Source organism: Pithys albifrons, chromosome 16, assembly GCF_047495875.1.
Source record: "Pithys albifrons albifrons isolate INPA30051 chromosome 16, PitAlb_v1, whole genome shotgun sequence".
Lineage (NCBI taxonomy): Eukaryota > Metazoa > Chordata > Aves > Passeriformes > Thamnophilidae > Pithys > Pithys albifrons.
This window is the reverse complement of record NC_092473.1, coordinates 14,424,621-14,564,863: the sequence shown is the minus strand read 5'-3', so window position 1 is coordinate 14,564,863 and position 140,243 is coordinate 14,424,621. Positions and strand designations below refer to the sequence as shown.

Below are 140,243 nucleotides of genomic sequence, written 5' to 3'. Positions count from 1 at the left end.
AGTGATTTTCAAACACAAAATAGGCAGGGTGGTGGAATTAGGTGGGCATTGCATAGGGGTCTGTGGGGTCCCTTTATTTCTGGTCTCTGATTTTAAAGCTTTTTGGTTTTTTTAAATAGCACAAAATTAATGAAATTATTAAAAGAAATTCTTGTGTATCTGACTGAGGCCTCCAGTGTCATGCAATGGGCATGTGGTGACCAGGAGATGAGGTTAAATGCTGTCCCATAAAGAGACACTCAGTGTGTTTCCATGTTGTTTTAGAGAATGCTGGATATGCTGGGTCCTGGATTTAAATGGATTCCCAGTCGTCAATGCAGCTAAGAAGGGAGTGTTTGTAACATAATCAGAAAGCCACAGTCATTGCCTCAGTGTATTAAACAGAGCTTTATCTGAGGAGACTTAGTGCAGTAGAGCTAAAAGCCTCACTCTGGGTACTAAATGCCTTTTGATATAAAAAGCCTGAAAATTGTGAAGGTTGCCTGTGGGTGGGTTCTGTTAGTGTCTCTTTAGCTGGAGGTGGTAGGGGACTTTGTTTTCCAGATTGCCTGACAGGTTGGGAGCAGTGATTGCAGTAGCTCATCCCAAGTGCCCTATGGACACACTGCCCCAAAATACCCCATAGGTTGTGACCACTTCACTCAGCTTAGGCTTTGCTCTGTAGAGCTCCCTGGGGTTGGATTTAACCCCCTTCTGGGGGGCTGATCTCTCAGCTCTGCTCCACTAACATTGCATTTATCCCTTTCTGTATCCCTTTCACAGTTTAATATCGGGGAATTAATAAAAACGGAAGTGAGAGGATTAATAGCCCACACTTGGAAGCATGGAAAAGAGTTGTACAAACAGCATATGTCTTCAGCCACACAGCTCTGGTATTCCAAGGCCTTTCCATAACAAGGGTAGACAAAGCTGCCATCCAATTTCTTCTCTAGAGACTTGACTGTTTTGAATCACAGAATCAGTTAGGTTGGAAAAGACCTCTGAGATCATCGAGCTCAGCCTATAAGAGATGATGAGCACCTTGTGTCTCACTTTCTCAACCTATTTCCCAGTGTGTATGAATTAACTTGTGTTGCATAGTGCTTATCCTTCCTTCTTTACCCTTCTAAAAGGGCTTGGAAATATTCCTTGTTGCTGTGCCCCTGATAAGAGCTTGCCTCAGAGCTCATGCCACGTGCTGCAAAGTAGCTGAGCACCCTCATCAAAGGTGAAGCATGGGAAGACTTCCAGTGGCATGGCAAATTCTTTTGAGGGCACATGTGGTAAAAAGTGTCCAGCACTGGCAAAGTTGTTGCAGGATTGTCCCTGATTTAGGGGCTGAAATTACAATGGTATTTAATTAACCTGTTTGGGCACACTGAGGATCCAAGTGGGATTTATACAGCAGCATCCTTTGATAGCCTGCCCTAGAGTCTTAGAAGATCTGAATTCAGTCTCACCTCTGTCCTGCACTCGTTTGGACAATGGGCAGGTCTCCTAAACTCTAGACTAGCTCCTTATCTATAAAGCAGAGCTGATACTACTGTTGCCTGGTTGGATTGTAAGCTGTCTGGTACAGGGATTGTCTTCAATGTGTGTAGACAGCACTTAGGACAATAGTGCCCCATCCTGCTTGTGACCCTTGAGAGACACTAATGTAGATAATGCTCCCAGCTCAGGTGAAGAAGAATACAAATGGAATTGTATCCTTTCTCCAGAGCAGTGAGTTGCAGAAGAGAGAATACATTAAAAAGGTGAAGTGCAGATGAAGTGAGTTCATTTTGCAAAATCTATAGGAAGCCAGTGAAAGAGGGAATGCATTAGACATCCTCCTGGACAAACAAGCCATATTAATAGTTGAGGGCAGCAGTGCAGCATGCCTTGGCCTCTAAATTTCTTTTAAATTATGATTATTAGATAGAACATTCCTTGCTTAAAATTTTTCACTCTTGCTGGCAAATAGAGTTGAAGTGAGGAACACCATTATGTAGAAGCATCATTGAGATGACTTGTGATGCAAATTGAAAATGCAGTGAAAGTGTAAAGGTGGAGTTACTTGTGCCTTCAAAATCTCCTTTAGAACTGAGGGTGGTTTGGAAGGTCAGTTCCAAGGAAACAATAGCTGTGTGCAGTCAGAGCTGTCTCCTCTGGCTCACGCAGGGCTGTCTGGACTTGCACTGCATCAGAACAGTTGATGCAGTTAATTTACCCTTAACAAAGCTGAGAAGCAAATGCAGGATTTCAGCTTTCACCTGATAATGGATTGTCTCCTTGATGTGGGGTGTAGGAAATGCTTTCTTAGAATTGAACAGAATAGAAATGCAAGTTAAATATTAATATTATTTCTTACCTTACTTTGCTCTCTTTGATTTCTCACCTCTCAAATATCAAAAGTGATTAAAACAGCTTTTAAAGTAAAAATAGTCAAAGGACTAGTGTAAAAGTGATGACTAAATGAATTAAGTTCAGAACCCACACACCCGTCTCGCAGTAGTTCTGGATCCAGCACGCTGATCCTCTGCCTCACATATGTGGGGGTTTGTGGAATGCTTCATTTTTTAATGGAGTCATAATATTGCAGTTTTTTCTTCATCTAAATTTTTAATATTTGGCTGATTTCCAGTACAGGAGAAGGGGGGTGAGGCTTTCAGGGCACTGTGCTCCCAGCAGCACTGTGAGTGCCTGGCTGGCCAAGAGCAGCACTTAGTACTCCCACTGAAGGAAAAGCTCAAATGTGAATTGAAGTCTTTTTAGCCACCAGAGGATTCATGCAAGAGAGATATTATGAGTGTTCTGGCTGTGGGAAATTCTCTCTTTTATGCTTGTTCTTTGTGCCCCACCGGGGTGTCTGAGTGTTGGATGTGCTCTGCAGGAACGCAGGCGCCATCAGTTCTGCTGCTCAGGGACTGTCTGTTTCACAGTACAAGAACTTCAGAAACTACCTGGTTTTATTTAAGTTTGGTCCAAATAAAACACTGAAGACAACTTGACAGTTGTGTTTTTCCTTTGGCAACAAATGAGGGTGTTTCACAAAGTGAATGGTGGTTGCTTAAGATTATTGTATGACTTTATGAATTTTCTTTAGATCCATTGAATCTTTCACACAGACTTTTCCTGGTGGGTCATTGTAATATGCCAGAAAAAAACAACATCAATCAATGCAGAGGAGAGGGGATTGGAAGAGGCTTTAATTTTGTTCACAGATTCTGATGATGTCAGGGACTACACAGAGCTACAGTGCACTGAGTTCCTGTCTGGTTTATATAGGAATAAAATCTGTATGTGGCTGTCTCAATAATATTTGCAGGATCTTTTAGACCAGGTCTGATGATCACAGCTTCCCTTTGAGGCTGAAATACATGAAAGCTTTTATAGTCAGTGTCTGAGGTCAGGGTGAAGCTGGAGCTTTGGAAGGTTTATGGATAATCCCTCATGTTTTCCAGGCTTGGGCTGATGCCTTTCGAAGTAGCCCTGATTTAACTGGAGTCGTGCATATTTATGAAGAACTCAAGAGGAAAGGCATCGAGTTTCCCATGGCAGATCTTGATGCTCTGTCTCCAATACACACACCACAGAGGGTAAGCTGCAGCATTGAAATTCCAGGGGTGTTTTCCCAGGATGTCTAAATAGTTGGATAACTACTTGTCTTTCCCCTCCTGTTTCTCTGATTTTGGTTCATTTCCTTACCCCTGGAAGGACATTTTATTAGTGAAGGGGCATGTAGGAGAAGCATAATACAGACTGATAAGCTAATGGTATCTCCTCCCTTGAGTCAGTCATCAGTCTGAGAAGAGGAAAAGACTTTGTGACGCTTATCTTATACCACAAAACCACCAGACAAATGCAACTAATCTGTTCTAAGAGAGCCCAGCAGGACATATGATTGAGATTTACCTCTTTTGCTCAAAAGTGTGGTGGTTTCTGTTGGTGATACCCTGAGCCAAGGTCTGCCTGACTTTTAGAGGTTCACAGAGTCTGAATCTCTCACAGATCCCGTGGTATTGTGAGGTTTTACACCTCTGGAAAGTTAAGTCTGGAAAGTTGACAGAACTGCTGGTAAAGAAGTAACTTAATGATCACAGGTGTTCTGATTATTCACTCTGAAAACTGAAGTTAATGAATCTTTGAGGCGGTAAATGCAAGTGATCAAGGACTGAGAGATTACAATTCTTGTGTCAAGGTTAATTAAATTCAGTATCTTTGTATCACATCATTTTTTGTGTAAGCCTGCAACTTAATTCCTGGTTTTAAATCATTTATAATTAGTTCTCTTTGGCTCTTGTTTTTATTTTGCTTCTCACTTTTCTTGTAAATGAACTCAAATGCATGTGGGTTGGGTCAAAAGATGTGGGTGTGGAAGATTGTTGGAGCTGCCTGTTTATGGGCTGTCCTGCCAGTCTGTGCTCAGAGCTGCACTGACCTTTCCCACAAGGTGCAATTATGTTCTATATTTGAGCCTCTTTGGCCTGAGGTTGCTGATAAAGCAAGTGCTGTCCCAATTCAGCTTTTGAACTCGTGTCTTTCTGATGTGGCAGAGTGTTCCCGAAGTTGATCCTGCAGCAAATATGCACAATTCACAGTCTCAGCAAAGGATGAGCAGTGGCTCTTACTCTTCGTCCTCTCCAACGGCGTATTCTGCTCCTCAGGCCCCCGCCTTGAACGTGACTGGTCCCATCACTGCTAATTCTGAACAGGTATTGGCATGATGATTCTTTTGAGTGACTCTCTGTCAGCAAATCAAGTTAGAAACCAATTTGCAGGGGAACTTTCATTTTAACTCTTCGGACTTTGTCTCGTAGGTCTGGCTCTGCTTAGTAATCTTTCCTCCTGTTATGCTGTAAAATCTGGGCTTTGGATGTGTCTGTATGGTTTGGTAATGGCAGCACAGTCTGCTGGACCAGTTCACTCAGCAGTAACTCAGCAGTTATACCCATTAGTCCCTCTTCTTTAAAGGCACAGAATGTCTTGCAGATGCAGGAAGTCAAACCCTTACAAACACCCTAATACAGGATTTTCTTTTCTCCCTGCTAAAATAGTCACTTCTGAGCCAAAGATCCTACTTAAAATGTGTACAACTTTCCCCACACCAGAGTGAGGCACACAGGGTGTACCACAGCCAAGGTCTGTTTTTAGGTGCTGTTTTCATTTGCTTTCCTTTCCATACAGCCACAGCACATCTGGGTTAGTGATAAAAGTTCTTTTCTTTTTCTGTTCCTTTTCTAAAATTCTCTCCTGGGTAAACTTTTTATCTTTCCTTTTTGGTTTTTTTCCTGCTAGAATGTCTGGAGCCTCAGATATCAAGTCTGACAGAACGAGAGATATCTCAAAGTCAGTTCTTGAACATGGACTGCTTAAACCAAAAGATTATGCAGTGTTTTGTTGTGGTTTTGCCCCAATTTAGATTGCTCGGCTGCGCAGTGAGCTGGATATTGTTCGTGGGAACACAAAAGTGATGTCTGAAATGCTGACAGAAATGGTACCTGGACAGGAGGATTCCTCAGACCTTGAGTTACTGCAGGTAACAGTTTCCTCACAAATATGATTCTGGTCCTTTGGGGGTGTGGTTCTGGTTGTAGCTCACTTACAGCCCAACTTGGCTTGGTTTCCATCATGAATGTGGGCTGTGCTTGACCCTGGTGAGTCTCATCACTTCATGTTCTTCATTTGTTAAAGCTTCCGATGACAAGGATTTCCTAACTTTGAAACTTGTTCTTTCCTCTTTGTGTAGCCAGAAATTTTTCCCAATGTTGAATATCAGGTTTCCTTTACCACAAGGCACCTTAGAATTACCACAGGCTCTATAAGCCCTGAACATCTCTCTTTTTTTACACCCTCCATCATCATTTTTACAGTGTCAAGACATTCCCAGTCACTGTGCAGGAAAAAACACTCTGTATTTCCAGCTGGACTAAATAATGCCAAGGGTCTGTGGTTTCTCTGCCACTTGAAATCTTCTATATGAACTGTCTTTCCAGGAGCTGTGCTCTCCTGGAGGCAGTGTCTTAAAGCAGGTGCTCAGGTGAAGTTTCATGGTGTCCAGAGGGCTGGACTGGGCAATCACAAAGGATTTCTCTGCTGGGAAATCTCAATCCAGTGCAGCAGTTAGCATTTCAAGAGGGAGAGGGTTGGACTCGATGATCTCTGAGGTCTTTTCCAACCCAGTCGATTCTATGATTCTATGAGAGCAATATGAACTGAACTCAGGTCTTGGGCTTCACACCTGTTTCCTAAGGCCAGTGGTTGTGGGTTGGCCTTTTGACTGAGGAAGGTCATACAGTCCCACACGCAGCACAGATGAGGAACACTGAGATCTGACATTCCAGCTGCTGCCCTGAACGTGGCATTTGCCTTTCCATAGCTTCAGAAATAGCCTTCTGTTTTGATCCTCCAGCAGGGAGGATGGGCTCCCACAGCAATCCATTCGGGGGAAGGCAAGGAATTGCTCTCTGTGATACATCAGAGTTTGAAATCCATCCAAAAACTGGTCTCTCCCATGCAGTGGCATTGTGTGTTTGTCTCGGAGCCATCGTGGCAGCTGATGAGAGGCTTTGCAATAAAGAGCCTTTCAGTTACTGCCCATTTGGGTCGAACTGCTCAGAACAAAAGGAGCTTCCAGGAAACCATGAAACAGCGTGGAGTGGTTTGCTTACACTGAGAAACAACCACCAACATCCCGACAGCATAACCTTACAGCACAGCTTTAAGGTGAAAGAATTTGATCATAAAATGGAGTGACAGCAACAATTCTTTACCCCACCTGGTTCCCTTCTTTGACTGATGCAGCCCAAATCTGAATCACAGAGCTGGGGAGAAGCTGGTTTTGATCACAAAGGATGGTTGGCCTTTTGAGAGCTGTGAGCCGGGTGCTGCATGCAAGGACTCCTTGCTTTGAGGTTTATATAGCCCTCCTCCTTAAATAATTCCTGACATTTTCCCCAACAATCAAATGTAAACAGCCTGCTAGAGAGCCAGCTCTGAGCAGAATAGATAGGTACTGTCAGCCCTCTCCGAAAGGCAGCAAACAAACCTCTGAAATGTCACAATCTGCTTCCAAAGTGATGGGATCAAAACTGACATTGGAGAACACATTCCTCAAGCTGTTAAGGCAGCTGGATTGCACTAGGTGAAATTTATCCAGAGCTTAGGATGTCAGACCATGCAAGGAAAACAAACACATTTTTGCTTTCATCCCCAAGGTTGTGTACCAACAAGTCATCCTTGTTTAGTGCTGAATTTTTGCTGTGAAGTGGAGCTCGGAGGGGTGGAAGATGACAGAGGGACATGCTTTAGCTGGAATGTCAGTGCTCATTGAAGTAAAACCGTGGGCCTGATCAGAGGCACTCTGCCATATGTCACGTTTCTTCTTGCAGTTCTCCTCAGCAGACCAGTCTGACCTTTCAGGAGTACAGAATTCTGCTAAGTAATTGGTGATGGAAGAGATATCCTGGCAGCCTGAGAACTCCTGGTTTAGGCAGACTCATATGTAGATTCCTTGATGAGAGACTTCTGAAATAAATGCCCTCACTCTGTAGTCTTTAAAATGTACTGCCTTTGTGCAGTCTCTTGTCTGTGCACTTGCTCAGTGGAAGGAAACATTTCTGTGGATGGTTCAGGACTGAAGGGTGTGTGAAACACTCAACTTTCTATATGCTCCTGGTTCTTCTTTTGTCTTCACCCTCATGTTCTCTGTAGTTGGTGTGTTTCCTGTCCTCAACACTTCTCTTTCTAGCACCACTCAGTACTTGAGGTAGCCCTGATGAATCTTTTTCCCCCACTTTTTCCACCATGCACTTAATTTCGATTTTAAGAATGGTATTTCCAAATAAACAGATTGAATTTTCCTTGAAAGCTCTCTTCTGGAAAGCTGTTGTATTAATGTGTTTTATTCTTAAAACAGATGACTATAACACAGATATTTTCTGAAGTGCTCAGAGTTAAAAAAGAATCAGGAAGTTGAATTGTAAATAGGCTCTCAAGGTTTTACACCATCATCTCTTGAAGGGCGTTTGATTAGATGTGCTTTTGGGTGACATTTAATCATGCAAAGATAAACTTGTCTTAGTGTTTCTCAGCTGGGGGATATGTTTGGCTGTGAGCAGAGCTCAACTAAATCTACTTATTGCTTGTTGCTTATCAGAGTGTGTGTGCACAATGCATTCCTCCTAGGAACTGAACCGGACCTGTAGAGCCATGCAGCAGAGAATTGTGGAGCTCATCTCACGAGTGTCCAATGAAGAAGTCACAGAGGAGCTGCTGCACGTGAATGATGATTTAAATAACGTCTTCCTCCGATACGAAAGGTGGGGCACCTTTCCCATCAACTATTTACATTCACTCTGGGTTTTCACTTAAATATAATACAAGTCAATTGGCAAGATTGGACCAGCTGGGCCAGTGGTCCAAAGTAACACAGAAAAGCATTTACAAAGTCTTTTTTTGGTCTTTTATGTTAACATTCCTGTTTCAGCTGATTCACTTGAATACTATGATTTGGGTTTTTTTTGGTCCTGCCATTGAATTTTTGTGGGACACATGCATAAAATGCAAGGCAACCTTGTGCAAAACTCTCTGACCTAGCAGAGATTTGAGCCTGCAAGTCCCTGTTGTGCAGGGCTGTACAGATGTAGGGACTTGGGACCAAAAATAGCACAGCCACAGTCTCTAGTTCCCCTTGCCAGCTTGGGCTCTGCACAAATGCCTGTGCTGCTTCCTGGCTTAGGGAGGCTCCTGTGAGCTCTCTCAGTCCTCTGATCTTTCACATTCCAGAGCTGGTGCAAGGGGAGCTGGCCGAGGTGGGCGGGAGCATCATGCGTGTAAGGGTTTTGTTTTTAAGTAACACTTAAAATTCTTACGTAGAACTGATGTTTTTAAGAGCTGGTCTGCGGGAATCATCCCCAGGATCAGGACTTGGGGCACAGGACTTTAGACACGTCAGACAAAGGCGCTGTCAGGCACATCTGCTGCAGGAGGCGACACGTGATGCAGCAGTCTTGGGAAAGTTTAATCTTCCCCTTAATGACAGGCCTGGGGAGCGAGGCACTAAAGAGTACCCTTTGTTCCTTGCTCTTAGCACAGGGCTTTGTTTCTCAAGCCTTTAAAAATAAATTAGGCTCTAGATCTGTGAAGTCGTGCTGTCGGCAAAGGCTGGAAACACGACTCAGTGGCCTCGATTTTGCCTTTGATTTGGTCGTTCACAGGAGATCGGGGCAAACTTTGAAACAAACGCTGGCTTTTTGTGTGAAATGGTGTGTGTTTCATGCACGAGCAGGATTGCACAAGTGGGAGAGTGTGACTGTCACTGAGGCTTAGTCTGGTCACCCTTAATAGTTTTTCTGTTTTCCTCCATCTGCGGCTTTGCTGGCTGGGGCTGCTGTGTTTGCAGTCATTCAGGAAGGGGAGCTGAGTGATGTTAGCAAGCTGTTTGTGGTGGAATAGCTGCACTGGGCTGAGTGTTCAATAAATTCCAGTTCCTCCTCTGCTGTTCCAAAAGCTCCACATCCATCATGCTGATTTCCAGCGCTGACCAAGCTCCGTCAGTGACTCAAGCAGGAGCTCTGGCCTTCGCTGAGAAGCCTTGGGATGTAAATGAACAGAAGCCTTTTGGTGAGAAATGAGGTGGGAGGTGTCTTAAGTTTCCAGCAAAGGGAGTTAGATTTCCAGTAATAGCAAACACCCACGGTTTCCTAAAATTGAAATTTGGGCCAGAATTTGGTTTTGCTTCCTTCTAAGCCTGCATTTTCCTCTCTTACATTAAGAAAACATTTCAGTTTGCTTGATATTCCCTGTTGTATTTTGTCCATCTGGAAGAAAACCCAGAGGATTATATGCATATTATGGGCTTTTTATTGAAAAGAGAAGTTACATCTGAAACTGCTTTTGAATGAGGAAAAATTCAAACCTCCCAGAAATCATGGCCTCAGATGCACAGAGCAGAGACTAGCCAGGCTATTCCCCTAAGAAGTAAGAGGGTTTCATCCAACATAATTAATTTTCCTTCTCGAAAAGTACCAACTTATTTGAATATAATCTCTGACCATCTTTGAGTTGACCTAGAAAGTTCTAAGCAAGGAGTCTGCTGATCACTGTCCCTCTTGCCACATGTGCCTGGGTCGAGCTGTGCCACACACATAGGGCTCCTCATTTACATTATTGCAGCAAGAGGGAGCTGGTAGGTGGGAGTAAGATGTGCTGGTGCTCAGCTTTCTGAGCTGTGAGCATCAATCCTGCTGCAGTTCCTCCTATCCCTTAGTTAACACAACAGTCTGTCACAGAGCACTTAATGATTAAACCCCCCCTGAAACCAGAAGACAAACCCTACAGTGTTTTTCAGGCGTGTTTGTGCTGCAAGATCAGATTAATCCACTTAAAATCCACATCTGCCAAGAGTGCAACTTCTCAACTACCCTCCCTTTGTCCTGGCTTGGAGTTAAAGCTTCCAGGCTTCCCCTTTGAACCAGAGAAGACTGATGTCAGTGGCAAACATGTCACGGCTTGGTTATAAACTCATGTTTTCCACTGTTTATCAGTGGTTTTGATAATCCACATTGTTTTTTGTTTTTTTTTCCAAACAGATTTGAACGATACAGATCAGGACGTTCAACACAAAGCGCCAGCAATGGAGTAAGTACCTCACTGCAGTTATTGTGTCAGCAGCTGCACCACCCCAGTAACACCAGTAGTGTCACATCTTCTGCCTGTCCAGCCCTGTGTCCTGCCTGTGTTGGCTAATGGTGAATACCAGGAAAAGAGTGTAAGAATGTGGCAAACCCCAAGTGACAACTTTTAACCCAGGAAGTCACTTCAGTAAAACATCTCTGTGTTTACCATCCTTGATGGATTTTGTTCCTCTATTAACTTTTTTTGATTGCTTTTGAGTCCTTGTGGACTTTAGGAGTTCACAGTGTCCTTACAGTTTCACTATACATTTTTATGTATTTATTTTACATTTATGTATAACAAATATTTTGTTTACATTTGATCAAGTCACTTAATGATTTTTGTTTGCTCCACCTAAATCTTCACTGTGGCTTACAATACCACTGTTCAGGTTAATTTTCTTCATGCCACTTATAATTTTAGGAACCAATCTCCTATTTAAGCAGCCCCTTTCCAAGCTGAAGAGTTCTAATCATTCTTTCATTGAGAACTTTTGTGGTTGTTTGTTCTGAGTTCATGATGAAATTGTACTTGTATTAAATTTTCTAGTCTGCATTCTGATCACCATTTCCTCTATTTACTTGGCTTTACCACTTCTGCAGTGTGATGCAAACTTCAGTGCAGGCTCTGCATTGACACTTCAGTCACAACAAAGAAGTTTTGTTTCTGGAAAGAGTTTATACCTAATGTGGAAGCAAAGTCAGTTTGACTTAGATCTGATACTTGTCTGATGTTAAACACATTAGCTGACTCTGAAGAGATGTAAATGACCTCCAGGAGAGTTTCCTGCTGTACTGAGCAGTCAAACTGAGTTTTTTGGTGGCTGACCCTTTTTTACTCTGCACTCATCACTGTAGTATCCAAGAAACTGGTCCATTTAGCTGCATGCAAGAGAGATCTTTATAGGAAGTGCCCATTATTTTGTGATGTTTAATGTTCCACTGCAATTAGAAATTTCTGGTGTGTGTAACTTCTGTGGTTGTTGTGTCCCAACAGGTATTGAATGAGGTGACAGAAGATAATTTAATAGATTTGGGTCCTGGCTCTCCAGCTGTAGTGAGCCCAATGGTTGGAAACTCAGCACCTCCATCTTCACTTTCTTCACAGCTTGCAGGGCTTGGTGAGTGCCTGATCTGAATCATGCTCTCCTCTACCTGGTTTATGTTGCCATGTAGCCTCTGAAAGGTCTGGGCATGTGGCTTCCAGTATTAGGAAGGCATTCCCACTCCCCTGCACTGTGGCAATCTCTAACTGGGAATCAGCTTGGCACAAAGAGAGAGATTTATTAACCTAAGGGGAGAATGAAGGAAAGGATGAAGAATCTTGTTCATGCTGGAACTTGAACTACTGCTTTTATTTCTCCTTAGGTGTAGCTAAAACATGAAATCAATCTGGTGAATGTTCTCAATTCCCCTTCTACAAATAATATTCGAAACCTTTGGGTGAAAGGTTTTGTGAAATTGTTAGAAGGTTTATATCAAACCAAAGATTGCTTGACAGGATCACTGGGTTTGACTGAAGGTTCTCCACCCTTTCAGCACTGCACCAATACCATATCCCTTGGCTGGAAACTGTTGGCTTCACAGTCAGTAACTGAGAGAACACATTATGGAGAAAACTACTGCCTGTGCCCAAAATTTTGGACCATGTTAGTGACTAGTAAATATGTCAGGAGGAGATTGACAGCAGGTGAACACCAGTCCCCAAATGCTGGCTCCTTAATGAGGAGCAGTTACAGAGTGATATTTCCAGGATGAATAAGACAGTCTCTACATTTTTCTTTTAAGAAATACATGATTAGCAGCCTCCAGCCTTTTTTGGACAGCACTGTGCTCAGTGCTGCAGCTGTTAATGAGGTGATTGTGTTTGCATATGGTTTGCTATTTCACTGGTTCACTTTTTTTGCCTCTGGTTGCAGACTTGGGCACAAACAGCGTCAGTGGCACACTCAGCTCTCTCCAGCACAGTAACCCTCGTGATGACTTCGACATGTTTGCACAGACAAGAGGTAGTTCCTTGGCTGAGCAGCGAAAAAAGTACGTTGGAGTTTGTCTCTAGCATTGAGTCATGGCATTGCTGTTTCCTAAGGGCATAAATCTGGAACTTCCTGACTTCAGTCCAGACTGATAAAGTACTTTTGGTGTATGTTTTTGTGCTTTTAATCCAATCCCTATCCTTTTGGTCATTATTAATACCAGCAAGTGGAGAAGTTCCTGCTGTTGGATGGAGCAGACTGGCTGAGTAATCACTGTCTTAGTTAATGAGCTCAGTGGAAACTTGGAAGTGTACTTGCCTTTACTTCTGCAGATGCTTCCTCTCCTAAAGGCTTGTCATCCCACCTGCCCATGCTTGAGGTACAGGAGCATAAGGGTCCTTCACCTGAAGGTCATGGATGTACTTTGGTGACTGAATTACTGTCATCAGGGGCTTGGAAACAGAATTACCACCCAGTTAACTCTCCCTTTGGCCCCAGTCAGGCTCTCACATGCTGTCAAGGCTTGCCCAGCTGCCATGCTACCCCTAATTTGTTTATATGCATAGGGCTTGCATCTCTAGAGCTGCAAATTTAGCACTTTCAAGGGCATTTAACAGGTCAAATTATTTTAATGTAAAATAAATCTATGCACTTATTAAGAAATCCTTTGATCCCTGTCAAGTGAGATTCAATAAAAGACACACTCAGGTATTTTTCTTTCATATATTATTTCTTGCCTCCCTCTGATTTCAGATTTTAGAGGACTCACTAGGAGTCAGAATATCGATATCTTGTCTCAAGCTAAGAAATGTTGTTAAATAGTTTATCAAAAACTTACCAGCTCTGGAAAACTTGAGCCAGCAAATTTATTAGGATCTTTTATTTGCAATTGTCTATGTAGCTATTGGTGCTGCCTCAGCTGTGGTATCAGTATTGAGATGATGTGCTCTAATGTAGAGGGATATGCTACCACTGGAGAGTTTGGGCTGGGAGCCCTGATGTACAGTCAGAAAGGAGATGCTTTGCAGAGAGATCTAATCGAGGTCCTTCTGTCTCTTGTGCTAAATGAAGCACAAAACGAGTCTTCCCACACGGTGATGGAACAAGGAGCACGGATCAGTCCCCAATTTCACAAGAGAGGATTGCTCTGTCTTCCTTGGATTGTGCACCTTATATACAGAGCAGCAAGGAGGGTAAAGGCAGGAGTGTGACTTGCTGTGGTGTGTAGGTGAGAGCTCTGGGTGCTGAGCTGACAGCTTGGGAGAAGCCAACACGCTGGAGGAGAGAGGGCTCCTTGTGCTCAGGCACCTCCTCCCAGGGGCTGGTTTATGGGCACATGCTGGTGTCTGCTGCAGCTCATGGTTCACCACTATGCTCTGAGAAATGATGCTGTGGCCTCTGTCACCTGACTGCTACATTTCCCTTTTGCATTGCAATTGAAGAAGCTTTTAAAAGCTCTGTAAATAGTGCGTTTCTTTGTCTGCTTCACTGCAGCTGCATAATTCCACCTGTCGTTGAGTCTCCCTCTGCCTCCCTCCATGCACACATCAAGGTCAGACTTCCAAATGTTGTCTCCAGAGCTTTGTTAAATGTAATCTGGAATCAGGCCTCTTTTCACAGTCCCCTGCTTGCTCTTGAACATGTTTGGAGTGCCTCATAAGCTGCCTTGCAGAATGCTGCTCTTACTCTCTTTGCTTCAAGGTGCTTTCTGAAACTGATGGTCTTTGTACAGTGTGCTCCTCTTCTTGGGATACACTTAGTACACTGCAAGTTTTGTTAAGAAAAAGAATGTACTTTCTGATTACCAGGGGAGCAAATCAGAGTATCCAGTGGCATTTCTCATGTGAGGAAAGATTGGGAGAATTGTGATTGTTCAGCATGGAAAAGAGAAGGCATTGGGGTGACCTAATTGCAGCCTTTCAGTGTCTGAAGGGAGCCTACAAGAAGATGGAGAGAGACTATTTCCAAGGGTCTGAAGTAAGAGGACAAGAGGGAATGGCTTCACACTGACAGAGAGTAGGGTTAGATTAGATGGTAGGAAGAAACTCTTCCCCGTGATGGTGCTGAGGCACTGGAGAGGTTGTGGATCCCTGGAAGTGTCCAAGGCCAGGTTGGATGGGGCCTGGAGCAACTTGGTCTAGTGGAAGGTGGCCCTGCCCATGGCAGGAGGGTAGAACTGGATGGTCTTTAATGTCCCTTCTGGCCCAAGCCTTTCTGATTCCCCATGGGTGACTGCTGGACTTCCTTCTAGTTCTGTGGTTTGTTCCTTTCTTTCAGTGTGACGTATGAGGACCCACAGGCTGTCAAAGGACTGGCGTCTGCCCTGGATGTTCGGAAACAGAACACAGGAGGGGTAGGTCATGGCTCTGTGTTTTGTTACCCGTGTGGAATCCAAGCTGTAGGCAGCTGCTTTGACTGAGCTTCTCATTCTGTATTCCAGCAACGTGCTAGCCCTGGCTATTTTGAAATTGATATCTGGGAGCAAGTACTTACTCAGTAATGATCTCTAAAGAGCTGCTGCTTAGCACTCCAGCCTAAAAGACTTCAGAATCATAGTGGGTAAATTCTCCTGTGTCCTTGCAGGTTCTCTGGGGGGTCCAGCTCTTTGACTGGAATTGATGCTGAAAAAAATAAGTGGGGAATGTCCTGTGAACACTGGTGTGCATTGGTTTGATTTGGTTTTGCTTATAAAACCTGATAAAGTCTTGATCTACTAGACTTTGCTCCAGATGCATGGATACACGAACAAATAACAGGGAGAGAAATTATGCAGACTTTTAATGCTTCACGTGCCTTGCCATTACTATCCTCCCATGCAGCCTGTTCTGTGTGCCCAGGACAGGCTCCTGCTCTCTTGTGTGGGCAAAGAGGCTCACGTGCTGTGACCTCTCAGCAGCCACCACTAAAAACATGGTTTAGAGAGCTTGGCCAGTTTTGTCTGCATCCCTCAGTGAAGGCAGAAGTGAAAGAGCTTTCAGATCATCCCTCAACCCCTTTCCACCTCCCTGCCTTTTAAAACTGTCCTGCTTTTTTGTATGCAGCTGTGTGTAAGTTTTAGAGGACAAAGCAAGTTCAGACCCTTTCCCAGTCCAATTTTGGGCTGTGCTGACCACTAGGGAGCACGGCAGAGCCAGCGTAGCAGGGGAGAGCCAGTGCAGTGTGAATTGCCTCCCCATGCCTTGGCTGATCCCGCCCTGGTTCTTTCATAAGATGAAATGGGAGTGCTCTGGGCAGCTGGCATGCCTGGCAGCTTGTGCTCTGAGCCAGGGGGAATTTGTGTTGGGAGCCAGCTGGGGTCAGAACAGAGCTGCCTGCCCAGGCCATTCTTCAGTGGGAGCAGGGCCTCAGCCTTGATTTCTCACAGAGCATCCCCTCGACCCCACAAATCTAATCTGCTGCTTCCTGTCCCTGCCCTCCTGCAAAAAGGGTAATTTATAACTCGGGTCAGCCCCGTGACCAGTTTTGAGCTCAGCTCCACAAAACTCACACCAGCTGAGGGAAAAGGGGAAGCACAGGGAGACAAGGGCAGAACTACACTGAGAGTAAGGTGAGAGAGAAATTCTTGAATCCAGAGAGACATCCCAAGCCCCCAGTATGGCTGAGCTATTTTTGGCAGGACCCGGAGAAGCATTTGAGATTCTGCTCTTTGTTCCTGGATAACCAAACACAAGGGGTTTGCATTTAGCTGCTGGTCCAGGGGGCTGTATTCCCTTGGTGGCCTCGGGGTCATGTCCTTATTTATTAACACTTCTGTTCCCAGCCGGTTCTGCTTGAGGCACCAGTGCAATGTGTCATTCACACCAGCAGAGCTGCTGCTCTGCCCCAGGTGTTGTCAGTTCAAAGGGCTGTGGATAAGCTTGTCTGATGGTCAAAGTTTTTTTGGAGCTTTATGGGTTGTGGAACTTGGGGCTCTGAGATGATGTAGAGACTTTCAGCTTCTTTTCAAAGGTCCTGATGACTGTATCATGTAATCAGAAGAGCTTGTTTTGAAATGCAGTCACTCAGTAACTGGTAAACTCTACTTTTTCTCAACTGTTGTGAGGCTTGTGGGTGTCTCTTCTTAAAGGAAATAAAAATTAAACTCTCCTAAAGTTACCAGCCCCAGCATGTGTAGCAAAAAACTGACAGTGCTTAGTAAATGAAAGATAGTCTTTAATTTGGGTAAAGCTAATTTAAGAACAGCTCTAGGGAGGAGCCAAAAGCTTTGCAACACATTCTTCACACATGTCTTGTTCCAGCACAGTTGTCCAGTGGCAGAATTCAGCACATCCGACGTTTCTAATGTAGTCATTCTCAGAATGGTCTGTAGAGAGGAGGTTGATCACGTGGCATTAGCTGTCTTTTAATGTGATTTAGCAGCTGGAAACAAGATGAGCTAAAAATACACTGTTTTCTTAATATTGCTTTTCCATGTTGGGAATTGCTTTTGTTGCCACAGAGTTGTTGCGTGATCACAACTGGGAGGAGAGGTGTCCAAGAAACAATTCTCTGGTGTTACACAGAGAGGAGATGAAATTGGAGTGATTTCCCCTGGTTTTTTTTCCTCAGGAAATGAGACATAAAAGATTTCAGCTGATTCTCCATTACCTGTGGTAATGGGGCCAGGAGGGGTGTCCCATGTGTGCAGGTATCTGGGGAGATGCACATAACACACCAGTGGCTCCAGTTCTGCCAGGGCTGGTGGGCTGGAACTGCTGTGTTCTGACAGTCCCAAGCAAGCCCCTCCACAGCTAGAGATGACTCTGCATCCTGCTCTGGCTCAGGGAGGAGATGCTGAAGGACAAGAAGCCATCTCAGAGAGTTTGTGGTGCTGTGCCATGCAGTCTGCAGCCTGCTCAGGGGAACTGGATGCATCAGCGCTCCTTTAACCTCTGCGCTCTTCAGGAGGGGCCGTTTGAAAGGCTGCCAGGACACTGCAGCAAACTGCCCTGACTTACCCTCCACTCCACACCACTGCTGGAGCTGCTGTGCTGGTGCTGTGGGGCAGAGCCTGTCTGCTGAGGTCAAGGGCGTGAGCAGGGTGTGCTGCAACCCACGGCTTCATAAACAAGGGAAGCTCCACAGAGCGTGACACTGGAGCTTCCAGTGCACTCTGGCTGATTTCAGTAGGTTGTACAGCCTCACTTTTTCTTCTTCTAAGAAGATGACAAACATCAGCCTCACTACTAGCCAGTGACTGTTTTATTTTATTATTATTATTTTTATTTTTAATATCAGCATGAAAGAAGTGCTGAAACACTGTGTACTGTCTGTAGGAAGTGCAAAGTTGGGGGTGAGGTCTGTCCCCCAACAGACAGAGCTGGCAGGCAGCAGAGGGGAACACAGCTGCTGCCAGAAGCTGCTGTAGGCTCTGTGTGTGTGTGTGTGTGTGTGTGTGTGTGTGTGTGTGTGTGTGTGTGTGTGTGTGAAGTTTTTAACTGTTCATATTACTTTATCATGGGTTGTTGCTGTGGTTTCTCTCTTTATGGACCTTTCTGTTCTCAACACAGAGGAGAGGTAAAGGTGGGAACTCAGACATGGAGCCCATAGACAAGTGGCTAATTACACAAGGAATGGTGAGGACTTCACCAGTGAAGCGACTCCTACTGCCCACCCCAGTCCCTGACATAGAATAACCATCCTCTGTTCACCTCTTGTCCTGCCCTATTGAACCGCTTGAAATCAGACAGTACAAGGAGTTTATTTCCCACCTACATCATTACTTGGGGCAAAGGGAAAGATTTACACCAATTTCTGGTTTATACAGCACAAACACCTGTAAACAACTGAATCATTTGTAGGATCCCACGTCACCTTCAGAAGAGGCCTGGGGATCCAACTGGTTCCTTCTACTGTCTTGATTTATTTATGCAGTATCCACTTTTCGAGGGATAAACACAAGTCTCATGGATCTTATTCATAAAGAGGACATTTGCTATTTGTCTTTAAAGCAGCCTTTTCTGTAGTAGTAGTGCTTAACCTCATGGTCTGGAATAAACATAGGGAAGTTGTCGGATCATACCTAATTGAATTGAGAAATGTAGGGATAGTTCTTTATGAAGGGAAGGAAATGGGAGAACTCCTGCTCAGATTTACGTCTTCCACCCCACTGGCATTAAGAATCAGACTCTAAAAGGTACAATAGTGTTTCTGGCTCTAAGGATTTAATTCCTGTGTCTAGTGATGCCAGTGCCTGATAAAATCAGGCTTCTGAAGATCACTGAACCTGTGCACATTTTGTCCTTGTTTGAAGTTGTCCTTCATCATCGTGCTTGCAGAGAGAAGTTCAAAGCCTGCTTTAGTTGCAGAAGCAAGAAGTAGGGAAAAAATAGCCTCAGCTATGCCTTAAAGCCACGTTCTAAGACCAGTTTTATACCTTTGGATGATGTAATCCATCACTTTAAATGTTTGAGATTAGTACCAATAATGTGACCTAACTGTAGAAAATCCTCCTGAGACAATCCTGGCTACAGCTGAGTTCAGAAGGGTGCAGGGACAATTCCCTTTGGGCTGTGGTGTGCTGGCAGTGCAGTGTCAGGAGGCCCAAGGAGCAGGAATGCCTCACTCCAGGGAGAGCCCTGAATGTCCCAGACTAAGCTGCCCAGTGCTAAAAAAAGAGAACCAGCCCAGAAAGTTTAATGTTGAGCAAATCCAGAGTGTGCAGTATCAACTCTGGGAAACCCTTTACATTTATTCTTCTGGATTTAGGGCTAATCTAGATTATTTCTCAGGGCCAGTTTGGGTGTTTATCCCAGGTTTGCATGGCTGGTGCACACCCAGTGATTGGACCTGTGTTGCATCTGCCTGTCCATGCAAGCACCCAAAAGCAGTTCCATGCCTGCTCACACATATGGATAAACCCACTGTAGATACCTGTGCTTGGGAGCCAAAGTGTCATTTGAGTGTTTTCTGAGACCCACAGCTTGTAAGATGAGAGTGAAAAGCTGTAAAATGAGCAGCAGTATCAGCTTTGCCTGTGATGCTGTTGACTGTGGCTCACAGAGGCTCTCGCTGTTTGGTGGCTCTGTTGCAGCCAGGGATGTGCTGTGCCACTGTTAGATTTTCATCCATAATGAATAATCCAGTGATTGAGTTAGTTCCTCTTCTTTTCCTTTCCACTGTTTACAAGAGCGGGGAAGCATGAAATCGGCACCCCTGCTGTTCACACCACTCACACCACTGCTTTATTAAAAAAACAAACAGCATATTCCTTCATTGGCTTGTGGTTATTCAGTCTGGAAAAAGGATACTGCAGCATTCATGGAGGCATATGGATTTGGGGAGGGAAGGGGGTTGGGCTGTCCAACCAGTCGCTGCTCTTACAAACCTGTCACCTTGTTTGTATGCTAAATATGAGAGAGAAATACCCAAAATAAAACTAAACTAATCATTAACTCCGTTTCTCTCTTAACTGGCTGTAGTTCTTAACTGTATTTATTAATATGACCTGTAGCATTTGCAGTGCCAGTGTATGACTAGAATCCCAGGTATGAACTTGATGTGCCCTCTCTATGGCAACCTTCTGTCCTTCTGAGATGAGGGGGAAAGAGGGGCAGGCTGACACTGCTGTTCCCTGTGCCTGTACAACACTGAGACCACTCCAAGGGAACTCTCCACCTGCCAGAGTGGTTCTCACATCCCTCCTGACCTGACATTGTTCTGTCCAAACTGTGATACATTTCAGCTTAGGGCTGAGTCCTCCTCACTCCATTTCTGTGCATCCCTGTTCACCACACACCTCTGCAGGGGCAGTCTCTGGTTATACTCTCCCAGTGAATTTGGCAGTGTTGTTCTTGTTTCAGCTTATCCTGTGGCTCAGTTCTGCTGGTGAGGTGATGCCAGGGCCATGCAGGCACAAGCCACATCTTTATCCATTCTAGCTCTGCCAACAAAACTAATGTAGACAAAATGATATTGGCCAGAAAATGTTTCTGGTTCCAACATGACTTAGGGATGGGAGATGAGCTGTTCAGTGCTGGATCTGTCTGCAGTGTGAGGTCAGGGGTTTGCTATGCAGGTATCACATGGGTCTGTATCAGCAGCTCTTAAGTCAGACCTTACCATAAAGCCACAGGTAGTATCAGTTCCTTTTTCATGAGATTGGGCAGATATTGAGATTTGCATGAATATATTCCTTTGATAGAATAATCTGTCACCACAAATGGATTATTTGTTATGAAAGTGAGAAGCAGGTGTTGCTTAAGCCACCACGTCAGGACATTAATTGGGACAGTGGCAGGGGAATGATGAAACTGAACCAAAAATTACCAAAAGTGATGTGAACAACTGTCAGCATTGTATCTTGACCACCAGCAGTGTGCCTGGCTAGAGAGGAGAGCCCTCTCTGTGATAAAGATGTGGGAGTAAAGATTAAATGAAACCTCTGTTAATGAGTAACCAAGTGGGATTCCGCTATGTGTGCCTTCAAGAGAGAGATAGGATCTGAGATGTGGAAATCACTCAGGTAACTGAGACTGCTGAAATGTGTCACTTCTTGGAGACTGAAGTGCTTGAACTGTGGGTAAAACAAAAAACAGACATGAGAAGATCTCATTTATTCTCTGTGGTAGGACCCCTCTTCCTTTTGAAGGCAATCAGGTGTGTTCCCTTAGCTGAAGACCCCATGGATCTCCTTACCTGTCCCAGCTGTGACATTTTGGAGAGTGCTGGACAAGGATGATCCAATACCCCACATGAACAAGGTCTGTCACTGTCTGGACACGCCTGTCCGAGCCAGATGGGCTGGTTGTTGTACGGGCACAACAGGCTCTGCTGGGGAACACGCGGCACCCGCGCTCTGCCTTCCCCGTCTGTGCAATGTGTAAAAACAGTTACAAGTGATCAAGTCGTTAATTTAGTCCTTACATGTGAAGTCAAGCGTGTTCTAATATTGAGGGCAGGCAGCTATTTCAAGATCGCAACAGCTTTAAATAGATGGTAGGGCTGTAGTAGTAAGTTGGAGTCCCTTACTAGTGTGCTCTTAGTGCTGCTGTAGGAATGACAGACCCTTCCTTACTACTCCTAACCAACAAGGAGTAACAACTAACCAGGTACTGGTGTCAGCTTTGTTAAACATCTAGAAAGAAGTGGAATTAACTAAGCTATTACAAGGCAGTAGTCTAGCAACAATTAGCATAAACCTTGTTAAACATTTTAAGAACATTAATGAGCTCACCTAGAGACCTGAATTGTCATTTCATACCTGCTTCTTTTCCAGTGGGATAATTTTTAATAGAAATAAAATGTGATAATAATAACCTTAAACTGTCTTTTTAAGGGTAGAATATTGGATCTTATGACTTGTGAGGAAATGTATTGGCAATACTCTTTGGCTTTTGATTGCTAGTGAGAACATCAACACAATCTAACTTAGATAAGCAGGAACTTGAATTCCAGGTTCCTGTGGGGTTTGTGGGATTGAACACTTGCTTTTGTTCTCCCAGCCCTCCTCTTCCATTTCCCTTTCAGGACTGTTGGGATGATCCCACTCATAGGATTTTCCGAAGACTAAATAAAAAAGGAATTTGAACAATCAGCCCAACTTTTAATTAAAGCCAGTTACTTAAAGCACCCAAAAATATTTTGTGACTTAATTTCCATTTACTTTGAGTGTAGACTTTTAAAAAAAGAAATCACAATATCTTTATAAAAACAGCTCTTGCAGCCAGCACTGACTATCTGGGGAACTGTCTTGCCAAGTCTGAGAGCTTCACTAGACCATGGGTGTTTGCATAATCAAAGTATTAACAAGGCAGTATTCCATTCCACAGCCTTTTCCATGTAGTCTGTGGCTGCCACTGCTGTTTGTTCCCAGAAACTATTGTCTTTTTTTTAATGTGTAAACTAGTTAATTTATTTTTACATCTCTCCTGTTGGGATTTAGGGATTAGTTAACAAAACTTCCCTCCAGATTTTTCAGTTTAGGGCTTTTGGAAGGGGAAGACTTGCCAAATACCCAAGTGACTGGCGAAAAATGAACTTCCCTGTGTGGTCGGTTTAAAATGAAACATAAATGATACAATGTTATAGTTAAAATAATTTAAAACTTCCAGTTGCTCTTTGAGAGTTTTCCCCCCTCTTTATTCTGGTATAAATTAAACATAACGTGTGTAATCCATGTTTTACAAGGAAAATGGGGCTCAGAGTCTGAGGAAGGTAAATGGGAAGGTTGAGCATGGAAGGAGCAATAGACACAAACCCTCAGCTCTTCTGTGGAGTGCTGGGAAACAGGGGAAGCTTTTTAAAAGGTCAGTGCTGAATAGCAAACGGCTGACACGCTCAAATGTTTATCTTACAGCTTTGTCTGCTTCTCTGCAAGAAGTGTTCTTGCACTTCTGAGGGCTTTGTTTGTTTGTTATAAGTAGCTCAAGCTGAAAGTAGGATTCCTTTTTTGCTTTTTTTTCTTTCTATTTTAAAAAGAAACCTTACAGAACACCACAGCACAAACTCCTGTGCTGCTGAGCTGTTCTTTGAGGACTCCTGCAAACTCAAGAGCCCTGTGATTGTCAGGAATCCAGGACTTGATCAGTCATCTGTCATGTTTTCAGGATAACCAAGATTTCATCTGCTGTTCCTTCCAGAACACAGACCACAGGACTGCCACGCTTTTTAGAACACTTGCTATTATTTTTATAGGATCATAGAATCCTGGAATGGTTTGGGTTGGAAAGAAAGATCATCCCATTCCACCCCTGTGCCATAGGCAAGGACACCTTCCACTATCCCACGTTTCTCCAAGCCCCATCTAACCTGGCCTTGAACACTCCCAGGGCTGGGGCAACCACAGCTTCTCTGCCAAGCTGTGCCAGGGCCTGCCCACCCTTCTAGGCAGGAATTTCTTCCCAATATCCCATCTAAGCCTGTACTCTGACAGTGGAAAGCCATTCCCCCTTGTCACTCCAGGCCCTTGTCCAAAGTCCCTCTCCATCTCTCTTGGAGCCCCTTTAGGCACTGTTTTCCATGAATGGTGTTCACAGAAAATTGACCTCCTCAGTAGGAAGGGCCATTTGATTCCACAATAAAATTCCAGAGGAGCTTTGCTAAACAGCCTCAGCCTGTGCTGCCACCTCTGTGATCCAGCATCTGTCTGTCTTGCTCTGCTAGAAGTGCCTGAGAAACTTCATTTCCCAGCAAATTTCTGTGAGGGACTTCAAGGAAAGCTGTGGAGAACCCCTGACACCTTTTCTGCCTAGGAAATCCCCTCCAGCAGTGCCAGGTCTCCTGCCTGCCAGCCCCAGTGCTTGGCTGCCGTCCTCTGGCTTGGAACCTGCATGTCTGACATTGTTTTCCAAGTATTTTTCAGGTTGGCCTTACGAGATCTATTGTGGTGTTTTCCTGTTTACCTCGGCAGGCCTCTGTTGTATTTAGCAGTGTAGTTAAGTCAGGAAATTCTACACCTAATACCAGTAATTTCCCTGCACTGACCCAGTTGCCTCTAGTGTGAAATCGCTGCACTTCAGCTGCCTCTGCGCTGCCTGTTGCAATCACACCAATGCCTGGGTGTTAAAATATCCCTGGAGACCTCCAGGCGAGCTCTGAAGAGCCGAGGGCAGCGTGTGCTGCAGCTCTGGAGCTGAGGGCAGTGTGTGCTGTGCTCTCCTCTGCCCCATCCTCCTCTTCACCCTCACCTTTGAGACTCCACACTTTGCACTGGTGCACATTGGGTTCTCCAGCCCCACTGCCGAGGGTCACCCCTGGCAGAGGTGTAGGAATAGGGAGCTGGGACAGGTTTGCTTTAAAACGTTGTGTCAAGGCTTGCCAGGACTCGGTGGTGTGGTGGGAGGAGGTCCTGGGAGGAAGCATGACTGTACCTGGGCTCTGACTCCGCCACCTGCGGGGAAAACCAGGTTGTTTTCATAGGAGTGTTGCCTGAAGACTTTGAGCCCCTCTTTTTGCTAACTCTTCACTGTGGCTAATACTCATTTAAAAAAAAAAAAAAGATGTAAATTTAACATTTCAAAACCCAACTGATATCCAGTATTCTACCCTTAAAAGCTTTTCACGATCAAGATTAGAATCATCAGTCCATCTTGATGGTTTTAATGTGTGGTCGAGAAGTTACCCGTCTTACGCTGGCATCATCATGTCATTCCCCATAATCTTTCTCTTGTTTTTTTTTAGCCTTGTTGTTCATAATTTCCTTTCCAAGTTGTTTCTTTATTTGAAATGCCATTTATATTTTGTTGCCTTTTTTTTTTTCCAGCACATCTTACATCTTTGTTTTTGTTTTGTTTTCAATCTTATTTCTGGCGTTTTCCATCGCTCTGTGGCCATGATTGTGGATGTGTTTTGGTTTTTGCCTGCCTTGCTGTTCTCTCGCTGCACTCCCTAGATCCCTGTTGCACAGTCCTCTGTCATGGATGACATTGAGGAGTGGCTCAGTACCGACTTGGTGAGACTCTTTATATTTTCATTTTTCACTTGTACGGGTAACTTTCAATGCATTGCTGAGTTCCTGGTACTTCTTGTAGCAGGAAGCAGTGAAACTTCCCAACCAGAGAGCCTGGTCCCCTTTTAAAGGAATATATAAGCAGGAAGAGACAGGGTCATGTTCAGCAACTCAATACACTTTTTTTCTGAGCTGTTCTATTTTCCCTTCTCCATGTGAACATCACAGAATAACCTGTGTTCCAGAAATCATGAGATTCTGGTCCCCAAGCAGGGGAGCATTAAACATGGGTTGTAGTTTTCTCCACCAGGCTTAAAGCCCATGTTTAAAGCTGAATTATTTAGGCAGGATCTAAGTTCATGCTTATGTTGAGGCATGTTTTAAGAGATGCTGGATCAGGGCTTAGATTCCTTTCAAATCAAGATGTCTTTGTTAAACTGGCAGGCAATCTTGACGTGTTTCATAATAGTAATAATAAAAGTTTACAACTTTCAGTTTCTCCTAAATGATTATTGTCTGGTAATTATTAAACAAACAAACAAACAAAAAGCAGAACTAAAAGGAGCTTTTCCTTCACTCTGGAGTTTCTTTTGCTGTCCCAACACACATTTGGTTTGAGCAGGGTACAACTAGTACACATTTATTCTGGGTTTTTTTGAAAGCAAGCATCTGACTCAAATTAACCAAGTGCATTTTGGGGCTGGGTGGTGGGTTGTGTTCATACTGTTCTTTTAAACATGGTTTCAGTGAACTGAACTTGTGGTCACCATATCCCCAGGGATCATCTCCTTCCATTTTCCAGCTTTAGACAGAAAACTCCCTACTTTTTAGGGTCTCTTCCAGCCCTTTGCTGTTGCCTGTTCAGCTGGGAGCTGTGGAGTTCAGGCTCCTGGCTCTGGCAGCAGAGCTGCCAACAGGCTGTGGCACGTCAGCCCTCCTCTCCAGCACCAGCAGAGCTGGCTGGACTGGAAGGGAGAAAAATCCCCAGCTTTCCAAAGGTGCCTGAAGTGCTTAAACAGATTCTGTGTTCAGTGTTTGAGTTTGGCTGTCTCTGAAATGTCACTGGGTTCCAGATGCAGGTAGGTTTGTCAGGCCCCAGCACAGGAGTCCCCTTCAAATTTAATTACAAACTGGCCTCATTTTGTTAAAGAAATACAGTAAATGTAGCATGTCCACTCTGCTTAAGCTATAAACTTTTGTCTTTGGCGTTTAAATTAATTTAATGGGAGAGAAGATCTGATGGAGAGAGATGGAGGTAGCTCTGTGCATCTGTCATGCCCTGGACAGTCCTGCCTAAAAGGAGCAAAGCAGAGAAGTTTCCTGTAAATGCCTGAGCAAGCCTGGGGGTGCAGCAGAGAGAAGCCCTCTGAGAAAGTTTGGACTGGAGTTTTGGTTTTCACTCTGGGTCCTCCCCTTCCTTTTTATGTTCATGGTTCATTTCAGTTCTCTGCTTCCCATCTGAGGAAGTTACAGGTTAGGTTAGGTAATTGTTATTTATTTCCTTACCCTTTTTTTGGGTACTCTGGGACAAACTCTGCCTGGGAAGCAGTGGCTGCTGTGTGAACCTTTGGAAGCCTCAGGGCAGCAGGAAACCAGGAGATGCTCAGGCACTAAAAACCCTTGTGAGGCCAGTCAGGATGTTCCTACTCTCCTGGCAGAGAAGCCAGATACAGACAAATACTTTTCTTTTTCAAATCACCTTCAACATCAGGTTTTAAGCTAGTATTTTTATCCATCTTTAATATCCTTATAGATTGACAAGGATGCATATCCTTGAACTTTGAATTTCCTTAATGGATATTCATATGTTGAAATGTGTACAGCTGGTAGAAATGCAGTGACCCCCAGGCATTCCCAGCCTTTGATTCTCATGAAGAGACACTAACTGCCATTAAATCCTTCATCCAGCCCACCCTGGATTTGTGTTTGTACAGCATGGATACAGGAAAGCTGCTGTATTTTTGTATGGATTCTAAAATGAACTCCCACAGGAGGAATGTTGGCCCCAAATGATTTTGCAGCTCGTGTCCTTTGTCAGCTAAAAGTGCATTTTATTTGAAGAGACAATGCAAACCACAGTTCTGACTTTCTTCAGGACTGTGTGACAGAAAAGATGCCATCTGGTACAGTGTGTGTGTGAGTCATGCAGCTCAGTTTTGGACCAGAATTACTGTCTGAAGGGGAAACAGCGCTGGAGTGACATTCAGATCCAACAGGGGAAGCTTAGCCATCCACCAGCAATCTTCCAGAACATCTCAGTGCTCGTCCTCCTGCTCTGCAGTGCAGTGAAATGTCAGTCCCCACTGCCCTCCCGATATGGGAGCCATGTGATTTCCCCAGGTCGCCCTGCTCTGATGGTTAATATGTGGAAACAAGTGGTGGGAACTGTCCAGTTGTATTAAAGGTAGAGGGGATGAGAGGGAAGGGGAAGCGCTGCCTGTGTGCTCACGTGCCTTTTTGTTCCCTTTACAGAAAGGCAACGAACTGGAAGAAGGAGTGACCAGTGAAGGTAAGCAGAGATGCCCATGGCTATGAGCCATTCTCAGGTTAGTGCTCAGATGGAATTTGCTTTGATCCCTGCTGAGATGCTGCCCTCTCCTAGCCTGATGTTCCCCAGCAAATGCTTCCATGCTTGGAAAGGCAGGAGGAGAGCATTTCAGAGCAAAAGGTTCATGTTTATGGTGTGGGGAGCCCTCCTGGCTGTAAGTGTTTCCCTGCCATCTTCCTTGGCTGAGCACTGTGTTTGTGCCAGCAGGAACGTGTCCCCAGGCTGCTCAGCCCTTTGGAATGACGTTTCCCTGGTTCTGTCACAGCCAGTGGCATAGCGTGGGTTTGACTCCAGCTGCTGCCTGAGCTCGGGTGTCTCCAAGGACGGCTGTACCCTTTCCTGAGGAAGTCAGGCTGTGCCAGTATGTGTGCCTGCAAACACAGCCCGATGGGATGCCAGGCACTGGAATTTTAACCCTGGGACAACAGACACTGGAATTTCAGCCCCTGCTAACTTCTGTCCTTGGGGCCTCACAGTCCCAGGTCTCACCCGTCTTCCTTCTTTTTTTTTTTTTTTTGCATTGCAGAGTTTGACAAATTTTTAGAAGAGCGGGCCAAAGCAGCAGAGATGGTTCCCAATCTGCCATCCCCTCCCGTGGAAGCCCCTACCCCTCCAACAAATCCTTCCAGCAGGAAAAAGCAGGAGCGCTCAGAGGATGCCCTCTTTGCACTGTGAAGGTGGCTCGGAGCTGCCCTCCCACCCCTGTGCTCAGCGGGCCAATGTCGCTGTCAGGCCACTTTGTCCTCCCACAGTCCTTGGCTAACAACAACCTCTTCCCTCCCATTTCATAGTTTGCTTCTCCTTCTCCCCCTCCCCAAATGATCCACCCCCATGAGCTGACTCTTTCTATTTAAATCCAACACTATTCCTGCCAGACCACGATTCTCCAGCACTCGCTTAATCCCCTCCTTCCTGTCCCAGCTGCACAAAACCAGCTCTTGATGCTGAAAACCCCTTCAGAATGAACTAGTACGTCACACTGGGCTGAAACAAAAGCCCAGGGGGGAGAGAGCAGCCTTGCCCTTCAATTTATGTAGGGATCATCCTCTTCTGTAGGCAGGTCCTGCCAAGTAGACGGCTCTGTCAATCAGCATGTAATTGACTGAGCTGGAATGTTCAGGAGGAGTGTGTCTTTATTTTTAGATAAAATGTTAATGTATTGGCTTTCGTGTCGGATTCGGCAGCAAGGAACAACTGTTCCCCTTTCAACATGTGCTTCACAAGTTAAAATCCTTTACTCTCCCACTCACACATCTCCTGGTACCATATGGTCGTCGCTTTTCCCCACTTTCTGTGGCGTTTCATTTCTAAATCTCACAGGGTATTTTTTGCCTTGTGTTTTATCTGGGCTTGCTCTAATTTGAAGCAGTCTGTTGGCCATGTCCAGTAGCTCTGGCAGTTGATGAGGATGGAAAATGCTGGGCTAAATGGATGCTGTAACGTTGATGGAGGAAGCACCTCATTCTTTAGGAGGGCACTCTCACACAAGGAGTTTTCCTGGTGTGTTTGCCTTTTAAAATAGCTCAGTTATTTTTTCCTTACCTTAGATTCCTTCTTGGGTGACTGTGGAGCTCTGCATTTGTTGTAAATAACATCCATGCAGATGGATGGGACTTGCTTATGGATGGGGGTGTGAACTGAGGTTCCTGGATTCCCTGCCATGCCTGGTAGGATAGACTTGCTGGTTCTTGGGGGTAGGGATGAGAAAAAAAGGCCCAGAGGCTTGTATGGAATGCTGAGGGAGATGGCTACCATGGAGGGATTAGCCATGCCAGCCTGTGCTGGAGGTGAAACTCCGCATTTCCTTCTAGTTCTGGACCTGAGAAAGTGTTGGATGACTGTGGCTGTGCTATTTATAATTTTTGGAGTGTCCTTTAATCCCTCTACCCTTTATTAACACCCAGTTCCTACAGCACTTCAGTCTCAGTGCAAACAAGCATATTCCCTTGCTTGCCAGAGGCATGGCTGAGAGTGCTGCTCCTCTGGAGCTGCCAGAAGGGATTCCAGCATGTGTGCCTGCCTTGCTGGGCTGACAGGAGCAGGCAGCTCCAGCCATCACTGCATCCCCCAGCGTGTTCCTTGGGAGGAAGCCAGTGGCGCAGGATGGCAGGATCAAAGAGAGAGCTGAGCAGTGCATGGCAGGAGAATCTCCCATCCTGACAGAGAGGCATTTTATCAGCTGAACGCCCATGCAGGCGGGAGGCTCCAGCCCCTCTTCCTCAGGACACTCCTTGGCTTAGGCAACCTGCCACTTCCCTCTGACCAGACATGTTTGAGCTTCCTGGGACACTGATGTGTGTCGAGCTCTCATGGAAGTTGCCCTAGACCAAGTGATAGAAGCTTTTATCTCAGCTTAGTAATTTCAGCCCATGCCACATTCTCTTTGGGAGGTTGTGACACACGAAACCTGTTACCAAATGGCCTGATGGCAGCACTAAGGGACTGTGAGAGCAGCACATTAATTTCTGAAGGGGAGTGTTGGTGCAGGATTTCCAGGCTGTCCAAGGTCAGGAATCACTCTGTGCCCTCCCTTCTCATCATCTCCTCTGTCCCACCCTGCCTGCATCCTCTTCCAGGATCCCTCCTTATGCAGCTGGGCCCAGGCCAGGCTGCCCTGCCACCCCTCTGCACCGATGTGCCACCTCATTGCTGCTCTGTAGGTCACTGTTCCCTGGAGCATGGCTTGCAAGCAGACAGGGAAAACCAGTGTAAGGGTGGAGATAGCTTGGGGATCAATCTTATCTCCCCACATGCTGGCCCTTTCCCCGGCTGAAGCCCTTCTGTGTAGGTCTGCAGAGGGTTTCCCATTCCATCTTCTCCGTAGCAAATGGAACATGCCAGGACAGTCTGCCTCGGCTTCACTGTGTGCTGCTGCTCTCACCCACTGCCTCACTCTCAACACAAGGTGAGCCCAATGCTCAGGGATTGGCACTGCCAGCTCCAGCCTTGCTGCAACATGTCAGATGTGGCCACCAGTTCCCAGAAACCTGAGGAAACTTCTGCAGCAACGCTGATTTGATTTCAGACAGAGTCTGGTGATCGCCTGAGCAGTCTCACCAGCACAGAATGAATTGCTGGTATTCCTGTCAATGCGAAAAGCTCCGTGGGTGTTTTAAGTGTGTATTTTATCTTCTAAATCCTTGAAACACATTGACCCTGTAAATGGCCACATCAGGTGATTCTAAGCATGTTAATCCAGCTTTCCTGCCAAGCCGGAGGAGATAATCACATTGCTCAGGCCTGGGGACAGTCAGATGGTGCAGAGTGGCACAGATATCACCGGTGCTGTCACCGAGCCCCCACTGTGTCCCACTGCTGTGGGACTGCTGGTCCTGTCCCCCACCCCTACACCAAAACCTGCTGGGGGCAGTGTGCTGTTAATGCTTCTTTCTGTTGCACTAAACCTGTCCTGGGACATCCAAGGTGTTGCTTTAGGGAGAATCTGGTCCCTTTCTGGAAGATTCTGCAAAGCTGTCAGTGACTGCTCCCTCCAGCTGGGAGGAAAAGAGATGGAATGAGAAGGGTGGGGCTGGGGGAGATACAGAGTGTGTGTTGGCTCACCTTGAGAGGCCTTTCTGGTGCATGCAGCCTTAGGCACTCCATGGTCCCTGCTGATGCTCCACGTTATCTTCTGGAAAACCAGGAAACTGCTTGCAGGGGGTGGCAGGTGCCGTTGGCACAAGCAATGGCTTTGCTGGAAGTAGAGCAGCTCCCAGGAGATGCCTCCCTTGGGAGAAAACATACTTTTGGAAGGACCCTGGATGAGTCCGGAGCCCAGAGCCACCAGACCTGGCTCTCAGGGCTGGAAGCACTAAAGGGAACAGAATGGATGGTTTAGCCCAAACCTTTAACAAATACAAGAGCTACGATAGAGCTTCCCAAATGTCCTGTATCAGGATATCTCATCTTCCCTTGTCCTCTTGTGGTCTTCAGAAAACTGGAGTGGTGGGAACTGTTTGAGGGAAAGGGAAGGGGTTTTCCACTTCAGGAGACCAACCTCTCAGTATATTCTTCCTCCGCTTTCACTTCAAGTGTTTCCTCTGTGCAAATGGTCAGAGGACTTGTGTGGCCCCGACACATGTGACAACAGGGATGGAGCTGCAGCCTGATCCACCTTCCATAAGAAATAACATCCCAGCGCTTTCTAGGCATAGTAGGAATCACAGCTTGACACTCAGTGACACTAAATTATTCTCGGGGTCCTTTGTAAGTTCTAATCATGTGCTCTTCTAGGTTAAAATATTTATTTTGTCAATATATTTTCTTTCCAGTGTGTTTTTAACCTTTTCTGTTAACCCTTCATGTGCTGAGATGTAAGAAATGAATGGTTTCTATTTAAATATATTCTTGGGGTTTTTTATTTTAATTGTTCTGTGTAGATTTCAGCTGCATCTTCAGCAGGTGTAATAGATAACAATGTGCTGTACAGACATTTAGGGTGTTTAGGATGTAGGTAAGGCTCATAGGAGAACTGCTCATAAAAACGTAGCATGGTGTCTCTTAAAGGGAACAGCATAAATGCAGACTGGTCCATACTGGGACCATCACGTAGCCTCCAACATACCTTTTCCCTTCCAATTATCACAGCCTCTGTCTCTGGGATATGCTGATCAAACCAGCTCTGCCATTCCCAGGGCTGGTTTTGCACCTCCAAGCTGAAGGATTTACAGTGAGGATTTCTGTTTGTTTGACTTTGGGTTTTTTTATGGGATACATTGGCTGTTTCCACTTTGAAATGGAGGACTCGGAGCTGGCTGTGGTGGCGAGATGTTTCCCTCCAGTGGTGGAAGAACAGATCCAGGCCGTGGTTTTAGGCCCAGGGCAGGAGTGATGGTCCCTCCCTGAGCTCCACGGGAGTCCTGGCTGTTCCTGCTTCTCCATTCCCTGCCCTCCTACCGTCACCCATGAGGACAGGACATGGAGCCCAGGGGAGCAAACACAGCTGCATTTCCAACACTGTTTCATCCAATGAGTTGTTGAGTCTCTCCTGGCTGCTGGGAGTCCTGGAGTGGGAACTGCTTGTGCTATCTCCATCCCCATCCATCCCTGTCCAGCTCCGTCATTGTTTACCTCCTAAAGGTTAACCACAAGGCTTGTGGAGCCTCCCCTGGAAAAAAACAGCTCAGGACAGTTATTTTTATGGAAATAATGAAGCAGTGAGTGGATTTAGAGCCATCTCAGAGGTAACCCTTCCACTGCTGGGGGCTCCCACTGGCCAAGGAGATGAGGCAGAGTCCCCTTGCCAGGTGCCCACGCAGCACCTTCCATCCATCCCTCCCAAACTGCAGCTTCTGGAGCAGGCTGTACCTGTCTGCTCCAGCCCCAGGCTGCCCACCCCTCCTCCTCACCTGGAGAGAGGGGAGGGTGTGTATCACCAAGAGCTGATGGGCCTTAAGCAGCACCAAGCTCCGGTGCCAGTTCTTTTTAGCCCATGGCAAAGCCACTCCAAACGTCCCACCCTGCTCCATGTTTTTATGAGTACGAGCTCCTCATTCCATACATGTTCCTATGAGCTGTCATTAACCCTACAAACGTAACCTGTGTAATAGCTTCTCTGTATATTACAGCTGTAGGCTTTCCAGATAAAAGTGGATAATATTTATTTACTGAAGATACTGGATATTTTTTTGTTTGGGAATGGGATAGGGGGAGAAAGGGGACATAACTGTTTAAAGAGATTGACTATGTAAAGAGAAACAAAATACACAAAAAGCAGAGAAACCCAACACTAAAACATTGCTGTATTCATGTAGAAAGTGATTCCATTAAGGACAGGACAACTGTATTAATCTGCCATTGTTTAACTTGCTCCAGAAATCATCTCCTTGGTTCCTGCATGTGAGATATTCCAATAAATACACTATTAGTGTGAACTGGGGGTGCTATTGTCTGTCTCAGCTGGGGACTCAACTGGCTCCAGTGCCTGGCCTGAGCACAGGGCATGAGTGAGCACAGGGGACATGTGCAGCTCTTGGGTGCCCATCAGATGTCAAAACTGGGAGTCATCAGTTTCCTCCAGGTGACAGAAGCTGGGTATTCCCACTGGGAGAAGGGTTGTCCCCAGCAGATGCTCTTTGTGGGTCATGCTGTGTGCAGTGCTGTGTTGCCACTGCTGGTAAATTCATTGCCCACGAAATTTTGGCACATCTTTTGAGGCTGACAACAGGCAGGCACATGGGTGACAAGCTGGGTGCTTGGTGGGACACCAGCCCACCTTGCAGGGTTTGCCCAGTGGTCCTTGGAGGACAATTGCTGATCACCAGCCTTGGTGACCTAAAAAGGAACGGGTCAGGAGCTGTTGTGCACTGCACGAGGGTGATGTTCCCAGCCCATCCAAGGGCCACTTTCCTGACTCATCAGCCAGGAATTTGTTCCAACATCTCCATTATGATGGTGGTTTTGATTGGCAGAGGATAAGGAAGAGCATCAGCTCAGGAACCCTGGAGAAGTGTCATTGGCCAAAGCCAAGCCAGTTTGTCAGAATGGTGCCCTCCATTCTGCCCATGGAGATCCAAGCTGATGGTTTACACTTGGGGAAGGGGTCCAGCTGGAAAGATGGGTTTCCTTTCCCTGTAGCTTCATATTAGCATTAAACCAGCCCTGCCCCAGCTTGTTTACCCCGCACTGATCATGTGCCTGCTTTTCTGTTGGATACATTCGGGGTGTTTCCTGCGCTGATCTGTTGGGAAAGGTGTGGACCTGCTGCAGCTCCCCTGAGAGGGCAGAAATTGCACAATAAGCACCGGGTCAGAAATGTCCAGTGCTGTGCTGTGAGGGCTGTGGGAGGGGAGTCTGCTGGACCGAGGGGCTGCACCTTCTGGGGAGCTGCATCACACTGTCCTCTGCAGCCCCACAGGTAAATGCATGAGGCAAAGATCCCTCTAACTGCAAATTCTGCCTCCAACAGGGGCCAAAGTGGGTGCAAAGGGTGTAGGAGCAGGACAAGCAGCATGTGGGGATTTGCTTTTCCCATGTGTGCACCCCCAGCCACTGGTCATCAAACTCCTCAAACCGAGCAGAGATTCCCCAGGTTTGTGAACCCCTAGTGAGCTTCTCATCTCCAGACCTGCTCCTGCAAAGTCTGTGCAAGCTCCCAGCGTGGGCTGGGGGCTTCTTCCACTAGCAGAGCACATGGCACCAATCCCTGTATGGGCAGAACCTTGGGCAGGGTGTCACCGCTTTTGGGCTCTGGACAGCAGGTTTGGATTCCAGTTCAAATGGGAAATGACCACACATGCACTTGCCTTTCCCCATTTCACCTGGGGTTAAATAAACCTGGAGCGAGGGCTACACTGGATTGACACCAATTCTGTCTGTTTTCCCAAGCCATGGCTTGGGAAGGGGCAGTTTGCAAAGCAGAGTTACAGGCAGTGAAGGAGAGAAGAGGCTTTAAATCTGTTTGCAACACAAATTAATGATTAATGCCACGCTCTGCCTTAGCAAAACCACCCCGGGAGCAGGCGGGATGCCACAAGCTGGGAGCACGTCCTGCTGCTTTCAGCGCAGGTTTAAGGTGTGCTGGGACGTGGGAAACATTCGGGGGCTCACTCTGAGGGAGCCCACCTGGCTGAGCGAGGGGGCGACACGATGTGGGATGCTCCATGCAGGATGCCTGGGGCTGCCACATTCAGGCACGGCAAGTCCCGGAGCTGTCGCCGCCGCCGGAGGCGCTCGGGGCGATGCTCCACGCCACTGGTGAGATCCATGGAGCCGCATGAGCCTGCCCGGCCGGCTCGGTGGCCAGAGCCCAACCATCCCGGGCCGATTTGTTTTCTGTCATCCCTGCGGTTTCCTCCCAGCCTGCGCTCAGGAAAATGTCTCAGTGACTCCGGAGCGACCACGTGGCCCGACCGCCGTCCCCGCAGGATCGACATGATGTAATCGCGGGTCCTGAGCCGTGATGTAGAATCACTCCACTCCGGGCTGCTGCGCTTATTGGCTGCGTGGCCCTGGTCCTACGGGCGGGGTTTTCCCTACTCCGCAACCCAGCGCACCCCCGGGAGCTCCGCCCCGCGTGTCATTCATCACCCCCAAACTTGGCCGGGACGCTGCGCTGCTTCCTCCTTCCCCGGTGCGCGGAGGGTGCTGCTGGTTGCTGTGGTCCCCCCTGGAACAGGGGAGGTATCACCTATGGGTCCCCGGAGTGCACAGACCATCGGGATCGGGATCGGGGAAGGGATCCTGGCAAAATCCAACCTCATGTGCAGCTTATGCAAAAATTGAGCCGTATTTATGCGTGAGATTTCCTCCTCCATATTTATGAGTGTGATTTCCCTCCTCTGTGTTTATTTGTGGGGCTTTCCCCCTCCATATCCCACGGGGAAGGCTGTGCCCCAGATCTTGTGTGGGTTATTAAAGGTCTGTGACCCCCACGCTCACATGAACCTCCTCTAAATCCACAGGGGCCACGGCACATCCATCTCCCCAGCCCTGGAAATCTGCCTTCTCCTCCTGCAGCACATGGGGCTGCTGCACGGAAAGGGAAATCCCACCCCCACAGAGCCTGGATTCTACCTGGTGACCCCAATAAAAAGAAGTGAGAAGCACATGGCCCCCTGAACACCACATGGCAGGTCATGGATCTCCCAAGGGTTTTTCCACAGTAGTGTTTGCCATGGGTGAGGGATGTCCAAGTGGCTGCTGGTGCCCTGCATGTGGGTGGCACTGCCCCTGCTGCCAGTGCAAAGCTGAGCCAGGACTCCCTGGGCTCAGCCCCAGCTCAGGCACAGGTCAATGTCCCTGGATTGAGGAGGCTGGACTGGGGGTGAGGGTGCAGAGGGGACCTGCAGGGCTGTGCACTGCCAGCTCTGCTGCCACCACATACACACACAGGGTGCTCTTTGGAGTCCCCAGTGAGTCCTGTGTGGCACTGACATGCCCTGTGCCATGCAGAGGATCCCCATATTGCAGAGGGTTGCCTGCTGAGCTGCCATGTGGGAGCCAGTGAGGCTGGGGGGTGGTTTTAAGGTGCAGCCAGGCTTAATGAATTCCCAGGTAGCCTCAAATTGTGCTTGGCAGCATGGAAGAGGAGAGGGCAAACTTTCACAGAGGTGATAATGCAGCGTATTTTGTTCCCTAAATGAATCCTGGCAGTAGGACAAACCATGGAGCACTGCAGGACACAGGGCATGGCATTGCCCTGGTGCAAGACTCCCACACTGAGGCCCAGCACCCATGGGCAGCCATGGTGCTGATCCCAATGGCACCAGTGTTCTTCCTGGATCCCACAACTGATGGCATTGGGGAGGGTGTGTGGCCCACCTGAGGCTCACAGGGCAGCATTGGTGTGTCCCTAACCAAGGGCATGGGAGCTTCTCCCACCCTGGGCCGTGCTATGGTCAGCCGGTGGAGCTGGGACATGCTCCAAACCCTGGAGCTGGGATAGAGAAGGCAGCTGCTCACAGCCTGAGAGCCACAGGACCTCTGAGAGGTGATATGATTGCCCAATATCACCACAGCGCATGGACTCCATGAGGTGCTCAGGCTTCTGCAGCCATGGCCACCACCTCTTGCCCATGCCAGCCCTCCTGCCTGCTCTCAGCGTGCCACATGTGGAGCTGAGGTCGATTTAATGCCCAGCCCAGGTATTTAGAACCCAGCCCAGGGATTTGGTCCCTGTCCCCAGAGGTGTGTGCCTGTCCCCAGGGCTCGGTGACGTCCCAAGGGGTCGATGACTTTTCCAGGGCTCAGCATCAGTTCCCAGGGCTCGGTGCCCATTCCCAGAGATCGGTGACTTTCCCAGGGCTCGGTGCCCATTCCCAGGGGTCGGTGACATCTCCAGGCGTTGGTGACATCCTCAGAGGACTCTGCCCTGCTCAGGGGCTGCAACCTGGCCCTCTCCGGTGCCCGCTCGGATCCCGCTCGGTGCCTCGGGGGTCCCTGTGCGGCGGGGCGGCGCGGGGAGGCGGGGCGGGGCGGGACGCGGCGGCGGACCCGCCTCCATCCATCCCCGCCGCCTTCCCCGCCCGGTGGCAGCTCTGGGCACGGTACACGGGAGCAACTTGGTGCTCGTCCCCTTGGTGCCTGTGCCGGGGCCAGCGCGGCCCGGGAGGGGCGGGCGGCCCCGCCGCCCCGAGAGCCGTCCGAGCCTCCCGGAGCCGCCGGGAGCCACCGGAGCCGCCGGGATGAGCGCTCTCGCATTCGACGACGCGGCCCTGGAGGGGCTGGCACCGTCCCTCGGCCTCTCCTTGGCCAGCGACATCGACACGGCCCTGCTCAGCGACATCGACGGTGCGTCCCGGCGGGGCCGGGGTGGGGCATGCCCGGGGCTGGTGACACGACCGGGACCGGGCTGGGGGATAACCGGGGCTCGGTGCACGGCCGGGGGGCTGGGCATGGTGCAGTACTGGGGGTTGGTGCATGAGCGGGACCGGGCTGGGGGATAACCAGGCTCGGTGCATGGACGGGAGGTGGGCACGATGGGGTACCGGGGCTCGGTGCGCGCTCGGGACATGGCTGTGGCGATAACCGGGGCTGGGGCACAACTGGGACCACGCTGGGGATATAATCAGGCTCGGTGCATGGTCAGGACCACGCTGGGGGTATAATCAGGCTCGGTGCATGGTCAGGACCACGCTGGGGGTATAATTAGGCTCGGTGCATGGTCGGGACCACGCTGGGGCTATAACCGGGAGTCGGTGCATGGTCGGGCCCGCGCTCGGTGCATGGCTGCGGAGTCCAGGCTCGGTGCACGGTCAGGGAACTTCATGCAAGGACAGGACCGGGTCAGCGGGGTTGGTGCATAAGCGGAACTCGGTGAATGGCCGGCGGTCCGGTGTCGGTGCTGGGCCCGGCGCGGGGAGGGGGGACACCGAGCTGCTGGAGAGCGGAGTCGGTGCAAGATCGGTCTGGCTCCGTTACTGGGGACCGGTCCATAGCGGGGGGCTCGGGATGGGAGGACACAGAACACCGGGACCCCCGGGCTGGAGGTGCCGATACCGGGACAGCCCCGATTTTCCCCCCCGCCGTTTTCTCAGTCACAGCATCGTGTCTGCGGTAGCCCCGCCCCCCCGTGACGTCACCGTCGGGGTTACTCTCGGTCGTTCCCTCCAGGGCGCCTGGGTTCCTCCAACCCATCCAACCGGCATGGGCTGAGATGGGGGGGCTCTGCGCCGGCCCTGGGGCGGGCACCCACCAGCACCCACCTCCCCTCCCGGCTTGGGGGTCCGCGGGATGGGGAAACTCCAAGGAGACCCATTCCAGGAGGGGACCCACTTCACGCCCCTCCAGTGGCACTGAGGGGCTCACATGTGCTGAATTCAGTGGTTCCATGGCTCTAGCAAAAAATTGGGAATCCCAAAAAGTTGGGGAGCCCAGCCCTGGGCAGGCTCCGTGGCCACCTCACCACATGCTCCACCAGCCCTGCAGGTCCGCGCGATCCGGCACAGCCGGTGGAGCACGCGGTGAGGCGGGCACAGGGCCTGCCAAGCTCTCTGATACCTGCCCCACTGGGTGATCCCTGGGGGTCTCTCCTCCAGGATCTGGGATAAAGGCAGCATCCCAGGTCTGGAGGCTCATCCCAGTGGCAGTCAGGGTGGATCAAAGCAGATCCAGGTGCCACCTGCTTCTCTCAGCAAGGTTTTGGCGTGGGCAGGGAAGCAGGAGCTGTGCCAGGGCTGAGTGGTGCCGTATGGGATGAGGTTTTCCCACCCTGGGGTTTTGCCGCACTCCTTTGTATTGTGGCCAGTTGGGCCACCTCGTGCCCCACAGTTTTCTCAGAATGGGTTTCTCGTCAGTCCCTGGATGGTCACAGTTGTCCCTCATCCCTGTGCCCACCGGGAGGTGATGTGGGATGCTTACCCAGGGATGTGGGTGCCCATGTCATGCTGATGGTGTGGGTGGCAGCAGGTCCCGCAGGATAGAAATACCTGGTAGGTGCCAAGAGGCTGGGACAGCCGTGCCCACCTCCAGGCTGGGCAGCAGGAAGCGAGCCCAGGAGGGAGCACCCCCTCTCTGCAACCCCAGACTTTGCTCTGGACTACGGAGGAGCTTTGGGCACCTCTTGAGTGGGGACAGGCAGGGAAGGGGTGAGGCTGGGAGGTCCCCTAGAAGGACACCCACCTGTGCAAAATGAGGCGCCGAAAGCTGGAATGTTTAGGGAGGGAAACAGAGCACCTGATTGTTGCGGGATGACTCCTGGGCAATGAGTGAGGAGAGTCACACGGGCTGGGGGATGCGGGGAGCGATGGGGCGCGGGGCGAAGGGGTTAACGGAGTGTGACTCCAAGTAACCGCGGGCGGGTTGCGGCGGGTGCCCGGGAGTAACCCGGAGCTGGGCTCACCTTGGGCGGCGGGGGTTGTCCGGGGGCGGCCGGCGGGCGCTCAGGCGGCGATTGGCGGAGTCGCATCACCCCATCGCCGGCTGCGCTCCAGCCCTGGCGCGGGCAGCGCGGGGAGGGCGCCGGGGAGGAGGCGAGAACATGGCTTTAAAATATCCCGGTGCCTCGTCGCTGCCGGGCACGGGGCTGAGCGGGGGCCGCAGCCTCCTCCTGGGGACCCCCGTGCCGCCACCTGCATGGAGCGCACCTTCGAAGGTACCCCCGCCTCGCCAGCCGCCTCCTGCCCGCCTGGCGGGGTCACCGCCGTGGCCCCTCTCGGGGTGCTGCACCCCATGAGCGGGGTGTCCGGGGGCTGTGTGGCTCGGTGGGGGCATCCCGGAGGTGTGTGCGTGAAGGGGTGCCATGGGGGTACCAAGGAGGGGACATCCTGAGGGTCTGTTTGTCTTGGGGGCTGCACCTGTGTTGGGGTGGGGGCATCCCGGAGTCTGTGTGCCCCCGAGGGCGTGCGCCAGGATGGGGCATCCCTGTGGACTTTGGTGGGAGCATCCCAGGACACCTCAGAGAGGGTTTCTCTGCAGACCCCGATGTGTGAATGTCAGGGCAGTGTGATGCAGGTGTCTGGGTGATGTGTGGGTGTTGGGCGATGTGTGGGTGTTGGGGTGTGTCTGTGGGGACACAACAGGTCCTGTTGAACGGGACAGAACCCGCCCGAGGCTGTTTTAACCCTGCACTTGCCCAGCTGTTCTCCTGAAGGTTGTTGAGATCAAATCATGCCTGGCACGGGGGTCTGGCACATTCAGGGGGTGTCACTCCCTGTCACAGCCCGAGCACCCCCTCCCCTTGATGCTGGGGCTGATTTGGGGATTGTTGGGTTTCCCAGTACAGGATAAATAAATGAACTGGCACAAGCCCCCCTTAACCTCAGAGACAGGCAGAGAGCCACCCCAGACAGGACTGGAAAGCCCTGATTCCTGATGGCCAGACTGTGGCATTCCCCTTTTGAGCGCCATTCCTCAGTTTCCCCACTGGCAGAGTGGCCTGAAGGCTGCGACGGATACTTGGACTCTCAGGGAATTTTGCAGCTGAATTGTGGGGATCCACCCCTAAAATGCTGAGTTGTGGCGTCGGCATGGGCTCCCCGTGGGAGGTGCGGGACAGCCTCTGACGGTCCGGAGGGGTGTGTGTTTTGCAGACGTGCTGCAGCTGATCAACACGCCGGACAATGACTTCTCGGGGCTGTTTGATTCGCCGTTCGGTGCCCCCGACAGCGCCGTGCCCCCGGGGCTCCCCTCCACCCCAGGCACCCTCAACACCTACCTGGATCCCAGCAAGCCTCCCCCTGCCAACCCCACGGGCAGCGCCTACGCGGGGCCCGCCGGGATGACAGCCTTCCCCCCGCAGCCCCCGGCCCCGCTCCTGCCGGCGCCAGCCCTGGGTGTCAAGGAGGAGCTGTCGGCCGTGCCCAGCAGCCAAGCCCAGCCCCAGCCCCAGCCCCAGCCCGGTGTGATGTTGGCCCCCAGCTTCATTCCTGCGTCCTCCAGCACCTTCACTCCCCAGCCCTTGGTGGGCTACCAGAACCAGCACGGCTTCTCTGGTGAGAATTTAGGGGTGCAGGGGGGGATTGGGGCTCCCTGGTGGAGGTTGTTGCAGTGGAGGGTCCTGCTGGACGAGAGATGTGTCCCTGCATGGCGGGGCTGAGCGTTGTGGGCTGGTGTCAAGGGAGAGGCCTGTTAACACTATTCTCTGCTCCATGCCCAGCTATGCAGCCCGGGAGTGCAGAGCAGACCCTGCCCAGCCCCCTGCCCACCCCACAGCCCAGCCAGCCCGTGGCACTGCCTGGCCCTGTGCAGAGTGTGGCACCCCAGCAGCTCCTCACCCCCGCTGCCCCCACCACCCAGTCCGTCTCTCCTCAGATCCAGTCAGTGCCGGTAAGCCCCGGGACAGGGGTGGGGTATCCCAGTGACCCCCACAGCCCCACTGACCCCCTCTGCCCTGCAGGTTCTTCTGCATTCCCCTTTCATCAAGGCTGACTCCCTTCTGCTGACGGCCGTCAAGACGGATGCTGGCAATGCCAAGACCTCCACCATCGCCTCCCTGGCCACCAGTGCCAGCGGCTCTGCCACCTCGCTCCAGGTGCCGGTAGGTCCCCATCGCCAGGAGCTCTGAGCTGGGGGGATGCTCCAGGACCCTGCTGACCCCACCCCACATCCCTGCAGGCGCTGTTGAGCGGAGGGGCCATCCTGACCACGGTCCCGCTGGTGGTGGATGCGGATAAGCTGCCCATCAACCGTCTGGCACCCAGCGGGAAGGCGGCGCTGGTGCAGAGCCGGGGCGAGAAACGCACGGCCCACAACGCCATCGAGAAGCGCTACCGATCCTCCATCAACGACAAGATTGTGGAGCTCAAGGACCTGGTGGTGGGCACCGGGGCTAAGGTGGGAGCCGGGGGGCAGTGGGGCAGGGGCAGGAAATGGGGGGGCTGTGCCCTGCATTTGGTCTGAGCCGTCTGTGCCCACTGGCAGCTCAACAAGTCGGCAATCCTGAGGAAGGCCATTGAGTACATCCGCTTCCTGCAGCAGAGCAACCAGAAGCTGAAGCAGGAGAACCTCGCCCTGAAGATGGCTATGCAGAAGAACCGTAAGTGGATGGGCAGGTCTTGGAGTGAGGGGCTCAGCTCCGTGCCCCCCAGCACCCCTCAGCTTACTCTGCTTGCCACAGAGCCTTTGAAGGACCTGGGGAGGTACTGCAGTGGGGTGACCAAGGCAGAGGCCCCCATGGAGGTGGTGAAGACGGAGGTGATGGAGGTGCTGACGCCACCACCCTCAGACATGGGCTCACCGTCCCACAGAAGCCCACTCTCCCTCATCGAGGGCAGCAGCAACAGCAGCAGCGACTCAGAGCCTGACAGCCCCCTCTGTGACCATGGCAAGGTGAGGGGGAACTGTGGGGGCGTCCCCCTGCTTTGAGCGGGACAGGGGATCTGCTGCTTCACACCAGGAGTGCCAAGGGCAAAGTGTGGCAGATGAGGAAAGGAGCTGAGAGCCCTGGCTGCTCCTCACCCAGACTGGAGCCCTACATCCCCTGCCCTGTATCCCATGCCTCTGCTCGCATCCATGCCCATGCCTGGGGCTCACAGCAGCTCTGCCCACTCAGGTGAAGCAGAAGTGCCCACCACCCTCGCCCAGCAGCCAGGGAATGCTGGACCGCTCCCGCATGGCTCTCTGCACCTTTGTCTTCCTCTGCCTCTCCTTCAACCCCCTGGCCTCCCTCCTCCGGGGCTCTAACTCCCCAGGCCCTCTGGTGAGCCCAGACACCACTGGCCCTGGCAGGAGCATCATGGCTGAATCTGTGACTGTGGGTAAGCTCTGGTGTGGGAGCTCTTGGGGTGGGGGATATAGGGATGGGGGCTGTTGGAGTGGGCACAGGGTGGAGGCCATTGGGTGGAGGCTGTTGGAGTGGTCATGGGGTGAAGACCACCAGAATGGTGAACCGGGGGTGGGCGTGGGGCAGAGGCTGTAGTTGAGTTGGACACTATTGGGTGGATGCTCTTTGGGTGGGCATAACGTGAAAGCTACTGGGATGGAGACCCTGGAGTGGGCACAGGGCAGCACTGACAGGGTGGTGCTGACCCTCTGACCCTCTTTCTGCACAGAGGAGCCATGGGGGTGGTCACAGTGGCTGTGGCCCACGCTGGCCTTCTGGGCACTGAACACGGCACTGGTGCTGGGGGCGGGAGTGCGGCTCTTTGTCTGCGGGGAGCCTGTCACCCGCCCCCACTCCGAGCCCTCCATCCTCTTCTGGCGGCACCGCCGGCAGGCTGACCTTGACCTCGACCGTGTGAGTCCCACCTTACATGCTGTCCCCTGTCCCACTTGTGCCCTGTCCCCTCAGCCCTGCCCACCTGACACTCTGTCTCCGGTACCACAGGGAGACTTTGCGCAGGGGGCCCAGCACCTGCGGACGGCGCTCGGGGCGCTGGGGCGGCCACTGCCGGCATCCCATGGGGACCTGGCCTGCAGCCTGCTCTGGACCCTCCTGCGCCACCTGCTCCAGCGCCTCTGGGTGGGCCGCTGGCTGGCTGCCTGTGCCGGGGGGCTGCGCCGGGACCCTCCACCCCCTGCCCATGTCCGCCAGAGCGCCCACGATGCTGCCATGGCTTACCACCGCCTGCACCAGCTCCACCTCGCCGGTACGGCCCCACACTGTGGGGTGGGCTGAGGGATGGGACCTCTGTGCCCTGCATCTCCTCGGAGTCCCCCAGCCCCATCCCTGAGCCTCCTGCTCCCATTCCCACAGGCAAGCAGGCTGGGGGGCACCTGCTGGCCATCAATCTGGCACTGAGTGCTGTCAACCTGGCCGAGTGTGCCGGTGATGCCATCTCTGTGGGAGCACTGGCTGAGATCTACGTGGCAGCTGCCCTGCAGATCAAGGCCAGCCTGCACCGCTGCTTCCACTTCTTGGCGGTGAGTGCAGGGCAGCGGGGGGTCCCCTGTGGCCTCTGGGATTGGGGTCTCAAGTGCCCCCTGACCCCCTGCTCTCCCTGCAGCGCCCCTTCCTCTGCAGTGCCCGGCGTGTGGCCCTGTCCCATGGTGGGGCCGTGCCCCCTGCCATGCAGTGGCTCTGCCACCCCTTGGGCCACCGCTTCTTTGTCGATGGGGACTGGGCAGTCAAGGGTGTCCCCAGGGAGACCATCTACAGCTCTGCTGGCAACCCAGGTGACTCTAAGCCCCCATGTCCCTGTGTGCCCCATTTTGGTGCCCCATTTTGGGGTGGCAGCGTACGCACTGACCCCCTCTCTGCTGCAGTGGACCCATTGGCACAGGTGACCCAGCTGTTCCGTGAGCACCTCCTGGAGAAGGCGCTGTGCTGCGTGGCCATGCCTGAGCCTGGCCGCCCCACTGCCCAGGGAGAGGGGTGAGTGCCAGGGTGGGCACCCTGTTCCACCCCCGTGGCATGGGGCCAGCCCCCTCACAGGCCCTCTCCTGCAGGCGGTTCTCTGATGCCCTCGAGTATCTCCAGTTGCTCAACGGCTGTTCAGATGCCAGTGGCACACCTGGCCCCATGCCCTCCATCACCTCCAGCTTGGCAGCTGTCACAGGTGAGGCTGGGGTGTCCCCCACTGGGGACACTTTGTGTGGGGGGCCATGGGAGTGAGGACACCTTGCTCCTGTGTCCCTCCCACCCTGCAGGCACAGACCCCGTGTCCAAGTGGTGGGCGTCCTTTATTGGCATCATTATCCACTGGCTGCAGGGAGATGAGGAGGGGGCCGAGCGTCTCTTTCCACTGGTGGAGACCATGCCCCGGGCACTGCAGAGCTCTGAGTGAGTGCTGGGGGCATTGGGAACAGCGGTGCCTCCCATCCCCTTTGGGTAGGCACAGCCCCTCTGAACACACTTGGAGCACTCAGTGTGTGTTGCAGAGGGGCACAGCCATGCCCACCAAGGGGGCTGCAGTGACCATGTCCCCTCCACCTCACAGGAAGCCCCTTCCCCGCGCTGCCCTGCACTCCTTCCGAGCCATCCGTGCCTTGCTGAGCAAACAGGATGGGAGCCAGACCACCCTCAGCCACTGCGAGAAGGGCAGCAGCTGCCTGCGGGAGAGCCTGGAGATGGGCAGCCCTGCCAAGTGCACCATCGACAAGGTAAGCTTGGGTGAGGGGCACGAGGTGGCCGCAAGCCCCCAGCCCTGGCGGGAGGTGCCCCCGACCCTCGCAGGGGTGCATTGTAGTTGCATTGCATGTGTCAGACTGGGAGTGCAATGCCCCTGCCATGCAGCCCGGCGGGGGTCCCGCGCAGCAGCGCCTGCCCGCAGGGACCTCCTCAGCACCCCCCATCCCTCTGTCTGTCCTCCTGCTCACCCAGCTCCTCTTGTCCCTCCAGGCGGTCCAGCTCCTGCTCTGTGATCTGCTCCTGGTCACCCGCACCAACCTGTGGCAGCAGCAGATGAATGCCAGCCAGCAGCGCAGCTGCCTCTACCAGGCGTCTGCCCTGGAGCTCCGCGGCTTCCAGCAGGATCTCAGCAGCCTGCGGCGCCTGGCACAGACCCTGCGCCCCGCCATGCGCCGGGTGAGCCCCCAGCCTGTGACCTGGTGGGTCCTCTCATGCCCTGCACCTGGCTGTGCTCATTGTCCCCCCCGATCCAGGTGTTCCTGCACGAAGCCACCGCCAGGCTGATGGCCCGGGCCAGCCCCACGCGCACCCACCAGCTGCTGGACCGCAGCCTGCGGAGGAGAGGGGTGCAGAGCAGCAAAACAGGTGGGCATGGGGTGGGAGAAGGGGTGGGACACCCACTCCTCATCTGCAGCACCGCCCAGGAGCCTTAGGTGGTGGGGTGGGACACAGGGTTGGACACCCCCTCCTCACTTGCACACCCCAGCACCATGGATGATGAGACATGGGGTGGTACACCCCACTAGCAGCACCCCATAGGGTGGGATGTGTGGACTCCCAGTCCATCCTTTGGTGGTGTCACCCACTCCAGGGTGGGTGAATAACCCCATCCTCATGCTGGAGCCCCCAAGGTCAACTCAGTGGCTTCCATCCCTCTTGGTGCTGACCCCTGCTCTGTCCCCCCACAGCCGGGGAGTCAGAGAGCCACTCCACACCTCGGGAACACGCCGAGGCGCTGCTGCTGGCCTGCTGCTACCTCCCTCCCAGCTTCCTGGCAGGCCCAGGGCAGCGCATGGGAATGCTGGCCGAGGCTGCCCGCACGCTGGAGAAGCTGGGGGACCGCCGGACACTGCACGACTGCCAGCAGATGATCATCAAGCTGGGCAGCGGCACCACCGTCTCGTCAGGATAGGTGGGGAGGGGGCTGCCAGCCCCTGCCACCACCCCGGGTGCGGGATATGGGGTGGTGGGAGGCATGTGCCTCAGTTTCCCCACAGGACACGGTGTTAGGCAGTGGGTTTTGAGGTGAAGGGGTGGGTGAGGAGGGGCAGGGTGATACCTGATGTGGGTGTGGGGAGGGAGGTGTCCCAGGGTGGGACAGCCACGCATGGGGTACCCCGGGTGGGCTCCCGGCCCCACGGCTGTGTCTGTGTCCCCAGCACACGTGGGGGACGGGGCGTGGGGACCTCTAGTGACACTGTCACATTATTGCAGGGCACGGGACACTCGGCAGCTGCCCCCGGTGCCACCTGTAGCCCCCGGTGTCACCTGTACCCTCCCCAGTGCCACCTGTACTCCCCTGTGTCACCTGTACCCCCCACTGCACAGGGTGGGGGCCCCTCCTGGGGTCTGTCTGGCCCCCCACGGATCCCGCTGCTGCAGCATCCCTTGGTTTTGGGGCTTTGCCCCCACTATGGGGGGTAGGTTTGGCTTCAACGCAGTGGCAAAGTGCCCTCTCCCCAGCCATGCCCATGGTAGGCAAGAGGGTACCCCCACTGCCCACCCTATCCCCCACTCCCAGCACTGAGCAGACCCCCAGTAGCAGCTGCCCCCACCCCTGAGCATGGACAGAGAAGGGATGGCAGGGTGGCACGGGGCTCCCGGGGGGCTGGTGGGTGTTTCCATGCCCTTGCTTTGCCCCTCTTGTATATAGACCCTCCCCCCTTGACTGCTCCCCCTCCCTTTTTCCATTTTTAAACGGTATTTTCATAGTTGGAGAGTTTTGTACAGACAATTAAAGCAGATTATTTATACTGGTGTGTGCTGGATTGCAGGGGACTGACATTAAAATTCGGGGGCAAGGAACTCCCCACAGCTGGGGATGCCTTGCCCCAAAGGTCTGATGGGATGGGGGGCACAAGAGTGGCAGGGATGAGGACACTGGGTGTGAAGGGACTCCAAACACTCTCTCCTTAACCCACAATGTCCTGGGGGTGCTGCCCCTGCCACCTCCACACCCCATCCCCATCAGTGAGACCCTTGGGGATGAAGGACCAGCCAGGGGACCCCAGCAGCCCCCCAGAGATAAAGAGAGGCCACGAGCAGGGCGCCACGTACTTCCAAAACAATCGTTGTATCTTTATTGACGCTCTGAATGCAATGACCTGTTTTTTACTCTTAAGGAAAATAAACATCTTTTAGAAACAGCTTGTTACACACAATCTTCAGTGTGAAGCAATATACTAATAAGAACACTAGTCTTAACATTTACAGTCTTCATATATATTATATATATGTATATGTATACATATATATACACTATATAATGAGGCAATATATAATACACACGGTTTACCATTTTACAGTCATATGTACAAGATGTCACTAAAAATAGCCAGATTTCAGGCAACACTGCCAAGGACACCGGGATTTTTAATGTATTTTTTTATCTTTAAATTAATTATTTTTATTATTATTTCTCCCTTTATTTTTCTCACCTCCTTTTTTGTGTTTTTCGTTCCTGTGTCCAAGGCAGCTGCTGAAATGACAGACATTGTGTGGCCAGCAAACCTTGGGGTGAGAGATGGGTGGGATGGAGGGAACACGAGAGGTGGTGGGGGCATGGGGCGCTGGCTCTGCGGGGGACACAGATGGGGCCACCATTGTGTTCCCCTTTGTGGGATGCTCTCGAGTTGGGGAGGGGTGGCTGGTTGCTGATTTTGGGATGGGATGTGGGGCTGGTTTGCCCTGGGCTGGTTATTTGCTACCTGTGTTGGTGTGTGGGTGACACAAGGCTGGGGTGTTCAGCCTGGGGACATGGGCAGGGGGTCACCCCAGTACTGGGCAGCCCCCCAGATCCACCGAGGCAGCCAGGAAGGGAAGCAAAAGCCAAGGGAACTGAGCAAACCCAGGGCAGTGAGGGTTGAGCCAGGGCCATGTGGAGGGAGGAGGCAAATCCTCCTCTGGTTCAGAACCCAGAGCTATGAGGTTTGCACCCCGATCCTGGGGCTTGCACCCAGAGCTGTGGGATTGAGCACCCAGAGCTGTGGGGCTCAGCACCCAGAGCTGTGAGGCTCAGCACCCAGGTCCATGGGGTTTGCACCCAAAGTCATGGGGTTCAGCTCAAACGCAGGGAGCAAAGCCCCCTGCAAGAGGAGCCGCAGAGGAGGAGCTGGCGAGGCTAAGCAGAGGCAGGAGGGTGGGCTTTGGGGGTCCTCACAAGAAGGACCAGGTGTCCCCAGCTCAGCAGTGCCAGCGCCCCATGGAGCGTGAGGGTGGTGGGTGCAATGAGCCAGGGTTTGGCGTTCAGGAGCAGGGCTGGGCCAGCCCAGTGGATGCCCACCGGCCTGGCCAAGCACTCCTTGACCCCCTGGCACCCTGGGTGTGAGTGGGAGCAAACAGAAGATGAAAGAACAAAACAGAAAAAGCAGAGTGGTGTTTCAAACAGCAGGCCGTTGTTTGTCTTTTTTTTCTCATTTTTCTCGTTTTTCTACCTTTTTTTGGTAATTTTTTGTCTTTTTTTTATCTTTTTCTCCGCTGAACTATATACAAACACCATGAGGTTTGCTGAAGGCAACATCTCAGATCAGATCAGTGTGATATGGAGAGCCGGGACCCACGGGGGGTCCGACGGCCCCACAGTAAGACAACATCGCCGGGACCCCCCTTGTACACGGACCAACCCCGCCCCCCTGTGCAGCCATTGCGGGTGGGGGATCCCGATCCGTTCCCCGTGTATCCAGACCGGGTTTTACCGGGCCCGGCGTGGGGGAAAACCCGGCGCTGGCTCCACCCGCCCGGAGCGGGTTCGGGGCGTCCCGGGGCGCTCACGGGCAGCGGGGGGTCCCCGGTACGGCCCGGCCCGGCCCCGCTCCGCTCTGCTCCAGGCGCTGCCTCCTCCGCCGGTCCCTCGCTGGCGGCGGGGCGGGTGCCCGCGGACGCTACACCGGCTGCCTCTGCGGGGAGAAGGAGGTGTCAGCCCGGGGGTCCCGCTGGAGAGGGGGGACATGGCCCTGGGCTGTCCCCATCGGCGACCCCCCGCCAATAACCGGGCGCCCATCCAGGATGCGGTGCTTCGAGCAGGGGTTCAACCATCACCCACCACCTCGTCGGTGCTCAGAGAAGGGGGATAAGACCTCCCAGAGCCCAGCTGGGGATCCCGGATCTGGCACCCACTCACTGGCCCCCCGGTATCCCCAGGGATGTGATGCCCATGTAGGGCTGAGTGCCCAGGATGGGTGTCCCCAGGAATCTGGGGTCTGAAGGCAGATCCTCATGCCCCCTGGAGCTGTGGAGCACTGTGGGGTGCACTGGAGACTCTGGGCTTACCTTATGTTTGGGACATCTCAGAGAGAAGCTCTCCTCAGTTAATAAGCAACCTGCAAGGAGAGGAGAAGGATGTGTCAGGGGAGACCTCACACTGCAAGACAGGTGACCCTGGGCAGGGCGGATGTAGTGGCCCCTCTGGTCCACAGCCACCCACCACCTCCTAGACCAGCCACAGTGTTTGTATGAAGGATTCAGCTGAGGGCAGATAAACACATGCCAGTGCTGCTGGCACAGCGGGCATCACCATCCCTGCAGCTGGGGAGCCACAAGCTCACCCTGACCTTGGAGCAACAGGCCCCATATCCAGCCAGGTCAGGACCCCACACCCCTCTCCCCACAGCTGGGCTCACCTGTGTCGACGGCACACACGTAGTGGTAGGTGTGGGGACACCCCTTCTGGCAGCAGCCCACAGTGGCTCCCACTTGCTGGCAGCTCGAGCACTTCTGTAAACGCACCCAGGAATTCAGAGTAGGGAAGCAGAGATGTGGAGAGACAGAGAAACCCCGTCAGAGCCCAGCAGAGGAGCGGAGAAACCCGACACCTCCAGCAGTGAAGGCAGCACAGGTGTCCCTGCTCCTCTCCAGGCCCTTGTTGCCTGTCCCAGGCAATATCCCTCCTCCTGTGCCGGTGGCACCATGGGCCACACTGTGCCTCTCACTTGGCCACCTGCAGCCATGCATGAGGTTTCTATCTGCCATACCCCTCCCACGGATGGCACTGAGCCATGGCTCTGTGGCAGAGGACCATGGTGGTCCCCAACTCCCGTCCCATGCCCAGCAGGTGCTTCAGGGATGGAAGCACCTGGTCCCATGGCAAAGGCAGCAGTCTCCAGCCAGCCATGACATGAGCACTCAGGCCTAGGAATACAGCCAGTCCCAAACCTGGCACGGGGGGGCTTGCTGGACACCCTTAGCCTCTGGTGGGGCTGTTCCCGCCCTCCCCCCAGCACTAAAACCCCGTGTCACAGAATCCCAGAATGGTTTGGAAGGTATCTTAACACTCATCCAGTCCCAACCCCTGCCATAGGCAGGGACACCCTCCACTATGCCAGGTTGCTCCAAGCCCTGTCCAACCTGGCCTTGAACATTTCCAGGGATGGGGCAGCCACAGCTTCTCACTGCCCTTTGGTGATTCCCTTCATTGACCTCCCTATTTTGTTCCAATGGGTCTGGGAGAGGAGCAGGGCAGGATTGTCCCCTCCCTCCAGCTCCCCTTCCCATGCTGCCCATCACCACGGCACCAGGACACATTGAACCCAATTTCCCCTTCCTGCTGCATCTGTCCCCCTTGGAGCCACCCTGTGTGACGCATGGCTGGGCCAGGGGATGTGACAGTCCCAGGGGGCCCCAGCCATCCTCCCAAAACATAACACCATAAACACATTTCTGTGCCTAAAAGGGGGGTTTTAGGTGCTATCACAGACAAGGCAGCACAATTCTCACAAGGCCCCAGTGGGGCTCATGGCACTGAGTGCATGCCCTGCTTTCCCAGGACAAAACTATTAATTTTCAACTGGAGGCGCAGCCATGGGAACAACATTAGCTGAAGGAGGCGAGCAGGAGGTGCTGCCTTGGGATGTCACGCTGGGCATGCGGCTGAGCTCTTACCAGGTCGGCAGCCGCCTTGACAGCCTCCTGCAGCCCGTAGAGCTTCCCTGCCACCAGGAAAACCCCAGCGGTCCATACGGCACAGGCCTCGTGCAGCCAGTGCTCCTGCGTGTCACCCGCCGGCTCCTGCGGCGGGGACTCGGCCTTGTGACATTCGTGCCGCCGGGGCTTTTCGGCCGCCTCCTCGCCCTCTGTCCTCTCGTCACAGCAGTAGCAGCTCTGCAGCCTACGGAACATGCCCCGCGGGCTGGAGCGCAGCGTGCTCTGCTTGGCCGCCTCAGCAGCACCCTCCGGCCTCGCCGCCTTCCCACCGGCTCCGCAGCCGCCCTCCGTCCCACGGGGCACCCGCTCGGCCATGGCGGGGGCAATGGTGTCCTCGCCCGGCCCCTCTGCCCGCGCCTTCTCCTTCAGCCGTGACTTCTTCTTGGGCAGGCAGTCCTCGGGGTAGTAGGGCCCACAGAGGTCCCCCAGGTCCTTGTAGTTGGCGGGGTTGCGGCAGAGGCAGCAGACGAGGCACGCGGCGCTCAGCGCCTTCGACACCACCGGCCCCATGTGCATGGTGGAGGAGGTGGGCAGGGCTGCCCTCGGCCGTGGCGCTGGCCCAGCTGGTCCCCGCTGCAGCCGTGCCTCGTCGCCGGGCGAGTTGATGACGGTGCAGGTGGTGGTGAACTCTCCGCGCCGCTCCACGTGGACATAGGGAGCGAAGGGGGGAGCCCGGCTGTCCGCCCGCAGCCGCTTGCAGGAGATGTACTTCAGCCGGATCTCAGGCTCCGCCGGATGCACCAGCGGGGCCTGCTGGGACTGCCGCCGCCGCTTCCCACGGCTCTTGCACCGCGCCGGCACCGCCTTGGCCTTGCCATGGCCCAGACGCTTCCGCTGCCGCTTGGAGTAGCCGTTGTAGTTGGAGTGGTTGGCCCGCGGCTTGGGCCCTCGTGCTGGCCCAGCAGCAGAGCGTCCCTCAGGGGGGCCATCGCTGCCCCCCACCTCCTTCTCCTCAGTCTTTGGTTTCTTCTCCCGTGGTGCCTCCTCCGCACCTCCCGGGCTGGCCACGCGCTCCCGGGACAGCAGTGGTGGTGCAGAGCCCAGGGGTGCCTTGGTCATGCCCAGCGCTGCTGCTTTGCCCTTGCGGTTCCTCTTCTTGGGAAGCAGCCCGAGGTTCTTGGCCACCATGGTGGGGCTGGACTGGGCCCCTGGTGTTGGTCCACAGGCCTCACCCTGGCAGCCCTCAGGAGAGAGCTTCTTCCCGATGCCCAGCTTCCCCTTCGGTGCTCGGCCGCTGGGGTTCCGGCACAGCGGCTCAGCCACTGGCACGGTGGGCACCTTCTGCGCTGCTGCCAGCTTGGGCAGCCGTGCGTCACCCACCGCTGCAGCCACCCCACTGTGCTTCACCCGCTCCCGCTCCGCCCCGGCCGGGCTCAGGGATGAGCCATAGGCAGCCACTGTGGCTGCAGCCGCTGCCGTGGCCGCCGGTTTGCAGGTGAACTTCTTCAGGTTGGGCGAGGTGATCTTCTGGACAATGGCCTCCAGCTTGAGGCCACGGCCCTTGCGGGGAGGCAGCACTTTGGTCTTGGTGGCCTCCTGGAAGGCCGCCCGGGAGGTGATCTTGATACAGACATCAGGAGCCTCCTTTGGCAGGGGAGGCTTCGGGACAGCTTCACCAGAGTTCTTGGGGGGCAACTTGGCTTTCACCTTCTTGGCCACTGGCATCTTCTTGAAGAGGCTAGGGGGCCCCTCTGGCTTCTCCTCCTTCACACTGCCGCTGTTGCTCCGCAGGACGAGGTTCCTTTTCTTGGTGGGGATGGGAGAGATGAAGGTGGACTTCCTCTTCAGTGAGTGCAGGGGCCGCTCTGACATTTTCCCCCCACCTGGCCCCGCTTTGGGCAGCTTCATCCGAGCACCCACCTTGCCCTCCTTGTGGGGGCTGCCCGGCGTCGTCAGCTTGAAGGCGGGTGGGAGGTGGTTGTTGGAAATGAGCTTTTTGGGTGCCTTGCAGTTCTTCAGCCGGACGTCAGCTGCCCGCTTGCCCCGCTGCCGCTTCGTGTAGAAAACCTCCTGTGTCTTCGTTCGGGAGCGCAGGATCATCGACCTCTGGTCCCTCTCGCCCACCTCCACCGCATCCCCCTCCAGCGGTGTTGAGCTTGCCACCTCCTCTGCCGACACCAAGCTGGGTACCAGTAGGGTGGCATCACTGGTGTTCTGGACCACCCTGGGGGCCGGTCGGCTGTTGCGTTTCCTGGCTTTGAAAGCCACCCGCTGCTTCACGCCACAGCCGGGCTTCTTCCCCAGCTTCTCCTGGTGTGTGGGGGCCTTCAGCCCCTCCAGCGGGGCCGGGGCACGGGGCTCGGCGAGGGCAGTGAAGGAGCGGGTGCACATGCGTGCCGGGAGACCCTCAGCTGGAAACCGCGGTGTTTGGCTCTGGGTGCTCTTGCCCGGTACCTCTGTCTGTCCATCTGGCCCCAGGCAGGCACCAGCCACGCCACCGGCCACTGGCAGCTCATCAAATGGGGTCAGCACGGCACTGCCGGGGCCATCCCCTTCTGGCAGCCGGCAGTGCACCCTCTTGTTGCGGAGGCCCTTGCCCCGTGAGACAGGCTCCATCTTCCCCAGCATGTTTTCAGAGGTGAGTTGCTGCTTCACCGTGACTGGTGAGGCAGATTCAGCATCGGCAGCCTCCATATGGGATGTTTCCCCTCCGCCACTCTCCTCCTCTGACTGGATGTGGGGTAGGGAGGACTTGAACCAGCTCTTCACCTTGGTCTCCGTGCCCACAGCAGGGCCCAGCAGGATGACAGACTGGCCGGAGAGGCGTGGGGTGGGAGCTGAGCCCTCCTTCTCCACCGTGCTGACGGTCTCCTCGGCAGACACGGGCACCTCGCTGGAGGACAGCACAGTTGGCATCTCTGGGGGCTTGGGTGGCGATGCGTCGTATGTCACCGACTTCTGCTCTGAGCCGGCCAGCTCGCAGAGTGAGGAATACTCCTCTGCCTCCAGGTCTGACTCCTTCAGGTCTGGCGAGGAGATGATGGGGATCTCACTGAAGTCCCCAGCTGAGCAGCAGTGCCGCGTGTCTTGCAGCCACCTCTCGCTGTCTGCCTTTGTTGCTTCATCGTAGGTCAATGTCTCCTCCTCCTCCTCCATTGCCTGCTGCCCGAAGTCCTGGGCTGGCTCACTCTTGGCTGGCTGCTCTCCGTCACAAAGATCCAAGCCACAGGCGTTTTTTTTCTCCTTGCAGGAGCTCACCAATTTGCTGGGGAACAAGCCCTTGGGGAGGTCAGTGGTCTGGAGCTCCTTCCACCGCAGGCATGCCTCACCCAGGCTCTCCTCTGGCCATTCAAAGTTCTCCATGGCATTCTCAGACCCCACCGAGTTGGCGGTGGTGTTTGAGTAGCAGCTGTAGCCAGTGGCTCCTGTGCTCGATGTTGCTGCTGGGATGCTGGGCTTGGAGTTGAAGGCCAGTGGGGCAGTGTCCTTCAGCACATCCTTGGTTTCAGTGGCTGTGAACTCTACCTGGGGACTCTCATACACCTCCTCACCAAAGTCCTTCCCTGCACTGGCCCCCGAAGCTTTGTCCAGCTTTAGGGGCTCAGTGAGCGTGCTGGAGTCACCCTGGCTGGGCCAGGTGCTCTTCACCATGGTGTCCAGGCTGGGCCGGTGGTTTTCCATCTGGAAAGGGGACTTGGTGGGCTCCTTGCTTAGCATGGGCAAGTTGGCCCAGGCTTTGTCTGCCTTCTCACTGATGGCATCCTGCAGGACAATGATCTCGGAAGCCAGCTCCTCCTGGGACAGGGCACTGAGGAGCAGCCGGGGACAGTCCCGTTCGTTGGTCACATACTTGGTGAAGGTCTCCAGAGGCAGGGTGGCGTGGATGCTCTGGAAGGAGTCATCTGATTTGGTGGACATATCGTCTGGAGAGGTCACAGAGCAGGTGGACACCGACTCAGGCTTTGCCTTGGAGTTGCTGTTGACACGGGCAGGACTGCGGTTCTGGTTGCAGTACAGGAAACTCCTCTCCAGCTGGTCCTCTGACCCACTAAGATAGTCAGCGTCCTGTGTCTCAGTGTGGACTGACTGGGGAGTGCTCAGCGGATCAGACAGTGGGGTCCCCACCTGCTCTGCTGAGTAGGTGCTGCTCTCAGGGCTGCAGTGCTGTCCCTTGAGCTGCTCTGGGGTCCTCGCTGGGGTCTTGATGCCCTTTTTCTGGGGCACAGCTGCTTTGGAGAGCAGCAGCTGCTGGACGGTATTGGAGATGTTCTCCACCTGGGAGGTGAGTGCTGTCAGGCTCTGCAGGCTCAGGTCTGACAGCAGGTTTTCAGGCAGCTTCTCCTTCTGCAAGTTTTTACAGTTCCCAGATTGAGCGTCAGGGCTTGTCCCATCAGTGGGAGAAGGGTTCAGCAGCGGCATGAAATGGCTGTGGTCGGCAATGCCAGCTGGGAAGGCGCCGGTGCTCAGCGGCTGCTGGTTGTATTGGAAGTTCTCCAGGTTGGGCATCAGTGGGGAGGGAGTGGAGCTGTAGGACGGGGACCTGCCAACGGAGCGAGCTGGCGAGTGGCTGGCACTGGGGCTGAAGGTCTGGTAGTATTGCTCCGGCGTCCGGACGGGTGGCGCGTCGCTCTGGCAGTAGGTCTGGCCTGGCTGGTTGTAATGTTGGTATTTGGCCAGGTTTTGGTAGTGAAGGGTCTCTGGGGCGTGATGTCGCCCCTGCAAAGTCTGTGGTGGCTGCGGGGGCTGTGGTGGCTGTGGTGGCTGCGGTGGTGGGGGCTGCGGAGGCTGCGGTGGCGGCTGCGGGGGCTGCTCGTAGCCGATGCGGTTGGGCTGGTAGCCGTGCAGGTTGGGCACACGGGGGCCGGGGGCCAGGCTGGCGGCACTGCCCAGGGGCCTCTCCAGCGGCGGCTGCCCCGAGGGTGCAGTGCAGCTCTTGTAGGAGTGTGCCGGCTGGCTGCCCCCCGGCACCGAGGAGTAGGTGGAGGAGGCAGGGAAGGACTGTGAGTGCTGCCCGAAGTGAGGGCTCTGTGAGAAGGGCATGGGCGAGGAGACATCATTGGGCAGCTTCTGCCGCTGCAGCTTGGGGTAGGGGAGGGCAGGCGGCGGCTGCTGCGGCTGCTGCTGCTGCTGTGGCTGCTGCTGCTGCTGCTGCTGCTGGAAGTGAGTCCGGAAGGGCAGCGAGGTGGCCGCTGGCTCATGGTATGGCCGCCCACCTGCCAATGCTGCTGTCTTCTTCATCAGGCTGTCCTCATACTTGGCCACACCACCGGGCAGTGCCTGTGGCTGGCCACCCCATGCCTGCAGGCTCTCATCCCCGGAATACCGGGCTGGATAAGGGCTGTTCTCCTGCACAGTGTAATTGGAAAAGGCCGGCCTGCCCTGCAGCTGCTGCCCCGCTAATTGCTTGTTTCCCCGGTGGTATTTCTCCACGGCGCTGTTCTCATAGCCTGCGTATGGCAGCTGCTGCTGACTGTAGTACTCCTTCGCCACCAGCCTCTGCCGCTCGCAGTTCGGCCCTGCCTGACTTTGATGCCTGTAATTCTCCAGGCGTGATGTATCTTGTGAAGTCGGCTGGTAGCTCTGCTGGTTGCCATGGAAACCACACCTTTCTCGAAAGGACTGCATGGCGCGGGCTCGTTATCTGCGAAGAGAGAGAGGCAAGAATTCAAATGAAGCATTGCCACCATGGAGGGCCGGGGACCCAGAGGGCCATGTCGCCTGCACCATGGGGGCATCATTGCCTCAGCTCACCTTGCCTGCTGGGCATCACCTCACTCCCACCCTGGAATGCAGCACCTGATGCTGCATCACCTCGCATGGCCTTGCGTTGTCTGGCATCACCCCATGGTGCATCACATTGCCCTGCATTGCCTTACAAGGTTCTCTAACACACCTTGCCTTGAGTTTCAGCTCCCTGCATTGTGCTGCCTTGCATCACATTGCTCTGCATTGCATTGCCTTTCATTTCCATCTCCCTACACCTTGTTGCCTTGCATTGCCCTGCATCACATCACTGTGTTGCATTGCCCTGATTCACCCTGTACTGAATTGCCTCACACTACCCTGAATCACTTCACCTTCCATTTCATCTCCCTGCTTCATGTTGCCTTGCATTTCATCACCCTGAATTGCACTGCCCTGCATCACATTGCTTTGCATAATCCTGCATCACATCACCTTCCATTTCATCTTCCTGCATTGTGCTGTCTTGCATTGCATTGCTCTGAATTGCATTGCCCTGTATTGCATCTTCCTGCATCACCTCACATCACCCTGTACCACATCACCCTGCATTTTATCTCCATGCATCGTGTTGCCCTGCATTGCATTGGATTGCATTGTCCTGCATCTCATTGCCCTGCATTGCAACCCATCACATTGCCCTGCATCCCATCCCTGTGGGCTCCATCACCCTGGATTGCCCTGGATCACAGCAGCTGGCTTTGTGTCACCTCGCATTGCTCTGCATCGTGTCGTGTCGCCCCACATCACATCGCTTGGTGCTGCATCCTCACCCTGCAGCGCCCTGCATCCTCCTCCATCCCATCTCCTTGGATCACCCCACAGTGCTCACAGGCAGAGGGGTGCTGGGTCCGGCTGCCCCGTCCCTGCCTGCAGCAGGTCCATCTACCCTTCTGCCCCTGCTGCACCCCATCCCTGCTGCCCATCCCTCCCTGCCTGCCCTGCATGGCACAGTGATCCCCCATGCCATGCTGGGGTCCCCCAGCCCCATGCTCTGTGTTTCACACACCCACCATCCCTCACCTCTGCAATTCACTCCCTCCCTCACATCCCTCCCCAGGGATGCCAGGATCCTGCGAGCCCCTCTGCACACCCCGCTTATCACCATTCTTTTTAATTATTGGGCTAATTACTGGAAGCAGCAGCGTGGAGGGCCAGAACCGCAGGCTGTGCTGGAAAAAAAAGTCATTTCAACTTGCTGGCTCTGCCCATCTCTGCTGGCTGCTGCCTCCCACAGCCCCCCCGACCCCAGCGACCCCCCTGCCCCGGCGCGATGTCATCTGGAAGCTGTCTGCTCCCGCCAGCAGCCGTCATTACCGAGCGCCTCACCACCATCGTCATTAAAGCTCCCTATTTCCTCACTCAGCTTGTGCTGGGTGCAGGGACACACCTGGGTCACGGGTTTGATCTCAGCCAAGAGGCTTGTGGGGACTAACGAAGGGCTTGGTGGCAGAGGGATGCATCCTGCCCATCCCCAGCACTGGTGGGTCAGAGGCACTGAGGTGGAATGAGTCTATTCTAGACATGGACTGAGATTTGAAGTCCAGGTTAGAGCAACCCCAAGGGTCTGCAGGTTCCTGGGGACATCCCTGGTGCTGCTCCTTTGGCACCATGACACAGCAGTGACACCAGTGCTGTTCCCTCAGCCTCCATTAAGGCAATGAGTGTTACGAGGGGAGAGGATAGGGGTGGTGTCTGTGCCAAGTCTATCCCAGCTCCCAGCACACTTCCCTTTGGTGTCAGGCAGCCTAGAGCCAGGACACAGATCCCTGTGTATCCCCAGGTGTCCCCCACCACCCTCATGCCACCACCAAGACATGCCAAACACCACATGACTCCGGACAGTCCCTGTGCTGGTGGCTCTGCCACAGCCAAACAAATGGCACAGCTGATTTGATGGGTCCCAGCTCGGCCTCGTTTCCTCACAGCACCCACTGGTAACATCTCAGCACCTTTCCAAGGTCTATGTACACACACAGGGCTTTATTTAGTTTAGTTGTTTATTTCCATAACCACCAGCTGCTCAGGGATGCACCCATCACATGGTGCTCTCTGGCACCACTGCAGCCGGGCCTGGTGCCACCCACAGCAGACCAGAACTCTGTCCTTCCCTCTTTCCCATCTCCTTTTGGAATGTTTTCCATGTCACTTCCTCTCATTTCATTTGCATCTTGCAGGCTGCATGGGCAACTGAGTGCAGTTAAAGCCTAAATTCTGAAGAAAAGACAAGTGAAAAAAATCTGGAAAGGCTGGCACAAATGCCTCTACCACAGTGTGGCACAGTGATGTTGTGTGCCAGCCCTCTGCCAGGGCTTGGAACAAAGGCAGGAAAATCAAAGCCAGGCTGTGGGGCATCCCTGGGTGGTAGTGGAAGAACTAATGGGAGCAAGTGCCACATTCTCTGTATGGGAGTGGGTTTGAAAAATGAAACTGACTTGAGAAGACCCTGGGCTGGAACTTTAGGGGGAGCTTCCCCCCCTTTCTCCTTTGCTATTAATTATTGTGATTAATTAATTATTGTTATAAATTAACTGTTGTTAATTTTCCAAACAGCTGGGACAACGCCGGAATGAGCAAAAGCACATGGTGCAAGAGGACGGATCAGTCACTGGCACGCAGAGGTGGGAATGCACAGAGGGAATGTGCGTTCCAGCTGAAATCCCATGAGCCCAAGGCTGTGGCCCCTTCTCCCTGTGGACCACCCAGGCACCAGGCTCTGCCTGGGAGGGGACATGCTCATCACCAGCAGCGCCCAGACCTGTCAGCAGAGCCGGAGGCCAGCTCTGCCCTCGGATCCACCGCAGCTCTGCCGGGGAAGGGCCACGCCAGATGTTGCGCCTGATGTAGCTGTTTCCCAGCAAACGCTTTAATGGCATCAAATCAAGCTGTCGACAGCAGCAAGGTTACGGCCCTTCCCAGGAGGGGGAGGCGACTGTGGCTGTTCCTGGGGGCCCTGCACACTCCCTGTCCCTGCTGGACGTGCTCTCCTGGCCTCGAAGATTTTTCCAGCTGCTGCCCCCACGATGGGAATCGATAAAAGGCTTTTGGTGCATGGCTGTCACTGGACACCTGCCCTTGGCAAAGCCACGGTGCTGCAGTCAGGGCTCATGCTGTGGGTCCCTGGCAAGGGTCCCCAAGGTATTCATCAAGGAGAAAGGAACCTGGGGCCAGTGTGGTGCCCAGCACCAGCATAACCCTGTCCTCACAACACAAGAAGCTCACCACTGGCTGTGGCCACCCCAGAGCATCCCACCTCCTTGACCCTGGAGTACGGACAGCCCAGCACAGCTCGTTTCACCCACAGGGGACACAAAACCTCCCAGTGCCAGTGCATGACCCAGGGCCATGATGGTGCAGGAGGTCGTGCTGCAAGTGCACGGGGCTGACACAGTGCATGGAGCTGACAGTGCTGGGGGCTGACGCGGCAGACGGGGGGCTGATGCCGAGAGCCAAGCTGGGGCACTGCGTGGCACTGCCAGGCCAGCACAGCCGCCTGCTCATGTGGTGGCCCACAGCCTGCCTGCTGCTTCAGAGGATTTGTGCTGCGTGGCTGGATTCAGTGTTATTTTCCTTTTCCAACCCCTCCTTCCCTCCTTTCTTCCCTGCCTTCTCCCCTTTCCTCCCCCTTCCCCTTGCCTGGCAGGGACATGGCATGGCTGGATCTGGAGCCCTCTGAAGGCAGCCCAGGATTTCCCATGGCAGGGACCCTCGGTAAGCACCCAAGATCCCCAGCACCTCGGCCCCAGGGGTCAGAGAATGTCCCCCATTTCCTCGCGCTCTGGCCTCGCTTCCCAGCTGCTGCTCATCCCGCGGGGCCTGATCCAGCCCTGCTGCTCCTCTGGCTGCTCCCTCGCCTTTGCTGCTGCGCCATCAACAAGGACTCAGTAACTAAAAATAGCAGCGTGCTCTCACAGGGGATGCTCCACCATCGGAGCAGTGCTGGCACCGCGGACCCCTGTTCCCCACCCTGGAACCCCTGCACAACCCTCCCAGCCTTCGCCCCCCACCCAGGGTTGTGCCCCATATGGTGAGGTGGCATTGGAGCAGGGAACGAAGGGATAGGACCCCCCCGAATCCCCCAGCGGCTCTCTGGGAGGGGAATAAGCGCCTATCGAGTAGCGTCAGCCCCGGATTTGTTTAATTGTGAGCTGGTGGAGTTTAAAGAAACCCTTTCTGGCTGGCTGCCACACCGCAAAGTGCTCCGGAGAATTTGATTATTAAGGGAGGAGAGAAAAGGGGAGGCTGCAGGGGGGAGCCGGGGTGTGTGGGACAGACCAGGAAAGGGCATCCTGCCCTAGGAGCTGGGAATGAGAGGAACTGGGGGGATGGAATACAGACAGACCACCCCCCCGACAATGCAAAGGGACCCGCGGGGCTTGCCCAGGGTAGGGGCAAATCCTCCAGGCAGTTGTGGAGATGCCGCTGTTTGTCTGTCCCTGCACCACACAGACGCCCCACTGGCAATGCACCCTCTCGTCGACACCCCCTCTAATGCTCCCCACTAATGCACCTTCCTCCAGTGAGTCCCTTTAATGCACCTTCTCTCCAATGCACCCCTTTAATTCACCTGCTTACTGCATTGTCCCCCAATAAACCCCTCTACCGCACCCTCTGCCCAGAGCACCCCAATAATGCTCCCCCTCCCCAGTGAACCACTTCAATACATCCTCTCTCCAGTGCATCCCTTCCATGCACTCTCATTAGTGCACCCTTGCCCCAGTGCTCCCCAATAATGTGCTCTCCCCCAGTGTACCCCATTGACACCTCGTCTCCCCAGTGCCCCCCATCACCACCACCACCACCTCCCACCACATCAGCGCTCCGTCCCAGCGCAGTGACTGGGGGGCTACGCCCCCAGGGCAGCCCGCAGCCCCCCACTCCCCCGCAGCCCCAGCCCCGCGTCCCGCCCCATTTCGGCGCTCAGCCGACCGGAGCAGCTGTTCCCTGCACACTTCACTTGCCCGCAGATGATGATAAATGGAGCTGGGGCTGCGCCGCCCACTGCGTGGGGGTGGGCGGATGTGGGGAAGGAGAAGGAGGAGGCGGGATGGGGTCCCCATCTCCTGCAACCCCCCCAGATTGTGCCGCTCCTCCCATCCAGCTGCTGGGGAATTCCCGGGGCAGGTCCCCCCACTACCCAAGCCCCGCTCCCGGGCGTTGGAACCTGCCCAGGGAATTCCCATCGCAATGGGGTGCCTCCCCATCCACAGATAAATGCACATTTGGGGGGCACAGTCGTTCGCCGCTGCCCCCCCTCTCCCCCTCCCTCCAGCTCTGCTCCTCCCCAGTGAGGAATTTTACTTGGGAAAAAATCCATCTCCTGCGAACCGCACTCATGACTCAACGTTTCTGCTGGCCCCGGTTCCTCCGTTGCTTGCCAGGGGAAGCCCGTGGCCGCCCCAACCTCATCCCCTCACATGGAAATCCGGCTCAGCTGCCAGCTCCAGCCTCTCTCCCCTTGGTTTTTCCTCCTTTATTTTGGAGGGGGGATTTGGGTCCTTGATGTCAGCGATGGGAGGTTTGCAGAGGTTTGGGCTGGGGAGGATGACAAGAGGCTCTGGAGTCAGAGCAAGTTCCTGGTTTTTCTTTCTTTCTGGTGGAAAATGTCAGTTGGTAAGAAAAGATTTCAAAAAGAGGGGAGGAAAAAAACAAAGCAAAAATAAGAAATAGAAAGGAGGAGGGTGGGGGAGAAAAAAATAAAAATAAGACAAGCAAAAAAGGAAAAGAAAAAGGAAGAAACAAAAAAGGAGGGTTAAAAAAAAAGAGAAAAGGCTGGAGGCTCACAGCAAAGCAGATGCTCAGCCTGAGTCTTCCTGGGCAAATTCCCTCTCCAGAGGGGAATCGTGTTCCACTCCGGAGCAAAATTCATGGCCGGATGTACCACGGAGTGAGGCTCCACATGCTCCTGCTCCCAGCCAGCGGTTAGAAATCCACCATAGTGTGCTGGCAGGAAAGGAAAAACAGCCCATCAGGAGGCTGGAAATACAGCCGAGGTTAGGAGGAATCCAGCAATCCCAGTCTCCAAACCCAGACCCTGGTGCAGACCTGCCTGCAGCCATCAGCACAAGCCTGTGCTGGGGCACAGCCGTGGCCATGGGGCTGTTGTCACCCCCACGGTGACCTTCAGCCACCTCTTCAGCCTCACCCCAAGTGAGCAGCACAGTGCTGACATGGAGCGACAGCCTGGCCAGTTCTCTGCATGCTCCCATTTTTCTTCTTTATTAATTTTCTGCCTGACAGGTTGGAATCCTTCTTTCCTCCCTTCCTTTCTTCCTCCTCTCCTTCTCTTGGCCTGACTCACTTCAATTCCAATAATAATTAACCATTCCAATCACTACTGTGGCCATTAATATTAACCCCCTGCCTCTCTCACATCCTGTTTGTCCCCTGCCTCAGTTTCCCCTTGAAGCAGGACGGAAGCTTCGTCCCTGCAAGGAAACGTAGCAAACAGAGCAGCTGGAGTGATGCCACGTCCTTGGCACCCTCCTTTGGGATGCTGAGGCCGCGAGGGGGCTCATGCTGCATAAATAAAAGCACATTAAAGCTCCCCCAAGGATGGGAGAGGGAACGGATCCTCATCCCAGTCCCAGATCTGGTCTGTACACATCTGCCTCATGAGCTGGTTGCTCATGGATGAGGTTGGATCTATGAGGCTGCAATCCCTGGGGAACTGAGACCACTCCTTAGCTGTGCCTCAGTTTTCCCACTTACAAGGTGATCTGGGTTTGTGTTGTCCACAGTGTTGGTGCTGGGAAATGCCAGCCCAGGAGCACTGGGACAGAGCAGCATGTCCCAGGGTCCTGGACCTCCTCTCCACTGCATCTCTCCATCCCGACCAGGACTGGAGATCCCAAAGGATGACAGGTGGCCATCACCCTCAGGACATTTCCAGCTCTCTTGACCGTATCACTGGGTCCATTCCCTCTGGCTTTTCCCTTGTCACAGCCAGGTTTTCTACAGCGAAAACTTTCAGCAAATTCACAAAACCAGGCGGCCTTGCCTGCTCTGGGATGGCTGCTGATGACAAAGGATAGACCCTGGCACCATCCCATGCCCCCTCCCCACCTAGGAGGTGTTTAGGTTTTGCCACTGATGCCCCTGTGTCCCCACCATGTCCATCACATGGGGACCTTTATGCCTGTATTTTAGATGAGTGTCATTAACTATTACCAGTGGTCCCAGATAGACCCTCATACCCAGTCCCAGTCCAGATGGTCCCAGTCCCACTGAGACTCCCTCACCAAGACCGCCAGTTACACTGGCATTATTCCCATCCCCCTTGTTTCACAGCACCTCCTGCCTTCCCCTTTGGGGCAGCCACCCCACTGTGCTAAATCACACAACCCAGCAACCACCAGCTCCCCACCAGCACCGCAGCAAACCCCCTTGGATATGGGTGCCACACAGATGCCACGTTTGAGCATCTGCCCCCAGACAGGTCCATCCACCGGAGCCGAATCCGGCTGTGCCGCTGCCACTGCCAGGCTCAGCCCTAAGCCATCCCTGCCGGCAGCAGACAGCTCGGTAATGAAGCGTAATGCTCTGACTCTCCCCTGAGTGACAGTGACCAACACCGGCTGCGTCCCCGCGGCTCAGCGCGGCGTCCTCTGCCTGCCAGGGAGGAGATGAGCATCCCCCCGCCATAAGCGGGACTGGGGGCTGCAGAGTGGTCCCCTGGTTGGATCCCTCCTAGGGCATGCTAAGTGGTAACCCACTGAGAAAAAGGAAAAATAAGAACAAAATGGGGTTGAAAAAAATAAATCAAGTGAAAAAAAATAGAATAAAAGGAGGTTGAAAATAATAAATTGAGGTTTGATGCTGTGTGGTAAATTATTTTGGTATTATACATTCCCTGGCTTCAAATCCTGAAGACAAACACTGGGGCAGGTGAAGTGGGAAGATTTCCAAAGGCCTTCTCCCAGCTCCTGGTTATTGACTCTGTCAATCATGGCAGGCTCCGTCCCCACCTTTGGCACCCCACAAAATCGGCTCCTTTTGTTCCTGCTGAAAAACCAGGGAGGGGGAAAGAGGAGGGGAGAGGAATTTGGGGCAGGGAACTTCCAAAAGAGATGATTAAGGAGTTAATCTGCCTGAAATAGATAAGGAGCTTAGAGCTGCTGGTATTTGACTGTCCAAGTTTGGATTCAGCGTGTCTTAAACACTGGCTGGAATGTACTTAGATATGACCAAAGAACATGTCCCCCCAAGGAATTACCAGGTTGCCAATTAGATTTGCTTCCCAGATTCACTCAAACCTTCACAAGCTTCTTCAGAGCAGGAAAATTGCTGCCTGTCCCTGGGGAGAGAGTGGAGCAGCCACTGCTGCCTGGCCCCACAGCCGGCACAGCACAGCATGGCACGACACCAGATCCCAGTGGGCAGCCACCAGGATTTGCACAAAGGCAGCACAGTCAGGATGATTGCAAGGCAGGGATGCCCATGATGGGGTGTGGAGGCACCAGGCATGGCCTGGTGGGAGTTGCTGGAAAATTTGGGTGGTTTTGGGTGTTTGGAGTGCCACTGTGAGCCTCACCACAGTCATGGCCCAGGGCACCAGGAATGCCAGTGTGCTGGTGGGGCTCTCACCAGACCAGGCTCAGCATTCCATGAGGCTGCAGAGCTGGGATTCTCCCCATCTCCAACCAGACTCGAGCTGCCATGCAGCCAAATCCAACCCAAACTACCCCAACCCAACCTCCACGCAGAGGATACAACACAGAATGGAGCCACGATGGCACATGGGGAAGGTGAACAAGCATAGGAAGGTGAACAAACCCCTTTGGTGAACACTTGGCTCCTGGTTCCCCAATGGTATCAAGCACACCACAAATCCACAACAATCCAATGCTCAGAGTGGGGATCACCACCTGGGGGGCACAAGGACAAACAGCACTGGGGCGAAGCTGTGATAGAAAACACCAACCCCTCCAAAACCCCCTCACTATCCATTTATTTTAACCACTCCATTCCCATCCTCATTATTTATGGTGCTCTATAAAGTGATGGTGAAAGTATAGAAGTTTGGGGGTTGCATGACTGTCACAGAGGTAGGACCATGATGGGGGATCCCACCACCAGCTCCTGCATCCCAACACGCAGGCGCCAAACTCCTTATTTATGGTAGGCTGTGCTCCCTAAATCTGAGCTTAGTTTCTCTGTTGGCATTCCAATTCCATGGAAAGGTTTGGGAATGGCAGTCAGTCTCACTTGGACCGGTGTTGGCATTGCTGGAGCAGTGGCTGTGTGATGGTGAGTTGCTGGAACATCAGCTTTGGATGCCAAGTCCTGGTAACAGTTGCTATGAGAAACATTCAGAGGTGGAATTTACTGTCACAGTTAATAATAGATGAAGGTTTTAGAATTTTTGATGCTTTACATTTTAAGCTGTTTGATTTATAATGTTTCAGAAAAGGGTGGGGGGAGACAGGAGTTGAACGGCAACACGAGGTAAACATGGGGAGTAGGGAGGTGGGCAAGGGACTCCATCCATCCCTGCCCACTCCAGGGATGCAGTGAGACCCTCCACAGCCACTGAGATGAGGTGTCCCCACCAAACACTAGCACTTTCTGGAAAACAAGAGCATGGCTGGGATGGAGACCCTCAATTCCACATCACACTTCATTTTTGTTCTTTTTTTCCTTCAATTGCTGCACCTCTTCTCCTCTTCTCCCCGTTTTCATTCTGGCAGGTTGCTGGGTTATTTACTTGCCGGCGCTCCTCTCTCCTCTTGCAGGTGTATTTCAAGTAGCTCCGTAAATAGCAGCGCGCGGCGTGCCCGTGGCGGAGCGCGCCGGGTCCTGCTGATTAGCAACACGCTGCCAAAAAAAAGAAGGGTCTTACTTCCCTGCTGAGCTTCTGCCGTGTTTGCACAAAGGGGTGATGGTATCCTGGCATGTGGGGATGCTCCAGCTGGATCCTGGGGGACTGGCTCTGCTGTGTCCTCTCCTTCCTGGAAAGGAGCAGCAAGCACAGGTGCTGTGTGAAGGACCTCGGTGTCCCTCAGTGTCCTTCAGCATCCCTTGGTGTCCCTCAATGCCTCTTGGTTGGCTCCAAAGCCACCCCACATATGGTGGCTTCAGTTCTAGCACCTTCTTTCTGCTTCTCCCAAACCCTGGAGCATCTCAACATCCCAAATGTGTGTGTGGAGCATCCCAGTGACATAGATGTGTGTAGTCAGGAGGATTCAATTCCAGCTCAGTAGGGCTTTGGATCATGATATGGAGAGTAGAGGGAGACCCCTCACCTCTGCTACCAGTGCTGGACACGCAGTAATGTCTTAACAAAACTGGGGTGTGAGATGGATGAGAGGGGGTTCCCCTCTACTTCCCCAAACCAAGAAAGGTGCCACAATACAGAGAGCAGGACACTCACAGTGCTGTTGGGAGAACATGGGGACTGGAGTTGGGATGCTGAAGCCTCTAATATCTGAAAACATCCCAGCCCTAACCAGCTCCATGGCTCCTGCCAAGGCTCTGGATGCACACAGGGGCTGCCAAACCCTGGGAGGTGGCTGAGGAGCATCCCCCACCACCAGCACCCTCCAGCCCTTCCAAAGCCCTCACTGCCCCCCTGGACTGGAGATTCCCAGGGGTCCCAGGCTGAGCAGGCCCATGATGTCTCAATCAGGGCTGTGCATTGCCCTATTTACATACACACAGCCTGGCTGGAGACGAGTATAATTTCCTTATAAAGCGGCTTTGACACATGGGGCAGCTCGTCTTAATGAGGAGGGTTATTCCACAAAGATCCGTTACTAATGGGCTTGGGGCAGGCAGCGCCCGCGCGCAGACGTTGCTGCCAAACCCAGCACCACAACACGCCCAGCTCTCCCACGGACACAAGGTCCCCACTGCAATTACAGCCATGGCTGAGCCAGTGCCGGTAACCTGTGCCTTGGTGGGATCCCACCCCAATCCCAGCAAGATCCCCTCTGCCAGCTGCCTCTCTGCCTCCCATCAAAACACACTTGGAGGTCCAAAAATGCAACCATGACATTCATCTTGGCATGGAAACTATCCAACCCTTCCCAAAAAGCAGCTCCAGGGAGGAAGACTGAGGCCAGCATGGCTCTGACATCCCTCAGTATGCATGAGGTCCCTCAAACATCAAACCCTTGATGTCCCCATCTCCACAGGCACCTGGCACCAGCTCTGCCAGCAATCAGCCCATCATTACCAGAACCACCTTATTAAAAAAACATACTAAAACCTGAGCCTCCCCCAAGAGCATGTCCCTCCCTGCAGAGCCCCGACAACCTCAGTGCGTGGGTTCATCCCTGCCACTCCTCCCCAGGCTCCCCTGGGGACCCCCGTTAGTGGCAGGTGCCTCCTTATCCAGCATCGTTCCAGCGATTGGCTGGAACTCGTTTGCGGCGTCAAGTGGCTCTGCCCCAGACACCTTCTCCTGCAACCAGAGGCGCAGTACGTCCCAGGGCACTGTCACAACATATTAAGACGCTGTGCTAAAAATAAGCAATGGCAAAAATAAGCAGGAAAATCGTGGTCCCTGCCTGCCCCTGCTGGGCTCACGCCGGCGGAGCCCCCGCTGCCGCACGCGAGTTGGGGAGGCACGTCAGGAGCGAGAGCATTTGCCTGGGTTTTACTGAAACGACGTGTTTTCCCCTTCCCTCGCCCCCATCTCCAGCCTCTCTGAGGAGTGAGCCCCGCGGTGACACACAGGACTTGGTGACAAATCATCCTGGGGGTGGGCGGTTTCTCCGCACGCTGGTGGTTCAGGGCATGGCCAAGGCTGGTGTGAGGCCCTGTGTGTCCCCTCGCAGCTGGAGTGGACCCTCACCCACACCACGCAATCCAGGATGAGGCTCTGCTTCCTAAGGGGGACATCCCCAGAGCCGTGGGGCACTGCTCCACATGCCCAGCCATGGTCTGCCATCAAAGCATGGCTGGGATTGGCCAGCCCGGTGTTAGACACAACGCCCAGGCTGGCTCCCTGTGGCCATCCCCATTCACACAGCTCCCCAACAGGGTACTCATCTGCAAACCCATTTTCCCTGCAGGCTGCTACACTGATGCAGCACAGCCCATGGGATGGGAGCTGGGAGCATCCCCTCCCCAGGAATGCATCTTGGAGCACCTGGGGAGAGGGCAAGAGGTTTCCCTTACCCATTCCACTGCCTACACCCCGTGGGACACCATCCTCCATGCCGGATCCCTTGGGGCTGTCGGAGGCACCAGCAGGGACACAGCCCCTGCTTGTCTCCGTGAGATGAAAGAGCAGCTCGAGCACAGGGACGGCTCTGTGCCTGCAGCCGAAGGCTCGCGGCCGCCCTGCTGCCTCGGCTGTGGCTGGAACGAATGCGTGCACGTACCTCTGCCCCAGCACGGGTGTTTGCTCTTCTCTTCCGCGGCTGTGATTGATTAAAGGATCAGGGACATCTGAGAATGGAGGCAGCAGCGGCAGCAGCAGAAGCAGCTCCCTTTGGACTTGGAGAGCTTCCTTGCCTGCTGCTTGCTGCTGCCGTTGCCTGTCAGGCAGCTTTTAATCAAGGTTTGCTTATATCTGCAAAGGCCTTTCCCAGAGGGATGAAGGGAGGAAAAGAGGGGGGGAGAGTATATTAACATGCCAGCCACCCTCCCTCTCCCTCTCCTTTGTTTATGGAGAGGGTCAGTGCTTGGAAACGGCTGGCGGGGACCGGGAAAGGCGCTTTGGGGTGCTGGGGGTGCTGGTGGTACGGTGCAGCTCCTGGCATGTCTGGGTATTGTAGAATTGTCATGGGTAGGGAGGTTATCACACCCAGCTAGGATGTGCTCAGTAATGGCAACAGCACGTGGAGGGAGCAGGACGTGGTGGCCAGGGATCAGTGGCTTCCTCTGGGTGGCCCTGGATACCTGGCATGTCCCCATGAGTGCTGTGGTGGGCACAGTGAGGAGAGGGACCAACCTGCACATCCTCAAATTGGGGTCCAGAAAGAAACCATATGCTGAGACCAGCACTGTCCAGATCCGGATCTCCATCCTCATTCTACAGCCCACTGTGGCCCAGAGTGACCACAACAAAATACCCCATCTCTCTTCTGCAGTGTGGTCTCTGGCAGAGATACTGGGGCTGCAGTGGGACCAACACTGGGCCCACACCTGCCTCAGGGATAGGTTTGCCCCATGGCACTGGGATTTCAGCATGGCACAGGCTGAGAGCACCCTGGCATCACCTACCATCACCCGCCGCAGCCACCACCAGAGCTGTTCACACACATACAAGTGGTGTGGGAGGATGGGTGACCCCCAGCCCTGTGTCCCCTCATCAAGTGCCTCCACTGACATTCCCGCACATCACTTTGGCTCTCCATGTTATCTTATTGCTCAGCTAATGACCTGCTAAAAGTATTATGTGAAAAACCGCGCTCTTAGCCAGCCATTAGACTGGTTAGGACCAGCGGGTCATGCTTTATTGCTTTAATAACTGAGTTTATGAAAGGTCGTCTCATAACTGATAACATGCATAATTTTTGTAACTTAATTAATGCTGCTAATATACTGGAGTCTCCATCAGCTGCTGGTGCAACTGATGCACAGTTTGCATCTTGAGTGGGGCTGGGAAGTGTATCCTGGGCCAGGCACTGCCCTGCTGCCCTTAACAGGCTTCACCCACACTGGGAACACAGTTCAAATCCACACAAAGTCCCCCCATGGCACTTTTCCACACAGGAGCATCCCGTTCAGAAATGCTCCAGCTGGGACAGGAATTGTTGTGTGTGGGCAGAGGGAAATGGGGCCAAATTCAGCTCCCAACTCCACATGGCTGTAGAGAAGTGATTTCTTTTGCTTCCCCCATGCCCAGACCATGAAGCAGCTGAGGGTGGATATGGGACTTGAAGTCAGGGGGAATTTTGCCTGTGGAAGGACCAAAAACCTCTCTGGGATGGGAGTTGCTCCAGCAATCCCTTACTTCCCTGCCTGGAGTTAACTGAGCAAAGGAGCTTTGTCCTGAGGGGGGATTTGGGGCTGTGCCCCAAGAGGGTTCCCCTGAGAGGCCCAGGACTGACCCTGCTCCTGCAGCAATGGTGTGGGCAGCCAGGCTAGCATGGGACAGGATGATCCTGGTGCTGCACATCCTTTGTGGCCCCACAGAGGTAAATGTCATGGAGCTGCTGCCCTTCTTACCAGCACTCTGTTTTTAAAGGACAACCTCCTCGACAACAATTTTGATAGTACTTTTTTAGAATTTCTTTCAAGAACACCCTCCTGTGAGAGTGGTGAGGCACAGCTGCCCAGAGAAGCTGTGGCTGACCCTTCCCTGGAAGTGTTCAAGGCCAGGTTAGATGGGGCCTGGAGCAACCTGGTCTAGTGGAAGGTCCCTGCTCATGGAACTGGATGGTCTTTAAGGACCCTTCCAACCCAAACCATTCTGTGATTTGATGACTCTACAACAAAAACACATTTTTTCTCCATTAAAAGGGAAAAAACACAGTAGCAAACAACTTCTCCCCTATTCCCTAGCACACACCTGGGAGGCTGAGTGTCTGTGGGGGAAGCTGGGAATCAGAGGCATTTTCCAGGCAGCAGAATCAGGCCCTCCCATTGCAAAAAAAAAAAAAAAAATTAAAAAATCATGTAAATAGGAGCCCAGGTGCATGCAGTGTGTGAGTCCCTGATATGCTGCCACCAGCAAATCTGGTGAGCTGTGAATCCCCGGCACCGCGCATCCAACGCTGCAAATCCGAGCTGCTCCAGTCGCCTGCTTAGTTTTGCAAATTCTTTCCTGCTGGCTGAGAAAAGCCAATATGTCTGCTGCTCCCGCTCCAGCGCAGTAATTGTTCAGCGCTGGTTATCATCCTGCCAGAAAGGCACGAGCTACCGCTGGGGCACTCTGCTTGCTGTAAATGCAGCGAGATGATTTCCTAGCAAATGCAAGTTTTCCAAGGAAGTGGGTGGAATCTGCTTGTCTCTGATTAGACAGCTTGGGTTTTTGTTTTCCTGGTGCTTTAGAGAGAGAGAGAAAAAAAAATAAAAAAGGCATAAAATATGTGGCTTTCCATCCCCTCTGCCCTGAATCGCAGGCTCGCATGCATCCAGGCGATGGTCCCCTTGGGACACACAGCTTTGCCCACACTCTGAGCAATGATCCCGTGGAATGAGGCTATGATCTTTCATCAATCATTGCTGAGAGCTTCTCCCTCCCGTGCCCGCTCCCTGGGCTGTGCCCGCTGTGAGTGCATGGCCCCACAGCTCCGCTTTCCCTCCACACCTCCAAAAATCAAGGGGTGCAGGGTTGGCCCCCTTGGTGCCAGTGGGGTCAGGACCCTGCTCAGAGATGGGGGGCACAGGGTAGCTCCTGTTCCATCCTCCCAGCTTGGTAGGATCGAGGGATACTTGGGAGGGGGTGTAAGATGCCAGAGAGGCTTGCAGGACCACAGGGTGAATCCCAAATCCTGGCACAGCATCCAGACTAACCAGAATGCTGTGAGGGAGGTGGGATCAGGACAAGCCCTGAGGCTGCAGAGAGGCAGGTCTGTCTCCCCGCCCTTGCCAGGGGAGGAAAAATGACTTGAAATTAAGATTTCCTGATGTTTGGGGGCTTGGAGACCTTGACACCCCCTGCGTCCATCTGGCTCTTCCCCTCTTGTGGCAGCTCACTCCTGCGTTCCCGTCTATCCGTGAATACCAATTATGGTTTAGGAGAATGTATATCTGCGATGTGCAAATACAAAAGGCAGGAAATAAAAGTCATCTCTTACTGAAGAGGAGAGGTAACCATGACTACCTGGGACCTCATTTAAAACTGTGCCGGCCGCAGGCTAAAAGGCAACGCTTCCTATTGTTACACACGTTTACAGAACGCTTTGAAAACCTGCTTCCCCCCCAAAACCAGCTGGGAAGTAAGAATGAAAACAAGAATTGGAGTAGGGGGAGGATATAGAAGGTGTTTATTGCTGTTTGTGGGACGGTTTTGCATCCCCCCTGCATGAAAACAGCCGGTGAGATGAAACTTCAAATGAGCAACTCGGAGGGAGATGGAGCGCCGGCGGCTGCGGCATCGTGGCTCTGGCGCCACGTGGCAGCCGGCCGGGAGCCCGCGCGGCACAGGCAGAGCTGCAGCTCCAGTGCTCAGAGGGAGATGCACCCCTGCAGAAAAGTGGGCAGCAAGTGAAAAGGGCTCCTCATGTTGCAAATGCCACCAATGTGTGCCAGGAGTTTGGGGGAAGCTGGGAGGAGATGGTGGCTCTTGGTGCCGGTCCCAGCTGGCACCCCGACATGCTTTGCCCTCTGGCACAGCCCATGGTTGGTTGGATTTTGGGAGTGCCCTGGTCTTGCTGTGCTTGCAGGTGCCATGGTTGCTGTTTGCATGCTGGATCCTGCAGCCTGCAGGAGGAATACCCAGGATGACAGGGAATAACTGGGAATCACCAGCTGCCCAGCCAATTCTTTTTACCAGATGGGTCTGCAGTGCCAGTGCAGAGAAGGGGGACACCATCTCACTGCCCTTGGCAAAGACACCAAGTTGCTCCCACACATGGGTAATCACAACCTGTCCCAGCCACATCAAAGCCCAGGAAATCTCTCCTCTGGCCACCAGCCTTGCCAGGCCCTCACACTGCTCTTGAGCTTGTAGTTACAAGGCCAACCAGCAGGCAATTAAACTCCTTGATTTTTGGTTCAAAAGCCATCCCACCTGCCACACTCCCTAGCACACAGACGGTGGGAACCACCTTAAAACCAGATGCTGCTTTTCCAGGGATCTGTGTTCAGCACCAGGAGGCATCACTGTGGATGCAGCTGAACATGGTGCTCACCTTTGCCCCTGGCATTCCCAGATGCCTGCCACAAGCTCCCACTGGCAAAGCTCTTCCTTGCCCACTGCCAGCATGGATATGGCCCTCACACCTCTCTGCCAGCACTCCTGACCCACACTTAGGACCACACAACAGGGCTGCAGGCAGGAGCCCAAGCCAGGAATTACGGTCTGTACAAAAGACAATGACAGTGAATCTTGTTACTGGCTTTTCAGCAAACGTAATTCCTTTTTATTAGAAAATTAAAGGGTATGAAAAGCTTTCCAAGGCTGAAGAGCTGAAATGTGCTTTCATAAAATATGCGGCGTCTGATAAAACGGATTTACTTGTCTGCCTGCCCTGGCCCCCTCCCCCTCCTGGCTATTATTCCTACTGGCAAGGTGATGCCTTTGGGCAAAACACCGGTCCTGACATGGCTGCCTCTCACCTGCAGAGAGCCTTGGGGACCATCACTGCTCCCCAGCACACTGGTCATCTGGCCATGAGGCATCTCACAGCCTGTCTGTTTGAGGTTGGGTTTGGTTTGGGGTTTTTATCTAAATAAACCTCCAAGGGACAGCTTTTCCCCTCCTGAGTTGCAGGTGAAGGCTGACAAAAATCCAAACCAACACCCCAAAAGCAGCCGTGAGGAAGCAGCAGTTGCCAGCAGGAGGAGAGGTGAAGCCAGGCAATGGCAAACAGAAAGCAATGGATTCCCCCAGACATCACACAAACAGCAACTATTAAAATCCTCCCAGGAAGTTCCCTCCCAAGGAGAAAGTCATGTGCCCTCCTGTGCACTGGCACCAAGCTGCATGTGAGAGGTGCCGAGGGCCTGTGAGTTGCCAGCACTGGGGAGCTGAGGCAGCCCACAGAATCTCCATTTCTTCCCTTTCATCATTTCCTTTCTCTGCCTCTTTCATGTTTCTGGTGGTCCAAGTCAGCCTTCCATGTGATGGAGGTTAAAGGTTCTTGCTCTCTACCACTCAGGGCTGTGAGGGTGGCACAGGTGCAGGGACCACACCACCACGGGGTGATGCTGGCAGGCAGTGCCACCTCTTCCATCTTTCATGGGCAGAACACTCCCTTGCCAGCCCTCTACCGACAAGGACCACAAAGTTGGGGGCTCACCTCGACCCTCTGGGTTTTTTATTTCCATTCCATTTCCAGGTCAATTTTGCTCCTGCAAGTCCCTGAGGAGAAATGGCAGTAGGATGCCTCTCTACCCAGGCAGAGATCACCACGGTCCAGGGAGGGTGCACAGGGACCTCACTGTGGCCACCATGGGCACAGGGGCTGGCACCCTCTGATGGTTTGTCACCCTTGGCAAGGCAGAGATAGGGAGGTGAAACGATATCCCCTGGGTGCCCAGATGCTGTCAGAGGACCTGGCAGGCCTGACCACTGTCCCCAAATGACTCCAGCCCTCGTGATGTGACACAGGGGCAGGTGGCAAGGGGACAGCATCACTGCTGGCACGCACCCACTGCAATAAACGGGGTCACTGGGCTGCTGGGGACAGGGACAAGCAGCATCCAGCAGTCTCCCTGCCACCCTGCTGGGCACCAGGCACTGCTACCACAGAGAGTCACAACCCTAGTGGCAACACCACTTGTGCCATGGGACTGTGTGTCCCCACATGCCCCCTCTCTACCCTTGCAAAGAAAAGCACTGTGACCCAGCAATGGCATCTTCTCCTTCCCACCCCATCCGCCCTGGTGGCCTCGGGCTCCCCGTGCCGCTGCAGCTCCGTGTGCCACTGGCAGTGCCGCGCGAGTGACGCCTGGCCGGCTATTACCACAGGAAGAGCTGTAACACTACAGCAAACCTCCCTGCTCAGCCCTGCTACAAATCAGGGTCAGGCGGCAGCGCTGTTAGACAGAGCCTGCCGGTACGTGCTCCTGCTCCTAATGTCCTCCCGGCACACGCTTAATGGGGACACGCAGGAGAGCGACGCGACAAGGCGGAGGCTTGGCCCCGCTGCCCATCCGGGGGTTCCTGTCCTCAGATCCGGCTCTCCCCAACCAGCAGAGCTGAGGGGTTAACACCAGGCAGGCACAGCCAGGGATGTTTACTTCCCTGGGGCTGCTCTGGCTTTACCTTTAACATCTGCAAATGTGGTTAAAAGTTTGCTGAGCCTATTTTTAGAGCCTCTCACCACATGCGATTTCTCCATCGTGAGACAGGAAACTCTGATGAGGTTGTTCGCCACGGAGCTGCTTTCTCCTCCCTGGATGGCCTCTGAGCTCCTCTGGTCTGCATGGTGCTGCCATGCCACCAGGTCCCCCTAGTCCCCACCTCTTGGAGAGGGGCCTGTGTCCCATGGTGACAGCTATGGCAAGCCCAAGAACCATGGGTGACAAATGGTTGGAGAGTGACAAACTGCTGGAGGGTGCTGGCCCTGCACCTGCCAGCGCAGTGGTCACAGCAAGGTCCTCATCCATGGTCCCTGGGCGCTGTGGCAATTTTTGTGTGGAGACAAATGTGTCCTGCTGCCATTTGGCCCTGGCGAGTTGGAGAGAAAACTAACTCAGGCAAAGGAAATCTAAAAACCAGATGGTCAATCCAGGCCCTGGCATTGCAAACCTTGGCCACCAATTTGCCCCGTGCCTCAGTTTCCCCAAAGGAACAGTATTTTGCTTTGCAGTCCACCCTGGAGCAGCACTAAGGGCTTGGTGGTGCTGCATCTCCTTGACCATAGGATACATTGGCACCGGGCATGGTGACTGCCAGAGAACAGACCATCCCATCAGGGATGCCCATCACCAATCCTCATGCCCACTGCTCCCAGCACAGGCTGCTCTGCATGTCCCCACCATCATGCTTAACACAAAAAGCTTTAGAAGCGAAGTGCAGCCACTGCCCCATCAGGCACGGGTCCTTCTCCGTGCCTGGCTCTGGGCAGCACGCAAGCGCGGCTGCGGCCGGGCGGCGGGTACCTGCTGTTTGAATGTCAACACCTCATTTATACATCTTGATTGGCTCTCATCAGCCATGCTGCGCTACACCTGATTGCTCTGAGCCGACGCGGGGTGCCAGGCTGCAGCGCCTAATTCCAGTTAATTGGCCCTTCATCCGAAGCAAAACAGAAATAGAGGAATAAAGAAACAATAAAGCATCCTCCCCCGCAAAAAAAAAAAAAATTAAAATCTCAGTGTTCTGGAGGTTGGTTTTATTTTGCAATCATGAGCAGGCCATGCTGTGGGCTGTGGGAATTCCTTTCTGGTGGTGCTGGACCCCGTGTGAGCTGGGAGATGCTTTGCCATCCTACAGACTTGGCGTGCTTGTGTTCCCCTCATCCCACGATGAGCCCCATGTTCATGTCACACTCGCCTGTGCTCCTTCTCCCGCCTGCTCTCGCGAACCACTGAGGCTGAAATTTCAATTAAGAATGAGAAATAATTACCCGCCGCTCCACATTTCCTCTAAAATGGTAGCCAATGCCGGCAAGCCGAGTCACTGCCTCCCACCGCGTCCTGGCGCTCACCGGTGGGCTGGCATTCAGATGACATTTCCAGGATAATGCTGGTCCAGCCACTGTGCTGGTGGCTGCTCCCACAGCCATGCTGGGAGGCCAGTGCTGGTGGATTCTTGGAAGAGATGCTCGACTCCACAATGGGAGTAGGACTGCAACATCCCCCACCACCCTAGCTCAGCCTCATGCCTGGTCTGAACCCTTTGCCCAATGCTGCCCGCTCCCAGTCGTGCCCTGGGCTGGGATGCCAGTCCCCTGCTCTCCACCTGGCACAGGTGATCTGTGATAATGACTTGGCTCACCTCCTTCCAAGCCACACGTCAAGGGGAACACTGCCATCCCTGACAGTCCTCCAACAGCACAAGGATGGGGCACGATGGGGATGTTTCCCTCACTCCAAGGAAAACACTGAGGTTCTGGAGCATGTCCAGAGAAGGGCTATGAAGCTGGGGAAGGGTCTGGAGCACAAGTCCTGTGAGAAGTGTCTGAGGGAGCTGAGGAAGCTCAGTCTGGAGAAAAGGACACTCAAGGGGGTCCTTCTCACTCTCTGCAACTCCCTGCCAGGAGGGGAAAGCCAGGTGGGGTTGGTCTCTTCTCCCAGGTAACAAGCAACAGGACAAGAGGAAATGGCCTTCAAATTGTGCCGGGGGAGGTTTAGGTTGGATATTAGGAGAAATTTCTTTTCCTAAAAGGTGATCAGTCACTGAACAGGCTGCCCAGGGCAGTGGTGGAGTCACCATCCCTGGAAGTGTTCAAAAAACACAAGGATGTGGCACCTGGGGACGTGGTAGGCTTGGGAGTGTTGGGTTAGCGGTTGGACTTGATGATCTTACAGGGCTTTCCCAGCCTTAACGATGCTGTGATTCAATTATTCTATGCAGGAGGGCAGGAGCAAGAGGATGGATGCACCAGGGCGAGCAGCAGCTTCGGCTGCACTGCTGGCATGTGGAGGAGCACCAGGAAAGGGCAGATGGACCCACTTTTGGGACATGTCCCCAGCCTGGGGACACCAGCCGTGTGGCTGTGTCAGCCTTCCCCACAGTGCTACTCGACACAGATGCCTCAGCTCAGCACTCGACAGGGGCATTTCAAACCTGCCTGCAGCTCCTGAAGTCATACTTCTTGCATGGTTTTATTTCAGTACAGCCAGAAATAAAAGAGGAACAAACCCCACTGGGGCGGGAAAGGGCACAAACCCCAACTGGAGGATACTGTGGCATCCCACAAGTGCTCCTGCAACTTTTCCTGGCTCATCAGCTCATCCTGGCTCCAGTTCGTACCCTGTGAGCTCTCACAGTGACACAATCCCATTGCAGATCCCCATGGTCCTTCCCTGGACAGCAGTGGAAGATGCAAAACCCCGGTACAAGATAGAGATAGGATGCTGACCTGGGCATATGAAGATGGATGAAGATGAGGATGAAGATGAGGAAAGGAGCAGCATGGATCCACAGGAAAAGGTGGTGTGGAAGGTATGCCATGGCCCCAAAACCAGACCCTCTGACATCAATGGTGATAGCATCTTATTTTCCCTGGATGTTTTCCTATTCCTTTTCCCATAATCCAGAGAGCTGGGGGGGCCGCTGCAAAGGCTGTAAGTCCCATGACTCTGGTGGCAGGAGATGTGGGAGCCCTAGGCAGCGATCACAAGAATGGGAAAAGCAGCAACCTCAGGTTGCAGATTAGCTTCGTTTTATAGCCAGGGAGGCAGAAACCTCCCGTGGTTCAACATCTCACTGGAGACCACACAGGGAGCTGGGGAAAGCCAGGAAGAGGTCGCAGGTCTCTACGGGGTGAGAGCATCCTCCCTCGGGGGAGGGAGGGATGGAGCTCCGAGCCAGCGGGACCCCACAGCTCCCCCAACCCATCACCACACCCCAAACCTCACAGGGCCACACACTGCACCTCTTCCCTCTATGACCCCAAGCAACCACTGCTCCAATACCAACAGGGGTTGCAGAAACCAGTCTGGCGAAGAGAGAGAGGCTCTTTAACCAAGTTTAAATGCACTTCCCTTGACTCGGTTCCCAGTTCAGCGTAGAGGAGACCCAGCTTGGCTGGCAGCCACGGCGCTCAGCTCTGCACGTCCCTGCTGAGAGACACATTCCTCAGCACTGCAGCTAAGTGCAGCACAGCCTTTGAGGCCTTCACCCCTCCTTCAATGATAATTTATGCCCTCTGACCCAACTCCCCCTTTTAAATCAGGCTGATCAATAGAGAAATCAGACAATCCTTTTAAGAAACTATCTCATCTGATCCTTCCAGCTAATGATCTCTGCTCTCCTTACAGCTCTTTGCAGATCTGTAGCCCAGGCTGCTGGGAGAAGCGGGAGTTAAAAAAGCCACCAGGCCAAATTCCTCCTTCCCCAATCCAAGCAGGAGCAGCAGCAATGCTGATGATTTGCACGGGAGCAGAACAGGAGATGCCAGCTCCAGTCTTTTGGAAAACAAGCTGAGCATTGTGCTGCAGGGAAGCACTGGCTCCCAAAATCTGTCTCCCTGCCCATCTCACCACCAAACATGCCCTTCTCCCATCCCAGAAACCCTGCCAAGATACTCTCCTTCATCCTACAGGCTCCAGCTTCCAGGCATGGCTTTCCAATGCCTCCTCTCCAAAGAAAACCCAGCAAAACAAAGCAACCACCCCAAATGTGGTTCCTGGCTGAGCCATGGTCACCTGCACCCTGCTCAGTGCACAGCCATGGCACCATGCCCCCAGTTTCAAAGGGGTGCTGTGAGCACTGGGATCTCCATCACTTGGCTGGAAGACCCTCACACCTCATGGGGACCCTTGCTTTACCATGGCAGCAAAAGCTCAGGGATGCAGCCACCTTCTGCCCATGGAGGAGTTAAACCAGATTAGTGGAAGAGGGAGCAATGTCCAGCACAGCACCAGGAAGAGAAGAACGTGGCAGTGCTCACAGAAGAGCCTCCAGAAGGGCTTTACTGACAGCGGCTGCATTTCTATTTAACTGGCAAAGGAACAGGGTTAACCAGCAAAGAGGGAAACATCAGAGAACCCTTTAAGTCTTCAAAGTAAATCAGCTCCTGGAACAAACGCGCTCGGTAGCCAAATGTCCCCTTCTCCTTTGTGTGTGCAGAGATATTGACATTTATTATGATGTCCAAACCACCCAGAGGAAAGATGCTTTCCTTGCATCCAAGGGCCATTTCTCACCCTGGCACACTTGCAGGGATTTCTCTACTGCCCAGGCAGGGTCTAGCCCCCAGCACTCCCTCCTTTAAACCACTCAAGAGGGTGGACGGGACCATATCCCAGGGATGCTCAGCACCTTCCCCATGTCCACTGGGAGCCAGAGCCTCCAAGGTCCCACCACCACGTGTCCCCTCCCATCCAGCCCTGGCTCCAAAGCCCAAGAGCAGATGCAAAAGCCAAATGGTCTGAAGGGCTGCAGTAGCACAGCACGGTGCAGGTCCTGCCACAGCAGTCACAGTGAATTACAAGGTATTAGAGCCCCGTGCTGCCGTGTCTCTGTGCAGCAGCAGTCACGGTGAAGGACATGCTATGATAGGACTAGAGTCTCCTCTGGAGAATCCAGTCTCTGGCCTGGTGGAAGGCAGCAGTATGAGAGGCCAGTCGTGTTCTATAGATCATGTAGTGACAGGCATGTGAAGGACACACCATTACAGGACGAGGAGGGCTGGAAGCCGTGGTGTTTGGGGAGGGGGGGACGGCTGTGCCTCACTGGATCACTGAGTGCCCACGCTTTGCGAGCCAGCAGCCGTGAACGTTTTTAATTATGCTTTCCTCTTATCTCATTTTCATTTACATGCCGGTCATCTCCACCTGAGAACGTGGCCAGTGATGCTCTTTTTCAGCACTGCTCCCATAAGCATGAGCTGGATGGGACCCAGTGGAGCTGAAGGTCCATCCCCAGCACAGGGGACCCATCCGGTGATAGACCTGCCCTGCAGCTCCCACACACCCCCCACACGATGCTAAGGACCATAAGGGAGCTGGGCAGAGCCTCCCTGATGCTCAGTGTCCCTCCCTGTCGGAGCAGCCAATTTTAGTGGCTGCCATAAATGCAGCAGGAGCAGTGTCCCCTGGTGAGGCATCGAGCGGTGACTAAGAGCGGAGATGACAATAAAGCGGAGGAAGCAAGGTCTGACTGCAAAGCAGCAAACCAACCCCCCTGAATCCAGCTCGGAGGCACTCACTGATGATGCTCCCCCAAACCACAGCCTGAGCCCAGTGATGGGGAGCTGGGCTCTCTGGGGCTTGGGATGAGCTTGGCCCCGGGGCAGGCTCGGTTTGGGTGGAAATCCCAGAAACAAGAGGCGAGAAAGGCTTCCCCTATCAGGATGCTGGGATGGAGTTCAAGCCTCTTAGCAAAGCACACAGGGAGACTTGTGTACAGCCCCCACAGATAAATCTACCCCCTCAAAACATTCTCAGTGGTAAATGTGGTAGAGACTGTGCAGGACTTGACAGCTCAAGGTGTATTTATGGTGCTTTGGCACAAGGGATACAACCAGTTGGGATTTTTGCTTGGCTCTACCACTTGGGCATAGCACAGCCACAACAAACCCATTTGAATACCTCTTGTTTCAACCAAGGCAGAGATCCAGCCTATTCCCCACGGAGCAAGCACCAGACCTTGGGCCAAATTAATCTCTGATGGATCTCCATCAACTTCACGGGAATTACAACCACAATTTGGCCCATGCATGACATGTAAATCTGCTCATTTTTCTTTCAAATTGTCCAAATCCGGCAGCATTTGTTAGTGCAGGAGAGGGACGCATCCTTCGGGAGAGATCTCTTTGGATACCGTGCCAGCCCTTCCTTTTTTTTTTTTTATTTCCTTTGCTGCCTGGATAAAAGGCAAGTGAGACAGACCATGGTACATGTCTGAGCTGTTTGGGAAAGAAATAGGAATTTCCTCCTGCCATTCCCATTCTTTTGATAGGCAGGTGGGATGTGAGCAGGAATAACTCAATCAAGACAGAGCAATTTTTAATTAATTTGTGGATCCCTTTGCCGGCTGATTGCCTTGGAGACAAAAGGGAAGCCTCTCCTTTAACACTTGTGTGTGCCTGGTACTCTGAGCCTCCCCTTTTCACCGGCGCATCTTTGGTCTTGAAAGCTGCACAAAAGGAAGAATTCCTTGATCTTTTGCCTCGGCTTTTGCTAAGACGTAGACACACATGAGGGGGAGCTGGGTTGGGGTGGGGGTTTTTTTGTTTCTTTAATATTTTGGGGGGAATATTAAAGCCCAAAATGCACACAGAGAAGGGCGGGGAAGGATAAAACAGAAGGAAAAGGGAATAAAAGCCCTCAAAGCTCAGAAAGCAGAGCGTTTTCCGTCAACACCTTCTGCCCAGCCTGCTCCATCCCCAAGGGGAGGGAGTTGAAAGGTTCAAGCTACATCAAGTGGTGAGTAATGCAGCGGGAGGCTCCTGCTCGGGGCTGGGCTCTCGCCCTCCGCCATCGCTCCCTGCCCTGTGCCCAGTGCTGAGAGGGGCAGAGCCCAGCTCGCCCTCCCCTTCTCCCCCCCACCAGCCACCGTAGGGATGCGGGAACTTCCAAGGCAGTGAGTGACACCACAATTATCGATTGCCGGCTGCAAAGGCTTGCTCTCGCCTCCCCCCCTCTTCTCACTTGTTTTCTTCTGTGCAGCAGTTCCAGCCTTCAGAGACTGCTGCTGTAAAAGGCTTGGATTGACGGGGTGTCAAGATATCTGCTGCCCCTGGCTTTTAACGTTCCCTTGCAGCAGGGAGAGGGAAGAGCCCCTACACAGGTGAGGGGAGCTTGGATAGCTCCAAAAGAAAGGGAGGAATGAAAAGCCTTCCTCTCTCCTCCGTCGAGGAGATGCTCTTGAACCACAAGCAGCTTTTCCAGCCTCAGTTTGGCTGCGTGTGTCTCGGAAATCTCAAGATGCTGGGAAGGAGAGGCGGCATGCCAGCCAGCCTCTGCCAGTGCCTGCATCCTGCCCAAAATTAAGGCACCCAAAAAACCCACCACACTCCCCAGCAGGTCGCCATGGGGTTGCACACACACCTGACTGCCCATGAGATCTGGCAGTGGCCATTTTGGAGGTAGGGAAGGCAAGACACATCCAGGCCAGATAAGGTAACCCAGTAAAGTCTACAAAAGGACTGGGACTTTCCAGCTATGGTGCATCCTCTGCTGCTCAGCAGCAATGGCACAGAGGGGCCAAATCAAAGGGGTTTCCTACCAAAGACTGTTGAAGCAGGAGCTTCAGGTGACCCACCAAAGGCTGTGATGCCACTCTGCCCTATGGCCCTGGGACCAGGGCTCCTGGGTCCCCTGCCAGCCCTGTCCCCAGCTCAGCCAGCCCTCACAGCAAGTGCCATTCCTGCCACAAAATGGGGACAGCCACCTGCCTGCAGAGGTGTTTGTTTGCAAAGCTCGGCGGCACCTTGGGACCACAGCTAAGTGTTACGTGCTGGAGCCAGAGCCTTGAAATTAAAGCCGGCTCCACGACTGTCAGTGTCGACACCTGGTGATGGGAGGAGAGGGATCGATGATGGAGAGTCTGTCGCTCCTGATGCATCGTTGTCAGCGTCAATACACAATTCCCGGGGAGATCAGATGTCCAGGTTAACTGCTTTGCCTCCATGCTAAGCCAATGGGCTGGCACAGCCCCATCCTGCTCACACATCCTCTTTCCTGGCCACCACACTCACTCCATAGCCACCAAATGCCACTGAGAGCAGCCCCAGGGCTCGTGGCTCTTGTTTGCATCCATGTAGGGCTCAAGTGCAGCTCCAAAAGGTGCCTGGGGCTGAGAAGAGGACAAGTGAACAATAGGGACTTGCCCCCAAGAGCCTTTGGCTGCACCAAACCAGCCCACTGCCACAGGCAGCACTGCCATGAGACCACACGGGGACACAGGGCTTGGGGACAGCCACCACCTCCTCTGGCCACCCAAGGGGGCTGGGAGGGAAAGTGGTGGTGATGAGACCCCTGCAGAGGAGAGTCCCATCTGCCAGTCTCCCCTGACTGCCCCTATCTCGAATTTCTGGGCAATGGAAAGGGCAGGAGAGGGGGAAAACTTGCCCCTCCTGCCAGGCACAGGTCCTGTGGCTGTGTCCCACATTGCACCCTGGGTGGGCAGAGGATCCACGTGGCTTTGGCACAACACCTGTCCCCTCTAGGTGACACCCCAGACCCTGTGGGGCAGAATTGCTGTGACAGTTGGGTTGCATTGTGCTCTCTGCACCAAGCAGGATTGTGGCCCCTCATGGCACCCCAAAGTCATAGCAGTAAGCCCAGGCAGGAATCAGGAACCCTGCTTTGCACCCTCACTGCTGCCATTCCCATGTGCCATGCTGGGCAGGATCTGTGCCCCTTCCCAGGGGGTCCTGTGAGGACGAGAGCCACCCGCAGCCAGACTGCAGTGTCTCACCCCGACAGCTCCCGGGGGGTTCCAGCTGGGCATCTTCTTCAGCACAGAACTACCTGGGGGGAGCCCAGTGTGACTCCCCCGAGGAGGACACCAGGGGGTCCTACCTACTGTCAGCCCATGGAGCCACCCTGGGGGGACACAGCATCATACCCCGACCCCGGCACAGCCTGACTTGCCACCAGCCCCCCGCCAAAAAAACCCCAAAAAACAGAGCGCGGCATGAATAACAAAAGCAGCGATCAGTAAAGACTCTCCCAAGAGGCTGCAAGTTCTTCAATTAGAGCTCACATTATAGGAATGAGAAACTCCACACTGTCTTCCGTACGGATAACACTTTTTTCCCCCTCTCTTTTAAAGAATAAAGGGAGGGAGGGAGGGAGGGAGAGGAAGGCTGCATCTCTAATGCAACAGACAGGTCTGCTGAGATTCACTTTGGCTCTTATTTTGACTTTCATCTAAAAGAGCTGCCCTGGGAATCCATTAAGTCCAATTTAAATCGGCTCTCCGCCCTCACGGCTTCTCCCCGCCTTCGCGCCCCCTCCAGCTCCCTTCTCCCCCCCTTGGAAGCAAACAAACACAAAAGCAAGGCCAGGCAGGGCAGGCAGCGAAGGGCAGGCAGCGAAGGGCAGCACCGGCGTGGTTTCTGAGCTGTTCCCCGGGGGATTACAGCCTTCCCCAGGGCAGTTGCTCCATCTTTATTTCCGCCCAAATAAACACAATCCGGCCACGTTTGGATACCGCCTTCGGTATCACCCACCTCGGCGGCGCTTTTGGGGGACCAGCGGGGCTTTGGGACCTGCTTCTGCTCCCCACACATCTCCCCCCTCCACACACGGGAATATTTTCCTCTGATTTTATTATTTTCCAGTACAATTAGCTCCATTAACGCCACAACCGGCAAAGTTGGATGGGATAATAATCACACACTTCAGGTTTGGGATTTTTTTTTCCCCCAATGAGCTTCCCCACCCCACGAACATTCCTCAGCCTTTGGGAATTGCCCCCTCCCCGCAGCCTCACAGCCAGGCGAGGGACAGACCCCTCGCCTTTCATCTCACCACACTCATTCAAGCTCTGCTTCTGTCGTATAAGCAGTTTTCCAGCTCTTCCCCCCGTTCCCAACACACCCGCTCTGCATTGCATCCTATTCATATGTTTTCAATCATCGCCGTTTCGTTATTTAAAACAAAAGCACACGGTTCCCCCCACCCCCGGCAGCACTCCAAGCCCCCTCACCGGGCTCCACAGTTATTCCCTGGTTTGTTTGTTTATTAATGTCAACGGAGGATCTGGAGGCAAAATTTGCCGTGGGAGAAAGGGAGCGGGAGGTGAAAGTCCCACCGAGGGGTTTTCCAAAGGCGCAGCCAGATGTGCAAACCCCACGATTCCTTGGGTTATCTGCTAGATCCATTTTTTTCCTGCCCTGCCAGCCACCGAATAAAAGAAAGAAAATCCATCAAGTCAGCGTTCTCACGTGCAGACAACGGCAAGGAGAGCCAGGCGCCCGCCCGCGGCACCGCCGCAACTTTTGGAAGTATAAAACCATGCACATCCAGAACTCCTCAATTAAATAAGCCTCCCCGGGAAGATTTCCCTCTGCAGAGGCTCTCACAGCCCTGCGCCTGTTATTATTTTAACTTTGCAAAAGTAGGAGTCAGGATAAGCAAAATGAATCCATCCCTTCCACACACAAATATTCCAAGTCTCAGCTGCATCTTTGTTCAGACACCCATCAGTCGGCAAGTCAGGAGGGGTTTTGGACCGGTTGCAAATTTCTTTATTACTTCCAGAAAAGCAAAACAACCTCCCCCCTTCAACACTCCCCGGCTGCTCCGTTGCTGCTGCAAATAGGACACACGGACACACACACACACACAGACGGACACACACACGTACGTATAATCCCCCCTCCCTCCCCAAACTCCGCGATGCCGCCGCCGTGCATCCATTCAATCGCAGCGGCACACGAGTTGCACAAGAGAAAAATAAATCCGGAAAAAGCTCTGTCCGCCGCACACACCCCCCACACCACCTCCAATTCTGCTGCGGCTTCAGGAAGGGAAAAAAAAAAAAAAGGAAGGAAAAAAAGGGGAAAAAAAAGGCACAAAGATGTAGCTTGCAACAATACCTGCGATGGTCCTCGCTCTCTCCTCTCTCTCCTGCTGGCTCGCTCTCCTCCTCTTCCAGAGCACAGTAGCCAGATTAGATCCTTAGAAAAAAAAATGTGAGAAATAGCACAATTCTCCCTTTTTTTTTTTGCTTCCCTTCTCAGCAGCCCTTCTGAGCTCCTTCACTAACCATTATTCATAGACCACTAGGGGATATAAGGTAATTAGAAACGGCCCTATAGCATCCAGCCTGAAAATGTAATGCCAGCGGTAGGAGTGGTGGAGGGCTCTGGCTGCGGGCGGCTCCGGCAGAAAGTGCTCGCTGGAGCTGGGGACCGAGGTGAGAAGTGGGGTGGAGGAGAGGGCGAGAGGCAGCGGCTGCTGGCGGCTCTCCCAGCAGAGACCAGGGTGGCCAGGGACACCGAGCGGCACCGGTTTGGGTTGGATTTGGGAACGGTTTGGGATTTTGGGGGGATTTTTTTTGTATTTTGGAGTGGGCTCGCCGTGCCCGTGTGAGCCGTGCTGGGGCTGTGTGTGTGTGTGTGTGTGTGTGTGTGTGTGTTTGTGCCAGGAATAGCAATCAGCAGAGGCAGCACACAGAGCACAAAAATGCCATCATGCAGGGTCAACAGAAAGCTGCAGACATTTTTTTTCCTTTTTTTTTTTTTTGTAGGCTTAATCCTCTGGAGCGGGGGAGAGGGAAAAGGAGGAGGTTGCTGCCTTCTTTATAGTTTTGATTTTTTTCCCTCTTCCAACCTCGTAGCATCAGATTAACCCCCCCCTCCCCTTCTCGCACACACACACACACAGACACACACTCACACACACTCCAGCCCCAGAGATCCCAGCCCTCCACCAGCGCTGCACTGGGGAAATGCCGGAGTCGGCGCAGGGTGGGATGCGGGTCTGGGTGGGATGAGCTAGGTGGGCTCGGCGGCAGCAGGGAAGGAGAGCAGGAGGGAGGCAGAGCGGGGAGGGGGGTGGAGGCAAATGAACAAATCACACCTGCAGCTTTCTGCGTGCCGGAGCCAGCTGCAGCCCAGGCAGCGACCGGCAGGAAAAATCCAGGCTCGCGGGCTCCCAGCACCATCATCTGCGGGGATTTAGGTGCGCAGCGAGCTGATGGCAGCTCATCGCTGGGAGCGATTGATTTTGGGGAGGTTTATTATTAGCGGGAGGGGAAAAGAAGACGGTAACAAAGAGCGATCCTTCCACACACACTGAATTTTCCAAGGGGTAAATTAAACCCGTCGCAGGGGTGAGGAGGGGAAGGTGGTGCCCTCGCCAAGGCACGCAGAGCTTTCGTGGCCCTGGCACACCGGGACAATGTGTCCTCCACCGGGTCACAGCCGCGCAGCTCGGAGCGCCCCGGCTCCTTCCCAAAGGGTGCAAACGCCCAGCCCTGCCTCCTCCCACGACTCCGCTCTGAGCCTCTCGTTAATTGAACTAAAGCTGTTCACCTTGATAACGCAGCACGGCAGCAAGTTTCCGTGCCGTACGCGGGGGGCTGGAGAGCTATTTGATCCACTTCCAAGGCGCTGCCTTTCAATTCAACCCCTTGCTCTTGAAGGATGGATAACCAGGCCCTCTCTTTTCCCTGTTAATTACTTGAGATAGGAGGTATCAAGCTGCAAACCAGACCAAACCTCATAAGGGGACCCAGCACCTGCCAAAGCAGACTGCTTGTTCTCTCTTCCCCATCTTTTTCCTCCCCACCTTCATTCTTACCCTCATCACCATCTCCATCCAAGACCCAACCTTGCTGTTTATAGCTAATATACCACAGTACATTCCAGGCCACCTCCAACTTTACACACGCCTCTCTTCAGGATGTTAAACTAAGCTGGGACATCACAGCTCTCCAGGGACTCAGTGTTAACCCCCAACCACCAACCTATCTGCCCTTCAGAGGGAAGAGCTTAGAACCATTTGGCACTGAGGGCTGGGACTGCCACCCCAGTAAAGCCAAGGTGGGACAGATGTAATAGACAACACCTCCAGCTTCTCCTCTGGGACTGAGAGGAGACTAAAGGATTTGTTATTTTTTCACTAAAATCCCATCAATTCAAGTTTGGCCCATCCATGTCATTTCCTGGCTTTGGTATGTCTGAAATCCCAACCTCCAGGAGTCCTGTGATTTCAGGAGAACCCCAGCCCTGGTCTCCTCAAATCATCACTGGGGTGAGGAGAAAGGTTGAAACCACAAGCCCCCAAGAGCCCCAAATGCAAATTAAATCACCACCAAACACTTTGGTTATTAAATGCTGTGATTTTTCCGGCACCTTTATAGTTCTGCGCCTACGATTTACGGGTTCACAAAGGCTGATTTCATGACTTCTCAGCGTTTCCGAGGTGTCAACACCCACATCACCTCTGTTTGTGTGACACAGCCGTGTCTGTCTCAGCCCAACCACTGGCTGGGTGGGAGTCCACCACCTATCACAGTGATTAACTTTACTCATTAAAGCCTCCAAGCTCCTAGAGGATGCTGTTGCACAGTTGTGTGGATGGGAAAGTTTCCATCCCCTGGTGAAATCTGGTGCCAGAGGATCCCAAAGATGTCATCCTGAGCTACCACAAACCAGCACAACCAGGATCAAAAAGCCTCTTCCTATCTTCTCTGAGCAGGGTTCACCTTGCTGATGAAAGTTGGAGGCTTCCCTGGATGTAACCCCCCCACCTCCTGCTCTGGAGAGGCTAAAAAATAATGACTCATTGGAATGTCATCTCTGGAGCTGCTAAAACAAAGGGACTCTGGCTCCCTCAGTGTCTCACCCTGCAACCTGAAAAATAAAGCATGCTGAAGAAAATGAGCTTTTCCCCACCAGCCTCCTCGTCCATCTGGCCCTCCCATGCTCTGCCAACTCAGGGTCCCCAGGACCTCCCCAACACCTACATGGGATGCTCTTCCTCATCCCTCTTCCTGGCTGATGTTCCCCCAGCCCCACTCGCAATGATCCCAATGGATCACGCTCATCCCCTGGCCCGGTGACACCTGACACCAGGTGCCACACACCCCACACATGTGATGGTTCCTCACAGGCAGGGAGCAGCAGCCCTGCCCCAGCTCTCATCAAGCTCCGTGCATCGGCTCTGAGCGGATCCGATGGATTTTCATTTCCTAACTTTGCCCTTCGGGCTATTTCTAACGAGCTTCCTCATGCTTTAAAAAAAAAAAAATCCTTCATCTTGCAGCATGGTGTTGGAACAGCAACACTCAGGATGACTGTGCCTGCAAGGAGGCTGGAAATTAATTATATAGCAATGGCTTTAGGTAGGGATCCATGCACTGACCTCCTCCGCCTGGGACCCAGGGAACAGCCAGAAACCCCCTCCCAAAGTAAACAGGCTTTTTCTGGCCTTGAGAAATGTGTTTTCCTGCTGTGATGTTTGGTCCATGCAGCACAACCCTGGGCATGGAGCCACCCATGTCCTCCCATGACCCTGTCCCCTCACTGAACCCCATATCCCCAGTCCCAAGCCCCTTATGCAGACTCTGCCTGAAGCACCGGGTCCATCCACCCTCCCACACTCATCCCTCCCATGAGGAAGGAGGAATCGATCCTAGGCGCCTTAATTTCCACTAATCAGATGTTTTAATGACTTTCTCAGCGCCCAGCACATCCCCACTTCCCTTCACCACTCCCTCCGAGGCTGGCCCTGCTCCCGGGCTGTGCTGAGGCCCCTGAAGTCTTGAAGGCTTTCCTTGGTGGGAGAGCAGCGATTATTTCTCTCAAAAGGTCTCTTATAATGGAAACCATCTCTGCATCCTCCTTGGTCTCCTCCTGCCGTGACCCAGGCTCCGTCGAGAGGAGCTCTGCTCCAAGGCAGCACCGTGTTTCCATGGAAAGAGTGAATAGCAGACTCTTCCCAGTGGTTTATTAGAATTCCTTTTACTTCGATGGAGAGTTTTAGAGCAAAGTAAAAAGGCTTTAATGTGGGGCTAATGGAGCCCCTGGGAAGCCCAGGAAGGAAATCTCCCCTGGAGAAGAGGGGGCGTGAGGAGAGGGAGGGCAACTTTCAAGACAAATTCCTGGACAGGTTGAAATTTTTTTGCAGGAGCCATCTCAGGCAGTGAGAAATGGAAATGAATGTTTGTTTTATTTTTAACAGATGTTACAAAAGACCTGCCAGTAATTCAGCGAACGATGCAAAACCTAGATCCCACTCACTTTTCCCGGCATGTCTTCCATCCCCTCCTCTCCTGCTCAGTACAAATGCTTATTTGCATTTAGCATATCATATTTTAAAAAAAAATTAAGCAATAAAATAACAATCATACGCCATTTCATTTCCTCCCTCCCTAAGGCTTTGGTTTCAGTTTAAATCCTTGGTTGGAGCAGCTATTAATTGTTTTTAATAAATTTTTCTGTCTCTTCACATTTCCCAAAACTATTCTCTACTCACCCTCTTTGGGGGGGTCTCCTCTGGCCTGGTCCCCCATCCCTCCCTCTCCCTGCTCGTCCCCTAAGGAGCAGCTCTTGACTCTGCAAAGTGTTTGGAGTCCCAGTGTGAAACACAGCCTGCAGCCTGTTTGGGGGGAAGTACAGGGACTTGGCTGCAGTTATAAAGAGAGGGAGATAGAAAGAGGTGGAAAGGAGAGGAGATAAACAATTGTGGGGTCCTAAGACTATCCAGCCAGGGGCTGGAACAGGAGTTAAGAATGTGACCCTCTGAAAAACACCCACAGGCAACTTTGAAGTTGATCTAAACCCCACCATGATGTCAGAGTGGTATTTGGGGTCAGATAGAGCATTTGTGTCACACATGAAACCCTGACGTGGGATGCCAGTGACAGTCATGGTATTCCAGAATGGTTTGGATTGGAAGGGACCTTAAAGCTCATCTCATCCTGCCATGGGCAGGGATACCTTCCTCTTGCTTCAACCCCTGTCCAGCCTGGCCTTGAACACTACCAGGGATGGGGCAGCTTCTCTGTGCCAGGGACTCATCACCCTCACAGGGAAGAATTTCTTCTTAATATCCAATCTATCCCTGCCCTCTGTTGGTGTGAAACTATTTCCCCTTGTCCCGTCACTGCATGCCCTGGGAAAAAGTTCCTCTCCAGCTCTTTTGTAGTCCTGGCCAGAGGAGCCCTGAATCCCACAGATACCAGATTTCCTGAAAATGAGCAGTTTTGGCAGCTCCTGGTTTAACTCTTGACTGCAAAACACAAGCTGCAATGGTTCCCCTTTTCATGCCTAACCATGGAATACCACTTCTCCTCCCCATACATGGCTTTCCAAAGAACAAAGTCTGAGAAAAACCTGGACCAGGCAAATCCAGGGCGATTTCTGCCCTGTTTCCCATTAGCACCTCTGCATGCACAGCTCTGAATCCACAGTCCATGATCCCACACAGTAGCACACCTTGTGTCGGATTCATACTGCGTCGATGCCTTGTTTGTGGGATCCCAAGTAGGAAAGGAGGAGAAGGGCTCTGAAGAGCAGCTACAGAGCAATGCTGGTACAAACAGGGTGTCCCTGAGCCCTTTATAAATCCTAAACAGTGCTTGATTTCCAGGCAGAAAATGGCATCTGTGTGCATTTCCAGGTGACGGAAGAAAACTGGCTGTTTTCACTGAGCTTTCTCCTCTTCCCACTACAATCCTGCACCTGGTTAGCAACTGTCGGAAAGAGGTTAATCACAGTCCTTAAATCAGGAACCTCGTTGTGGTATGCTCGGGATGCACATCTGTGCTCTCCACAGCTCATCCCCAGTGGCATTTGGGAGAAGGCAATATGCCAAAAAATCCCCACCCCCAAATAAGCCAAATCCCCCTCAAAATGAGCGACAAGCATCCCAGGGTGCAGGATCCTGCTGATTCCTCTAGATGGTCTTGCAGCACATGTGAAAGGCTCATGGTGCTCCCCAGCCCCACCATGGCTACAAGTTAAAGGCATCTTGGATAATGTGGGGTTGGCACAGCTGTTATGGGGCAAGAAAGGTTTTTTAGGGACTGGGTTTTTGCTTGCTGGCCAGCCTTGTGATGGAGGGGAGGAAGTCTCACCTGGAAATGCCTTGGGTGCAGGAGTAAACCATGGGGACCAGGGGGTGGTCTCACACCCCAACCCAGAGCTCAGCCCTTGGCAGAGGAAAGTCTGGAGCTCCACCAACTGCTGACTCCCCAGCTTGGCTCCCGATTTCCAAGCATTGCAAAAGCTTGGCCTGGCCTTGCTATTTCTAGGCCTGTCTCGGGGGAGCACCCTGCTCTCCCTGTTTTGGGAAAAAGCAGCATTTTGGATCCCGGGTGCTCAGCTGGTGCTGCAGAGCCGGTGGTGTTCCCCGGTGGAGCCCAGGGCTGGTCCACGCGTGCACACAACACACACGTGCACAGCTTGGAACACGGAGAGGAATTGATCCCGGAGGCAAATCTCTTTTGTTCTAACCCCGCTGCTGTAACTGGATCTCCCCAGGTTCTCGGCTCAGGAGCCGCAGCGGATCACATCGCTTTCATGCCTTCTCCCAGTGCCAGCTTGTCACATTCCCCCGTCGCCGACGGCGGGGAGGGGACGAGCGGGAAGGGGAGGCATCGCTCCCAGCGCTTGTTTACCTCGACACTGCGCACGAGGGGAGTACGGCGGTAATGAGCAAAAACCTGGAGGGAGCAGATTGCAGATCCGCGGCATGAGACCACCCCCAACTCACAGGCTGCCCCTTTTTAACGAGGTCCCCCCCCATCCTCCTCCCCGCCAGGCTCCCCGTGCCCTGACATCTTCCTGCCTTTCCCCGCTGTCTCATTCCGAGTGCAGAAATGCTGATTCACAGAGCCCGGCGCGGGAGGCGTTTGGGAGGCAGAGAGAGCAGCACAAACACCGCCCGAACGCACCGACCTCCCCGGGCGCCTTTACACCGGAGACTGGCGACAATGGAGTCGCTGCAGATTAATCCACTCTGCGATTATTCCAGCACCTCTCTCCCAGCGACTCCCTCGCCTCTCAGCAAGGTGAATCCATCCCCTGTGCTTCCCGGGAGAGCTTGCATGCGAATTTTCCTTCCCTTTCTGCACAGGGGAAAAGCAAGGTGAAAGATTTCACGCGCCACACAGCGAGATGCCGGGATAGCGGGATGGGGGTGGAGGTGGGGTGGATGGCACTTCCCCAGGGAAATACTTTGCTTTCCAAGTGATAAGGCAAAGTGAACAGCACCTTGACCTGCTGCCAGGCATGTGTCAGACCTCACTTGTGGATGCTTTGATGCATCATCAGCAATCCAGACCCTGTTTCCTCCTCCCAGGGCAGCCAGCGCCCAGCAGCAGGGTCTGTACCATAATAGCAGTGGGCACAAGCTGAGCCTGCCTGCCCTGCCTCATCTCCCCTCTCCTCTCTTGCCAGCGCGGTGCAGCTGGTGCAGCAGCAGGGCTGAAATCCGAGACAGCAAAAGGATGTTTTTCCAGGGCAGGCTGTGGAGAGGGTGTCATCAGCAGACCAGAGCAGGCAAATGGATGCAGAAGCAGGTGATGGCTGTCCAAGTATCTCGCTTTTCCCAGGTCCCTTCCCGCTGGGACAAGGAAACGTTGTAGGAGAGCTCAGGTGAATAGATCCGACCTGTTTTACTCCATCTTGCATTCAGTGACACTTCATGGGTCCGGGGACACCAGGGCAACAGGACACCCCTTGCCACCACCAGGCTGCTGCATCTGCAGCCCTGAGGCTCAAAACCCAAACCCACCTTATATTTTATTACTTCCATGTGTTGTTTGCTGGATGTGTGGAAGCTGTGCCAGTCCCCTGATCCCCTCGGCAGGGGTTACTGCCTGCCTGCAGCCAGTGGGAGAGCTGGGCTGTTCATCTGGCTCCCTGAAAAGCCATGGTTCATCTGAATAGATTTCCACCATGGAACTGTAAAGGCCCCAGTGGGTTTGAATAGGAGCCCTTGAGGTATTATCTCAGAAGTGCCTCGAGGCAACCACCTGAATCCTTCTGTGACAGCTGCACAAACCTGGAATGTCTCCAGAAGCTGGGGATTATGGACAGGCCTTGCAGAGGAGCCCCCAGACCACCACAGCCAGCACCATCAGCTCTCAGATGCTCCCACACGTGCCCAATCCTCAAAAAACAAGGAACGGTGATGCTAAGAAGACCAAAGCCCTGATGCCGAGGCAGGAAACCAAGCTTAAGTTTTCACATTAATCATATCGAGCTCTATTCTTTTTCATCTATTTCAAGGCAAGTCAAAAAGAGGTTCACACTCTCCCCTGGCAAACCACAGAGGATGACGTGAGCCTGTCTCTTGCATTGCAAGTAGTGTGGCAAGCAATTAGCAAGTCATCAGGAATTTAGATAGGGTGGGCAGGATACGATCCCTCAAAGATCTGGCAGGAGCAGAACCCACCCCAGAGTTTCCCATCAGGCATGGAAGGCAGCAGAGGGACCAGGGGCTGCTGGTAAGCTCTCACAAGCAGAGAAGCACCAGGTACCAGCACAGCCTGATGCCATAAACCACTTTGCTCACGTTTAGGCTGTGCTGTAGCTCAGAAGCCCTGGGCATTCAACACAGATTTCTCCTCACTCATTTCCAACCTCAGCAAAGTGGCCAGGGCAATTCCAAGAGCTGGTCCTCAGGCATCCAGCAGGCCTGCTGGGTCACAGGGTACCCCATGCATGTCCTATCCCTGGGTGTTTTGGCATTGCATCAATTCTTGCTGCTGCCACTAGTTTCACTCCCAGCAGCTATGACCATGCTGGTTTCCACTCAGCATCCTCCCAGCAGCCTAAATCCTGCTCTCCTGGAAGTAGTGGCAAATCCCATTCAAGAGCCTTCTGTGCTCACCTTGAAAAGCTGCTTCCGCTTTGGTCCCCCACTGCTGCTAAACTCTCATCACACAAAGCCCTGGCACAGCACACAATTGGTATGGTACCATCTTACCAAGACCACTTTGGAGGGGGACATGGTGACTTGTAGCCTCCCCACATACCTTTCTGGTCTCCATGAGCACCCAACTAACCCCAAAAGAAAAAAGGGAGTCTCATCCCCAGGTGTGAGTTGCCAACCGGGGCACACACCACCCTCCAGAAGGAACTGGAGTGCCAGGCAAGTTGCACAGGGGGGTCTGATCTTCCACCCACCCTTTCTCCTCTCCACTGCCAAGGTAGCAGCAGACAATGCTATCTACTGGGTTGTCAGCCGGCCCTCCTCCCTCTGTCTCTTTAGCCAGAAAACTCTCCATCTGTCTCCAGATGGGGTGTTTCTACCACTCCAGTCAAACTGATTCAGAGTGGAACAATGATGCTTTGTTAACAAAACAATTTTTGTGTGTCAAGCCCTCCTTCTTGTGGGTTTTGCCTCCCCCCACCAGTCCCCAGTGGGTCAGCTTTGTGTGGCGTCCTACATTTTGTTGTTTCTTTCACATTTTAAAGGCTCCGTATTTTAGTACAAAAGGTGCCTGTGGAGCAGCTTTTATCTGCGAGGCAAGATTTGACACATACGCAGATCACAATTGCGACAGGAGGTTTGTGATGTGGTGGCTAAGGGTGGTGTCAGGACCTTCAGAGTGATGAAGCATTATTTCCAGTGATTTTTCCCTCCAGGATAAAAATTAGAGCTGGTCCAACGCTGCATATAAGGATCCTGTGAGCTGGAATTCCCCAAGGGCTCATGGAGAGGGCCAGAGAGAAAAAGTTTGAGCTTGCTTTGGTGCAGGGCAGGCATCAGCTGTGTCCACCTGTCCTTCTTGTGTCCTCCTGTGCTATCGGGTGTACATGGAGCAGCAGATCTACATGGCCTTAAGTAAACCATAACCCTCTCCCCAGCACAAACCCTGTGGTCGGTCAGGAAGACCAAACCCTCAGCCCTCCTGTGGTCAGAGTCTCCAACTGAAGATCCTGGGGCTGTTTGACTTTTCCCCAGCTATCCAGGGTTGGATCATCCCCCTCAACCCGCTCCCTCCTCATCCAGCAACAGGAAGGATATAGAGGCCCAGGATGGGTTGTCAGAAAGGAGATCTCTTTTCTCTTCCAAAGACATCTCCACCCAGGCCTCCAAGAAAATCAGCTTTTCCTTTATTTTTCTCTCTTTTTTTGCCCTGAAGCAACAAGCACACAAACCACCTTCTGCTCTGCACAAAACCAGCATTTCCCAGCAAACAAACAATCAGCTCTCTGGCTCCAGAGCAAACAGCTCTGTGTTCCTAAGCAGGCTGGAAATTCTGCATAGGGGGGACTTTTTCTTCCTGCTCCCCCCACATTTGCAAGGAAGGTCCCTCCTCCTCCCTGTCCTCAGGTAACAGCATCTTCATGGAAACACCAATATTTTTATGAGTCACCCCCCTTCTTTCCCGCTCATACTCTGTGGCCAACACCCCTCTGCTTTCAAGATCAAAGCCGAAGGGGACCAGCTGTGTCGCGTCCTTTCCTCTCCAGCCCTTTCCATCTCCATTTGCAGCCGTCGCCAGTGGAGTCCCTGCTGTTCTGACAGCGCTTTGTGCTGCCTATCCAGCACCACAGCTCTGTGCCCGCTGACTGCTGCCCCTCCATCCCTCTCCTGCCATCCCTGCTCCTGCTCCAGCCACACTGGGAACACAGGGAACCCTCCAGAGCTCTGGGCTGTCTCCTCTGGCATGCATGGCATGGGAGCTGCCCTGCTGGCTGCCTCGGCTGCCCTGCCTGTCATGTGCTGCCTCAGTGGGAGAAATGTGCTCAGAGAAGAGAGAAATGGGATAATCCGCTTCCACTGAAATCCCATCCTAATTCCCTGTGTTTGGAAACTCCTCCACAGACCAGAGCATGAGACTGCACCTCCTTCCAAACCAGCAACTCCATGGGGACCTTTGCTCCGTGCTCCTTTCTGCATGGGTACAACCCCAGCTGGGAAAGTCCAGGTACTGCTGAGAAAGTGGCTGAGGAATTTCCCTCCCTGTCCAAAAGGCTGAACATCCTGCACAGCCCCTGAGCTGCAGAAGGAATTTGCAGCGTGGTGGGATAATCAGAATCAGGGATGTGCTTCACTGAGAGAGGGCAGGGTTAGATTAGATATTAGGAAGAAATCATTCCCTGTGAGGGTGGGGAGGCCCTGGCACAGGTTGCCCAGGGAAACTCTGGCTGCCCCATCCCTGGAAGTGTTCAAAGCCAGGTTGGATGGGGCTTGGAGCAACCTGTAGAAGGTGTCCCTGTCAATGGCAGGGCTTAGAATGAGATGAGCTTTAATGTCCCTTCCAATCCAAAGCATTCTGTTACAGGATTCTTGCTGCATCCAGGAAAACCTGTCCATTTTTTTGTCTCCCCCTGAGTTGTTGTTTGAGCACATTTGAAGGAAGCTACTTCCATGTGCAGCAACTCAAAGGTCTGATGGGTCCACCTTTGGGGAGTACACCCCATCCATCACAGCATCTTGTCACATCACATGCACCTCCTGGATGCAGCAATACAATCCCTGCTTCCCAACACCTTGCTGTAACTCAGCCAAAATCCAGCTTGGAGTTGTCTCTTCTACAAGGACTTTGGAGAAAGCATCACACAGAATTAAGTCTCAGTGCTTTTTATATGTAAAGCACCGAATTTAGCTGCTAATGGCAATTCCCAGCAGAAAAGGTTGGTTAGTAGTGGTGGGTATATTTATGAATACTTTCTAAGCAAATGCTGTGAGGCAGGAAATGTATCAGTCCTCATGGAAAGCTCCTCAGGCTGCTGCTGCGGGCATCTAAATGCAAAGTTTCACTATGGCTTTTGAGTTTTGTGCTCTGCTACACATATCCCTCTCAAATCTCTTCTCTCAGGAAAAGTTTCCCAGTCTCTCTCCTGTGGTCACACGTGTGTCACCGTGACCTGCCAGCTCAGCAAGGGCAGCAGCATCTCCGTCCTTTGCCAGACACTCCACTGACTTGCCAGTAAACAAAAGTCAGGGGATATACTTGACTGGTCTCCTTAGCAGCTCTCTCCAAAGTGGCTAAGGGCTGACACATAAAATACCCACGTCCCAGATTTCTGGGAGGTTTTCACTGAGAGCACATTGTTTTTCCCCAGCAAAGCTAGGAAAGAATTTACAGTCAGTCTGCACAGCAAGACTGCTCTGCTTTCTCTTTCCTGGGACAGGAACCCAGATTGAAACAGATTGCTAGCAGCTAAATGCAAGTTCCTTAGCAGCTTCCAGGGTGAAAATATTCCCTCTCCAGATCTCCTTTTATGTCCACAACACATTATTCCGGTGGAGGGCTCTCTTGCTAAGAAAAGCATGGGTAACTCCCAGCCTTGTCTCCAAAGCGGTTCAGGTGTGGGAGCCAGCTCCCCTGCAAGCATCCCTTGGTCCTGCTGCCCAGCTGAGATGTCCTTAATTCCTCCATCTGCCCCCTCCAGGCTCTGGCTGGCTCGGCTCTCAGACAGTGAATACATACAGCAGGCTGCAAGGCTGCTTCTCCTAAATATACACTTTTCCCACGGCTTCAGGAGAAACGGTATCTTCTAAGTTCCCCAGCCTACTCCTTGGGGTGCTTCTGGGGCTTTCCGTGCTAAGCTGCTTTTGTCCCACACACCCCATGCAGACAGACAGGAGGTTCACACCAAAACCCACCTCTCCTCTCTGCCTTTAACTGAACCAAAACAAAAAACAGATGGAAAATCAAATGCTGGCAGTGTGAAGCATGTGGGCTGCACTTGCATCAGCCCTGCTGGAGCTGCAGAGTGTATTCCCTCCTGCTCTGGGGTCCCAGAGCAAAGCCAGCCCTCTCCAGAAGGGTTATTGCTGGGAGGGTGCTGCTATTCCCCCCTGCCAGGAACTGAGCAGCATGGAGGGAACACAAGAGCGAAGGAAGGGAAAGCCAGAGGCAAGAGCAGGCTTAGCATTTTGGGATAACACAGGAGGAACAATTGCACAATGCACAGCAAATGAGGCATGGGGGTTGCAGACAGAGTAGTGTCACAAACTGGACACTGAGCTTCTTTTAACCAACTTCCATCCATCCCATACTCCCTGAGGCAAAGCCCCTGGGGGAGGAACACCTTGGGACCACAGAACTAAGGCTGTGCCCGAATGAATGCATGGCATTCCATGGCCATAAGCCGCTCAGGTGTCCTTAATTCCAGGATTTCTTACACACTCCATGGCTGACTCTGTAACTTTAATCATGTATTTTTTAGTATTGTTCTTGTGCACATGTGAGCTTATCTTCTTTTACTGAGGCCTCTTCTTTTCACCATCTTCTTAGGATAAACAATACCCAAGACTCTTCCATGTCTCTGCTTGGGAGTGCATCAGTGTCCCTAAACTTTCCTGAATGCTCCTCAATTTGGCAGTTGCCTTTCTGAACTGGGGTGACCCATGCAGTGAGTGATGGGGCTGTGAAGGCTCAGCTCCAGTTCCCACTGGAGCTTCCCTCACTCTCCAGTGTGCTCAGAGGTTGCTCCCACATGTGGACAAGCATCTGATAACTGGTGTGCCAAACCAACGCTCATGGCACAGCACGGCACAGCACGGAAGGGCAGCAGGAAGAGCAGGAGCAGAGGGAGCCTGTGGTGGGGGCAGGGACCAGCAGCGTGTTTGTGGAGTAACACTCAAACTGCCGTAACGGATTGCCTTGTTTACACTGAGCCCAGGGAAAATCACTCCAGGGACAGACAGAGAAGCATCCAGAAGCCTCTGAGAGCAGGAGAAGCTCCATGTCTTCCTGCCTCTTACTTTTGCTTTCAAAAACATCCCCCCTGCCATTGCTGTAAAGGGGCGGAAGCTTTAAAATCACTGTAATAAGCATGTGAGGGATGAGGAAAGGAAAGGAAAGGAAAAGTGTTATCTGAGGAGAATGTGGCTCCTCTGTGGGAGCTTGTGCTCCCCCTTGCCAAGACGAGTCCTTGGCAGCCAAGAATGCTCCAAGAGGGGCCACTGGGCCATGGGGTGCAGTGAGGACTTGCCATGAAATGCTGGGAGAGAGAGAAGAAGAAATAAGAACCACCTTAAGGGAGGGGAGCCGCCAGCAGAACAGTTAAAATGACTAAATACTTTCCCAATATCACTCCTCCACGTAAGCATTGCTGTAATTGCCCTTGGGATGTTGCACAACGGCGAAAGGGAGGGGCAGGGGCTAGCAGAGAGGGAGTGAAGGCGTGCAAACCTCCAAATCTCTGTCCCAGGCGCTGCTGTCATCGAGGAGAGACGCTTACAGACATCTCTGCCACCTCGGGCCCCGCTGCTGGATTTAGCCCCCAAGGGGCCATTCCTCACACGAGCTGGAGGGCTCCTGGGAGGACTCACTCCTCATGCCTCTGAGACACAGTGGGCTGCCCCAGGGAGCAAGAGCAAAAGGCGAGGAGGAACAGAGCCCACGCTGCACTGTGTGGCAAAAAAAAAAGAAAAAAAACGAAAAAGAAAGAGAGAGAGATATAAGGGCTTCATTCAAACGCTCTCACTCTCTGGAAGTCTCACGCAGAGCAGCTGGTCTTTAAGACTGTCACAAGCACGCCATGCAAGCACAGAGTCCTTCCATTTCTGGGTGCTTTCATTAGTGACACTCTGACAGGGGCAGCCACTCGACCCCCATGTGAAGGAAAAAGGCTGACTCATTCTTCCAGTGATGCTCAAGAGCAGGACACGGTGCTCAGTAGCGGCAGCACGGGTCCTCTCCTGCTTCCTAAGCCAGATCACTGGATCCAGGCTCAGATGCCACACACATACACATGCACCAGCTAATCCGCAGATGTGCTGGGTCCCCGGATACAGCATCCACAGCCCTTGCTTCCAAAAGCTGCTTGTGGATGCTTGAGTTGAAAGGGAAACCTCTGAGAGATGCAGTCTCAAGGTTTAAAACATCTGTGGGCCATCAGCCATTAAATGGGATGCTATGCTGGTTTGCTGCTCTCGGGTCTCACGCCAGGTTCATTGCTGTGCCGGCTGGGTACCGTCCAGCAATGCATTAAGTGATGTGACTATTTCTGTTCTCATCACATGTTTGCTCTCATCCTCTCCAGGGTGTGTGCAGGGGGAAAAAAACACACATTCATTATGGAGTGTCTTATTTTGGCTTTTCCTTTCTCTGCGCAACATTGGGCTGTTGGCAGAGGAGAAGGGGGATTTTGTTTTCCTAATATCCATGTACTCAGGTATTTCTGTTAGAGGAGGCAAAGTCAAAGAAATGCTAATCAAATATCCAGGAGTGCACAGTGCTGACATCTGCACCTCGCTACTATATGGCCTTTCATTAGCATTACCTAAATGTACGACCATACAAAGAGCAGATTTCCTTAGCAACAGGGCTGCCTTCATATTTCCTCCCCACTACCCCCTGCCCTTAGAAGAAAAATGACTTCAGCTCTTTCTCTGAGCAGTGCTGCAGCAGTGCTCCCCGACGCTGCCAGGCTGTGCTATATGCTGCATCTGGGACGCCTGGCTCTCCACGCCGGGATCCGCCAGCCATAAAGCAGCCTCTTGACTTAGCTCTTCTGTACAGCCACAATAAAACTCCTCTCTTTTCCTCACAGAGCATATGCAAAACAGCCCTGTAACAGCAGAGGGGGGATCCTCTCCTCCAGATGACTTACAGCTCCCCTCGCTGAGGGAGGATGTCCAGCATGCTCAGTGGTGCCAGCATCCTCGGCTGATGACTCCTCTGCTCCCTGCCACCTGGTTGTGGGGTGACAGCTGCCCATGTCCCCAAATCACACTTTAAGCGACCTTTGCCTTGGGCAGGGAGCTGCCAACCCCCCCCTCTCCCCAGATTTGGGCCAGGAAGACTGAACACTCCATCCTCCGCGCTCTCTCCCGGTGCCACAGCCTGGTGCGCTGGGCTATTTTAAGAGCTCGTCTGGGAGACTGGCACACGCACCGCGCTGCCGGGAACTCCCTGCTTCTGTTTCAAAAAAGCTGGAGGCTGGGAGCCTGCTGGGACTCACCCTTGTGATTCCCAAGGTCTGACCCTCCTCTCGCTGGGACTGGCGCAACGCTGCTGAGTCAAACGGAATTAGTCCCAATTAGCACCGGAGGAGAATCGTGCCCCCCCAGGCATTTCAACACCCCCCTCCAGCCAGAGGCTGGGACCACTGAGCCTCCCCCTCCAGCCATGCCCCTGCTTTTCATCTCCTTGCTCTCCAACCTGGTCGTTCTGTGTCGCCATTCCCTGCCTTTTTCACACGGATACTCTCTCCCTTTCCCATTATGATAGGGTCTTTGATTGCACGATCGCATAACTATAATGAGACAAATATTTATTTTGCAGATATGGGTTAATCAGACCGAAGGTATAGAAATATTTCATGCGCTAATCAGAGTACCTTCAGCAATCAGTATAGTAAATAACTCAGGTAAATTAACATAGGAGAGTTCCCTTATCAGGTTTTAGTCTAAGATATATGTGCATTAAGGACTAATTTGCTCTCCCCCCTTAGATTTGGGCTGGAGCCCAAGATGAGGTTTGAGACCAAGGTTCCCTCCCATCAGCTTTCACAGGAGCTGTACGGGCTTTGCTCCTGGCAGGATCAGACACCAGGATGAATATTCAGCAGCGTGAACGCCTTTGTTTTCTGTGCTCTGCACCTTTAAATTTCCAAGGGCTCTGCTGTTTGCAGCTCAGACAGCCTTTTTGCATTCAGTTCGCTGCAAGCTGACACAGAAGACACGATGGAGCAGGTTGTGTCTCCTGCTCTGAGCCCTTCACGCCACTCTGGCAGCGTTCAGGGGCCATATTAAGAGATGTGAGTAATTAGTGAATTCCTCCCGCCCCAGAGCGGCACGGAGCAGCCATACAGGGCATCTCTTGGCAGGCTGGCAGTGGCCAGTGGGCATACGTGGTGCCAAGAGCAGAGGTGGCTCAGGGACATTGGGCTCTGTGCGGGTTCAGAGGGGCTGAGAGCGGGATGAGCCAAGTGAAAGCCCAAGAAGGGCTCTTTGCTTCAACAGACCTTCCCAGGGTGTTCACTCAAGCGCCTGCAAATTAGCAGCCCCAGGAGACACCTTACAGAATCATGAAGGTTGGAAAAGACCGTCAAGGGCTGCCCAGATTTCCCAGCCTCAGTGTCCCCAACAAGGCAGCTGCACTCCTGCCCCAAAGCAGCTCCTACAACTGTGTTTTTCCCTGTTTTGCTCTGAAAAAGCTCCCGCAGAGGAAACACAGAGGATCTGCCCTTGCCTCTGTCATGTTTTGGGATTCCTGAGAACAAAAAGCACCGGAGGAATGGCAGGCATTATAGTAACGATGGTGACAAATTTAATTAGAGCAGGAAGCTCTGGAGTGGATTTCAAATGGCAACACGGCATTTTGTGTGAAAGCATTGCCTCGCTCCCCCCTTCCCTCCCCGCCTCCACCACGCGGCTCCATCCAAACCCACCCCACCCCACGGGATGCATCCCTCTAACTTTCCCACATGTTGTCCCCTTCATCCTTTCCCCCTCAGCTCCTGAACCAACACATTCCCGCGGTCTGGAAAATGCAACCGTAGGAGCAGTTCAATAATACAGCGGCCAGATGTGCAACAGTATATCCAACCTGTCATTCAAAGGAGCCCTTCAGTGGAGCCGAGACATGCTATCCCGCAATCTTAACTAATACATCCTGAGGCCCTGAAGGAGTTGATGGATGTATACAATTCCCTTTCCTACAGCTGTGGTCCCTTTTAGAGTGGGCATCCAGACTCAACAATAGCCCTGCTGTTGCTTTCAAGACAGAACCTCTTCAGACAAACTGGGCTTAATCCTGACCCCGCTTACGCCTGCCCAGGCTCTGCAGAGGTCGGTGGGGTTTGGGAGCCAGGGGCTGGGATCAGGATCCAGCCTCATGGAGACGCTGTCTGCCGTTTCACCTTGTGCTACAGGCTCTGAGAAACCTTGGTAACTGGTTGGAATATAACCACCTTGGGGAAAAGGCAAGCAGAGAGGAGCAGGTAATAAGATTTCTAACTGGTGCTGGTAGAAAGAAGGAAGTAATATAACAGTTTAATTAATCTATGCCTATTAGCGTTATTAAAGAAAACAGGGAGCTATTGGAGATTTACCTCAGAGAATATCATCAAACAGGGACCTTCTGCAGGGAATTTTATGTCTCTGTGCCCAATTTATAACCAGCACGGAGGTGTGGTGTTAGTGACAGTCAGTGCTGAAATGTCACAGTGCTTAGAAGTCATTAGCTGGGGACACAGGGAGAGAGAAAGAGAGGATGGAGGAGGGGACAAGGGAGAAATAGGGAAGGAAGGAAAAGGAATTAATTTAATTAAAAATATCTTTAGAGCCTGTCTCTTGATTTGTGTGGTTTTGGGGCTTGGCAGAGCTGCTGAGAACGGTGTGGAAGGAAAATCAAGGTTGCTGGGGCTTTTTGAAGCTGATAAAAAAAAATAAGCACACTTTTCATGTTCAGGAAGATAAATCCCCATTTTCTCAGTCTCAAGACAATCCAGTTATTTACTGACAGTTTTACTGTGAAATAAAAAGGGCTTTAAGCTTCTTTCTACTTGATGTCTCCATAGCCTGAATATTATTAGATCCCAGCCTGGTGCAGCTGGAGTTTTGGTTAATAAATTTAACGTCATTAGACAGAAAAGCCTTAGACTGAATGTTGCAATTCTTTTTTTTTCCCCTTTTTTTTCTTTTTTTGCCGTTGCAGTCAGACTGTATGTAGGTGGTAAGAATCAAAAGAAAGGAAGTACGCTTGGCAAATAGGGGAGTGCTAAAAAAAGGTTTTGCTCAGGCTGGGGGGTTCAGCACGAGGGTGTTTCACCCACAGACAAGGCAGGACTGAGCCTCCCCCGGTGGGATGCACCCTGATGTGGCACTGGTGTTGCAGCATCCCTGTTCAGGAGAGCAAAACTCCTGTTTCACAGTGATGGGGTGTCTTGGGGTGCTTGTCCCACTCAAAGGGGTGGCACTCTGGGTGACTGTGCCACTACCACTGCAGCAAGGTCTCAGGTGGTCCCTGGAAGAAGCAATATGACAATGGTCAGGGGCTGCCTTGGTGCCCCCACCAACAGGGCTGCACTTAGGGTGGCTTCTCTGAGAGGAAAGGTCTTAACTCAGCTGGTTAAAACTTGGTTGTAATAATGCCAAGGTCATGGGTTCAATCCCCTCTGTGGGCCATTGACTGAAGAGTTGGACTCGATGATCCTTGTGGGTCCCTTCCAACTCAGAGTAGTCTGTGATTCTGTCTGCTTTTCCACCCAGTCTGCCTTGGAGCCATTGCAAGGCCAAGTGTTGGTGCAGCAAAACATGCCCTGGTGGGACAAGGAAGGGAACAGCCTTGATGAGGTGAGTGAGGGGAAGGCAGATGGTGGTGGAGCCACTGTCCTTCCCCATGGTGAGATGGGCAGCTGTGACCCCTCGGAGTGGAGCTCCCACCCAAAACCAGGCAGGTCCTTGTTCTCCCTTGAGGGTCTCTGTGCCTGCTCCTGCCAGCCCCTCAGCCACTGCCTTGTGCCTTCTCCTGCCAGGAAACATCCCAACTGGGAGGGAGACACCAAAGAAGACACCACAGCACTCTTGTCCCCCACCAGACACCTTGCCTGCCTCTTCTCCACTCCTGTTGCCTCCCACCACACTCAGGTGGCTGCCATGTCCAGCTCCTCCTTCCCTGCTGAGCCCGAAACACAGCAGGGTAGGGGGGATGCTTCATTTTGGGGAGCTGCTCCTGCTGCGTCGGCTAAAACATGTCCCACATGGTGAGTTTCCAATCCCCAAACCCCACAGGTGTTATGGGCACCAGGAGAAGGCTTTAATGGTGGAAGTGGGATGTTGTGTGACCTCCCATCCGGCAGCCCCGCGGCCATGGAATTCTCTCCGGGAGAAAGCGCCTCTGAGCCCTTTTACAAAATAAACAGCAGTGGCTGGAAGTGCAGGAGCAGGACAGGGGTCCCAGGGAGATAGCGAGGGGCCAGGCAGGGCTGGTACAGAGCTGGGGGCTGCCGGGACGGGAAGGAAGCGGTTGTTGTGGGAGTAACGTCAGGAAGAGCCTGGGCTGGGGCCCGGGAGGGCAGGGAGAGGGGAGATCAGGGAGTTCATGGGACAGCAACGGGGAGGAAGCACCCCAGGGAGGGGAGCCGAGGGGAAGAGTCTGCTGTGGGGATGGCAAAGGGGTGAGCACCCACCCTGCCAGGAGATGCCTATCCTGGGAGCACAACCGACCCCAAAATCCTGCGGGATACAGTTTACTCCCCTGCCCAAAGCCATTACTGAAAAAGGTTGGTTGTAATTTTTTAAAAAACATCCCCCCTCCAGTGAATAGAGTCATAGAATCATAGAATCGATTGGGTTGGAAAAGACCTCCGAGATCATCAAGTCCAACCCTTGAATAAAAGCAAAACAAACAACCACAAGTGGCGAGGGTGGGTAAGGAGCAGCAGATGGCTGGCACAGGTAACAGGTACCTTCATACCTGTGCAACCTCATCCTCAGCATTCCCACCTGGATGCGCTCCCAGCTCCGAGGCTTTCGCCCGCCCAACAGTCCCAGCCCAGTTAGAGGATACAGGAGTGCAGACAGCAGCGAGCTGCTCTAGGGAAATCCAGTTTGGAGCCAAGTCAATGCATGCAGAGTCATTAATCTAGGGCTGGTGCCAATAGGGATGGCTTTGCATTAGCCGGGCCCCTTTGTAGTTCAGACAATCAGTCGTATTCACCCAGCGCGAGATAACGCTGCAGAAAGCTGAGACCATCGCAGCTCATTCCTCCTGTAAGGGGCGGGGGGAGAGGATTTACAGGCAAAATAGCATTGCATTAATGGGACTGCTCAGTATTCTGCACAGACGCTGGCGGATAATGTCTTTGCAAACTAACTGCAATAAATTAATTAAATTAATCTACTATGCCGTGCTTGTCCCCACCCAACATCAAATTCAAGGATGATCAGGGCTTGCCTTATCCTCCATAGCCTACGAAAGAATCTGATCTCACTTGCTCTAGAGTTTCTGAGGCACTGAATTGCAAAGTACCACCTGCCTCACTAAACTAATCACCAGCCTGGTGGTTTAGATCACATCAGTTTTACATGTAATTAAGACTGTCCAGGAGGGCATGCAGCTGCTTACATGGTCGTTCCCTCTTATACAGCAACGTGCCTCCTGCTCAGATAGGTGCAATTAAACAAGCCTGTTCACAGTCATTAAGCATTAATGCACCTCATTAGCATAAGAACTGGAAGAAGCTTTGATGCAGGGAACCCCGCAGGAGAAGGAGATAGAGAGAGATGTACATACAGACAGGAAGGCAAAGGGCTGGGCCACCACCTTCTCGTGGCCCCGACCAACCATTCCAGCTCCATTTCTCCAAAGCAATGAGCCATGCCGTGCCCTCCTCCCCAGAAATGGGACTGGGTTATCTTTCTCTCTCCCTCCCCCTCTTTCTAAATTATGCTGGTGGAAAGCTAAAAAAAACCCCACCACACCAAACTGTTGGGATATTAACCTAGCGAATCCATTAATAAGCTGAACTCTCTGTTGGCTTTGACACAGCACACTAAAGCTTTAAAGAGACAGGGCCCCAGACACTGGAGATAGGGGCAGAGACAACAGCGCTAACAAAGAGCCACTGTTGCCACGGCCGTGGCCATCTCGGGTAGGTCCAGCTGTCTTTGGTGTTCTGTTTTCCAGACACAAAGAGCAGACTGAACCGTTTTGGTCTGAATGGCTTTCATTTGATGGTAGAGAAAATGAGAGGGAAGAAAGAACCTAAGTAAAGTGTCCAGGAGAGAGAAAAAAAAAAAGGACAGGAGAGGAAAAAAAGAGCATGGTGTGCTGCAGGTCTCCAGTGAGAAAAGCTGCAGCTCCCCTGAGTACAAAATGAGGCTGTATCAGGGTGCAAAGGAAAGGCAACGTGGTTTTGGAGCGGGATGGAAGTGAGGATCCATGGGATGTACACTCCAGGGAGCCGGGATGGATGCTGACAGTGTCTTACCTGCCTGCCCAGTGCTCTGCACAGCAATGTACAGGTCTCAGCACTGCCAGACCACAGACACCAAACAGCTTGTCTAGCTTTGTTTTAATCTCATGGGACAACCTGTGTTTGTACAGTCCCTGGCCCCACCGGGCTCAGAGCCCATCAGGAGCCTCCAGCCTGGACCACAGCATGTTAACATGCGCAGCCTGAGCAAGCTTCACTGTCACCATGGCAAGAAACGACTGAATCAGCCGGAAAAAGGGAATCTCTGAGTGAAATGGCCTTAAGAAACCACCACATGCTACCATGGAGCTGTTCCAAATCCCTACCTCAGCCCAATCCATATCCCAAGGCTCCATCCCAAGATGGGACAGGATGAGCCCACCCTGAACAACCCTTCTGCTGTACCCTCAAGATGCCCAAGTCATGCCCTTGCACCTCTACCAGAGGTGAAACCTGAATCCCATAAGCTTGAAAAACAGGTCTGAAATGTTCAGTCCAGGTTCCTCTGTTGTAAAACACAGCTCTGAAAGCCAGAAATGGAAGCTGAGACCGGATAAATCCGTACCCACACAGTGGAGAGCCAGGCGGGCTCGTCCCTACAATACACTCTCCGTCCTCCATCTAGGCCAGCTCGTAAGTGATAAAAGCGTCCACGACTGCAGCTCTCATCTGGGAAGAAGAACAAACAACCCAAGTAGATCTTACCACTGGGAAATGGTTTCTAAGGGTCTCCAGAGATATTCTCTTTCCTACGCTCATTCCATTAGTGCTGTGCATGCTCCATTGTCCCAGTCTCTCCCTCCTTAGTGGTTACATCCTACAAACACAAACAGATTTCGAATCCCCTGTAGCTCTTTGGCCCACATTGATAATAATTCTCCCTCCTTGAGCACCTTTTATCTAGAGATCTGGAAGCATCTCCCTGGCATTAATAGCTATTAGCTGCTCCACCATCACACAAGGTAGTGTGAGCACTGTTACATTTCACAGCTGTGGGGAACTCGGGCACAGCACAATTAGGGATTCACTCCTGCCAAGTGGTGCGTCCCCTTGTGCACTATCAATGGCACAGGGATGGCACGTTTGGTCCCTGGATGATTTGGGCTAAATCCCAAAGGATTTGCCAACAGCATCAGCAAAAGGAAGAGATCCCAGGTTTGTGCCTGAGTCACCAAACCCTCTGTTTTCCCTTCTATGCCTAGAGAACTCAGTGGAAAGTCTCCCATGGATGGTAATGGGAAATTCAGGCTTTTTGAGTCAGTTGAAACAGCTTTTTTGTGGGGGGAGGTTTGGGCAAAGAGGCTTTTAACTGCACAGTCATTTTGATAAACCAAGGAGCTGAGCTTTTACCCAGCAACAGGCTGGGAGAATGACTGATGGAGACCATGACCCCAGTGAACCACAGCCTTGCTACCCCAGTCCCTTCCCATTTGCCTTTTGTGATTACAATTAGTAGTGGGGGCTGGCAGGTGGGGGAAAAATGAAATAAAATAAACTAGAAGCCCCCCCTGCCCCGCTGCCAGCCCCTCATTGTCTGCAGAGGCTGGCTGGGGCTCTGCACACTGCAGTCCTCTGCCCATTGTACTGCTGAGAACATGCGAACAGACGCTCTCGGGCGATGGGTTTTATTGAACGCAACTTCAATGGCAAATGGAGAGGGAAAGGGGGGGGAGAAGAAAAAAAAAAGCCTTGAAAATCCATGCCAAAAAAAAGAGGTGGGGAGGGTGTTTTTTAATGCAATCAATGGCTCCTTCCTATAACTCTGCCTGTTGTGAGGAAATTTCTTTCCAGTAGCAGCCAGCAGCAGTCCCAAGGCTGTGACATTGCTGTAACGCTTGGAGCTCAGCTCTCTATCTCTGGCAGCAGCCCCGTCTTTTTGTCATTATTGGCTGTGATTGCAGGGGGTGAACGCCAGCTCGCCGAGTGCTGAGATATTGCTGCCTTCCCCTCCCTCTGGACAACCTGCCCTCAGAGAGGAGTTTGGGGAGGGGATGGGGGTGAAACAGGGAGCTGAATCCTCTCTGTGTCCCCTGAGTATGCTCCAATCCAAGCCCACATGGATAGGTAGAGGTCCCCAAGGCCCTTTTCGGAAAGCTCATTAGGAAAGTAGTGACAGATGCATTAGCTATTAAAAAAGGGGGGGGGGGGAGAAGCTATCATAGAACTTTAAAAAAAAGCAGCAGCAGCCGCCCGACAGTTTTATTGCTGTCAGATCCTTTCTTCGTGGGCACGTTGCAAAGCAGGAGAGGTTTGGGTAAATATCTGACGCATGCACGCACTTCCCATGCTCTGGGCTGTCAATAATCCAGCCAGGGTATTTCTCACACCCTCAGGAGGGAGCTGCCAGCTCTGCCTATTGCCACTGCAGCTACTCACCCTTCCTATCCACCCCCTGCACCTCCCAGAGAGGAGTTTTTGGAACAGGCATGTCTGGCTGCATGTAAAGCTACAGAAAGAACCTGCCAGGATGCCACAGGGGGTGAAAAAAAATGGGCGTCAGCTGCTGCCATCTCCTACTCCGAGCTGCAGCCTGGGGAGGACAGGTCTTGGCATGAGATGTTCCCTCCCAGTCTAAGCAGAGACTGCTGAGATGGAGATAGAGTCCTGCATGCTGGGACCTGCTGTCCCTGCAAGCTCCAGCAATGTGCTCCATGGAAGGACGGGTGCAGGTCACATTGTGCAACTCCCTCGGACACACAGGCAGGCCCCTGGTTCTTCTCACACCCCACATCGCAACCCACAGCCCGTGGAGCTCGAGGAACAGGTGCACACCTATCAGGGGGGTGCACATAAGCAGGAGGAATCACTCCATGTACTCAGGGTGAGAGACATCTGTCAACAGCTGGAAGCCATGGAGAGCCATGTAGGGACTGGGCACTAGGCATAGGGCACGTGGGAGATGGTGGGTGCTGGAGGAAGATGCCCAGGATGGGGGTCTGGACTGGCGAGTGAGGTGGGCAGTGGGGCAGATGATGGGGAGGATGAGGCAGGATAATGGTGTGGCTTTCACACCTTCCCATCCTATGAACTGAAGAGGCCACCACTGCTCTTACATCTGCATGAAGAGCAGAGCCCAGGTAATAACAGAAGAACAACAGATGTTGCAGCTGCATGACAGCTCCCGAATGGCACCAGACGAGCTGGAATTCACATCTGAGGCACAACAGCAAAGCTCTTCCCACAGACAGGAATGGGAAGCAGGGACCAAAACATCACTTCCACAAACACAGTCCCAGCACCAGGTACTGCCTCCACACACAGACCATCCTCATCACTACTAGACACTCAAGCCAGGCACATGCCCTCCAAGACCTCAGCGTCGCTCAAGAAGGGGGCACAACTATTTCAAAAGCAACCATAGGGGTACCAGAGCCAGCAATCAGCCTGCACCCTGCGACCTCCCCTCCTGCCACCTCCCAACCACAGTCAGGAGGCAGAAACCTCACCAGAGGAAAACAGTGGCAGCAGAAACCGTCCCCCTCGGTCGAGTTTTAAATGGCTCTCAGATCCCTTCAAACAAATCTAAATGCACCGATCCTATTGTGTGCATAAATCTTTGCACCGGGGCCTGCACGCCTCCACACTATTGATAAAGAGAAACGAGTCTTAAATATTTAATGAGCGAATAAACCCGTTAAGAGGATATGATTAACTGCACGCCACAGCTCTGCATTTAAGGTGTCCCTGCTGTACCTTTAGAGGGGTTTTATTTTTAAGGGAAATCGGCAGGAGCAGCTGGTGGAAGTGAGCAATCCGGGCTGTGCGGGTGCTGCACCAACGGGAGCGCCGGCGCAGCGCTCCACTTCGGAGGCATAAATATGCCACAGGAGCCCCTGCTATTAAGGGGAGAGTGAGAGGGGGCTGTATTGACTCAGTCCCAGGGTGGAGGACAGAAAATAGAGCCAAGGAGGTTTTAGGTGAGGTGGCAGGAGCCAAGCTGTCGGTTAGAGAAGACACGTGAACTCTGCACCTTTCCGTCTCGCCCCGCAGCGAGGGGGCTGCTGGGGTGATCAGGAGACCTTGGAGCTATTTCCAGCTGAACCAGGGAGCTGAAGTGTGACCTTGGGCGAGTCACTTATGGTCACCCTCTGCCTGGAGTCGAGCTCTGCACGAGGCAACTGGAGTCCTTCCTGCTGAGGGTGTGGATCAAGGCAATATGAGGTGCCAGGCTGGTTGAACCTCCCTTCCCTCCACAGAGACAGCTGCAGCCCCAGCCCAGGGCTGGAGCATCAAGGGCCAGGGTACAACACACCAGCCAGCCCACAGGATGTTTCCCAGGCACACAGAGAACCATTGACAGAAGATTTTATGAAACCAAGTGCTATAAATGTCCCCTTGCTATGTGACTTCTTGTGTTTCTAAATTATTTTCATCATTATTTTTACCAGAGCGAGGTGAATAATACACAACAAACCACTGTGAATCATCACTCCAGTTCTCAGATATGTTAAATTTAGCTGTTTTGGTGCCACCTTTTTGTTTATATTCTCCAAGTGTTTCTTGCCAACAAGTTACCGACAGGGATTTTTGGCCAGGAAGGGGAAAAAAAAATAAAAAGCAAGACAGACTGTTAATGTTAAGCATCAGTTAAAGATATTGGAAGAAAGTGCATTTCAAATTCTTAATTGCAACAGTTTCCCTCTCCAAACCTCAAGTCTGAAAATTAAGCCTGCCCAATCGGGAAGCCAAAACTCATCATGTGATGTGAGATCCCAATTAAAACGACTCTCATTCTTGAGACCAAGTATTCACAAAAGAGCGAAGACTGCGAATTATTTGCAGAAATTATCTGGAGAACAATTTTGAATAATGAATACGATGGGGGAAATCGCAGCCACTCAGAATACTTAATGCAACTACAAAAAATCGCCAACAATTTGTGAATAGGAAAGAGGTGAAACGTGTGGAGCAGATCATTTTGCACAGTCCTGCCACCATCAGTGGCTATTCCATAGGACCGAGGCCCCTGCATGGCTGTAAATGCTGCAGGAATCAGCTACAGCAACTGACGGACAGATGGAAGTCATGCTTGGAGATACACCTAATCAAAGAGGCTGTGCTACCATGGCCAAGTGAGGGACCCACATGCCTGTGACCCAGTATAAATCAGGGCAAAGCAACTCGGGAAACAGGATGTACAAAGCCACCCCTGGCAGGAGGAAGGGATGCTCTGGGTGACGCAGCCGAGAGCAGAGCAGCTGGAGAGGAAGAGGCGCGGAGCTCTGACACAGGCTGGCCAAATCCCAAGAGACATGAGCGCAGAGTAACATCGAGGATGAGTTTCTGGATTGTGTGACTGTGGCTGGTGGAAGGGGTGGGAGGTGCCCAGGGAAAGGAGAGGATCCAGGTAGGTCTGGATAAAACATAGGTGGATGCTGCTTCACCAAATGCTGGCTCTGCCATGGGAAACACTGTCCTAACAGCCAGGAACTGTGAGCATCCAGACACCTCCAGAGTCTGAAACTGAGAGACAGGGCTCCAACACAACCCACTCAGCCTCAGCCACATCTCTTCAAGCCCTGGGCTAAGTGAAACTCTGGTTTCCCCTGAGAGCTGTCCCTATGGCCATGCTTGGAGTATGCCATACCAGAAAAGCAGCAATCTGCTAAAACCTGAAAGCTCTTTCTTGCCCAGGAGCCAAACTCCACATCTTTCTTAGATTTACTTTATTACAGCACGAGTTTTGCTTTGCACCTACCAGCACTGAGCACAGAGGCCAAACCCTCACCTCTGCCCTCAGAGTTCAGCTGGAAGGAAGGAGCTGAAGGGAGAAGTCAGGGAGAATCTGGGGGGCCGGAGTAGGTAAGAGAGAGCGGGTGCTGAGCTGGCAGGGCATGGAGGAGATGGAGACATTGGGTGGCCAGGCATAGTCTGCAAGCATCACTCACATGGGCAGATGCTGGGCCCTTTCCTGCCCAAATACTGTGTGTGAAGCAGAGCAGCAATGGTCTGGTAGAGATGGAGTTTTTTACATCCCAGCCTGGTCAGCTGACGTTTATCAGGGTAACAAAAGGATACAGCCTGATCACAAGACAGGCTGACAGTGCATCTTCCCCTTCTGGGGAGGAAAGTCAAGTGCCAAAGTTGTAAAAGTAGTCCAGTCATCTTTTGTATCTTCTCTTGCCTGCAGTTTGACACGTGCAGGGATAGTTCCTCTCATCTTTCTTTGAAATGAAAGAGGAAAGAAAAGGGCAGAAAATTCTGCATTTTAGGTGCAGGAATTAAAAATAAATCAAATTCTTCCAATGTTTCAGGTCAACTATTCCCCAAAGCTTCTATTATGGCAATCTAAGAAAGCAGAGGCTGGATCTCTTGAATTCCCTTGAATTCAGGATGTTTTTATCAATCCATACAAGCATTTCAACAAGCCTGGCTGAGGATGCTCAGGAAAGCCTGGCTGTTATATGCCTGGACTGCGGCAACAAGAGAGAACCACTCAGCAACTGAGAGACTCATTATTTGTTATTAACTCACCTGGAATCTCTGATTTCTTACATGTTATTTTGCTACTTGGCTGAGAAGTGAAACAGCTCCTTAAAAAACAGAAAAGGAAAAGTGAACCACCCACCACTGCAGGATCATCTTTCCAGTGGATTCTAGTAGGTCACCAGCAACTGCATCAAAAGAGTGTCCTGGGGCTTCAGGGTTTGCTTCTTGTGCCCCTTTATTTACTTCAATTCCCTCTGTGTGCACTACCAGCCCCTGCAGAGATTGTTTTGCTCCAGCCTCTGTTTTTCCAGGTTCAGGCACTGGGTATTGCATTTGGCTGTTTTCAGAGCGTGGGTGTTTGCTTCACATGTCCCCATAGAGCAGAGTCCCCTCAGAAAGCTGTTCCAGGCAGGAAACTGCTGCTGCTGCTCCTGGTCAGGGAATCACATGGGGAAAATCAGTTTCTTTTTCAAAAAGGCCTCCAAGTGAGGAGTTTGTTCCAGAGAGATGGAGAACTGCCGAGATCCCATGGGCTCTGCTCCTTCCTCTCTGACAGATTCCCCCCAGCACCAGTTTGGCTTGTACAGTGGTTTCCGTAATTAATTTTTAGGGATAACTCCTTATTGGGATAACAACTTGCTGGGATAACAACTTTAGGGGCACAGGGCACTTCTGTGTCCCAGCTCTTCACACCACCTATGTGTTATCTTGCTGACCTTGCAGACAGGGAAACTGAGGCACAGAGCTGGAGACAGACAAGGCTCCAGCAGCATCTCCAGCTGCAGCACTCAGGTGCTCCATGCATGCTGCCCACATGCTGCAATGTCAGCTTTGCCCACAACCTGGCTGAACTCCCCCAAGGTTCCTCAATGAGGGATCTTCTGTGTTCCCTCTGTCCCCAACTCAGCAGCCATGAGCTGCTGGACTTGGTCCGTCCCTCTCTCCTGAGCATCACTTTCTGTCTCTGGCACTCAGTGGGCACCTCACCCAATATCAGGGCCCAGTGATGCTGATGGTACCACCTCTCTCTGCACCACCCCCAGGAGGGCATCATGGCAGGGCTGGTGCCTCTCTGCTGTGGCTGGTGACAGCAGGGAGGACAATGACATTTGCTGCAGGAGCCTGACATTGAACCCAGCCAGTCAGAACGGCGGGTGTTTTGCTGGCAAGGGTAGCGGCTCCGCTCCAACACCGTCAGTGAGGGGACAGGAGAGGGAGGGGAAAGGAAAAAAGCCGAAGCAGCAGCCAGACAGCTGCCTCTTCCTCCTCCTCCTTTTGTGCAGAAATGTGGTTTTGTTTGTCAGTCAAACAGATTGTTTTCTCCTTCTTTGCAGGCCAATTGTTTCTGCTCCTGCAAGATAAGGGATTGAAAAGGGCTATATTTTTATGGCACTGAATCTAGGCCCTCCGAATTGGAGGGGAGACATCAAGTGGGAGAGGAATGCCTGTTCAAACCAACAGTTTCTCTCCCCAGTTCCACTCTGCAATCCTATTTCCACCCCCATTTTCCTTTTTTCTCCTTCCTTCTCCCGCCTGGAGCTGCCTCTCAGCCCTCTCACTATTTAATCTCCGTCTCTCCAGTGGACTCAGGAGGTTTACACAGCTTCATCCTCTTTGCACCATCTGCTGAAAAGAATCCGTCTTTCCTCTGCTGCTCTGTCCAGCGGCTCCTCCTGCCATCCTCCCACCCAAAACTGGCAGAGCAGAGCTGGTGCCACCGCATATGACATCCAGAAGAACAAACCCCAGGAGGGGAGTTTCCTTTTCTGTGAAGGATTTGCCCAGAAAGCATCTTGGAAAGCCAGACCCCAGAGTGTGGCAGGAGAAGGATGCAGAGACGTGGGAGGAAAACAGTCAGTAAGAGCAAGCCCAGACCAGGGTAAGACAGCAGGATTCTCTCCTGGCTTCTAGAGTGGGTTCAAGCAGCCTGTGTCCAGTCTTCCTCCTTTCTCTTGTTGAACTCCCCCAGATCCGCAGTCCAGATGGGATTCCATGAATCACAGTGATGGAAATGCCGGAACAATGATCATCAGCATCCCTCAGCCAAAGGACCTGGAGAAGGTCCTTGCTTCAGGGATCATCAGGGCTGGAGGCAACCTCAGCCTTGCTGAATCCCAAGAATGAGTCCTCTGCTACCATGCGCTGATCACATCGCACACCGAGGACCGGAGGGAGGATTTGCCTCTCCTCCTTGGGGGATGAGAGCCTGGAAGGGGGCAGCGTGGTTCATATCCAACTCATAAGCCTCTCAGAGCTCAGGCTTGAGGACTGAGATTCACTCAATTAATTTTGCTTTGGCAAAAAGTCCATTTTTATTGCTATTTCATGCCTTCAGTATAGATTTTCCCTGCTCGTCTCAAAGGGATAATAAAACCCGACTCGTTCTTTTTATAAAAGTCTCACACTCCCTCTCTCACCAGGCTCTGTGTTCCCCAGCTAGAGATGTAAATTTAAAGGGGAAATGCTGTCATTTAAAAGAAAACAAAACCAAAAAAAGCAACTCAGAAAGCCCAGCTTTGAGCATATTCCAGCTCTCAAAACTAGGCTGTGCAACCGAAGCAAAATCCAAGCTGCCACCTTCCCGTGGTGAAGCGGCATTCCCGCAGCGATCCCACCCTCCTGCCGGGGACAGGGGTGACCGCCAGCCCCAGGGAGCCACTCTCCATCTTGCAGAGCTGGTGATGGCCCTCAGCTTGCTGGAACATGTAGTTTTTTCCAGCCTGGTGCTGATGGGCACAGCTGGGACCCACTGCTCAGAGACGGCTCTTTGCGCTTGGATGTGATGCCGGATCTCCAGCACCTGCACCTGCCTCCCTCCTCCTCCTGCTCCTCCTCCACACCAGGTGAAAGCTTTGTTGCTGCTGGGCTCAAGCAGCTGTACCAGCCCTCCTGGGGAAAATCCAAAATCCAAGCAATGCTGAGCAGGTGGATTTTGAGCATGTTTCCGAGCAGGCAATGGGACAGGATGGTGGCAGGATGATATACAGATCTGTCTGTTCCATCCCAGCTGGGATGCATCCTGCCTGCTCCTTGGAAGGGCTGTAGCTGCAGAGCATACCTCCCAGAAGGGAAAGGGAAATGCCTTTCCTCTGCCTCGTGCCCTGCTGTGGGGGATAGGATGCAAGTGGAAGCCAAGTGGAAGCCTTGTCATTAGTGAGTGGCAGCAATCGCCTGGGGACAGGGTGGGGTCCCCAGCACCAACTGGATTTAGCAGCAGGTACGCATCTGGCAGGGCTGATCCAGCCTGCTAGGATGGACTCAAGACAGTTCCCCCTGCCGTGGCTGTGTGTCTGATTTGGTGACATGCATAAATCCACCATCACTGGGGCTCTCCTGTCTCAGCAGGAACCAGGAGCAAATCCAAAGCAGAGCAAAGCCGCACGAGGCGAGAGGAGACACGCAGGTGCCTGCAAGGTGCCAGCCCAGCACAGGACCGGACCAGGCCGAGTGGTGACAGCCAAACCCTTCATATCCAAATGTTTTTCCTTCTCCTCATCCCTTCCTTTTTGCTGCACTCCACTGCCAAGCTGCCTGCATGTCCCAGCTGCCGGGAACTCAGAGTCCTGCCTGCACCTGGCAGGAGAGGCAGCGCCCACGGCAAGAGGAGACTCACAGCTCATTCTGCTCCTGCAGGTGTGCCTGCAACCACAAAAGTTTTAGGGCACCTAACAAGGATGGGCAGGAGAGAAAAGAGGAGGAAACCCCCAGCAATATCACGCTCCCTGGCTGACTGATGGTCTGCCACCTCTGGGCTCAGTTCTGGTGCTGCCGGCGAGGCTGTGGGGCAGCTCCATCAGTTAAACCAAAGTTGTGCCATTTCCTCTCTTTGCCATGAGCTGTCAAGCCTGAGGGATGCTACAAAAAAGAATTTTGCAGCTGCCCCATTTCAGGGGGAAATCAGTTGGGAGTCCCTAGATTTTCCTGCAGAGCCCTCACAAGGTTCGACCCTCCAGGCTGGAAAATCCTTAGTGAGCTGTGACAACCTCTGCAGCTCAGGCACAGGCGAGAGATGATTAAGTCTGGCTGAAATCTCCCAGGACTCTGACATCTGAGAGGCCCCATGCAAGCACCCGGGGCTGCTCCTTGCAACCTGCAACTCCCCTTACCTTAGCACAGAGCTGGAAGGGAGACCTGGGACCGAGCAAGGCCAGGAACCAGGTCACTGCCGCTGGTTTCCAGGCAGCAAAGGTTTGGAAGAGCAGAGGATCATTTAGCAGAGCGACAGTGAAGGTTCAGAGCAGAGCCTTCAAATTACACGCTACAGAGCACTTTTCCTGCCTAAAAGGTCTCTGAAATGACTGTGGCGGCTCTGAAACGAAGCACTCTGTATGCAATTGTTCCCTGGGGCTTGCAGCGGAGACAGAGCCGGGAGAGGAGAGGTGGGTCTGCGGTCCCTGGCACGGGCAGCTCCTCATCAGACAAGGATGCACACTTTTTCTGGGCTCCATGGCACAGCCATGCCGCTTCCCTAAATCTCCTCGGTGGTTTCTACCGGTTATGGTATTATTTTTATCTTTCTTTTTATTTTTTATTTCTCACTTCCTGCCTTGAACTTCACACAGCTCCCAGCCCCGGGCTGCAGAGCTGCTGCTCAGGATATGGGTGCCCCCAGCCTTGTGCAGACCCCCACTGAGCCCCCCACCATCATCACTCTCTCCATGCCTTGAGGCACATCTCAGTCCCACGGGGAACGGGGAGGGAAGAGCACTCGGGGGGAACATGTCCTTTTCTCCATCTCACTTGGCTTCTTCCCATCCTTCTCCACACCATCCCCCCGCAGCTTGAGGTCCATTTTCATCAAGCAGTGACAGACACCAGGAGTCGCAGTCTCAGCACTGGTGGGTACCACACACAGCCAAGGTCTACCTCACCCCCATGGGTCTGCCAACCCTCTGCCACCAACACACAGGTGACAGCACTCACATCCACAGAGCCACCGCGGCACTGCTTGCCCACCTGGGGAACACAAGCTGCCACCCCAGGGAAGGCAGCTGTGGGGTAGGAGCACTCCACAAAGTCCCAGCACTCAGCAGGGAACCATTTCTGGACTATCAAGAAGGCTTTGGAGATGCCCAGGAGCTGGGGCAGCTGGAGCTGAGCTGGAAGAGCCCTTGGAAGGTGCTGGCACCACCAACAATGCCCTCCCTCCACTGGCACAGGGCCCTAGGAGCACTCTCCCATGCAAAACCCCAACTGTTGGGTTTGTTCTTCCAAACCATCACTTTGGGAGGTCACCTGAGGGCAGCCAACCCGGGCACCACTCGCAGCCAAGGGGAGAGCTGGCAGGGACCAGTGGCCACAAGAGCTTCCACCACAGCCAAAATCTGCTCACAACTAAGGGACGGCATCGCGCTCCATCAAAGGCAGTGGGGGACAAACATGCACCCCAGAAACATCCCACTCTGATGTCAGTGAGAAGCTCCAGCAGTTCTGCAACGTCAGCCCAACACTTCTACTGGCCGGAGAGCCCTCGGGATGCCGACCCCTGGGCAGCTCAGCATCTCCACTGGAATCCCACCACCACGCTCGGGGTGCTGCTCCAGCTGCACATTTCCAGGGGGGTGGGAATGAGGATGGATACACACAGACACACATACACACACACAATACGCGCACACACGCACAGGAATTTAAATGGAATTTCACAGCTGCAGCAGAAGAGCTCAGGGGGGGCTCGGGGCTATCAAGAGATGCACCATGTCCCTCCTCGGCGTTTCGGCACCACCAGCTGGGAGCACCGCGGCCACCCGCACCCGTGGGACCGGGGGGGCCGGGGAGCCCCTCCGTGACGTCACCGAGCCCGGGGCCAGGCTCGCGTTTTGGGGGGGACGAGGAGAGTTTGGGGGGAGGTTGGGAGGGGGACGGGGACGGACTGCGGTTGGAAGTGCGAGTTCGGGCGGCTGGAGCGCGGGCGGAAGGGAAGGGAAGGGAAGGGAAGGGAAGGGAAGGGAAGGGAAGGGAAGGGAAGGGAAGGGAAGGGAAAGGGATGTGGCGGAGGGCTTGCGTTGCCACCGCCGCTGCAGCGGCAGCGGGAGCGCAGCGGGCCCGGCGGGCGCCGCGGCTGCGACGCGGAGCCCCGGGAGGGTAACGGGGCGGCGGGCAGGGCCCCCCCGCCGGCGGCAGCGCCCGCTCGCTCGGCCCCTCCACTCCCCGCAGCCCGCCCCTATCACCCCCCCGCCCTCCCCGCGCCCGCCCTGGGCTCGGCGGCCCGCCCGGTTCGCCCCGGAGCCCTCCTTACCTGGCGGGCCGAGCCCCGCTGCCTCTCAGCGGCGGCGCTGGGCGGGGGCGGCCCCGGCGGCCATGCCCGGGCGGCCGCGCCGCTCTCCCGCGCCCTGCGAGCCGCCTCGGCGGTGTCAGCGGGCGGGAGCCCCGCGCGGCGCCGGGAGCGAGGGGAGGGACGGCGGGGGCATGACCGAGCGCCGTCGGAAGTGCACGCGCGCCCGCCGCCTGCCCGCGACCGCGGCGACACCTGCCGGCAGCGCCGCCGGTGGCACCGGGCACGGCGGGGGCGGCACACCGGGAACAGGGCACGGCACACCGGGAACGGGGACACGGCACACCGGGAACGGGGCACGGCACACCGGGAACCGGGCATGGCACACCGGGGAACGGGGGCACGGCACACCGGGGGTGGCACTCCAGGAACAGGGCACGGCACACCGGGAACTGGGCACGGCACACCGGGGAACGGGGGCACAGCACACCGGGAACCGGGCACCGGGCACGGCGCGGGGGCGGCACACCAGGAACGGGGCACGGCACACCGGGAACAGGGCACGGCACACCGGGAACGGGGACACGGCACACCGGGAACGGGGCACGGCACACCGGGAACCGGGCATGGCACACCGGGGAACGGGGGCACGGCACACCGGGGGTAGCACTCCAGGAACAGGGCACGGCACACCGGGAACTGGGCACGGCACACCGGGGAACGGGGGCACAGCACACCGGGAACCGGGCACCGGGCACGGCGCGGGGGCGGCACACCAGGAACGGGGCACGGCACACCGGGAACGGGGCCCGGCACACTGGGAACAGAGGCATCGCACACCGGGAACGGGGCACGACACAGAGGGAACTGGGCACGGCACACTGGGCTGAGTACAGGGAATCCCTCCAGGCAGCACCTGCTGAGTGCTGGTACCTGGCACTGGGGACCAGGAACCGGAGGGTGGCACTGGGGCTGGGTGTAGGGCAGCCCACCGGGCAGCGTCTGGGCAGCGTCCACCCGGTGCTGGCAGTGGGCAGATGAAGTTCTGCGGATACACTCCAGATCCTGGCTCAGGACTCAGGTCTGTATTTGGAGCTGGGGCTGCCTCTGGGCTTGGATCCACATTTGGATCAGGGCTTGACCATGTGTGGGTCTGCACTTAGATGTGGGTCTGGATTTAGATCAGGATTTGGATCTGGATTCTGATCCATGTCTGTATTTGCATTTGGAGCTGAATTTGAATCCACATCTGGACTTGCATTTGGAGCTGGATTTAGATATTCATCTGGATCTGTATTTGCCTCTGAGTGTGGATCACACACCCTTCACAAAGGATGGAGGTGGCCTGTCACCCCTCCCATTCTCAGAGCCTTCCATCACCCCACGAGGTGTTTGGGGCTGCCCACTTCCCCTGGCCCGGGCAGCGTGGGGAGCCCCAGGGGGAAGCTGTGGTGTGCAGCAGCGTGGCAGGAGCCCTGGCCTCTGTGCCGAGGGGTGGGATGAAATGGCAGCAGTCCCGCTGGCCTTGGCTGTGCTCCGCGGTGTGTCTGGGGCTGAACGTGCTCCAAGGAGGAGCCGAGGTCAGGGAGGGGGATGAGTGCAGGAAACATATTAAGTGAGGAAAATTGGCTGCAGCTAGCAGCGCTGCCTGATGCTTGCCTGGGATTTTCCTCTCCATCAGGTATCCGGTGTAAGTCCTTGCTGTTGGGAGGTTGCAGCTGGTTACCCGTGTGTATCTCACACGTGCCACCAGCACCTGCTCTGCACCAAGAGGGGTGGCACCCAGGACCCCTCTCTGTGTGTGTCCCTAGTGCTGACACCCAGCTTTGGCCACAGCAACGTGTGCAGATATTTTAAGAGGAAGATTCTGTGCTCTCACAGCTTGACTGCTAATTTATAATCCTGTTTTCCTATTAAAATAAAAGCCTCTCTCTTATTCCCGAACGTGAGAGCCAAAGCGGAGCTCTGAGGAAGTGCCCTGTTTGCAGAACACACTGAAACGCACAAAGGAAACGAGGCAAAACCAGCGTTTTGCACGTTTTTGAGCCTCATTTTAGCTGGGACTTGGAACAGCAGAAGGGAAATCTTTTCCAGCAGGATGTGCACAGCGGGGGTGTGTGTGGAGCTGCTGGTGTCCCTTTGGAGCAGGGCCACCTGCCTGCTGAAGGACAGCAACCGCTGCGGGTTCCTGCTTTGTCCCTGAGGGGTGGCAGGTCCCTTGGGGGGCACAGGGACTGGAGCTGGAGCAGCATGTTCCCCCATGGGGCCAGCCAGGCAGGGGTGGCAGCGGATGGCAGGAAATACCTGCTGCTCCACTGCTTCCCAGCCAAGGCGAACAAGAGGGAGAGTGTTCGCAGGGCGGCTGCGGCCGCGTGCGGCAGGAGGGGCCTCCGAGGGACACACGGGCCATTGTTCTTTGAGGATGCGGGGCGGAAATTTGGATGGACCCACTGCGTGCTGCCCTCCCAGCACTGGAGTCCCACTGGGGACTGATCCAGGGCTGTGAGTGGGACCCAGGATTGAGGAAGTGGATCAGGGTGGGTGTTCATTAAACCCTATGTCTGGTGGCGGCACCACTGATGGTGGTGGTGGGACAGCCCACTCAAGACAGCTCTCCTGCTCCTTTGCAGTTGGAGCATGGCACATACCCAAGGACTTCTAGCCTTTCCAGAGCTCTTACAGGTATTTGTCATGGCCCAGCAGGCTGTCTGTCTGTCCATCAGCACCCCACCAGCCTTGCAGTAACCTGGAAAGACATTTAATATAGGCTGGGTTTGATCCGCACTTTGACATTCCTTCAAGTGCTCCCTGGTGTTTTCCTGTCGCTTGCACAGCGCCTTTTCCCACCAACGCTCTCTCATTTCTGTGAAAAGGAAGAAAAAGACTTGCAGAGTGTGCCCAGCCTTGCAAATCCCTAATTACCCACCACACATCCTGGCAAACGGGCTTCCCTTTGAGCAGTGTTTCTGTCAGCAGGGACAGAGCACAGGCTCTCCCCAGTGTGACTGGTGGTGTTGGTCCTCCCTTTGCCCTCGCAGGGGGAGCCCTGAGGGGTTTGTCTGGCTGCCCTCACACAGCTCCCACCCAGCTCTGCTCTCCTTTCCCCAGCACCCATTCCCACACTAGCTTCCAGATCTGAAGAGGCTTTTGGGGAGGGAGGTTGTAAAACAGGGGAGAGAAGAGAACGTGCTGCTCTCCTTCCATGTTTCACCCTTTCTCAGGAACCGGCCAGGTTGTTTCCATTAGGAAAAGCTGAGGATCCAAGTATTTGTCAATGACCAGGAGATTTGCTGATGGTAGCTGTTGTTCCCTAGAATAATGTTGAGCGAGGTGCTTGGCGTGGACCCATCCTTTTATGGTAAAATTAGGGCTAAACGCTGGGGGGATTTGCATTTGAAGTTGATTGATACGTGGCATTAGTGCATGCGTAGATAATTTTGTATTTTGAGAGCGCTGAGCAAGGAATAATTTTTATTTTGGGTCAAAGATAAGGGCATTGCATTGAGATGAAATATGCAAGGGTGCTGATCGGTGTCATGGGCACTGCATTTCTCTTGGCTGGGTAAGGGGATGGCAGACCCGCATTACCCATTCCTGCCCTTGCTTTTAAGTGCTTTGGGTCTGTGCCCGATGCAAGGAGCAACCCCCCACTGTCAATGCCAGGACACAGCTCCAACTTGATGAGCTTTGGAGTTTCCCATTATAAGAAAAAAAGAAGAAACCTCTGCTTCATTTTGTTTACTTATTTTAGTAGCTGAAGGCTATGCCACAGAGAAACATTAATTAAATAGAGCAGTGTGGCTTTATCATTACAGGAAAGGTGCAGGCAGAGTGTTGCCAAGCTGGTGGTGCCTTTCAAACCTACCTCTGGCAACCTGGACTGATGCTGTTGGAAGCATCTTGTCCCTCCCAGCTGCTCAGCACCAGTCCTTGCCCTTGCACCAGTTCTTAAAACACATCTGAGGATGTGCACGGGGCTGTTGGTTCCTTGTGTTGTAAATGCAGTCAGGATTTCAGGGGGCTGGAGCCTGGTGTCCACCTCAGCTGGGCAACTGTTCCTTTGGCAGTAAGGACAAGAGTTCAGCCCTCGTAGGGACTTTGGGGTGGAGGAGAGGGGCTTCCCTTTGGGGCCCCAAGATACAGCAACCAAGGAGCTGGGGACAACTTTGCTAAATGTATCACTTAGGGCAACTCCAGATTTCAGAGGTCACCCTTCCCTCCATCCATCCCTCTGTCTAGTAATGAAATCATAGAATCCTAGAATGATTTGGGTTGGAAGGAACTTTCAAGACCATCTTGTTCAAATCCCCTGCCATGGGCAGGGACACCTCCCACTATCCCATGTTGCTCCAAGCCCTGTCCAACCTGGCCTTGGACACTTCCAGGGATGGGGCAGCCACAGCTTCTCTGAGCAACCTGTACCAAGGCTTCACCACTTTCACAGGGAAGAATTTCCTCTTAATATCCCATCTAACCCTGCCCTCAGTCAATGGGAAGCCATTCCCCATTGTCCTGTCTCTTCAGGCCCTTGTCCAAAGTCCCTCCCTTTCCTCCCTCTCTTCCTCCATCTCTCCATCCTCCAGCTCCCACAGGAGGGTGTCTCCAGGAGGATGGCTTCCAGCTGGAGCAGACAGACTGTTTTGGAGGGGGCAGGTGTCAGGAGTGATGGGCTTCATGGGGTAAAAGAGCCCTAATGAGAGGGAACTGTGCAGACATTAATTAGGCAGTCAGTGAGATCTTCACGTGCTGATAACTCAGCAGAAGCACTGGGCCATTGGCATGGAGCAGATGACAAGTGATCATGTCCCAGAAACAAGAAGTGACCCCCTGCTGTCCTTCCTTGCCCCTTTGGTTGGTCTCGGGGTTACTGCAGCTGGCAGGCAGGGGCTGGCTGTGGGAGCTGTGTGATAAACCCTTTCCTCTTCCACCAAAACAGGTGGAGGGAGATAAAAAGGAAGGGGAAGGAGGAGGGAGCAGAGCTGAGGAGCAAAATCAACTGCACTACAAAATGCCTGGAGCAGTCACTTGTGCTTGAGGCCATCCCTGCTGTGTGGCCAAGTGGCTTTTTCCAGGTCTGGCAGGAGAAGCCCAGAGGAGTGGGAATGGGGACGGGGCTGAAGGGAGGAGGAAGATGGTACCAGTTTGAGCCTCAAAAGGTTTTAGAGGCATTTTGGGGATGAAAGCTGCCCTGGGGCCCCTCCCAGCGAGCAGCATTGCTGTGGGTACGCTGCGGGCATCGTGTTTGGCTTGCTGGTGGCTTCCTTGGTAGGCTGAAAATGGTATTGAAAAAATAAAAGAAAAATAAAAAAAGAAAAACCTACAACAACAAAAAATACAGCACCAGCCCCCCTCAACCCCCCCCTCCATCTCCACCACCCAACAACAACCAAGAAAGGCAAAATCTTTCACAAGCCCGGAAGATGTCACCATAGAAACAGAAATCAGACCCACTCCACGGATCCTGCCGCCTGGGAAGGTGATAAAATGTTTTCTATCGATTGCTGTCGGGAAAGTCACTGCTGATAAGCCATCCGAGGAGAAATGGAGCGGGGATGTGGGGACGTGGGAGCTCTTCAAATGAGCCTCCAGATGGTCCCTTGGCTGCCCCTGCACAGCGGTTGGGGACCTCGGGACCTTGGGCTGGCCAGGGGCAGTTGCTCTGCCCTGGGCTGGTGCCAGCGTGTGCAGCAGAGAGGTGTGAGTGTGCCATGCCTTTGGCATGGGGATGTGAGCATGCCCTGGCTGCTGTAAACACAAAGCAGAAAGCCCACTGTCTGCTTTCCTGCTTGCTTCTGCAGCAGAGCAGCTGTTCCTGGCTTTAAATTGAAAGAGAAGAGGTTTGGATTGGATATTAGGAAGAAATTCTTCCCTGTGAGGGCAGGAAGGCTGGTACAGATTGCCCAGAGAAGCTGTGGCTGCCCCATCCCTGGAAGTGTCCAAGGCCAGACTGGTCGGGGCTTGGAGCAACCTGGGACAGTGGAAGGTGTCCCTGCCCATGGCAGTGGAGTGGAATAAGATGACCTTAAAGGTCCCTTCCAACCAAACTATGACTCCATGAAAAACATTGGTGCAGATGAGCCTTCCCCTGACTCCTGTTGTGGCATCACCACAGTTTCACCTCCTTTGCTTCCCTTTGTTTGGTATCACTGTGATAATCCCCATGGTGCCTTCCAGCCTTCCGCCCTCCCAGAGCCCAGATTCCCAGTCCCCATTTGTGTGCTGGAGGCTGCTCTGCAGCTGGGAGCATCCCCGTGGCTGTGGCGCCGGCTGGGAGGTGTGGGATCTTCCCGGCAGCTCTTCCCAGGGCGTCGCACAGCACCGGGGTCTGGCTCGAGCGCCCTTTGAAGAGATGGAAAATCCTATTATCTGCTCATTCTTCTCGCAGTGTGAAGCCTCAGAGCATTCAGCAGCAGCCGAGTGTGGTCTGCTTTCTGCAGCCTGGTGCTGCCTCCGCTCCCACCCACACGGGAAGCTCTCTGGGTCACCAAGAATGGGCTTCACCTTCCCGTCCCCTGATCCATGCAGCTTCCCATCCCCTGATCCATGGCAGAGCTCAGGGATACAGCTGTTCCCGCAATACCATGTGCAGCATCCAGCAGTGGGGTGCAAAGGACGTGCAGGGAAGCAGGGCTGGGGGCTGTGTGCTGATCCCCCTCTCCGTGGGGAGCCGAGGCTGCTGTTCCAGCCTGCAAATCCTCACGTCATTAGGGCTGGGAAGGTGTAACCCATCTCACATCCTTCATCCCCCCGGCAGCTTTGCTGCCAGTAATTGGCAGCAATAAAAGAGGCGGTTAATCCAGGGCAGCGTGGGATGCAGGCAAAGGGATGTCTGCGGTGAAAAGCACCCTGGCAAGGAGGGGCTGAGGAGGAATACGCTCCTGGGCACAATTTGCAGCCCTGGAGAGCTGGTTGGATGCCACAGGGAGCATTTGCTGGGGATTTTTTAATGATGTAGGCGCAGCCTTCCCAGCTTGGCCTGTGCTAAAGCCCTGGCTCACACAAGCTGAGGCTCTTTGGCTTGAACTTAGACCAGCTGCTTTCCACTGGCTGGTGGTTTTTTGTCTTGTTACTGGGTGGTTTCATGCGGGAGATGAACAAAGGAGCAGTTAGGGGGTGATTGCACCTTGGGGGTTTTTTTGGAGGAGGAAGGAAGGGTTAAACCGTGTCTTGTTACTGAGTTATTTTAGGATGGTAGCGCTGAAGGGACTGCAAGAGGATTTGTCTGCACATGGGAAGATGGAATTTAATCAATATTGACAAGAGTCATTCACCAAAACAGGCTCATTCACTAATGAAAGCCAGACCTGGTGTCTCCCAGGGGAAGGATGGCTTTGGGAAAGAGGGGAAGGAGGCACTGGGAAAGACACAGCTCCCACTCCCATACTCCTTGTTCATATGAAACCAGGCTGCATTTGGGATTGATTTTCCCAGCACAGAAAGACTTTGGCTTGTTTGCCTCGCAGCTGCAGGATGGCCAGGACTGGCCTTTGTGGCTGCAAAGCAATGTCCCCATCCATTCCCAAGTGCCCTTGTCAACCCCCAGGGATCAGAATCACAGAGTCAGGCAGAGGCTGGGATGTGTGTGGTGACAGCAGAGCCAGTCACAGATTGATGGCTTGGGGGGCAGCAGGGTAGGATGGGGCCACAGGGCTTTGCCCTCCAGCTCCAGTCAGCACCTGGAGTCCCCATGCAGTGAAGTCTCCTTTCAAGAGTGGAGATGTTTCCATCCCAGCCCTGTAATCTGTTTGGTTTTAGGCACCTGTTTAATGCAAACACCCACAGAGGCGGTGGGAGAAGACTGGTTTTGTCAGAGTTTTGTGTTTTCACATCTATCCTTGTAATTAAAAGCAGAAAATAGCCAAGAACCTTCTGAGAGCAGCCTCTCCTGACAATGTACCCTATGGAGAAGAAACCTCATTTTTGTGGTTGGCCGCGATATTTCCCATAACTGCCAGCTCTGTGTCCTGGAGCCCACGGTGGAAAAAAAGTCCTGCCATTTACCCCCTGTGCATCCCCAGATTCCTGGAAAACCATGGAAGAAGGAGATCCAGGCATCACTGTGCTCCATCATAGCATTGGTGTGGTGCAGTGACCGGTCTCTGCTGTGAGGAAGAGTTGGTTTAATTTGTTGGGCAATTTTTTCCCTTCTAAAAGGCAGCACCGCATCCCCCAGCCTTCTGGTGCAGCCATGGGGCTGTTCCCAGAGCGTGGGGGCTGAGCGGGATGCAATTGGAAAAAAGGAAGATTTTGATCCCCCGCCAAGCCCGCACAATCCCATCCAAGTTCACACTGGCAGATAATGAGCTTTAATGAGCAGGCCACACTAATTGGTAAGTGATCCCAGAACCGTCTGTGGCAGAGGCGAGGGAAGAGCAGTGGCAGCTCCGGGCGAGGAGAGGGTCGGGGCTATGCAGCCTGTGGCGCTCCAGAGGGCAGGGGCTGCCAGGGCTGGGGTTGCCAACAAGAGGGCTCTGCCTGAGGGTCTGCAAGCAGGAATATGAGAAGGATTGCTGGATCTGTTCCTTGGTGCCCAGCTGTGTCCTCAGATGTAGCAGCAGCAGCATGGCCAGCAGGTTGAGGGAGGGGATTCTGCACCTCTACTCCACTCTGGAGTACTGTGGCCAGCTCTGGTGTCACCAGCATCAGAAGGATGTGGACCTGCTGGAGGGAGTCCAGAGGAGGCCACAGAGGTGCTCCAAAGGCTGGGGCCCTTCTGCTCTGGAGCCAGGCTGAGAGAGCTGGAGATGTTCAACCTGGAGAAGAGAAGGCTCTGGGGAGACCTGAGAGCCCCTTCCAGTGCCTAAAGCAGCTCCAGAAGAGTTGAAGAGGGACTTGGGACAAGGCTATGAAGTGACAAGACAAGAGGGAAGGGCTTCCCACTGACAGAGGGCAGGGTTAGATGGGATATTAAGAAGAAATTCTTCCCTGAGAGGGTGGCAAGGCCCTGGCACAGGTTGCCCAGAGAATTTTTGGCTGCCCCATCCTGAAAGTGTCCAAGGCAAGTTTGGATGGGGCTTGGGGAAGGTGTTCTTGCCCATGGCAGGGAGTGGAAATGAGGTGATCTTGAAGGTTCCAAACCATTCTTTGATTCCATGAGACACATGGGCAAAACTAGTCATGAGAACAGCCATTTCTCCATCTCCAAGCTCTTTAGTGGGGGATAAATGGGGTGCAGGGAGCCAGAATGTTTTGCACTGTGGGGTGATGAGTGGCCAGAAGCCAGTGGGCACCTGCAGCCCTTGAACCCAGAGCAGGGCAGGGTGAGCCATCCCGAGCGGGCAGACACATGGCGCTAATCAGAGGCATTCCTAAGGCAGTCCTAATCGAAGATCATTGTAAATTCCTTTCTCAAATGGAGTGGAAAAATGCTATTAAGCTAATATAACATCACCGGCGAAGGACATTCTGCTACCGAGATCTCCAAGGAATGAGGCTGGAATGAGGGGAAGGAGCAGGAGATGACAGCAGCCAGTGTGCCTGGGGCAGTGGGAGCCTCCCAGGACCATCCAGCCCTGCTTTGCTGTGCCCTGCCTCAGTTTCCCCAGCTGGCCAAGGGGCATTGAGCTCTGCTCCAGAAGCCAGGAGACTCTGGGAGATAGTGGAAGGGTTTGTTTCCCATTGTCCCACTGTACAGTCTGGGGAAACTGAGGCAGAGGAGAGCTTACCAGACTCACACCGGAGACCAAGGACAGCAGCCGGATCCTTCATGCCCTGGATACCCCAGTGCCACATTCTCAAGGGGAAAGGTGTATGAGGCACATCATTTAAACAGAAATGTGTCCAAGAAGGCAGCTGGAGCAGAAGGCTCCAGGGAGATCCTGAAACACCTTCCAGCACCCAAAGGGGCTCCAAGAGAGCTGGACTGGGACTTGGGACAAGGGCCTGGAGGGACAGGACAAGGGTCTGGAGGGACAGCACAAGGGGGAATGGCTTCCCACTGACAGAGGGCAGGATTAGATGGGACATTAAGAAGAAATTCTTCCCTGTCAGGGTGAGGAGGCCCTGACACAAGTTTCCCAGAGAAGCTGTGCCTGCCCCATCCCTGAAAGTGTCCAGGGCTAGGCTGGAGGGGGCTTGGAGTAACCTGGTCTAGTGGAAGGTGACCCTGCCCATGGCAGAGGGGTTAGAACCAGATTATCTTTAAGGTTCCTTCCAACCCAAACCATTCTGTGATTCTATGTTGGACTCATTTGGGCAGTGCCCAGGGAGGGGTGAGGACCTTCATCAGCTGTCTGAGGCTGCAGGGCTGGTGAGGATGAGCTCTGCCAGCACCCCAAGGGATAGGGCAGGGGATGGAGGAGCACAAACCCCATTAGCCCCATTGCAATCATCATTAGATGGGACCACCTGTACCCAGGGATGTTCAGGCACTCAGGCAGTGAGCAGGAGGCTGGGAACACCCCAAGGAGCAAAGGAGTGGCCTACCCCAGCTGCAGGCACTCTGCCAGGTCTCTGCAGCAGCCGTGCTCTCTTCCAACACTAAGTGGCAGCCTCTGCCCAGCTTTGGGGCAGCCCCGTGGCAGCACCGGGGCAGTGCCAGGGCAGCAGAATCTGAGCAGCAGCATCCTCTGGGTGGGCTACAGCATTCTCTGGCTCCCAGGACTCCCAGCCTGGATGAGACCTGCCTGGGCAGAGACCACACTGGGGGTCCTGCCGGGGGGCATCCTCATCCACACAGCCTTGGGTGCCAGGCTGAGCCCTGCATGGGGTCAGATCGGGTCAATGCTGCCTGCTAGGAGGGAGATAAGATGCAGAGTTGGCAGCTGTTGGTACCATCTGCTGAATTAGAATCACAATCCACTAAACAAACAATGTCTTGGGATAAAAGCAGGCTGCTTAAGGCAAGGAGGTATTTCTGCTGCAGGTATTGCTATGACCTGGGAACCCACCGTGGGGATTTGCAGTGCTATCAAGAAGCACAGGGATGGAAATGAGGCCTGGGAGCTGTATCCTGCCTGTGTGCGTGTTGGTGTGTCCATGATTATGGAGGCACATTGGGGCTTGTGCTGTATAAAGTGCTGACACTTTGGGAAAAGTCTGCTCTGGATTTTCTGCAGCACAGAATTGGGGAAAAATAAAATTAAAATAGGTCAAATGACCATCATGGGGTTTTTGGTGGAAGGCAGCAGTTCAGCCTAGCATGGGAGATCAAAGAGATGAGCACTGTGACACAGGGCAGCCCTGGCTTCCTCCCAGCCATTGTCCTTGGCACAATGACAAATTTTATCCTTGGGAATTGCACCCAGCTTGCCAAGATATCCCTGTGCAGAGCAGAAACCCTCGCTCCCACACTGAGCTGCTGCTGGTCCCACAGCCTGTCCTGCACCTCTGGGGCATGAAATGCTGGGGGTGGGGGGGTGTCAGGATCTGCCCTGTCCCAGTCCACCTCAGCACGTGCAGGTAATACAATCCTTCATGGACCTCATAAAATAGAATCATAGACTGGTTTGGAAGGGACCTTTAAAGGTCATGTAGCCCAACCCCTTTTCAATGAGCAAGGACACCTCTAACTAGATCACGTTTCTCAGAGCCCCATCCAACCTGACCATGCATGTTCCTGGGAATGGGGCACCAGAGCTTATCTGGGTAACCTGTGTCAGTGTTTTACCACCCTCACTGTGAAAAAACCTTCCTTATATCTCGCCTAAGTCACCACTCTTTCAGTGAGGCACACCAGGTTATATTTATATGCACCTCAACTCTTTAGTTATCTACAGTAGTACATGCAAACTGCAGGGCTGCAGGTGTGTTTTTCCCTGGGCTGGGGACAGGCACAGCTGATGTTCACCCAAGGATGTGGTGGCTTTTGGCAGCACAGAAGGTCCCATCCAGCCGCGCTCCCTGGAGCTGGCACAGCCGCTCCACAGCTGCGAATCCCGATAAAGCCCGTCCTGGCTCTCGGGCCGCCAGCTCACGCGCCTGTGAGCCCCTCGGTGCCGGTGCTTTGTCACAGCTAAGTGCTCACACCGGGTTTATCACAGCTGAGTCGGCTGGCACACGTTCCACTCCACATTTATCCCTTCCAATTTTGGAGCAACCGGCCGCTCAGAACCATTTGCCCGACTGCAAACAGCCCAGGGCTGAGTTTGGTGCCTGCTCACCCCGTCCTGTGCCGCCCACGCTCCAGAAGGGTCCATCTCCTGCAAGATAAAGGAGATACCCTGGAGAAACCCGGCCTCCAACAGACTTGGGAGCACTCCAGGGAGTTATCTGCTCCCTGGGATACAGAGATGGGATGCGTGGGAATGAATCATAGAATCATTAAGGTTGGAAAGACCTTCAAGGTCATCAAGTCCCACCTTTGACTGGTTCACGGCTGTGTCAGAGACATTTAGACTGGATATACAGAAGTATTTCTTTCTGGAGAGGGTGGTGAAACCCTGGAAACAGGATTCCTATAGAGGTCAATACTTGAAGCTGTCAGTGATCAAGGAGCATTTGTAAAATGCCCTTAATAACTTGCTTCAGCTTTTGGTCAGCCCTGAAGTGGGGAGGCAGTGGGACCAGATGATCATTGTAGGTCCTTTCCGCTGAAACATTCCATTCCACTCCATTCCACTCCATTCCATTCCATTCCATTCCATTCCATTCCATTCCATTCTTCAAAACTCATTCCCACGGCCACCTTGAAACTCCTTTGACTTCACATTCCTCCTTCATCCCTATGCCCAGGCTCAGACTGCTGAGTTATTTCCATTGCCGTTGGGCGATTTGTGGCCGACTGCCACTGCTCAGAGGACAGGGATGCTCAGATGAACCATCCAGCATCTCCCCCACACCCCCCAGTGTAAATCAGCACAGTGCCAGCAATTCCAGCCAGGCTGAGCTGATTTATGCCAGCAGCAGGACACTCGAAAGCACAGCCATGATTTAGCATTCCCATTAGGACCTGGCCACTTCTGCAGAAGAGGTGCAGCAGGTCGGTTTGTCTCCTCACAGAGAGAAGGATGCAGGGATGAGCAGTGATGGCACTGGCAGCCGGTTGTGCTGCTGTTCCCTGGCTGACTCCAGCAGGATCAGTGCTCTGAGAGCACAGCTTCATCCCAGGAAGGTAAAACCTCCACTGTGATTTACAGCAGGCAGGAGAAGCCAGTCCCATCTGCTACCTCAGGCCCTACTCTCTCTTTTTATTAAGCATGAAAGCTAATGTGAGAAAAAACAGAGATGCAGGAAAAGTGTCTTCTGGGGGCATAGTTCTTGGGGAGGGAAGAGCTGCAAGACAGTGGGAGCTGAATTTACCTCCATGGGAGCCTTGGAGAAGATGAGCATCATTTTGTAAAAGGGAGAATGAGGCAAACAAGCCAAAAACATCACCTAGAAAAAGAAATATCTCAGTGCTCTCTCATCCTCCTTTCCTGATCCTTCCTCTGGTCTCCACACACACTCAGGGCATTTTGCCCTATGTTATGATCTGCAGCTGGTGCTCAGCCACATAAATCACCCCTTGGCCAGGCTAACAAATGACTAAACAACTACAAAGGCACTTTGCAGCATCATTTTTTTCACCAGCTTTAGCAGCAGACGGGCTTTTACAGCACATTTCTCCCTTCCGTTGCTTTATCCAGCCTCCATAATGTACCACCCCCTCAAGAAAAAAAGAGGAAAGCAGTTCAAAACCAGGCTATTCCAGGGAAATGGCTCCCACATGGAAAATGGTTCCTCCAGCCCCCCATGCTCCCATGGAAAGGCCAATAAGAGCTGAGAAAGCACTCACGGGAGTGCTCAGGTAGGAGGTTTGCTGTTTTTTTAGGGTGCTGAGGCTTGGAGCAGCCAGTGCTCAGCTTGGTGTGGGGGTCTGCAGGTCCCACTGGTGGGAAGAGCTTGCTGAAGATGAGGTAGATGTCTCTGGAGGATGCATCTCTCATCTTTTCTGGGCACCCGAAAGGCTGATTTACTCACGGCACTGTTGCTGCTGGGAGCTGTGCATCTTCCACATCTTCCCTTCTTGGCAGCATCATCCCCAGGATGCTCATCTGTGTGACTCACAGGGACACACAGTCCACCACTCACCTCTCAGGGCCTTCTCAGCACTCTTTTCCTGGGGCAATTTTGTGATGTTTCAGTACCTTTTTGCAGCTTGTTGTAACAAATGTCCCCAGGTTGTTTTTTTAGTGCAGAAACATGTCATGTATGTGTTGGTGTGCCTATGTGGCAGCCCACAATGGGGTTTTGTGGGTTATCCATCCTCCCTTTTGCTCCCATCTGCTCATGGCAGGATCAGGCTGAGCCACCAGTTCCTCTCCCCAGTTGTCCCCAAGCTCAGTGCTGTCACTGATTGCGTTTGGAGGGGGAGAGGGAAGCTGGAGGGGAGAGGAGCTGTTGCTCTGGGAGGACACAGGGCATCCCAGGGACATCCCCAGCCCCACGGCAGGGTTTGACCTTCACGGGACAAATCTTTCTTTTTCCACCTCCCTCATCCTTCCCTTTCTCCTCCAAGAAAACAAAACTTCAGTTATTAGTCTCACACAGAGGTTGGGCTGGGGCAAAGCTGTGCCAGCAGCCACAGCCTTGGAGAGCTGGGGACATGCTGTCCCTCCGAGGGAACTCCCTGAAAAGTCAAGGCCAGGCTGGCACTGTGTCTGGCATGCTCAGAGGAGGCTGGATTTACTTCTGACCATAATAATCATGTAATGCCACAGCCTTGCTGTGTGCCCTTGGACACATCCCTTGTTCCTGGCATTCCCCAGTGCTGATGATGCTGTTGGAGACTGTGGGTGAAAATATGAGTGTGATGGAGGGATGGAGCAGGAGGCTGCTGGCCACACACTGTGCTCCTGGCAAGACTGGGAGCTGCAGACGTGTCACACCACTTCTCCCTCACGGGCTCCAGGATTAGCTTAATAGCACGGGGAAATAACAGGATGAAAAATTCGCTCCCCTCCAAGCACTAAAAGCCAAGTTTCAAGGTTAATTGTCTGCCCTGTAGGAATAGCTTTTACACACTGCGAGGGGCTTAATTAGTGTCATTTTAGCCAAGCAGAGAGAGCATGCCCTGGGCCCATACCGCAAGCCCCCAAGCCTATTTTCCTCTCCATGAGAGGTGATGGATTGCAGGCAGCTTCCCTCTACTAGCACTCAGCAGGGATGGATTTGGGGCTGATATGGAACCCTGAGATGCTCCTTTGCAGCTCCTGCAGCCCTGAGTCCCATCCCTACATCCACTGCACTCTCAGGTCCTGCACTGATGTGCTCCAAAGTGCCTGGATCCTGCCTCTGTCCCCACATCCATCCCTGTCACCCACTGGGCAGGGGAGCCCCCACAGGGAAACAAACGCTGCCAGGCTTGGCTTTAAGGAAAGAACAAGGAGATGGAGGAAATTTCTCTCCCCGGTGAGGGTTGTCCTGTGTGTCCCTACCAGCTGCAGGACATGACTGCTCTCCATGCAGCCAAGATTAGTTTTCAGCCCAACACCAATCCCCAGCAGCCAGAGAGAGGCCAGACCTCATCCAGCACCGAGGGAGAAGGAGAGGGAACAGGATACAGGCAACAGGGCTGGTACCAGCAGCAGGGTCTCTGGTGGCACAGAGCAGCTTGTTCACAGGGTGACCCAGGGCTTTCCCAGCCCAGGGCAGCTGCTTCCCATTGAAGCATCCTTGGCAGTGGGGAGGAAGCTTCCACAGAGGGTCCCTACGCCCTGGCATGGATCCACCGGCAGCCCCTGAGTATGGTTTCCCATCACCCGACATCCATCCTTGCTGGAGCTCAGCCTGCAGATCCCGCAGGGACAGCCATGACCTCCTGTGCAATCCAGGTCAGGAGGCTCTCCTGGACACCAGCCCGTCTGAGCAGAAGCAGACTTTGGAGAGGACCAGCCTGTTGGGATTTAAAGTTTTCCCTATGCTGCAGAAATCATGGCAGACCTTGCTAAACCCATCTGGTGGTAAAGCCTCCTCATTCCTGCTCCAGCCACACTTCCAGCTGTGCTGTCCTCCTCCCACTCTTGTCATGCCCACATCCTATACCCTGCCATGGGCTGTGCCTGGTGGGTACTGGGTCTACACCATGCTCCCAGCCCTTCTCCAGCTTCCCCTTCCCACTCTGCCCTTTGGATTCAATTTCTCCCCAGCAGATGATGTCCAAACAGGGTCCCAGGGGCTCCCCACCAGCAGCAACAAACCACGGCAGAAAACATTCATCCCAACAGACAGGGTTGGCACAGAGTCCCCACACCCCTGCCCAGGCAGTGACCCACAGCCCAGCTGCTTCTCCTTTTTATGGGGATCTGCAAAAATATCCCAGTTCTTGGTGAGTGAGGGATTCTGCAAGCAGACACCCTGGCAAATGGGATGTCTGGGGTAAGATGCCTCCAGGCGGGTGTGGAAAGGGGTGATGCTTGGAAGAGGGAGTGGGGACAGCATCTTTCTTTAGCAGTAAAGGGATTAAATACCTTAAACAAGGTGCTTTGGCTTAGGTGGGGAAACCCCAGAACTTCTGCTTCAGGCCCTGTTTTCTACAATCAAAGATAAGTTTGGGCTGAAAAGGTGAAGGAAGACAAGTAAAAAGTTGGCTCCAGGTTTCTTTTTGCTGAAATTATTTGAATCAGCACTCAGCAATGCCACCCAGTTCCCAGTCTGCCTGTGGCGAGGATCATGGCAGCAAAACCTGGTTACTCAATTTGGGGGCAGAGGAAGAGCCAAGGCAGGAGCCCCCCTGTCCCTTGGCCGGGTGGGGAGGGGGTTGGTGGGTTGGTGGGGCATCTGGCATGCATGGCTTGCCCTCCCCTCCTTCTGCTGCAGCTCAGGACTCATGGTGGTGAGGAGTGATGCATTTTTAATTTGCTTAGGGGAATTAAGCTCATCTGTGTCTGACTGCTCACATCACCTCCACTTTCATTAATTTCTGAGCTGCTTGCCTGGAAACCTCTGACAGGGGTTTGGCATTGCAGGGAGACCAAAATCAACAAATGTGGGTTGCTGGGGAGCAGCAGAAGATGCCATTTCCCCCATCTCCACAGTGGGGCTTACTTTAGGTTGCTCACAGTCCCGTGAGGACATTCTGTCTCATGACAAATCACTGTTTCAGGGATGGCACAGGGAGCTCTCCGTGCCAGCAGCTGACAGTGCTTGGTCCCGCACTGTAGCAGAGTGGGACCGGTTCATCCCAACGGAGGAAAGTGTCTGGCCAAAGGTTGGGTGGAAGTGGAGCAGAAAGCCCCAGGGGTGCACTGGGGAGAAGGTGAGGAAGGCTCTGCAGGGCTTCTACACCTTCCCTTTTAACATCAGTCCAGCCCAGGGTGAGGGCTATGCCCAGAGCAGAGGAGTCTCCTGCTCCAGGGGCTGCTGTGCCCCTCACCGGTGGGATGTGAGAGCAGAGCTCTTGCTCACCCTGTGCTGCTGGGACAGCTGTGCACTGGAATCTGGAGAGCATGCTGGTCACTGAGCCTCTGCCCCCCAGTGTCCCCAGCCTTCTTTTCCAGGGTCCTCAACCTCCTTCCTGGGGTCCCTGACTCTCTTCCCAGGGTCCCTGACCGTCTTCCCATCTTCCTTTTGAAATGCTTCTGTGATGCAGCTTGTAAACAGACACAAAAGCAGAGGGGAAAGAAGAGATAAGATAAAAATAACTGCCGCAGGAGTGGGTTTGAAGTAAATAACAGGAAAACATCAAAGAGGAGGGGGAGTGGTGCTCCGAAGAGGTATTTATAGCCGACTCTGTGGTTCCTCAGGACAGACCTGTATGCCCCCATGGAAGCCTCTTCCCTGGCCCCCACAAGTGTGTGCTTGTGTCCCAGACAAGCACGTCAGCCCTTTCCCAGGGTTTTTTCGTGTGGATTCAGCCTAGAGGCAGAATTTAGAGACAGCTTTTAAAGACCACTCAGGGAAGGGCTGATACCCTTACAGGCTCTAAGCCCAGCCCTCTGTGGCACTGAGCACAGAGCACTGGGATCAGGTGCCTGCTGTGGCAGATGTCATGTACTGCACGAAGCAGCCTCCACTTCCAGGCTTTTCCCCCCTCCAAGTCCTTGATGAGGGTTTTTTTTCTCCCCACAGCCCTCCTGGATATCACATCTGAGAGCAAGGCTGATTACCTGGGAAAAGCCTCGGAGTGAGGGATGAGAGATGGTCGTGGAGGGGATGCTGGTGTGATGACTCAGCTCCCTCCATCATCCCTGCTGTGACGAGCATTAGGCATCTGGATGGCTCGGCATCGAAATCTGGCTGCTCAGCTAATGGGGGCACCCTAATTAGATGTGTCTGGAGCAATGCACCATACCCTTGGGCTGATGATGGGCAGAAAATCTTTTGGAGGCTAGTTCAGCCCTCTGCAGCTTGCACCATACAGGCAAAGGCACTGGGAGTGCACAGGGTGCTTTGTAGGTGCACAGGGGATCTGGAGATGCAGGATGTGATAGGGAAAGGTGCTCAGCCTGTTCAGATGGACCCAGAGACCATGGGGGTTGTTTTCACCTCCAGCATGGTCAGGGGCCAGCGGACATGGTAGCAGTGACATTTTCAGCTGCCTCCTGCTTTGGGAAGCCTCAGCTTCTCTTCTAGCATCTGTCCCCATAAAAGATACTTTGGAGGGATTTAAAAGGTTTGGGGGATTTAGGGATTTGGGGGAGAGCAGATTGGCAGTAAACCCTCCAGCCAGCTGTGCAGAGTGAGGACCTTTTGGAGAAGGGAAAGCTGAGTAATTTCCGTCTTCCTGGAGTCCCAAAATGTCATCCCTTCTTGCAGCCATCTCCCAGGCTTGAGGAGCAGCCACAGCTCTGGTGGGCTGTGGTACCTCTGCACACCCTCACTGCTGCTCTCTGATCAGACACCGGGTTTGCAATTAAGCAACACAGAGTACCCTGGGGATAGAACCTGCTGTTTGAGCCCAGCTCAG

General features: G+C 53.3%; 3 protein-coding genes across 9 annotated transcripts in view; 2 read left to right on the top strand and 1 right to left on the bottom strand.

The window, feature by feature from the left end:
• Positions 1-33,398, top strand: part of TOM1L2 (target of myb1 like 2 membrane trafficking protein) — a 57,647-nt gene extending 24,249 nt beyond the window's left edge. Inside the window, exons 5-16 of one of the 3 annotated variants that reach the window (XM_071571624.1) lie at positions 3,423-3,557; positions 4,515-4,673; positions 5,381-5,497; positions 8,146-8,279; positions 10,551-10,599; positions 11,632-11,755; positions 12,554-12,671; positions 14,888-14,963; positions 18,100-18,165; positions 24,921-24,980; positions 27,450-27,486; positions 28,052-33,398. In XM_071571624.1, coding sequence (XP_071427725.1) covers positions 3,423-3,557; positions 4,515-4,673; positions 5,381-5,497; positions 8,146-8,279; positions 10,551-10,599; positions 11,632-11,755; positions 12,554-12,671; positions 14,888-14,963; positions 18,100-18,165; positions 24,921-24,980; positions 27,450-27,486; positions 28,052-28,200 — 1,224 coding nt within the window. In that variant the 3' untranslated portion in view covers positions 28,201-33,398. The remainder of the gene's footprint in view (positions 1-3,422; positions 3,558-4,514; positions 4,674-5,380; positions 5,498-8,145; positions 8,280-10,550; positions 10,600-11,631; positions 11,756-12,553; positions 12,672-14,887; positions 14,964-18,099; positions 18,166-24,920; positions 24,981-27,449; positions 27,487-28,051) is intronic. The other 2 variants (XM_071571625.1, XM_071571626.1) reach the window with 2 other exon arrangements.
• Positions 33,399-37,485: 4,087 nt separating this feature from the next.
• Positions 37,486-47,445, top strand: SREBF1 (sterol regulatory element binding transcription factor 1). 3 transcript variants are annotated; one of them, XM_071571409.1, is made up of 19 exons: positions 37,486-37,755; positions 40,995-41,396; positions 41,561-41,730; positions 41,801-41,941; positions 42,019-42,219; positions 42,325-42,439; positions 42,521-42,732; positions 42,956-43,160; positions 43,455-43,639; positions 43,730-43,991; positions 44,099-44,265; positions 44,349-44,517; positions 44,608-44,716; positions 44,791-44,900; positions 44,992-45,124; positions 45,282-45,444; positions 45,683-45,868; positions 45,946-46,057; positions 46,381-47,445. In XM_071571409.1, the coding sequence occupies exons 1-19, from the start codon at positions 37,650-37,652 to the stop codon at positions 46,602-46,604; spliced, it is 3,372 nt and encodes a 1,123-aa protein (XP_071427510.1). In that variant the 5' UTR covers positions 37,486-37,649; the 3' UTR covers positions 46,605-47,445. The 3 variants fall into 3 exon arrangements, with proteins under 3 accessions (XP_071427510.1, XP_071427508.1, XP_071427509.1); XM_071571407.1 differs by having other exon boundaries at positions 42,019-42,237; XM_071571408.1 differs by lacking the exon at positions 37,486-37,755 and adding an exon at positions 39,913-40,057 and having other exon boundaries at positions 42,019-42,237.
• A 301-nt stretch (positions 47,446-47,746) lies between these two features.
• RAI1 (retinoic acid induced 1) lies at positions 47,747-121,614 on the bottom strand. 3 transcript variants are annotated; one of them, XM_071571404.1, is made up of 6 exons: positions 121,442-121,614; positions 87,022-87,102; positions 51,569-57,191; positions 50,311-50,404; positions 49,961-50,010; positions 47,747-49,587 (listed from the first exon to the last, which is right to left on the bottom strand). In XM_071571404.1, the coding sequence occupies exons 3-6, from the start codon at positions 57,173-57,175 to the stop codon at positions 49,573-49,575; spliced, it is 5,766 nt and encodes a 1,921-aa protein (XP_071427505.1). In that variant the 5' UTR covers positions 57,176-57,191; positions 87,022-87,102; positions 121,442-121,614; the 3' UTR covers positions 47,747-49,572. The 3 variants fall into 3 exon arrangements, with proteins under 3 accessions (XP_071427505.1, XP_071427506.1, XP_071427507.1); XM_071571405.1 differs by lacking the exon at positions 87,022-87,102; XM_071571406.1 differs by lacking the exons at positions 87,022-87,102; positions 121,442-121,614 and adding an exon at positions 63,077-63,091.
• Positions 121,615-140,243: the final 18,629 nt, after the last annotated feature.

Coding starts and splice junctions, on each gene's coding strand:
- SREBF1 (XM_071571407.1), top strand. CDS start 37,650: ATGAGCGCTCTCGCATTCGACGACGCGGCCCTGGAGGGGCTGGCACCG. Junction 43,640..43,729: donor CTGACCTTGACCTCGACCGT/GTGAGTCCCACC, acceptor CCGGTACCACAG/GGAGACTTTGCGCAGGGGGC. Junction 46,058..46,380: donor GGTGCAGAGCAGCAAAACAG/GTGGGCATGGGG, acceptor GTCCCCCCACAG/CCGGGGAGTCAGAGAGCCAC.
- RAI1 (XM_071571404.1), bottom strand. CDS start 57,175: ATGCAGTCCTTTCGAGAAAGGTGTGGTTTCCATGGCAACCAGCAGAGC. Junction 50,405..51,568: donor TCAAGGCGGCTGCCGACCTG/GTAAGAGCTCAG, acceptor GTGCGTTTACAG/AAGTGCTCGAGCTGCCAGCA. Junction 50,011..50,310: donor CGTGTGTGCCGTCGACACAG/GTGAGCCCAGCT, acceptor CTCTCCTTGCAG/GTTGCTTATTAACTGAGGAG.